This window comes from Gossypium arboreum, chromosome 3, assembly GCF_025698485.1.
Source record: "Gossypium arboreum isolate Shixiya-1 chromosome 3, ASM2569848v2, whole genome shotgun sequence".
NCBI lineage: Eukaryota > Viridiplantae > Streptophyta > Magnoliopsida > Malvales > Malvaceae > Gossypium > Gossypium arboreum.
This window is the reverse complement of record NC_069072.1, coordinates 12,813,488-12,957,666: the sequence shown is the minus strand read 5'-3', so window position 1 is coordinate 12,957,666 and position 144,179 is coordinate 12,813,488. Positions and strand designations below refer to the sequence as shown.

The window sequence follows — 144,179 nt, the reverse complement described above, 5'->3', positions numbered from 1 at the left end:
TTGTTGTTATTATCTGAACTGTATGATAAATACTTGATTTGTTCTTAATTATGTGTTTTAATGCTTGAGTTAATATTCTGGGTATTAATTCATGATTTGATGTGCTTATGCAGAGGAGCAAAAGTCCCTGTCTAAGAGTAGACTTGGCATAATTAAGAAGAGTTGATCGAACGCCAAGAAATAGGGTTACGAGATTTTGTCGAATTAGGGTGAAACCTTATATGGGAGTCCGTAGACCGATTTACTGCTTCTTTAGGGGTTTTAATTAAGAAAGAAATTTCGATTAATTCAACTGAGGGTTAGGGGTTATTAGTCTCAAAAGAGATAATAATATAGGTTAGGGAGTCTCACGGATCAAGTCAAGTGAATAAATCATCTGGTTCAGAGTCAGATAACAAGTGAAATCTAGGTGGATTCCTCCTTGGGTGTCGTCTTTATCAATTACTTTTCTTCAAGTCTTTTTCAAAATTTTCTCTTTGCTTTAGTTTAATTAGTTAATTAGTTTAATAAACAACCCCTCCTTATTTCTAGGTTAAATAATAAAAAGATAGTTATTACTAGTACTTTTGGTTCCCTTGGGTATGATATCCCGGTCTTGCCATTACTATACTATTGTTCGATAGGTGCGCTTGCCTTTTCGTCGTGATAATAGTTAGTTTAAGTTTGATCTTCATTATAAATATTTATTACTTGTTACGAATCACGTGATCAAACCACGTCGAGGTTGAAGACACCGGCTGCTTTCTTTGGCTTTATTCTCATAACTTGCCACTGATAGTTATTCAGTGACTTCTTCTCAATAAATTCGTACGCCACCTCAGGTGTCTTATTATTGATAGTTCCTCTAGCGGTTGCATCAATTATCTGCCGAGTCGAACGATTCAAGCCATTATGGAATGTTTGAACCTATAGCCAAAGCGGTAACCCATAGTGATGGCATCTTCTCAAAAGGTCCTTGTATCTCTCCCATGCATTGTAGAGTGTTTCTAAATCCATCTGCACAAAAGAAGAGATATCATTACGTAATTTGGCTGTTTTAGCCGGTGGAAAATATTTTAATAAAAATTTTTCGATCATTTGTTCCCAAGTAGTGATTGACCCTTGTGGTAACGAGTTCAACCACTGTTTAGCCTTATTTCTTAATGAAAAGGGAAATGACTGAAGACGTATGGCATCATCAGAAACGCCATTAATTTTAAATGTATCGCAAAATTCTAGGAAATTTGCCAAGTGAGTGTTTGGATCCTCATCCTGCAAACGATCAAACTGAACAAACTGTTGTATCATTTGAATAGTGTTAGGTTTTAGTTCAAAATTATTCGCAATAATAGCAGACCTAACAATACTTGACTCAGTTTCTGTTAAAGTAGGTTTAGCATAATCATACAAAGTACGAGGAACATGATTCTGATTTGCTAGTTCAATGGGTATCGCAGGAGGTAGCTAATTGTCTTAATTTTTAGCCATCTCCTCGGTCGTAGTTGAGATATCATCCTCTTGCTCTTCCTCTATGTATCTTAGGCTTCGCCTTATTTCTCTTCGATTTCTACGAGCTGTGCGATCAATTTTTTTGTCAAAAAGTAGTGGTCCTGACGGGTTTCTTCTAGTCATAAACTATAAAAACCTGCCAAGAGAAAGAAAAGGTAAATTAATAAATAATAATAATAATAAAATAAAATTAACTTGCAAGAAAAATAAATGGCTAAAGTAATAAAAATTGAGTGTTCCTAATATCTTAGTTCCCCGGCAATGGCACCGAAAACTTGATTGTGATTTTGTGTGATAAGTTTTATAAATTTAATTAATCGTTCTTGAAACTAACTATTATCACGATGTAAGTAAGTGTACCTATCGAACAGTAGTATAGTTTTAGTAAGACCGGATTGTCGAATCTAAAGGAAGTAAAAGTACTAGAATAATTGTCTTTTTATTATCTAGCCTAAGAATAAGGGGGTTTGTTTTAACTAACTAGTTAACTAAACTAAGAATTCACAGAAAATAGAATTGGGGGATTACTTTTTGGAAAATGATTGAATTAAGACAATACCTAAGGAAGAATCCACCTAGACTTCACTTGTTATTCTGACTCCGAATCGGACGATTTAATCATTTAACTTGTTCCGTAGAGATCCCTAAGTTATGTTATTATCCCTGTTCAAGACTAATAACGTCTAATCCCTAGATTGAATAATTGAGACTTTTCTCTAATTAACACCCTAGGGTTGCATTAACTTGATCTATGGATCCCCTTAATAGGTTTCACCCTAATCCGGCAAAATCTTGTCACCCTATCTCTAGGCGAGCAATCAACTCCGCTTAATTATTACAATTGTACTCTTAGACAGGGTCTATTCCTCCTCTGAATAAGAGCTTAACTTGAATCAGTATCCTGGAATATCAAAACAAGAATTAAGAACACAAAATTAGGAACAAGTCAAATATTTATCATACAATTCAGAAAATAATAGCAAGATTCGTCTTGCAACACGACTAAGTTACACGACCATGTGTATATTATGAGAGGAATGTATTTGGAACCACACAGTTCTCAAAAATTACATAGCTTGGCAACACGATCGTGTGATCAACACAGCCTGGATACACGATGTAAAAAAAAATCTGATTTGGAAATTAGTTTCTTACAAAGCGAAAAATTAAAATTTTCAAAATCGACCCAATTTGTGATATTTGTAGCAATAAGCTTTAGACCAAAATTGTACCAGTGTTTTCAGATAAGCAGATTCAGTGTTTTCTCCACTATTCTCATACCATGAATTGTTTCAAGTATGGGCTCGAACTAATTGAATCAAAACACAAAACTAGAAAAAGTTTTCTTTTTCATTTGGGGTGAAAATAAAAAATCTCTTTTTTTTAATAGAAACCGATAGAATTATTATTCTGGAATAATATATTTAATAGATGAGAATAAAGAATAATATATTTAATAGATGAGAATAAATTCTATCTATTTTTTGGCAAAGTAGCAATCTCTCAAAGTTAAGTAAATACTCCTACTAGTGTAATCTATTTATAGGAAAAGAAGGTAGAACCCTTGTTAAGTTGTATTGATTTCTTTCAAACAGAAAAATAATTTCCTACTTAGAGTATGGTGGATGAAACACCCTAGTTCTAACTAGGATTGCCACCCTGTTCATGTTAAATGAGGAGATTTTGAGCCTCTCTCATATCGGGTTCAATTATAAGTATTTTCTAGACTTTTTGGCCTAGTACAATTCTATTTTTCTATTTCCCAAAATAAAATTTAGTATATTTATATTAAATAATTTTTTCATCCCAATTTTACCCCTGATAAAATTATGACGATTTTACCACTAGTAAAATTTTGAGAAAATATGTTTAATATTTAACTACTCAACATGTTTACTATGACCGATCATTTCTGAGTAATCCATGTACATTTGCAAATGAATATTTCACAATTTCATTTCTATTTCCAATTCCATTTTGAGAAATCCACATTCATTTCCAAATGATTCCATTTCTCAATTTCGGAGAAAGCCATAATCATTTTTTAATGTTTTCCATTTCTTTCTTTTTATTCATTTTTTTCATTTTAATTCAAACATGAAATTCATTTATGTTTTAAATGAGTTAGCAGAGAAACCAATTGGACATATGTAATTAAGGCTTAAATGATCTATAATTAAGTCACGAAGTCAATCCATTATAGTATCGAGACTAAGCTCTCCCTAACAACATATCATTACAAAAGCAACTACTCATAAGTGTGTTACTCTAATAGGATATCATTGATCTCTTTTTGGATAATATTCGCTCTCCCGATATGATCATATTTTTTCTAATGATAATCATTATTCCTTTATGAAAAGTTGATCACTATCAAATAGTAATTTCAATGTGAGGATATTATTTACCCATGTTTCAGGCTATTAATTCCACTATTTTGACTCACACTACATACTACAAAAGTCGTAAACCCAACCCACCAGCTTTGGGTTCAATCAAAGTTCTGCTTGAATCAAAGTGTATGAGTCACGTATGCATAGCCCGTCATCCACTTAGGATTTAGGCATGCAACGCTATGAACATCACAAGTGAATAAATCCATATAAAGAATCAGGATCTATTCTTCTTGGTTCTTATTCGATGTACTGTTAGTCCAGTCAATCACATCTAAGTTTCTATCTTCTGGGAGTCATTCACTCCGTTGCCCAAGACAAAGAATCTCTCCAATTGGACTTGATAGACAACATATTAGTCTTTCAATTGGTTTGCTCATTTCCAATTAAAGTAAGGAGATGTTTAGGTTCATCTATTAATACAATTTGTCTTTCTGTATTACAATTAGACTACATAATTCTTCTTAGTATTAGTTAAACATTAGACTACCAGTGAGCAACATTTGTTTCCATTTAGCTTTGAGTGCAAAAACCGTTTGAGGATAATAATACAAAGTATATTAATTGTAATCAATGAATTTATTTTATTAACTAATTTGTTAAAAAATACTAGTTTACAAACGAATATACTACACTCAAGGCACTAGATCCAACACACGACAGTGTGAATACTTGATTGAAATTTTTATTTTTATTTTTACGAAAGGCACGTGACCAAGTGAAACCTAAACGGCTTGGCAACATGACCATTTGAAAATTGGAAATGCGATAAATTTGGAACAACACGGTTTCGAAAGTTACAAAGCCTGGTGACATGGTTTTATGATCGATATGGCCTAGATACACGATCATGTGAAGACTGTGAATGAAGGTATTAAAAGCCACAAGGCTCCCGAGAGTTACATAGTTTAGGGACACGGTCGAGTCCCTAGTGCCCAGAACACATTGTTTGTTTAATTTTTTTTCCTTCCATTCAACAATCCTTTTTCTCTCGTGTCATCTTCTCATCACCACCCATCTACACCGTCGGCTGTTCACCATCATTTCTGACTATCGTTTTCTCTTTTGTTACTTTTACTTACTCGTGTTTATTTTATTTCATAGTTAATTGTCTGATGGATTGTTGTTAGTTGATTAATTAATTTGTTTTTTTATTTTCTTTGTTATTTTGTCTCCTCTCTTATTTTAGTTCATTTCATTTCATTTTATTTGTTGTTCCTCTGTTTTACTTGGTTTGTTGTGTTTCTCTGGTTGATGGTGGCTCACCTCCACATCACAACTAATGTTGAATAGGCTTATTCTTAGGAAGGTATTTGTATGGTTATTGGCTTGTTTATGCTAGTGGGTTCTTCTTGAGTATACATTACCGCAAATGTAACGAAAACATAAGCATAAACAAAGAAACTTCTTTGAAGGTTTTATTCCTTGTTTCCGTGATAGTCTTAAGCTCCGTGTGTTTCAAGCGAGTAGAAAAGTACCTAAAAAAATACTACGACGAAAAAATATGAAACATAATGTGTAAAAAAGAAAAAGAAAAAGAAAAACAATAAGTGTTAATAATTTATAACAGAACATCTAAATAAAGGGATTCAGATTAACTTGGCCCTTTATTATTGTAACATGGTGTTCTATCTTAGTTGTTGTGACATTAGGGTTTGATGTCAATGACATCGAGCCCAATTTTTGGCTTTTTCAATTTTTGGTTATGTCATTCTATGGTATCTACACCTGCTGTGAAAAATCAACTAAACACAAATAAGACTAATACTAAAAATAAAAAAAATAAAAAGATAAAAAAGAAACAGAATTTAAAATAGGAAATAGAAGTTCTTTAAAAACTGGGACGATCTGTGTTGCCACCATAAAAGAACTTTCAACTGGTTCTCAACACTTTGATAAAATGTTTGTTTTTCTGTCGATGTATATGAACTAGCCTATTCGATCGATTCCAATGATGTTGTCTTATTTTTGACCGTTGCGACATCCACATTACAACACTTTTGGTACCAAATTTGAGCCAAACCCAATTTTTTTTAGGGTATTATTGCCTCAAGCTTCCTCCCCTCCATGTCGCGTAAAGTTTTGGTCACTAGAGCTTTATTGCCCCTTTCGGATGAGAATGAATCAAGTTCATTGGTCTCTTCGACTGGCACCTTCTCTGTTATGGCCAGAAAGTCTATTAGCTTTTCTACACTTTCATTCAAGATTGGTTTAAGCTCCATGTTAGTGGTTACTTCTACTTTTACGCCAGTGGCTATATCTACTGTTATGTTTGTTTCTATGTTAATTGGATCAAAGACACCTTTGGGTATATTCAGTTAATTAATATAGTCCCCTATTCCAAATTATTTTTTATTTCCATCATCTAGGTCCGAACAATTGCTGAGAATACAATGGTTATCATGGTTACACTTGAGAACATCATATACGAGCTCTTTCCGTAGAGGTAATGCCTTTGATAACTTTTGGAGCATTGTCATCATTTATGTCATCTTATTTGACATATTTGATAATATGTTGGATGTTTTGTTATTAGCTCAGTAGATTTGATTACACTTAGATGGATGTTTATTCGACTCACGTAAGGGTTCCTCCGGATACGTGTTTTTATCTTTGTTGTCATAACTCTCATATGCATTGTAAAGTAGCTTATCCAGATGTTTGGGCATATTTTCGAAGCTCCGTTCAACCAAATCTGTCCTCTATTATAGTTCAATCGTCTTACCAAAAGGACAACTCATCTAACTCAGACTAGCTATTGTCATAAATAAATTTGTCCATGTGTGTATCTATGTTCTAGGTTGAAGGTTTGTCGGGCTCAATTGTTTCATAGGACAATATTTCTTATGGATTGCAAAGAGACTTTGTTGGGTATTCAGGCCTATCAATCTTTTTATCATCTAACTCATATAGAGGTTCATTGGAATATCCTTCTTTTCCATATTCACTATCCGAACCCTATTGGTCCTTCAAATCTCTACCTAACCAACTTCATTCTACGTCATCGTATAAATTATCCCACGCCTTGCCTTCATACCAATTGTAATCATCATTAATTGCACTCATGATTAAATTTTCTTAATCATTAAGGAAAATAACGAAATAATGAAAATGAAAGTAAATCTAGAGTAATAAATAAATAAAATTAGAACACTATCTACTAGTTCGTCTTTTGACTAATTCTATTTACAATGTAATTGATCCAATAACAATAATCACCATCGCAATCCTCGACAACGTAGCCAACAATTGACCGTCTCTCGACGTACCAACGTCAGAAGTGACAATATTACAACTAAATATAGGAATTAAGGCAATGTCTACAAATATACGAGTCAAGTTGTAATTATTTTGTGTACAAAGAAAAACTTAGTAAGTATTTCAAGGATCGTACCCCAGGGATTGCAATTTGGGGAAAACTGCTATTAAGCCAATTACTTAAAATAACTAATAACCTACTCCAGTCACAATTAGTAATGTTAATTTGGAAGAAAAATAATAATAATAGTAACAATAAACTAAATAAATTGAATTAAACTTAAATTTACTTCTAAGTACATGTATATGCTTCTCCTATCCTTTATTTCGACTATGTAAGTTCCTTTAGCCTAGATCTAGTTATTTTACCTGATTAATTATTGATGTAGGGTTCTAAATAATTGGCTACTAGTTAACTTAGCAGGGCTTCTTAGCCTTTTACTAACCTAACTAGTTAGCAAGAACTACTCATTTCTAGAAGACACAATTCAGACTAGGGCAAGGTAAGTTTTTCATGAATAGGCAGTACTGATTTTAGGTTAATTCCTTCATATATAACTTCCTAGAGTCGTCAAGCCTAGGGCTTACGTCCTTCCTTCCCTAACCATTGATCTGCCAAGTAATGCTTGGTAAGCAATACCTATTTTGGGTTAATTTTAACTTAAACGACTCCCTAAGGTTGTCAATCCAAGGGTTTAATTGGACTCAACCAGATCCAAATCACCCAAATCAAACTTTACCATTCAATAAATTAATTAGGTTAATACAGTTGAAACACACGAAATATGTATGAAGCATAAATTGATTCTAATCTTTACACAAACATTCAATTAACAATGTTAAAGAAAGAAATATAAAGAATTGAATAAAGGAAAGAGATGTTCATGGATTTATCGATGAAAACGTGGCTTTGGAACAATCTCCGCTCGCAAAAGTCTCATTACGGAATAGGATCTTTTGGTTACAAGAACATAACATAAACTAAGCAAAAACGAAGAACAAAATAAAAATCTAAGAATGATTTATGTCTCCCTAAAATTCTGTGTTTAATCTGGTTACAATGGCCTTTATATAGGTTAAAATTGGAATATTAAAGTGCATAAACTATATTTGAAATACTTAGAGTTCAATTAGGAAAAATGCTCTTAATGGCCTTAAAAACGCAACTGTCACATACAGGGATTTTTAGGTGGCGCAGAAGCTGTGTCGCAACATAGGTCAATGTCGCGACACAAGAAGGGATGTGTCACAACACAACAGCCATTTTCTCCTCATGGCTTGTTTCTATTTCAATCTTTAATGTTGCAACATTGGCGTCTTGGTGTCGCGACATAGGAACAGTTTCAGCTTGAATATGCATCTTTAGATCCCAATTTTCCTACAAGACCATATAACATTATTCAGATATCTAAGATGTAATAAGTACTACTAAAAATTATAAATCACTCCTTCAAGCATGATAACATAAATATATACTAAGATGATTTGATGTACTATTAAAAAAGCTACAATTATGTTTAAAAAGGGTTGTAAATAACAATGCAATTTGTGGCAGATCAAAGCCTGAAGGGAAAAAAGGGTGGTAACCCAGCTAAGTGTAGACACAGAAAATGAAGCATCACTAATGATTAGTGTACAAAGAAATGAATGAAGGTTTAACCAAGGTTCGAAAATAATAATCTACCATTAAGGATGTTCCATGAGTGTTTAAAAAACCCAACAAGTTGGTAATTGATCGACTGAACGCTAACTAGTCCACAAGGAATGGAAGGGTTAGCCAGAACACAAATGATAAAAAGGAGGCCCCAAAAATTAGGGGGGACCTCAAAGTGACCGACTTATCTATCAAGACTATTCCTCTCTGTGGGGGAATAACTGGTGTAAGGGTATTCTCCAAATGGTTAGTTCCATGGGAACCTGATGGTAACAGAGAGAACTCATGAAACTGGAAGGACACTCAATAACAGTGACTCAGTAATTCAGGCCTTAGTGGTCAATAGCAAGAGGATGTGCTACAGTTAAGGGTAAGGCAAATTATTAAGGTGAAGTACAAAGAAGTAATCTGGTCACGATTTAAACTAAGTAGGATTTAATCTGTCAAGGTGATGTGGGACCTTGTTAGTCATACCAACGGAAGAAAAGTAAACAAGTCATATTGGGTTAAGATAAGGACCTTTAAGAGAGTAAGCATGAAGGTTGTCTTAGTAAGCATACTGGTTTAAGAAGAAATCTACAATGGGAATAAATTGAAAGAAATACATTAAAAAGAAAAGAATGATAGATTCGGCAGAGATGGCGAGATCATCAGTGATATTGTCAAGGCCGACAGAAGGTTGGTAGAATAGCCGGAACGAAATCGTTCAACAATCTACTCACCAATGGATAAGGGTAGGAATAGGTTCAAATCCACTATAGCAATTTGAGATAAACAACCCATTGAACATGGAGTAGTTGTATTGTTATTATTTATTATAAGCATTTACTCATCCAAACACTAGTAAGTTGTGCTATGTATCTGAATAAAGAAACTCTTTGAGTTCATCTATACTTACAAACGATTGACCTGTGGATTCAATATTCGTGGCGCAAAGAACTCAAGGAAATACAAAGTTAGATCGGGATGAGTCATGGGGCTTCGAAGAAAAGTGTCATGAACATAGGTTAAGGGTCACCTTAAAGAAAACTCGCCAAGAGGGCGATAACATTGTATCTATCTAAATTCCTCGGAGTCTGTAGTGCGAACAAAAAACTTTGTTTAAAATTTAAACTATCTATAAGATTATTTAATAGGCAATATACTATTATTTAACATAGTGAAATTTTAATGTGAATAATAAATTGGTTCAATTGTGATGCCCGTACTTGAATTTTATGATTGGGTCCGGTGGGTGTTACAAATTTAATGGAATCAGAGCAAAGGTTTAGGCGGTCCTCTAAACCTAAGAATTGAGAGAATTACCCCTTATGTGTATGACGATTAATCTAATTGAGTCTTTCTTGACCTTATTTAATTAAGATAAAATGTGATATGGATGAGTACATTCACCGAGATTGGTGGATGACGATAATCGTAGAAATAGATGATTTAGAAGATGAGCACACTGAAAGTATAATTAAAGTAAAGGTGAGTAGATACATTGATTGAAAAGTACTAGTATTGGATAATGGAAAAATATTTTTAAAACAGAGATACAAAAAAGGTAAAATATTGTAGTCTGCTGGGTGAGGTTTAAGCTTTATATCGCATGAATCTTCTAACAAAATGTAAGGGTGTGAATTTGAAACCAGACAGGGAAGACCCTTGTGATGGGTCAGTCTTGGAGTAGAAAAATGAGGTGTGGAGGAAAGTACACTTGAATATCAAACTAGGTGTCTACAGTGTCAAGTTTGACGGCTTAGAAACCCCCCATTTTGCAAGTGCATCTTTTCACCAGAGCATAACTTAACCCTCCAAGTAAGGAGAGTACAGAAGAACCCTACCACTGGCTGACGGACTAGTTCGAAATTAGGGAGCTGTATATGACGTCCACTAGGATAGGTGGCCCTCTCCGATTCAACCCGCCTAACTTCCCTTCCACTTTGCAGAATGGTCAAGGATTTATTTTCCTACCCCATCAATAGTGGAAGAAAATTAAATAGGATTGTTGAAGCAGAGTATTAGGCCACTAACATGCAAAGTGAGGGAAAGGTGAGCGACACTGATGTGGTCTCCCCACGAAGTTATATAAAGAACTGGATTGAGCGACATTTTAGAGAAGAATGGGGAGGTTGAGGGAATGGACTCCCTCTGTACTTAAGGCAAATCCTCGGCATATTCTTGGCTATAAAGCATGTATTCTATTGGAAAAACAAGTTTTAAATTTTTTCCAAAACAAGATCTTGGTTATGATATCTAAAATAATAAACACTTAATCAAAATTATACCTTTTCTATTCGTCCAGGATGAGCACTTCGATCGAGTAATCTTCTCTGTGATCCTCAAGCTCAGGTCTATCGAGTGTGGCCTCGTTTCGAATCAGAAAATTTTTCACAAAAATTTCTAGTGGGGTAATCTTACAATTTCTCTAAACTTTTGGTTCAAGTTGTAAATTAGAAAAAATATCTCTAGAAATTTTCTGAAATAATCTCTTGAGAGAATTTTCTCTCTACAAATTTCTCTTGAATTCAAGTGTGTGTAAATAATGACTCAAGGCTCTCTTTATATATGGAGAGTTTAGAGAGTTCAACTATGATTAAACTTAATCACTTTAATATTAAATTAATATAACATTTATCAAGATAAATATTAAATTTAATTTAATATTAAATCTTATTAAAATAATAGAATATTTATCTACAAGATAAAGATTAAATTAAAATTAATTTTAAGATAATCAGTTTAATATTAAATTAATAAAATACTTTTAAGGTAAGTATCAAATTTAATTTCATATTGAACTATTAAAATAATATTAGTTTTGAAATAATTAATCTGAAATCAAATTCTCTGGTAAAGTCCCAGTAGGAGTATAACTCTTCCACTACTCAACCACCGACGACCAACCACAGCTGACAACCGGGATGCCACCGTCGCAACCATCGACATCGCCATATCCAATAATATAGGTGCAACACCCTTAGGACACCTCGAGCCAGTTTGACTGTTGTCAGTTTGGTCTGGATCAATGACGACCCGACCGGTTCGGTTTAGCCACCGGTTGGACCGTCAGCCTGGTTTCACATATCGAGCCTTGTTTGACCAGTTTTTGAATCTTGGTCTCGATTTTGGGCTCCCAGGCCTAATTTACGATTTCAGGTCCAATTTTCAAGTTCAATTACCCATTAGGTCAATTGTTCGACTTGAAAATTAACTTCCAAAAATATCATATTAATTTTAATTGATTTGATTAATTTAATTTTACTTTATTAAAATTAATTTTTCAAAAAATCACTTAGATTTTCCAATTTAATTTTTCAAGAAAATTCTTTAATCAAATTCTCTAGTTGAACAATTCTCACGACCACCTAATTTAATTCTGCATCGAATAAATAGACTCAATTAAATTATTCCCAAAGTTGTAAAAAAAATTTCTGATTCAAATGCAGTCCGATCGAGTTTTTGTTGAGCTAGCAGAGGGACCAAGCGGACATATACAATTAGGCTCTAGTGATTGCAATTATGTCCTGAAGCATCGTTCCAATAATTCACAATTACTTAATCATGGAGTGAGTCCACAAAATGTACCTTGATTGAAAACTCCTTATCATATACTCTTTATGAAAGCAATTCATCCAACTGCTTTATCCAATGACCTTGTCATATGTGTGTTACCCTCATATGATATCCTTGATTCCTTTGAGTTAAATCCGTTCATTCAATACAATCCTATTTTATCTCATTGTCGCCTCAATACAAGAAACCCGTGGTCACGTTCCGTATTTATCAATCCACACAATGCTAATGAGATGATATCATTAACTCTTTAATTAAGCTATGAATTCCACTATTGCTAGTAAAGCCATGCCATACACAAGTCTTGTACCCAACATACTGGCTATAGGCTCGATCATCTGTAGAGCATAAGCCTCCACTTTAACAATTCATATGAGGTGCATACGCATGGTCAGTGAATAACTCAGGATTTAGGTAAATCACACCATGAATGTCATAAGTGAATTAATTCACAAATGGATACAGAATTAATTCATCTTGGGTCTAGTCCAATGTATTATTTTACCAATGAATACATGTATATCTCTACTCGTGGAGCCAGATGCTACGATAGCCAAGACTAGCCATCTCTCTAATTAGAATTGTACATGACATAATAATCCTTTTCAGTATTTGAATCAAATGCTCACTTTGATTCTTTTACGGGATTACGGACTCCTTTAGATTATCTTCTAAATTAAGTTGTCTTTCTCACAATGTAAACGTTCTTTACAATGTAAACGTTCTTTACAATGCCACTTATCTTTATTTTAAACTTTAGACAATCAATTAGTTAATATTTACTTGTCACAATTTCGTTATGCATGCAAAATGTAAAAGACATAATAGTGAAATGTGAAATTAAATTTATTTATTTATTCGTCGTTCAAATAAATAGAAAATAGTTACATGTTTACGGCAATATGGGCACATTTCCCAACATATTCTTCTATGATACATCATACTCTCTAAGGGAATATGAGGTAATTATTAGGGCTACTTAGACGACCCTTACCCTAATTTGTCCTAATGACAGAAATAAGGAAGGGAAAATGGATTTCCCGAAATCTAAGGTAATAAATCATATTATAACCGATAGATGTGATCCTATAAATCAGGAACTATTTCCTTGCTTATGAATTTTATAAATGATTTAAAAAGGTAAACAGGTAAGGAAGGCAGGGGGCAAAGGATTTATTTTTGAAATCTAAAGGTCGGAGTTGCAAGGGAGCTACACTCCAAAAAGGATATTAGATAAGGAAAGAAAGAAAGAAAGGAAAAGAGAGGTGAGAAACATAAGGCAAAATGATGGAGGAGGAAATGAGAAGTTGTGAAAATCCCTTAACAATTGGGTTCAGTAATAATTGAAGGGAATAATAGAAATAATGGAAAATTTAATAGGTTCTAAGGAAACGTTCACACTCATTAATGCAAGGAAGCCATCTATATTATTGGGAGGAAGAAGAAATGTTTAAGATTCCCAAAACAAGAATTTATGGCAAGTTTTATCCATTAGGGTATGACCCTTATGAAAACAAGACTAGTCTTGGGTTTAATCAATGATAGCCCTTTCCGAGTAAGCCTGAAAAGCCATTGTTACTGTTGAATTAGGAATCTGGAATTAGAGTGGTAGCTCTGCTATTCTACCAAGGTAAAAGTGAAAACGTTTCAGGGGCAAGTCTAACTATCCTTTTTATAATAGGATTGACCCATTCGATGGGTAAAAGCATTGTATAAGCAAATCTAGGGATCGCAAAATTTTCTACCAAAATTTGAGATAAGGAGATGTCGGACAAGCAGTGTTCACTACAAAGCATTCTCCAAAATTTTTGTTTTACTTTTTTTTATCTTATTTTTCTGGATTTTTCTCATTTTGACCGACTTTATTGTTATTTTATTGTATTTTCGTTCATTCTGTTATTTTTCATTTTATTTTCTTTTGTCTTCTTCTCATTGTGCAAGGATAACTATACTTAACATCGGATTTCCAATCTCTCAAGCTTCTACTTTCTCTACACAATCACTCCAATTCAAGACAGTTTCAGTTCCTTCCTCATTTTATTAATTTGTGTTATTTCTTATACCTCTGTTGTATATTGCAGTCAATGCATATCTTAAGTGTAGGGCAGATTGTTCATATTCGTTCGCCTTTGTCCTTGAAATCTTGCAAATTGTATACAGTGCGAGTTATCTTTTCTAAACATGGAGTTTTTGTTGATTCTGCTTTGAAATAGTTTGTATATTTTTTATGCATTTTTTATTTTTAGAAAAAAATATATTATGTTCTCCCTGAATTTAATAATTGTCTTGAATGATAACTTTTCAAGTTTTGACATCAAAACCATAATTTTGTGAGCTTTTGAGAGTTTGGAGCATCCATCTTTTTATGCTTATGTTATTTTTTGTTTTGAGTGTGTCTACTAGGTTTGTTATTATAGAACTTGCTTTTTTTATGCATGTGAAGACCACATTAATGATCTGATATACTTAGATGATAGAGGACCTTAGGAATTAACCCATTTAACTTTTAAATAGTCTACCCTTTTCAATTTCCCACTAGTAAACTACTTTGAGCCTAATCCATTTTTGTATGTTTATCACCCATCCATTTTGACCCTTAAACCCCATTAATTTTGAGAATTGCCTTTTCATTACTTCCCTTTAGTCGATATTATATTTTTGTAAGTTTCTTAATTATGTTCGATCATTTGTATTTCTGATTTTTTTCATTATGAAAAAAATAGAAGAAAAAATTTTCAGGCTATATTGTTCAATTGAGAGGTCAATATTCATGTTATAAGCCTCATTAACTTATTTGTTGAGCTTAAATCATCATTATCATATCTTATATAAAAGCTCACTTCATTTCTTTATTTCTCATTAATGTTAATTTTTTGCAATTCAACATCATTATCATATCTTGTATTCAATTCTTTTGGTTTGGTAACTTATCATTTCAACTTTTGACCGTATTCACCTTTTATACCTTTACATACCCCTAACCTAAGCCACTTTTGTAAAGACCTCTTGATCTTTATGTCATCTCATAGTTGTAGTCGTGGAGATCTGATTTTTAAGCAAGATTATAGTAATGACATTCCTCGTTTGACTCTTGAGTGTATATTAATTAACATTTAAACACTTTGAGTGTTTTGAGTGAATCTTAGTTAGGATGTTAACCTTGTTTAGTTTCAACTTCAAGTTATTATTAACCTAGGGGAGATTCCTATATTTTTGGCACTAACTTTTTCTTGGATTACTCATGCTCTTTATTGTCATTTTAGTTTAAATTTCTAATGCATGATTATCTGTAGATTATTCAAAGACATGATCAATAAAAATAATAGGTGAGTTGAGAACTTTGCTTAAGGTCAAGCAAAAGCTTAAATGTAGGTATATTTGATAACTCTCAAAAGTAACATATTTTAGCCTCATTCTTAATGCATCTTTGGGCGATTACGTGGTGTTAATTGTGAATTATATACTCCTAATCCATTAAATTCATGTTTTGAAGCTTAATAGAGCACTTGGGAGTAATAGGAGTGAGAAAATAGTGAAAATTATAACATTGGAGCAATTTGGAAGCTACACACGGGCAAGAAAGTGGCTATTATTAACACAAGGCATGTCGATTTCGCGGACCATGTGCACTAATAATAGGAAATTTCGGTTTTTGGGTTTTTTGGAATTTTGGGAAGGTATAAATGATAATAATAATAATAATAATAATAAGAGGAACCAGTCGTTTGAGTTTAGCACAAAAATTACCCAAAACAACACCATTAAAGTTGATTCCTAAGCAGTTTTCCATCAAGATTCAAGATTCCAAGATGACTTCTTATGAAGTTATCATGGGTTTCTGGTTTTATGCAATAAAATCTTAGTTTCTTTGTTATTAATAATGAACGCCTAATTGCTATTGTGTTAATATTTCTAGAGTATTAATCCATGTTTGATGTGCATGAGTTTGAGGTTGAATAGACCCTTCTTGTAACAGCCCATTTTCAGTGGTGTCAAAAATAGTAGTTTCGGGACCATAATTCTGACTAGTTGGGCAGTAAATATTATTTATTTAATATTTACTAGTCTATTATAGTGTTGTATTAAAATTTGGTTAGAAAATTTTAACATTTAGATAGTTAATTACGTAAAAAGGACTAAATCATAAAAGCTGAAAAAGTTAGTTTCCATTAGTTAAAGGTGTTAATTTAATAAAGAAACATGATTAGAAGGCCTTATTGGGTAATTACACCCCTAGTTGTGATCATTGATGGTTTTGGTGTCTTATAATATGAAATTTGATGAATTATTAAAGGGTAAACTTATAATTTAGTAAATAATTCTAATTAAAAAAAAACAAACAAATGATCGAAAGCCATCATCTTCTTTGTTTTTCACCTAGCCAAAGCCAAATTCTCTTTTTTTGTCTTAGGAACCTTTGGTCAAAGGTCATTTCTTACGCATGGTATGTAATTTTTACCCATTTTTAGGGATTTTTATGTTTTAAGATCGTTTTAGCTTAATCTACCTAACTTGGGAGTTAATTTGTAAAGTTGTTAAATGTTTTATATTATGCCATTGATGAGCTTGAGTTGTCTTTGAAGTTTGATGATAGATTATTAAGTTTGGTTGTTGAATAGGACTATTTTGTAAAATAGTTTTTAGTAATTTTAATGTTAAATGACTAAATTGTTTAAATGGTAAAAATTCATGAAATTTTTATGAAAACATGATAAATATGGGCTGTAGAGAAGCCCTAGGAAATTCAGCTAGCATGAGTTTTACTTAAATGTGGTTAATTTGTAAGTTTCGAGTTTATGGATTAAATTACATACAGGGTAAAATGTTGGGGTAATTTTGTAAATTTATAATGAAAAGACTTATCAGCTTAATTTTAATTATTTGAGTTGTGTGAATTGACTAATTGAGTGAAAATTTATTATTTAAATAAAGAAACAAATCAATTGGACTCAAATTGTAGAAAAGTCAAGTTAATGGATTAGTCGTCGGTGTTATTTTCATAACCATTTTTGTCTAGGTAAGTTCGTATTTGATTAAACTTATTAATTGTTGTGTTGGGTGAATTATTAATTAACATTTGTGTTATGTATAGATCTAATTGATTGTTAAATGTTAATTAGTGATTTGGATTAAATTATAATGTTAGCTAAATCGAAGTTATGTTTGAAAATGAGAAATTACATGGTTAACTAATGGTGGTGAATTAATGTGTAAATAATTATAAGATTTCGAAAAGGAATTGTTTGTTTGAAATTTGTAAGTGTTTAGAATACAAATGACATGTCATTAAGGGATTATTACAGTTTCAGGTGCTGGTCTTGGATGTTCTATCGATGGCTAAGGTCTTGCATTTGTTGTGGATTCTCCACAACTCATGTAAGTAGCATTGTGTAGCCTAACATCCCAACCCACAGCTCATGTGAGGAGGCCCATTTCATAGCTTATGTAAGCATATACGATTACAACCATAGCTTGTGTAAGCATTTCTCCCAAGTATTCGATGTTATTTCATTTGGTTTAACAGATGATAAAGGCTTAAATGAATGTATTTATAGGAAATGTTGTATGATCTTAATATGTGAAATGGAAAATATTGGTATGAACAGTTGAAATGAAAGAGTTATGCTTATTGGATATGTGATGAATGAAATGTATACTTAATATGTTAACTTATAAATGTTCTATGACATGTTGAGATTATATGTTTTATTGTGGAACTTTCTAACCTTATGAGATTTTTGGTGTATAGGAAAGAAATGTGATTATGAGTTAATTAATGAATCTATGCATGAATGGTTTGAATATATACTTATTCGATAAGTTTAACTTTAAGTTATACGAGATTAATAAGCATTGATTGCTTACGTTTGTTGCATTTTCATTCATTGTAGATCATTGGAAGTCAAGGTCGGTTGGAAGTTCAAGTCCGAGTACACACACTATCCGATCTTCAAATCGGTAGAAGTTTTGATCATTTTGAAGTTGGTTATAAATGGCATATACTAGGAGCCTTTAAGTTATTTTGCTTATGATGATGTTGTTTATAACTTTGGTTAACTAAGATTTGTAGTTGTGTATATATTTGGTATTATGGCTCTTGTTTGTATATAAGTGCTTTTGGTCAATTGGTTTATGCCTTGTGAAAGAATGAATTATGGTAAGATGGATGTGATTGGAAAGGATGAATTAGATGTTTAACATGTTTATATGGTAAAAACTTGTGATCTTGAATATTGAAATAGATGTTAGAATGGTGATTGAATTGTGGAGCCAATAAGGACATATTGGTTAGACACTTAGGTTGAATGTTTTGGTATGTTTTAGGCATGTTTGAGTATGTGAAAATGGTTGGAATTGGTTTGGCTTAGTACGTAAGAAAAGCTAGATGATTTGGCTTGTTTTAGAAGTCATTTTAGGTGAACATGGCTAGGACATAGGCTGTCACACACAGTTTCTCCATACGGCCATATGGCTTATTTAATATTGGTGTAGGTTTTTCCTACACAGCCACAGGTTGTTACACGGCCTGGCGACATGGCCATGTGACCCTATTTTTGAATTGTACACGGTATGAGAACATGGGCGTGTGGAGTAGCCATAAGGCCACGCTTGGAGCCACACGGGCTGTTCTCCTCCACACGACCTGGCCACACAGCCGTATGACCCCTATTTACACTTTTCACTAAAATTTTGTAGAAATTTCAAATTAATCTAGAATTTTTTCCGACTTGTTTTAAATGTTTCTTAGGCTCGAGTTAAGGCCCGTTTTCGTAACTCTATTTACAGCCATATGCTATGAATATTTATTGATCATGAATATTTGATATTTAAATTTAATTTTAAATAGTAGAAGTCTGTTATTGAAGTTGCTATATGTCGTAATACTTCGTAACTCTAACCCGACAATAGATCTTGCATAATTGGATGCAGTTGCATGCAATCCTAGAAATATGATGACATAAATCTATCGAATTAGAGTCAAATCTAATATGGGGATCAATATAGTGACTTAATGTAATAATAGGGGTTTTAATTAGAAAGAAATTTAAATTAATCAACCTAAAGTTAGTTCATCTTATGCTCGAAAAAGATATTTGCTTAAATTAGGGATTTCTACTAATCAAAAACTAAGAAAAAAAGTTGCATAAATTAGATTGTGAATTATAGATGAAATCTAGGTGGATTCTTCCCTACATATTATTTTGTCACCTGATTGATATTTGATTATTTTCATGTTTAGCTATTCGGTGCATTTGTTAGCTAACTTTAGTTTTAAAAAATCCTTTGAATTATTAGGTTAAATAATAGAAAGAAGATAATTACTAGTAATTGTAGTCCTCAAGGAAATGATATCATGTCTCACCAACTATACTGTTAATTGAGATATGCACTTGTTTTAGTCGATTTAATAGTTAGTTTTATGGATACCACCACTGCTAGATGACCTCCGACCACCATCGAACCGTTTCTGACAACCATCAGGTTGTCATCAACTATTATCAGTCAACACCAACCATTTTCGTTGGCCTCTATTGTCAGACCACCATTGGTTTTTTTTCGGTTTGGCTAGGTTAGGATTGTATCGTCTCAATCAACCTAGATGCATCTTGGTTCTCCGGATTTCACTGAAAATCTTGGTTACATAAGTCTTATGTTCGTTTCTAGCTCACATAAATTATTCAAAAATAAAAAAAATCTAACGCGGAGATGATAATCCACGATCTAATTACATACCCGAAAATTAATAATAATTAAACTCAAATTTCTAGGAATCCTGTTCCTTGAATTTTTTTTATTTTTGTCTAAACTCCTATCTTTGAACATTTGGTTTATAAATTATTTTTGCTCAACTGATGTCAGAATGAACTTGCTGATTTAATGGTAAGGCTTTAGTTTAGCTACAGGTTTCATGTCTGAACCCTATTGTGTGCAAAAGCCAAATTCTTTTTGCTTTTCCCTATGAGTGCCGACCACATAGAGGTATTTGGGTTGAATCTAAACTCTGGGAAATCTATTTAGATAAAAATCTGATTTGGTGGGGAGTGAGTGGTTGGTTACTTTAAATTTCTTTTTGAAAATTTCCAAAAAAAAAAACTCTCCACAATTGTCGTAATTTTTTCCCCACTATTGACTTCCACTATCTTTTCCCCTCTTCTCAAATATGTTATTTTTCTTTTCTTTCTTGTTTGAAATTTCTTTCTTTCTTCTTCCTTGCATCTTTTCCTGTTGATAGAATTTATGTTCCCTCTCACTCTTTTGTTCTTATTACTTTCATGCTGGAAATCTTATTTTCGGTGTTCTGCCTTCCGTACTGTTAACCTTTCGTTCTACTTTGCGTAAATGTATTGTTATTGGTTGTTATAAGAGGTTTTTGAAGGATGAATTGGTTATTTTTATATAGTGTAGATTTAATTATTGCGAAATCTTTATTTTAGGTGAAGGTCTTGAAACAAACATTCCTCCAGTGAATTAATTTCTATTGGAAGTTGTTGTTCAGTTTAGGTAAGTAATCGAATGTAGTGCTAGTGATTGTTTGGTGATGTTAAGGATTATCGGTTAGCATTTCTTTTCGAATTAGTGATTTACTTTTAGGGTTTCATTACTAATTTGAGCACTTTAAATGTTGATTTTAGGTTTTGGAATTCACGTTGTTGGATTTGGCATTAGAAAATGAAAAGGAGAGTAACGAAAAACCCAAAGCCTTATTGAACGACACGAAGGTAAAAAGTGAACTGTCGACGCCACATAGCCGTGTGCTATACCGTGTGGGCCACACGAGCGTGTGTTAGGCCGTGCGTCAAGCCTATGGGCCACATAAGCTGGACCAATTAGGTCATGTAGGCCATAAGGGCCGTATTGATCCGTGATTCTTATTTAGCCACCCCTTAGGATCTGTACTATTTAAAAAACACTCTGAAACATTAAAAACGGAGCTCGGAATCACTTACTATTAAGCTTGGAAGCTTGACCAAACCCTAAACATGGCTGCTCTTGGTACATTCTGATGTAGCAAGAAGAAAGGGACACATTTGGGGTTTAAAATTTGTCTTTTAATTCATTTTACCTCTAAATGACTAAAATACCCTTTTTACTATTCTTTCAAATTTTACATAACCAAGGCCATTTTTGTCCAACAAGTTATACAATGGTTTAATTATCATTTAAGGACCTCCCATTTAAAATTTCATGACAATTAGACATCTCTAACATGTAAAACTCAACTTTTGCACTTTTTACAATTTAGTTCTTTTTACTAAATTGAGTGCTCAAACGTCGAAATTTTCACGAAATCATACCGTGAAATCGTAGACCATAAAAATATAATAAAAATGAAATTTTCCTCATCAGATTTGTGGTCCCGAAACCACTGTTCTGACTAAGCCCAAAATCGGGATGTTACATTTCTCCCCCCTTTAGGGATTTTCGTCCCCGAAAATCTCACCAGAAAAGTGGTTTTGGTTTTTCACTTGGATTCCTCAATCTTATAATCGATGTCAAAGAACTTTCCCTCAGGCTAAACTTTTACCACCTATCTCTTTAAATTTTACATACAAAAATCATAAGTGGTATTCACTTTACAATACTTTTAGAAAGCTCATGTAATCAAAAGTCCAATCCATACCGTCATGTTACATATACATTTGGACCCGAATCTTTTCGGATTCGAATGGTAAAACTAGTCAGTTCATCTCAACCTCATACTCTTTATAATTTCACACAGTCCAATTATTTGTCAATTCAACCTTCAGCTACTTTTTATTTCAAGCCTCTTCTGGCTTTCCAAAGAAATCATGATATGAAACTCGGATCTCAATCCGATTAGTGGAGATTAAAATTCCATGATATCCAAAATTCATAAAGACACGAAATTCTATGAATTTGGTGAGCAGAAATTTGGGTATACCAGCATAATTTACACATCTCATAACGTTTAACAACGCTACATATCACTTTCCTCTTTCAAGGACAGGAATGATCCAGACAAGAAAATTCATATTAACCTTTTCTATTTTCATTCTAATTCCCAAACGGTAAAAAATAATTTTGATGATTCTTGCTATACATCTTTAAACTTTCAACATTTCAAGAATTTGTACTCAAAGATAAACAATGATCGTTTCAGATTTTTTTAATACCCAGATTATCTTCACATTATCAATATCAGATCTTCTTATTGCATACGATTCTTCTAGGAAACATACATTTCTTAATTAGACTATTCATCTTTTTACCCGTGAAGAAATAAAATCTTATTCTTAAGCATGCACATCTCATTAAATTCTAGACATATATTCCATACAAATTGAACAATCAAGTCGACCTTATTCATCCGTAATTGATATTTCAAGAAATTCTCTTTTCTAGTCAACAGAACGATTCAACATGCATCATTCCAAATTCACTCATCGTGCCAATCGAAGACAATAACAAATGCATTAACATAAGTAATTCTGATACCTCAACTGAATACATTAACTCTAATTAACTTACTTGAGAAAGGAAATCCACCATACACATTGGGACTTGAAATTTCACCATATTATCAAGATCAATTTAGAGGTATAGTCATACTTGTTCTTTATATACATCAATCACAAGTTGGAGGTCATGCTCTAAGTGTAAGTCATGATCAACAAGTTACAAGATAAAATATCCAGAAAACCCAAGATAGAGAAATCTGAAATGGAGAAGCCCAGAATAAGGAAATCTAAGATAAAGAAATCCATGATAAGGAAATCCCATTTACAGCACTGCATCAGAAGACCGAGAACTAGACTCATAAAAATATGAAAGACCCCAATGTTTTTTTTTTCCAAAGAAAAGAAATCCAGAATAACATCATTCCAAACCACTGACAACAAATACGACCGGAACTATATACTTCTCATATATATAAAATTAATCAAAGCAATGATCGGTAGAAATAGAATCATGGCACCATACACAATTTCTCATCGATTCCCAACAGGCAAAATATAACAAAATGCTAGAAAAAAATAGAACCATGCAGACTATAATCCAATCAGACTGACAACACATTCGTCTAACGTTAAGATCAGGGAACATTTTCATAATATAAGAATTCATCAGGTATTAGATAGCCCTAATAATATTTTCGGCGTCAGATAGTCTCATACCATATCTCAATAGAGAAAATCACAAACTGTTCACTGTAATTACCATTCTTGGACATTTCATATTTTGAACATTATTCATTTAACTATTTCTGTTGTCCCAAATTCCATAATATTCCCTTTACTAAGAAAACCAATTCATGAGGGAATTTCAATCAATACATTTCTCGACATCATACCAGGATAAATCGTTTTACCAAAATTAACCTTTTTCGCTAACTGCGATGTTGTTAAAATTAAACAATCTTTCGGTCAATCTGATATCTTTCTAGCTCATGTTTGTACTTATCAACCCATTCTCGATCTCTAATCATGCTTATAACCATTCCATCATTGAACTCTTTGGTTTCTCACATGGAAACTCATTCAACATAAATCTCAGGAATTTCCATTAGAAAACACCACTTTGGTAAGGGGGAGGGGGTCGTAGGGCCTCTGACACAACTCTCATATACATGTAACACAGTTTTCATCATAGCAATCATATTTCAATCATGTCATTCATTTTGAGTAACTAACATTCATATTGATTTTACACTCACTTTCCAGTTATCTCATTTAAACAAGTGTACTTATACATGTATTTCCATGTTTCCTAGATAATCTTACTTATTCATTCATTAAATCAGACAAGTCAAGCACATAATATCATATAAGGGCCAAACAAACATGGATAAGTATATCACAGTCTAAACTTTCATCTTACACATCATCATATACATATCATTACAATCATATATATCAGTCCAAGCAATTTAATACATTTACTCAAGTTATACGAGCTTAACAATCATAATCATCCCAACCAATATACATGAATATTCATCTTATCAATATTTTTGATAAGTTACTCAAACACATGCATTTGTTCAATTAAATCAATCATATACATCATGGAATTATCTATTAATAATAGATAAGCTCGTTTCACCATGTAAACATTTCATGAATCCTCATTCGTACCTTTCCAAGTTTCAGTTCTTCATAACTATACTTTACTCGAATATTTTAGAATCACATTCAACATGGTCGGTGTAGCTCATTGGAGAGTACCTTTGTCTAAACAAAGTGGCTCTCATACGTGTCGGGAGACATCACACTATCACGGATCGGTGGCATGTATAGTTGAACTTTTACACGCTAGATTAGCCCGAGAACCAACTAAACCATAGCTCTGATACCACTAAATGTAACACCCCTCACCCGTATCTAACGTAGGGACAGGGTTCGAGGCGTTACTGGACTTAAACATTCACAACATACAAAACCGGGCCACAAAATTTTCACCAAAAATTAAAACATCTCGAATACATGCATATCGTCCCTTATATAGGTTTTTGAAACCTATAACATACATTGGGGTGGTTTGGGACTAAACCAAGAACTTTGAAAATCTTTGGGCAACTTAACTAATTTTCTTGCTTCGGAGAGTCACATGCCCGTGTGGATTGGGCCGTGTGGTCAATTTCAAGGCTATTATCCAAGCCAATTATCACCCTTAATTACCTACATACACTTTTACATTTTCATAGCAATTGACATGGCCTATTTGAGTAATTATATATTCACAATCAAGACACAAGCATGGAATTCTTACAACAACACATAACATATTACCAACCATGCATGGCAAACAAGCATATGCACATTACCAATATCAGACATAACATGAATAGCTAGATTTATAAGTCAGAATCATTAACTCACTAAAGACCAATATATTTGGCCGAATTATAATAACACATGTTATAAAACTAGGTCCCTGTACATGCCACTCACTTGATAATTCTAGCATATGTGTTTATACTGTCAAAGTGTTGGCTTGATAGTGTGACGCTGCCTCCGACGATCTCCAACCTCGAGTTAACCTGACAACACTAAAAGAAATGGAAATGAGGGGGTAAGCTTTACGCTTAGAAAGCTCGCATGAAAATAATAAGCAATTTAATAACATGCTTTCCATAATAAAACTATCCCAATTGTACATTTACACATGTTCTGGTTAAGCTGTTTTCTTGAGTCACAGTCACTAAATTATTTATATCTGGAGCTACGGAACTCAAAATTAACCAGAAAATAGACTCATATATCTTTCTACCATAAAATTTTTAGAATTTTTGGTCCAGCCAATAAGTACAGTTTATTATTTAAAGTCTCCCCTGTTTTGTTGTTTGACAGCTTCGACCACTCTTCACTAAAATTTAATTATTTTTTTCTACCAAATTCAAATGAGGTTCTCGTTTCTTTTTTTTTGAAAATAAATTCAATAAGGAATCAACCATATAAATTATATCTCTTAACTATTTTTGTACAATTTTTAATGATTTTTACAATTTAGAACATGGGATCACGAAATCAGTCTAAACCAGTCTTACGAAAATATAAATATCTCAAAATAAAGAATTCCATTGTTTGATCTGTTTCTTTTATATGAAAATAGATTCAATAAGCTTTAGCTCCATATCTCATTCCACTTCTATTTCAACTTCTACTATTTTTAGTGATTTTTCAATGCCACTTCCTAACATGCAATTGTGGCATACACACTTAGCACCACTTTTCAAATTAACATGTATAACCGTGGCATATCCACTTAGCACCACGTTACATGTTTAACCGTGGTATATCCACTTAGCACCATGTTAATGAATCAATATATGTAACCGTAGCATATCCACTTAGAACCACGTTACAGGTTTAACCATGGTATATCCACTTAGCACCACGTTAATGAATCAATATATGTAACCGTGGTATATCCACTTAGCACCATGTTACATGTTTAACCGTGGTACATCCACTTAACACCACGTTAATGAATCAATATATGTAACCGTGGCATATCCACTTAGCACCACGTTACATGTATCAATATGTGTAATTGTGGTATATCCACTTAGCAACACTTTACATGTATAACCGTGGTATATTCACTTAGCACCACGTTTATCCATTCCGAAGGTTCAACCGAGATTTCCTCATTTAATCTCAATTCATCAATCACAAATCACCGTTTGTGTCCATTAATTGAACAATACTAAAACTTATTTCATTTGAACTCTCTTCCCAAGTCCATTTCATTTCACATGTCAAACATGTACTCATGAGTTTCGAGTACGTACCTGTGCTATCTCTTAGCACAACCACTCATGCAAACAGGATAATCATATGCAAGATCTCATATTCTCGGTAATCACCCATTTCTTTTAAATATCATATTCCATCGGATTTCTATTAACATCAAAGTCAATACAATTATAATAAATTATATTTCATGTATATCAATAATAACATGAATAATAGGCTTATTAAATCACGTGAACTTACCTCGGATCCAGAAATGGCAATTTACCATTCTAGTCCATAACCTTGTATTTTCCCAATTTAAGCCCAAATCTCAATTTCCTTGATCTATAATATCAAATTTAGCCTACTAATTAGTCACACTATTCATATGGGTCTAAAAATCATATTTTCAAAAATTTTCATTTTGACCCCTAAACTTTTGCATATTTGCACTTTTGCTCCAAGGTTCAGAAATTAAACTTCTTCTTATTTTCTTATATTTTATGACATGCTAATCATTTTTCCCTTCTATAGCAACATCAAATTCTCACTCTAACATGTACTTATGAACATTAGGTATTTTTACCGATTATGTTGTTTTACTCGTTTTCACGTAAAATCGCTTAGCAAAAGTTGTTTAACACAATTTAAAGCTTCATATTCTACCATTAAACATCAAAATACATGCATATCATTCATGGGTAAATTTTTAAACATAAATCCTAGCTCAAAATAATGGTAGAAATGAGCAGATCATGTTATCAGGATTTCAAAAATATATAGAACATTAAAAATGGAGCTCGGAATCACTTACTATTAAGCTTGGAAGCTTGGCCAAACCCTAACCATGGCTGCTCTTGGTACATTCTGTTGTAGCAAGAAGAAAGGGACACATTTAGGGTTTAAAATTTGTCTTTTAATTCATTTTACCGCTAAATGACCAAAATGTCATTTTTACTATTCTTTCAAATTTTACCCAACCAAGGCCATTTTTGTCCAAAAAGTTATAAAATGGTTTAAGGACCTCCCATTTAAAATTTCATGACAATTAGACACCTCTAACATGTAAAACTCAACTTTTGTACTTTTTACAATTTAGTCCTTTTTACTAAATTGAGTGCTTAAACGTCAAAAATTTCGAACAAAATTTTCACAAAATCATTCCGTGAAATTGTAGACCATAAAAATATAATAAAAATTAAATTTTCCTCATAGTATTTGTGGTCCCGAAACCACTATTCCAACTAAGCCCAAAATCGAGATGTTACACACGGGCGTGTGGCTAGCTGTGTGGCCCAAGTCAAACTCGACCACAGCCAAGACACATGGGCCTATCTTGTAACCATGTGAGCAAGTCAGTATGTATGCCCTGTGTTGACACGGCCTAGACACACGGGCGTGTCTAATGTCGTGTAAAGCACACGGCCTGATTACACGGGCATGTGACCTGTACTTATTTGAAAAATGTTTAAGTTTTAGAAAAATTTTGTATGTCTTCGGTTTAGTTCCGATTCTTTTCTGACGCATGTTTTAGGTCTTGAAGACCTATATAAGGGACTCTATGTTGATGTTGATCTCTGATTCTTTGATGTTTATGAAATGAAAGTTAAATGTTCTGATTTGTCTGGTAATGACTTTAACCCTAGTCTAGCAACGGATACGGGTTAGGGGTGTTACATTTTATTGGTATCAGAGCTATGGTTTAGTCGGTTCTACGACTACCATAGTGTATGTGAGTCTAACTATACATGTCATATTTATGAACTGCGATAATGTGATGAATCCTAACAATGAAATGTGCTTTTATATAGTAAATGGATCCCGAACAAGCTGTAGCGAATGATGTTGAAAGCAATGCGCCTGCACCTAGGCAAGAGATAGTGCCATCCCATTCTAGACCAGTTACGAGTAGCGGTGATAGTGAGGCTAGACAAGCCTTCTATCAGATGATGAATGATTGGTTTAGTCAATATATTAGAACCAATCCGGCTGTTCAACAACCTCCACCCCCAGTCAATTCTCTGTAAGCTCCTGTTATACCATCAGTAAATCCAGTTCAGTTAAGTAAGCCTTCGGTAAATAAGATTAAAAAGTATGGGGCCAAAGAATTTCGAGCTACAACAAATGATGATGTTGAAAAGGCTGAGTTCTGGTTAGAGAACATGGTAAGAGTGTTTGATGAATTGTCTTTGAGTCCCGAGGAATATATAAAATATGTCATTTCGCTTCTGAGAGATATGGCGCACCACTGGTGGAAAACTTTGATATCTGTAGTTCCGAGTGAGCGAGTCACCTGGGATTTCTTCCAAGCTGAATTTTGAAAGAAATACATCAGTCAAAGATTCATCGACCAAAAACGTAAAGAATTTCTCGAGCTTAAATAAGGTCGTATATCTGTCACAGAATACGAGCGGGAATTTGTAAGACTGGGGCAGTATGCTTGTGAATATGTATCTACGGAAGCAATAATGTGCAAAAGATTTGAAGATGGTTTGAACGAGGATATTCGTTTGTTAGTTGAGATTCTGGAGATTAAAGAATTTGTTGTGCTTGTTGAGCAAGCATGTAAAGCTGAAGATCTCGAGAGAAAGAAAAGAAAAGCTGATTTTGAAGCTAGAGAGGTACGAAAGAGATCATCAGGCATATCATTTCAGTCTGCATCAAAGAAATTCAGAGATGATAATAACTGTTCAAAAACTAATGTGGGGCATTCGAATAGAGATCGTGCTAGATCGCAGTCGAACTTCAAAGCTCCAGTTACATCCGTTGCCAGTGTCAGAAATGCTAAATCTAATCACCCTGAGTGCAAGCATTGTGGTAAAAGATATCTTGGTAATTATAGACTGTATGCTCGGGCTTGTTTCAGATGTGGATCATTAGATCATTTTGTCCGTGATTTCCTTGAATCTATCAAGCAAAAAAGTGTGTAAAATTCTAGACCGAGTGGCAATGCTTCTCGTGGTAGACCTTCCAAAAATACGGGAAATGTAAGTGGTAGTCAGAGAGGGACAAAAGATACAACTGTTAGATCTGAGGCTCGCGCACCTGCTAGAGCCTATGCTATTTGAGCTCAAAAGGAAGCTTCATCACCAGATGTGATTATGGGTACATTTACTCTTTATGCTACTTCTGTTGTTGCTTTGATAGATTCTGGATCAACACATTCGTATATATGCATGAACTTAGTAAATAGTAAGACTTTGCCTGTAGAGTCTACTGAGTTTGTAATTAGAGTATCGAACCCCCTAGGGCAAATGTGTTTTGGTTGATAAAGTCTGCTAGAATTGTCCGTTAATGTTTCAAGACAATTGATTTTCGGCGATCTGATGTTGTTGCCCTTTGATGAATTTGATATAATTCTTGGTATGGACTGATTAACCTTGCATGATGCTATTGTGAACTGCAAACAGAAAACTATTAATTTGAGATGCAAGAATGATGAAATGTCAGAATTGAATCTAGTGATTTGAATGGATTGTCTACTATGATATCTTCGATGAAGGCTTTGAGTATTGTAAGAAAGGGTTATGAAGCCTACTTTGCTTATGTAATTGATTCGAGAGTTTCTGAAAAGAAAGTTGAATCTGTGCCTGTTGTCTGTGAATTCCCTGATGTATTTCCTAAAGAACTTCCGGGTTTACCTCTGGTTAGAGAAGTTGAATTTGGCATTGAATTAGTGTCCGAGACTACTCCAATTTTGAAACTCCGTAACGAATGACTCCGATCAAACTGAAAGAATTAAAGTCTCAGTTGCAAGAATTAACCGATAGAGGATTTACTAGATCGAGTTTCTCACCTTGAAGTGCTCCGGTTCTATTTGTGAAAAAGAAAGACGGTACAATGAGAATGTGTATAGATTATCGTCAGTTGAACAAAGTGACTATCAAGAATAAGTATCCCCTGCCCCGAATTGATTATTTATTTGACCAATTGAAAGGATCTGTTATGTTTTTGAAAATAGATTTAAGATCAGGCTATTATCTGTTGTGAGTAAAAGACTCAGACATTCCGAAAACTGCTTTCAGAATGAGGTATGACCACTATGAATTTTTAGTTATGCCTTTTGGGTTGACTAATGCACCTGCTATCGTTATGGATTTGATGAATAGAATTTTCAGACCATATCTAGATCAATTTATTGTTGTATTCATTGATGACATATTGATTTATTCACGTGATGAATCTGAACATGCTGAGCATCTGAGATTACTGCTACAGATTCTGCGAAATAAACAGTTATATGTGAAGTTCAGTAAATGTGAATTCTGGTAGCGAGAAGTTAGTTTTTTAAGTCATATTGTATCAGCATCTGGTATTTGATTTGATCCGAGCAAGATTTCGGCTATTCTGGATTGGAAACCTCCGAGGAATGTCTCTGAAGTCTGTGGTTTTCTGAGACTCGCCGGTTATTATAGAAGGTTCGTAAAATGCTTTTCTATGATTACAACTCCGTTAACGAAACTACTTCAGAAAGATGTGAAGTTTGAATGGTTTGAAAAATGTCAGAACAATTTTAATCAGTTGAAAATTTTGTTGACTGAAGCTCTGGTATTGGTACAACCCGAATTAGGTAAAGAATTTTTGTTATACAGTGATGCTTCATTGATCGTCTAGGATGTGTTTTAATGCAAGAAGGCAAAGTCATTACTTATGCTTCGAGACAGTTGAAGCCGCATGAAAAGAATTATCTGACGTACGACCTTGAGTTAGCTGCAATTGTGTTTGCTTTAAAAATCTGGCGTCACTATCTGTTTGGTGAGAAATTTCATGTATTTTCTGATCATAAAAGTTTGAAATATCTGATGACTCAGAAAGATCTGAATCTGCGAAAGAGATGAATCTGCGAAAGAGAAAATGGTTAGAACTGTTAAAAGACTACAAACTTGTGATTGATTATCATCCGGGTAAAGCAAATGTTGTTGCGAATGCTTTAAGTCAGAAATCATTATTTGCTCTACATGCGATGAATGCTCATTTGGTTCTGTCCGATGATGGTTCAGTTTTAGCGGAGTTAAAAGCGAGACCTTTGTTTATACAGTAGATTATCAAAGCTCAGAAGATTGATAATGAAATTTTAGCTAAACGAGCTCAGTGTGATGTAGAGTCTGATTCAAAATTCAGAGTTGATAAAGATGATTGTCTGAGATTCTAAGATAGAATTTGTGTCCTAAAAAATCCAGAGTTAATTCAGATGATTCTAAGTGAAGCTCATAACAGTTGGTTATTTGTGCATCCGGGTAGTACAAAAATGTATAATGATTTGAAACAACATTATTGGTGGTCCAAAATGAAAAAAGATATTTCTGACTTTGTTTCTAAATGTTTGATCTGTCAACAAGTTAAAGCTGAACATCAAGCGTCATCTGGTTTGTTACAATCGATTATGGTTCTGAAGTGGAAATGGGATCGAGTGACCACGGATTTTGTTTCAAGTTTACCCCTGTCTCCGAGAAAGAAAATGCTTTATGGGTTGTAGTTGATCTATTGACAAAATTAGCTCATTTTATTCTTGTTCGATCCGATTACTCACTTGATAAATTAGCTAAGTTATACATTTCAGATACTGTGAGATTGCATAGTGTGGCATTATCTATTTTTTTCAAACAGAGATCCGAGATTCACATCACGATTCTAGAAGAAATTACAAGATGCTCTGGGTACTAAATTGCACTTCAGTACTACTTTTCACCTGCAAACGGATGGACAATCCGAGCGTATTATTCAGATACTCGAGGATATATTAAGAAATTGCATTCTTGAGTTTGGAGGTACGTGGGAACAATATTTGCCTTTGATTGAATTCGCTTATAATAATAGTTTTCAGTCAAGCATTAAAATGACACCATACGAAGCTTAATATGGTCGCAAATGCCGTACACCTTTGTATTGTACGGAGCTCAGCGAAAATAAGATTCACAGGGTGGATTTGATAAAAGAAACTGAGCAAAAAGTTAAAGTGATTCGAGATAGTTTGAAAGTAGCTTATGATCATCAAAAATCATATGCAGATTTGAAAAGATCAGTGACAAAGTATTTTTAAAGGTATCTCCGTAGAAAAAAGTACTTCAGTTCGGTAGAAAAGGCAAACTGAGTCCGAGCTCTATTGGACCGTATGAGATTACTGAGCGTATTAGACAAGTAGCATATAAATTGTTGTTACCACCTGATACGTGATTTTCGCGACAGGTTTTAAAAATTTATAATTAATCATTCTTGAAACTAATTTTTATCTCGATGAAGGCAAGTGTACCTATCGAACAGTAGTATAGCTTTAGCAAGACTGGATTGTCAAACCCAAAGGAACCAAGAGTACTAGTAAATACTTTCTTTTTATTATCTAGCCTAAAAATTAAGGGATTTGTTTATCTAAACTAATTAACTGAACTAAGAGTGCACAGAGAGAAATTGGGAAAAAACTTTTGGGAAAACTCGATTGATTAAGACAATACCCAAGGAAAAATCCACCTAGACTTCACTTGTCATTTGACTCTGAATCAGACAATTTATTCATTTGACTTGATCCGTAAAAATCCTTAAGTTATATTATTATCTCTCTCGAGACTAATAACGTCTAACTCTAGGTTGATTAATTGAAATTTCTTTCTAGTTAACGCCCTAGTGCTGCATTAACTCGATCTATGGATCCCCTTATGAGGTTTCACCCTAATCCGGCAAAATCTTGTCACCCTATCTCTAGGCGTGCAATCAACTCCGCTTAATTATGACAAATTTACTCTTAGACAGGGAATTTTGCTCCTCTGAATAAGCACATTAACTTGAATCAATATCCTGGAATATTAAGACAAGAATTAAGAACACATAATTAAGAACAAGTCAAATATTTATCATACAATTCAGATAATAATAACAAGATCCGTCTTAAGTTTCATTCCCCTTAGGTATTTAGGGGGTTTAGTTCATAATTATAAAAGAAAACATCTCAGAAGAATAATGAATACAAAACATAAAGAAAACCCAAAACCCCTGAATGGAAATTGAAGGGAGATCTTTAGTCTTGACGATGAATCCGGCTTCTGAGATGGATCAATCGGCTTCCCTTGAGTAATTCCTTGCCTCCTACCCCATGTTTTTGTTCTAAGTGCCTTCTTAGGTGTTTAAGTAGGCTTTTGAATACCTAAGATCCCTCAAAAGTGGCCTTTTCCGAATAGGACTATACTTGGGCTTGACAGGGACACACCTATGTGACACGCCGGTGTACGATTGCTCTAGACCGTGGTCAAGGCTGTTAAATAGGCATGGGCAAGAAGTCTACCCTTGTAAGTCGTGCTTCGATCCTACCAAATGGACACGGCCGTGTGGCTTACTCGTGTGAGGAAGTCCAGGCCGTGTTGATTTCCCATGTGGGTCCATTTTCTCTGTTTCTAGCCCGTTTCTCGCTCTTTTTACTCTCCTATGCTCACCTAGGTATAAAACATGAAATTAAAGGATTAGGAGTATCAAATTCACCAAATCTAAGAAGAAATCATCCATAAATGTGCTAAGCATGGGATAAAAATATGTATAAATTACGCTTTATCCCCACCAGAGTTAGAAAAGATTCATGGTGTGTTTCATATATCGATGCTTCGACGACATAGATCTGATCCGTCGTATGTGATTTCCCCGTCTGAAATTGAAATTTAGTCTGATATGACGTACGAAGAAAAACCGATCTGTATCTTAGCTCGTGAGGTTAAAGAATTGCGAAATAAAAAAAATTTGTTAGTAAAACTGATGTGGTATCGACACAGTATTGAAGAGGCCACGTGGGAGCCTGAAGATGCTATGAGACGACAATATCTGAATCTGTTTAATGATAAGATTTTCGAGGACGAAAATCCCTAAGGGGGAAAAATTGTAGCAGTCCGGTTTTGACCCTAGTTGGAACAGTGGTTTCGGAACCACATATTTGAGTCAGAAAAATAGTTAAATATTATTTTTCGTATTTATGATGTGTGAATTAGCATGTGTGAAAGTTTCGTCTAAAAATTCAATTGTTTGTGCGCTTAATTTTGAAAAAGGACTTAATCGCGTAAAATATAAAAGTTGCCTGCTGATTGTAAAAGTTGTTATTTGATTTGTATTTGTTAATGAGAGGTCCTTATGTGGATATTAAGCCATTCACATGGATGATGGAAATTTATGGCCTTAATATATATGAATTTATAATGGTTTATAAAAGGGCAAAATAGGAAAATGGTTATTAAAGTTATTATTAATAAAAGAAAAACATGAATTAGGTGATATATTCATCACCATTGCCGAAATTCATAAAAGAAAAAGAAAGAAATAAGCTTGCTAGGGTTCGGCTACCTATTTTGGTGATTAACGTATGTGTTTTGATCGATTTTTGATAATTTTTTCATTTTTATAATCGTTGCTTCGTATACTATCAAGCCCATGCTTCAATTTCTGATTTTTTTTTATGATTTTAAAATGTACCATGGATGAATTCATGAGCTTTATGTTGTTATATGATGAAATACGAAAGTTTGATGTTGGGTTTATATGTTTTGTCTTTGGATTTTTGATGAAATTGAGTAATTTCGGCTAAATTGTAAAAATATTTTTTTGAAGGACTAAAATGTGAAATAAATAAAATGTATGGACTTGTATGAGAGCTATGAATATTCAACCAAGCATGAGTATATGCAAATTATGTGCATTTTATGATTTTGTGAATTAGGGACTAAAGTGTCAAAATATGAAAATGTGAGGGCTAGTTTGAAAAATACCCTAATTGTGTGTATATGGATTGTTTTAAAGGAATGTGTGATTTAATAAGTTAAATTTGAATTGATTTAGATTGAGAACTAAAGAATATGGAATTAGATCGGGGAAAGTCGAAAGTCATCGAGTAACTGATTTCATCTATCCGAATCCGTACGAGGTAAGTCTATATATAAGTAAATGTGATTTGAATTGGAATATTAATGTTTATATGCTATTTAACATTGATGAATGGCAATATGAGTTGAATATGAGAAAATTCGAGAAAGTTTCGATAATGTGACGACGCCAGAAAAGCCCCGTTCAAACCATAGGAATAGTTAGGATACATATGTCATGACATAGGATCTGATATGTGTTTTCGTGTAAGACCACGTCTGGGACGTTGGCATCGAGTTATGTTTTACGTCTAAGACCATGTCTGGGACATCGGCATCCTATCTGATTTCGTGTAAGACCCTATCTAGGACAGTGGCATCGATGTTTGATGACATGTAAGACCACGTCTGGAACTTTGGCATTGTATATGTTCTCTGAGCTATCCGCGTATCCTTATGTTTCCGAATGGTTCAAACAAGCATTCCAAGAAAATGAATAACTTTGTGAAATCATATCATATTTAGGTATGTTTACTTTGTATAGTCTATTTGAGAATGAATGGTAAGTATTTGAATATGAGATTTGTGTTAACATTGGTATACAAGGTATAAACGATTTGAATGATATGTTTATTTGTATATGGCTTACTAAGCTTTTGAAAGCTTACTTTATGTGTGTTTGCATTGTGTTATAGATATCGAAGCTACTGTGAGCTTGGGGATCGTCGAGGATAGTCGCCACAGCATGGAACCTTAATATATATTAAAGTATGGCATGTATAGGATAGAAGTTGTGAAATTATGTTTTGTGATGTATATATTTAGCCATGTGATATGGCTAGTTTGTGTTTGAACTTATAGTTTGATAATGGTATATGATATGTGATGCTAATGTGAAATTGTGGTATGTTTTGGTTAGCCAAAAGAAATGGTCAATGTTGAGAAGTTTTGGTAAGTTTTGAGCATTTTATTGAATGATGTATTGACCATATGTTTAGGTATGATTTTAGCTTAAGTTTTGTTATGAATTCATTGTTGAATTGAGATTTGAAATGATTGATAATTTTATAGCATGAATTATGTATGGTTTGGTATAGATATTGGATGAAATGGTTGTGCATAAATGTTTGGTTTGGTGTTTATAGATTGACCCAAATTGGGGTGGCAAATTGGCTATTCAAATGGCCTATTTTTGTCTACACAGGTAGAGACACGGGCATGTGTCTCAGCCATGTGCGACATACGGTTATGTGGCACGGTCGTGTGTCTCCTGGGGTACCCTACAATTGTAAGTCAGGTTCGAGCACGGCTAAGGCACACGGGCGTATGGCTAACCATGTGACCCAAGTCAAACTAGACCACGGCCAAGGCACACGGGCGTGTCTTGTGACCGTGTGAGCAAGTCAGTATGTATGCCCTGTTTTGACAAGGCCTAAACATACGGGCGTGTCTAATGCCGTGTAATGCACCCGGCCTGATTACACAAGCGTGTGACCCATACTTATTTGAAAAATGTTTAAGTTTTGGGAAAATTTTGTATATCTTTGGTTTAGTTCTGACTCTTTTCTAACACATGTTTTAGGTCTTGAAGACCTATATAAGTGACTCTATATTGATGTTGATCTCTGATGCTTTGATGCTTATGAAATGAAAGTTAAATGTTCCGATTCATTTGGTAATGCCTTTAACCCTTATCCAGCGACGGATAAGGGTTAGGGGTGTTACTGTATCTGATATGTTAATTGGGATGTGTTACACACTAAACTTGTAAGCTCACGATTTGTTTGTTTTCCTCTCAGGTAACCATCAAACTTAGGATGGGTTTGTGTAGCGAGAGGTCGGGTTAAATTTCTATGTTATAATTTGGTTAAGTTAAGGTTTTATTTTTAATTAGATTGTTTTGGACTCTTTGGGAACTGTTAATTGTTTTGGATTTTAATTGTCATTTTTGAACTGCTTTGTCGTATTTAAACTATTTTATTTCAAACTAAAATTCGTTGAATTTCAAATTAAACCATGATTTTCATAACTCTGTATAACTTAAAGAATTCCGCTGTAAAAGTAAGTGATCTTGTATGTACTTTTCTGCAATTAAAATAAATTAACTTAAAAAGGTGTTTTTCCCTAAAAACTTGAAAATATCATTGTCAAGTTTTGTCTATGTTATGTTTCCGATTTTATTTTTTGGTTTTAAAATGAACGTATGTAATTCCTCAGGATTCGACCATAACGTCTAGGCCAAGGTTGGGGTGTTACATTTTGTGGTATCAAAGTCAGGTTCAAAACTCGAGCTGTGAATTTTAGGTTCAAAATTTTTATGAAAATTGTTTTAAATAACTTGTATTTTTTATTAGTTCTGATAATTGAGTCTAAAAAAATGAATCCAAGTTTCCGACGCCGGTCCTATAAGTACTTCTGCTTTAGCTATACTTGATAATCTTGAAAACACTATAGTGCTAGAATTACTCTACTTTAGCTAAAGATTACAATAACCTTATAAAAACTTATGATAAAACTGTAGACTTAGGGTTTTCAATAATAAACTTAAGTTGATACATAAAATTTTGAATTGTAGATAACTTAGCATAATAAGTATGCGTAGAACCGATGGATTTGGTAACTGTGGGCACGGTGGGTGCCAAAGAGAGGCTCGATCTGAGCTATATTTGATGGACAACACGCCCAATTTAGATACAAGTAAGACTGTTGGGATACCTACTGCTAAGATCGAGTGTCAAGCTTAGACTGTTGGAGAGACACACTGTCCCAAGCTATATTTAGGGTGCTTTAGAGGGTACTGGGATCCGAACTGGATCTATTAGTCGAAGGTCGATAACGAATGACTCTGATCGAATGGGGCTGATTTTTTTAAGGGTATCTTTAGGACTACCTCGACAGTAGCTAAGTATTGGCTAGAGGCTACCAAGAGAATAATGAATGACTTAAACTGCACCCCCGAGTAGAAATTGAAGGGTGTGGTATCCCTACTTTGCGATGAAGCATGTCAATGGTGGCAATCAGTTGAGGGAGTGACTTGGGCTTTCTTTCAAAGTGTCTTCTAGAAAAAGTATGTGGCGGTGAAGTATATTGATGCTTAGAGGTTAGAGTTTATCGACCTTACTTAGGGTGATAAAACTGTAGCCAAGTATGAGGCCAAATTTCTGAGGCTGAGCAGGTACGCTCAGAGTTTGGTAGTCGAGTATGATAAAAGTGTCTGCTTTGAGAACGGATTAGATATGACTTAAAAGTGTTAGTGGTTCCACAACAAGAGAGAGTTTTCGAAACGCTAGTGAAAAAGACTAAGATCACCAAGGAAATTAAGCACATTGATGGGTCAAAATAAGAAGGGATTTGAGTCCTACTAATGTGGGATTTAGATTTGTGGTGGTTGTGGTAGATGCCATTTGGGTGAGTGTTGAAGGAGGTTGGGAGCTTGTCTTTGGTGCGGGTTTATGGAGCACCGCATTAAGGACTATTCATATTTGGTTGATAAGTTGCAAGCTCTAGCTCTGAGTTTGGTTCAACTACAAAGAGTAGTTCATCAGCCATCCAGGGTTCGTGGTCAGGCTAGGGGTGGTAATGGTATGGGTCGCCGACAGAGAGTACTGGGCAGAAGTGCTAATTAGAATGAGGAGAGACACCTACGTTATGAGACGACCTACATTAGTGTATGCAGCTAGGCACCGCATGGATAGAAGTGTGACCGATGTGATAATTGATACATTCACTATCCATTCTCTTCCTTTTTTTGCATTGATTGATGTTGGTTCTACGCATTCATACATAGCTAGTATGGTTTCTGGTAATTTGGGGATTCCTGTTGATGATACTTCTAATGGGATTTCTATGATTAGTCCGTTGAGTCAGTCTGTACAAGTTAGTAAGGTGTATAGAAGGTGTCTGTTAGATATCCAAGGTGTTGTGTTTTCGGCTAATCTGATGGAGTAATCATTCGAGGAGTTTGATTTGAATCTGGGTATGGACTGGCTTATGGAGCATCAAGTCTGTAACACCCCTATCCCGTAACCATCGCCGGAATAAGTAAGGGGCATTATCGGACTTGTAACTCATGACAGAACAGTAAATTTTTTTTTTTTGATCATTCATTTGGATAAACACTAAACACAGCCAGGGATAAAATGTAAACTTCTATAAGTAAACATTCAAAAGATGTCATTTTCGCATGGCTTATATACAATAACCAAATTATTCTATACATGCCATAAGATAATCCAATCTCATGGCTACCGTAATGGTAGATAGTGTGATAAAGTGCTGACGATCCCCGAGCTAGTAGTCAGAATCCACAACCTACAGACCAAAAACATGAACGAACAGAGTAAGCTTTCGTAAGCTTAGTAAGTTTTAAGCAAAACAATAATTTTGTTGAATCAATGACGTTTTTCACATATACTTAATCTAGATAAAATCTCATTTGACCCAATATACCTAACCAAAATTTCACATAATTTAATTCGCCTTTCTTTAGCCTTGAGCTTTAAGTCGCAAAGTGTTTTCATTCAATATCTTTGGTCATTCATTTCAACTGTTCGATGAAGTTAATCTAGAGCTTCATCTCGAACTATAATATCAATAAACGCATCACTTAACTCTCACATATATATACTTTCGTACAATAGTGACCTAGATGGTCGAATATTTCCAAAGCACATTCTTCATCAACTGAAGTTGGATTCACATGGTAAGTACATTCTTCATCAATTTACAACTTTCAATAATCCTTTCCACTTGTTCATAATCACATCCATATTTTCAAGTATTTCAACATGACAAGTACTAAATTACTGTAGGCACCTAAAGAACCAAACATATTCCTTATTACATATACGTAAGTTTACAGAATATAATCCTTACCTTGTACTGGCACATCTAGCTGAACCCAACCCGTACTCAAATCATAAGGCCTTTGGGCAGAATATGCACTAATACATAAGAATATTTCATCCCATACTTCATTATACAAGCATACCATTACCAATTAGATCATTCTCATATTTGAAGTTATAATATTGATCACATTTACATACCTTTTTGATACTAATAATTCACTTTGAAATCAATCCACCGACGAGTAAAGTAATACGCACTGAACATCTTTAAATACGTAATACTTATTTGATGGTAACTTCATCATGGATACTCACTATCAAAGTCTTACTTGAATCTTGGTCTTCAAAACACGGATATAGTACGAGCACGAAGCCTACGGACATTAATTCAGAATAATATTCCCGCATAAAGCCTGCGGGATCTTAACCCGGATATAGTACTGGCACAAATGCCCTTCGGGACTTATCACATTTATACACTTTCACATCCATCACATTGACCATTCGGCCTTATCACATATATACACCTTCACATCCATCACATCGGCCATTAGGTCTTATCTCATATATACACTTTCACATTCATCACATTGGCCATTCGGCCTTATCACATATATACACTTTCACATTCATCACATCGGCCATTAGGCCTTGTCACATATATACACTTTCACATTCATCACATTGGCCATTAGGCTTTATCACATATATACACTTTCACATTCATCACATCGGCCATTAGGTCTTATCTCATATATACACTTTCACATTCATCACATTGGCCATTCGGCCTTATCACATATATACACTTTCACATTCATCACATCGGCCATTAGGCCTTGTCACATATATACACTTTCACATTCATCACATTGGCCATTAGGCTTTATCACATATATACACTTTCACATTCATCACATCGGCCATTAGGTCTTATCTCATATATACACTTTCACATTCATCACATTGGCCATTCGGCCTTATCACATATATACACTTTCACATTCATCACATTGGCCATTCGGCCTTATCACATATATACACTTTCACATTCATCACATCGGCCATTAGGCCTTGTCACATATATACACTTTCACATTCATCCCATTGGCCATTAGGCCTTATCACATATACATATCTTGTACATCAATTTCATCATAACAAAATTGACTAGGTATACTAGTCATTTACGGCTTATAGCTTCACTTTAATACGGATTTGGTACTTTGATTACCAATTTTTGATCGATAGCTTATAAGCAACTCAAATAGTTTTATTAAGGTTTACAACATAATCACAAATTCAGCACAAGCTGTTTTTCCTGAGCAACAGTCATTAAATTATTCGTAAATGGAGCTACGAAACTCCAAATGAAGTGCCGTTAATTTTCCCTGAAAATAGACTCATATATATTTTATCCAACAAATTTTCAAAATTTTTGGTTTGGCCAATCAATACCAGATTTTTCTTAAAGTTTCCCCTATTTCACTATTTGACTATTCTGACCACTCTTCACTACGAATCAAATTTCTCATTGTAAAAAATTCAAAATATGTTCTAGTTTATTTCATTTGAAACTAGACTCACTAAGGCATCTAGCATATAAATTTTGTATTTTAAAAATTTTTTTACAATTTATAATGATTTTCTAAAAACAAAACAGAGGATTACAGTGTCATTCTGCACTGTCTCACACAACTTTAAATATCTCATTATCGGAAATTCCTTTGCTTACACGGTTTCTTTTATAAGAAACTAGACTCATTAAGATTTAATTTCATGTTTTATTCAGCCTCTAATTCAAGTCCATAAATTTATGGTGATTTTCTAAAGTCACGTTACTGCTGCTGTCCTAAACAGATTATTTCAAATTACACTTAAATTTCCAAGCTCAAACACTTAAGAACTTACCATTTGAGCTTAGAACATATCATGGCCCATCATATCTTATTAAATTAACTCAATATGTTCTATTATGATTGAATTTACTCAACGTTTAATCACTTAAAACTTACCTCGGAAGTGGTCAATGACTAGATATCCACGGCTATTCGTTTACTTTCTCTTTTACCTTATCCGACTTTGATCCTCTTTGCTCTTAAGCTTAAGTGAAACAATAGATTGGCTTAGGTACTTAACTAATATTATTCACTTGACAATCACATTTGGCAATCACATATCATTTTCAATATGTATTAATTAATAAAACATGCCATGACTCGATTTCATGCTTATTTAATCTATATCTAATTCACATTCACAAGCAAAGAGTCACTTAATTTATCATTCTTCCTTATACAAGAATTTAATCATATTGCCAAATGTCCTTATGTGTACATGGTACATACATAAGGCATATATATACATAATTCATATTCATTCAACACTTTCACTAAGTGTAGCCCAATATCTTATTCAACAACTAATTCGGATAACACATAAAGAACATCTCAATTTATATTCATTCAAAATCAAGCTAAAACTAAATTTAATTATTCAACTTAATATGCGGCATTTATCTACCAATTCAAATGACAAGTTGAATTCATGGTCGAATGCAACAATCAACCCAATTACATAATCAATTTATCACTTAGGTGCTAATTTGAATAATTCTCATACAACTATTATCAATACACATTAATTTTTGTATAAGCCCCCACATTGCCGATTTTCACAATCAACATAGTCACAAGGGCTCACCCTATCCACTCAAAGTTCAATTCACCAATTAAGCAAATGCTATTAATGCTAAGAATTTTTTTTTTTACAATTTATCCTAGTTTGCCGAAAGAAATTATGCCCTAATTCATGAACTTAAACAACATTGGCCAACTTTCCAAGCTCATTTGAGCCATCAAGCACATTTAGTTTGTTCATACTCAACTAGAATCAATTATCCTCCCAAAATCATCAAACATACAAAATATACCCCATTAAGCTCATGACCGATTGCTACATGCTTCATGAACACAAAAATTTTCACATGGGTCTTGTTGCAAGCTTCAAAACCAACCAAAATTCACAAATTTTCAAAGAAAATAACATGAATCTTACCTTATTTGAAGCCTTCTTTGCCAAATGCCCTAAGCTCAAAGGTTTCTATTTTCTTTCTCAACTCACGGCAAGAAGAAGAAGAAAATGGCCTTGTTATTTTCACCTCAAACATATTTTATTCATTTATTTTATTAACTTTTATTATTTCTATTTTATGAAACCATTTTCTTTAATATAAACAAATAAATTATTAACATTATTTACTAACATACAAAGCACAAAATGCCAAAACAAAGTCATCATTACCTTCCACTAACATTAAAAGGGAAATTTGACATGCAACTCCACTATTTTGCATGCATGAATCAACTAGTCATCACACATTTCCCATCATACTTTCAAAGTTTACTACTAAGCCCTTTTAGTGAAATTCACATTTATAACTCTAAGTTAAAACATCAAAATGTCACACATGAATTAACACATATTATAGGCATCAAAATGAATATTAAATTATTTTTATGTCTCAGTTTTGTGGTCCCGAAACCACTTTCTGACTAGGGTCAAATTAGGGATGTCACAAAGTCAGTTTGGATTGTGTGACTAAGAGGGTAACTCTGAAAAATGAAATGATGTAGAGATAGTAATGGTTGGTGAGCGCCAAGATTACCTCTCTAATGTAATCTTTGATCGAGTAGCCGAAAAGTTAGTTCGAAAAGGGTGTGAAGCGTTTCTGGCTTATGTGCATGATACAAGTATTGTGGAATCTTTTGTTGAGAGTATTCGGATAGTTAGAGAATTTCTGGACATTTTTCCCAAGGAATTGTCGAGGTTGCCACCGAATAAGGAGGTTGAGTTCGAAATTGAGGTATTGCTTGGAATAGCTCCGGTGTTTATTGCTCCCTATCCCTACCGCATGGCACCGAAGGAACTTATGGAATTGAAAATGCAACTTCAAGAACATAATTTTTAAAATTTTGAAAACTTTGATACAAATGAAATTCCTCCTATGAATTCTTCATCCAAACATACCTCTAAAATTTTTAACCAAGTACGTAATTTAATGATAATATCTAAGAAAAAGGGTATAAATAATATAAATGATTGTGGATACCCATAATATTAGTTTATCTAATTTATTTATGTTTGATTTCGTAAGTTTTATGATTATCATTTACTCTATCTTATACTATGGAGTTGGAGTGATTGAAATGAATGAGAAAATATAAGCACAAGAATTGCATTCTTTATTTCTCTTTATTCTTCTTCCCAATCGTCTATGTTTTGTTTATAACATAATAATAACAATAGGTGCAGTTATTTATTTTAGAAAAGAAATATTGTGATAGAAATTGGACCCTTGATGGTGATATATAGGCCTTAGGATTCTGGTACCTGTTCCTATCTAAGACTATTTCAGCACACTCAAACATAAACAATATTCATATATAGGACCCATAAACTGCCTTTGGGACTTTGGTCGGTCGAATGGGATAACCACATTGAACAAATACTGTTGAATTTCTGTTCTCAATACCTTTTGTGTTATTTACTCTAATAACAAATTTCAAAGTACAAATAATGATCCAAACTTGTCAAATATGATGATCCCACTAATTAAGTTATATTATTGCTTTTTCGGATACAAACCAAATTTATATATTTTTAATATCAAACCCAGCTTTCCTTAGGTTATTGTTTAGCAGCCTATAAAGTTTGGTAGCTTTTATTGTTTTAATTAAACTAATATGTTATCTATAACTCGATCATAATGAGTCTGTCTTCTTTTTGAAGTGGCTACATAATTTATTTAATCTCCTTCAAATTTATCCTACTTTTCCAACCAAGTCTATGTGAATATTTGGACAAAACCAGAGATTTTAGTATGTGTATTTAAATTGTTCACCATACCCAATTATTGAGGGTATACTGAGCATGTGAGTACATACATTATCCCCACAAATTTCAACTCCCAAGACCTGTTTCTGATATAAATCCAAGAAAAGAATAGCATAATAAATAGTATAGTGGTAAATTATTAGGAAAAGAAAGAAAAGCATTTCTATTTTGGGGATCCAAGTACATATTTATAACTCATTTCTGTCCTCTTCAATATTGATTTGTCAACATCATATACTGGAAGAGTGAATGCCATGACCTTCTACCTAAATGATAAACAAAAAATTCAATTAGGAATTGTGCATAAATCAAGGCAAGCAATTGACAAATCGGCTTGTCCAACTCTCTGTTACTGGTTTTCATAGTGTTTTATTCATCAAAAGGTTTGTCTGATATTGTAACCCAGCTATTTTGAAATCTCAACCACCTTGTTGGATAAGTGGAAGCTTAATGCTGAATAAGATCAGTTAAAAAGGCATCGCCATTTTCTTAATTTGACTTAACTTTGCATCCTTTTAATGCAGTATATATCTATAAAAACCTGTCAACCACCCGATAGGGACCAACTTGTCTCACAGTCACACAATACTGGCACAAGTTTCAAACCTCTTAATTTTGAATTGAAACAGCCATGTCAAATCAAACTGAATATATACATATTTTTATAAAAAGAAATATTCTGGGCCTTGATTAGAGGGTATCATTTCCCCATACTTCTTCATTTTCAAAATTTAAATTAGTTAATTTGATTTCATAATTGAATTGGTTTTTTATGATTTTTAATTAAATCAGTAAATTAATTATTTGAATCGATTTTAAAAATTTTAAAAATTAAAAGTTTTATTTAAATGGATCAAAATAAAATTATAAAATTTTAAGAGATTAAAGTCAAAATATTTATATTAAATGAGTTTAAATTGATTTTTTAATTATTTCTATTAATTTTGAGACTGAAATTTTTCATTTCATCAAATAAGGAAAGGATTATTTGAAGCTGTAATTCTATATCATCTCTATCCCTTTCTAATACGAGAATGAAAAATAAGATTTTTTATCCTAATTTTTAGTATTTTTAGTTGAATTTGATTTTTTTAGGAGAAAAAATCTGATTTATTATTCTCCGATTGAAAAGGAATAGAAATAACGTGGAATCATAATTTCATACAATCCTTTCACCAATTATTAATAATATATGATAAATCTCAAGCTTGATGCAGATTTTAAATAAGCCTTTGTTGTAAAATAACATTATCAAAATACTACCTAATATCAAGGAATCCAATCCTTAAACAAGACCTAATGAAAAGCTCAAGGTACCAAATGCCAACATCCATGGAACAATGCCCTCCACTTTCTATTCCATCCCACACACCAAACTCCAAATCAAGAACGGTATGGACACTTCCATCAAAGAGAAAAAAGAAGAATGGTATGGACACTAAACTACTGGGGTCTACTAAACAGCCTAGCATTTCTGGTTTTGTCTACTAAAACATCCTTTGTCCAATTGATTTATTAGGGTTTGCCACTTCATTTGTTTCTTAGTTTTTAACATCTAATAAAAAAAGAAAGGCAAGATATGGAGCGTATCCAGTAGGAATGGACATCAGGGTTTGTGTCCCCTTGTTGCAGGGATTTACGTCTGCTTCAACCCCAAGTTTAGGGTTATTTTTCGACGAACATCATATACGATTTACAAAGGTTAGGTAGCATCTTTACTTAGGGTCTACAATGAAATGAATAATGACCAGCCAACTGTAGAAAATGGGCCTTGCACTAAGATATAAGTGGGCTAGCCTGCCCTCAACTTGGGTTTTGCTAGCAGCATGTGGACACCAGCTGCATGTGCTCCTCCCACTAGTATCTACTACTGCCGTCAGTTATCCATCTCACCTTTAGAGTAAATTATACAAGTGGTCACCCAACTATGTTTGCTTTCTCGTTTTGGTTATTTAACTTTAAAATTTTTTAATTTAGGTACTACCGTTTGAATTTGTTCATGTTTTGATCATCCGTCGTTAAATTGAAACAAAAAGCCTTTCCATAATTAGTATAATAATACATTTAGTCCTCAATACTTACATATTCTATCAATTTGATTCTAATTGATTTATCATTCAATAAATTTAACTCTTCACATTTACAAATTTTATCAATTTCATCCTCGAACTTCCTAACCAAAGCTTTTAGCTTTTAAAAGAGAGGCATTCCACATAAATTTGTAAATCCCCTAGAAAAAACTTCACCAATAAAACAAATGGTAAGAGGCTTTATATCGGTATCGAGCTAACCCAATAAAGCTTCTTTTTTTTTTTTTCTAATTGACAATACTCAAACATAAAATTTTAGATATTAAAATTTTCATCACTTAACCTAATAAGTATATAATTTGTAAGCAATACAAGAGACATCTCAAGAAAACAAAAACACCCTTTTATATCCCATTCAATAAAACACACTTGTGCAATACACGAGTTAAATGTACGTGTATCAATCAAAATATATTTAATCATTTTGTAATTTATAAATATGGGATTCTGAGTATTTTTAAGATAAATTACATTAGTAGCTATCCAACTATTAATAAATTAAAAATAATTTATTTTTTAAGTACAATACTTGAATCTAAAATTTTAATTTTAAACTATGTGAATAATATAATTTCAAAATAGATTTTTATACTTTGAAAACAATTTAAAACAGGTTTCTGAAAAAATTAAACAAATTTTAGAAACGCTTTTTAAAAAAATTAAGATGTTTATTACAAATAGATTTCATAAATAAAAATTAATAGATTTTTATAAACACTTTTTCATATATGTTTAATCTAGGAAATTATATATATATATCAATGATTTAAGGCATTAATTTTATCAAATAAGATATTGAAGTATAAAATATATAAAATGATTTAAACTTAATTATAAGATCAATCATAAAATATATTTAATATATTTAACATTTTTAATTTATATATACATTTCAAATCCGTGCATAAATTAATTGATATACCTAACTATTAGGATAAATTACACGAGCTAGATGTGTGTATTAATTAAATGTGGATTTTTTTTTCTTTTTTGCGTTTTACAAATTTATAGATGTGGAATGCCTCTATTTTAAATGTTGAAAGCTTTTGTTAAGAAGTTTAAGGATCAAATTTATAGAATTAGAATCAAATTGATAGAATATGTAAGTATTGAGGACTAAATGTACAATTATACCAGATAGAAAAATGTTCCCCGTTATCAATTTAACGACGGTGATCAAAACAGCAATGAATTCAAACACTAATGTCTAAATTGAAAATGATTAAAGTTGAGTGACTAAAACAAGAACGTGAACATAATTAAACAACTATTTGTATAGTTTATCTAAAAAAGAATTGTATAAGCGATTTAAGTAGCACTTGGCAAGAATTTTCCTTTTTGGATAAAAGAGCTGAGAATAGAGGAAGGGTTTGAAAAGTTGGAACTCAAATCCTCATTAAGAACTAATCTCTTGAAGATGAGGACGTAAATAAACTGCTTCGAATTTCTCGAGGATTCGATACCACATTTCATCATTAGATCAGTTAGAAGCTGTTGTTGAATCTTCGTTCTCGTGTGGCTGAAAAACTAAGCATTAGTGACCAAGTAAATATGCAGCCCCATGTAGCTAGGCCGATGAGTAAAATGGGCTGCAATGTCAAATCTCAATATAGATTGCTTAAATTTTATAACTTTCATCGTTCAAATCATAGAGATTACCATTTGGTTATGGGTGTGTTTGGATATAATTGCTAATTATAATTACAAGACATGGTTGGCATAGTACAATTATATCTTAATTCTTAATATTATCTTTGATAGTTTCTTTTTACTAAATAATAATAATAGAAAGTCATCAAAAGTAATTATTCATATAATTCCTTCAATTCCAAACCCTTACTTAAGAATGGGAGAGTGTAAATGTAGTTAAATTTACTAATTATAATGGTTAATTAAACATGCCACACATGTATAATAATAATTAATACACTTAAATTTAATTACTGAATGACTTTTCAAATGCATTCTATATTCTCTTTCAAGTAGAAGCAATTGCATTGCTAGTAAATTTTTTTTTAGTCCACAAGTAGGAACTAAATTGTTATATGTATTTAATATGAATAATAATTTGTGATATGTATTTACGAGACTAACGAATGTACTGATTAAAACATTAAAAAAATTATATAAATGAAACATATGGAGTTAAAAATTTTCATGCGGGCATGTGGCTTATGTGTTCTGTTTTGATTTTTACATGCCAACTGAAAGGTGTTTAAGGGGACCAAACCCATGAACAAATGGGCATCATAGGAGCCCAAACTACTTGAAGATTTAGACTTAGGTGTTCCAAGAACAGTTAGATAAGTTTGGATTGCTTAATTCAGGGAAAAAAAAAAGAGAGAGAGAATAGATAGAGACGAGCTTAACTAAACAGGTAACTAAAAACTCTTCAAGGACGATTGGATATCAGCAGAACTCCATTTATCACTTCTTCTTTAAACCACCCGGAACCCATCTTTTTCCGTCACTCTCCGGCGTGAATATTAGCAGAAGAAGGCTACTTCCAGTTCGTCTCCTACATTGGTAATGGTATGTTCTAACAATATATCTCATTCCTTGGCCCTTTCCCTTTTTTGTCTTTGGCTTTCTTTCTCAATTTCCTACCTAGGGTTTATTTCGCTCCTCTAGCTATTGCTATGAAAGTCTCCATTGCTGAAAAAGCAGATGAAAAAATTATTCTATTTTTTTGGGGGGGGAGGGCTTATCAATAGAAATGATTAAACGCGAAATGCTACAAACAATTCGGTATATCAGTCATTTAGTTAGAAACTTATATTTTTTTTTAACTCTAGAAATTTAGGCAGTGCGGAGCAATTTTACTCTCTGATGAACTGCCTGCCACACGTGCGTGCTAATGGCACAGCTTTATTTAGAAAGGCTGGTAATTTCATTGCAACAACTTCTTTGAACCAATGCCATGTTCCTTTATGGAAAAGAAATTTTGAGCACGCGGGTGTTAAGACTGTGGATTTAGAGTTCTTGTTGACAAGATTTCGCCCTCAGGGTTACTTTTCCCGGAAAAGTAATAGTAGTAGTAGCACAAAAAAAGCATCCAGGACTAAAAAAGTTCATCCTGAACAACCACCGGTGATGGAAAACGAGAAAGATGCATTCTTTGTAGTGAGAAAGGGAGATGTTGTTGGTGTTTTCAAGAGCTTTGCTGATTGTCAGGCCCAAGTTGGATCCTCGGTAATTCTTCTTACTTCCTTTTTCTAATGTCACCTAAAGTTGATTTACTTTTAGGCTAATTATTGTGCTATACTGTGTTATTGCAAATTGGAATATTAATACTTATGTGCTTTTTAGATTTCAATGAAATGACATAATAATTGTAATGCAAATAACATAGCAGTCTTTCAAATTTAGATACTGTGTTTCTCCTTTTCGCTGTTCTGTTAACTTTGACATGTTATTGTTCTTTTGGAGTAGATATGTGATCCTCCGGTCAGTGTCTACAAAGGCTACTCTTTGACAAAGGAAACTGAAATATATCTGTCTTCCTGTGGGCTTAAGAATGCTTTCTACACTATTAGAGCTGCAGATGTGAAAGAAGATCTTTTTGGAGCGCTCATGCCCTGCCCTTTCCAGGTGAGACCTTGAGCATGAACCTTATGCATACTGCAAACTTGTTGTTTGTTTGAACAAGTCTGTCAGAAAAAGAAAAAAAAGATTTTGATGTTGTCTTCCTTTTTTTCTTCACCTGCATCCATGTCTCTGTTTGCTTGAATGTGTTCTTGTGACAGCAATTGCACCTAAAACTTGCATCTCCCAATTAATGTGATCTGCTTGGAGGTTTTGAGGCCATCGATGATCAATCTATTTGTTCTTTGATTAGTTTCTTTCTTTCACATGTTAACTGTATCACAAAGGCTGTTTTATACCATCCAGAGAAGGTGAAGATATTGGCTCCTATAGATTCGAAGGCCAATGTTCCTAATTTTTTGTGTTTCAGGAGCCAGCTTCTTCTAAAGGTGAAACATCTCATAATGATGCAACCAAAAAGAGACCACAGGATATGCTTCAGTCAGAGTATGGGGTAGGTTAGCTGTTTTAATGTTCCCTGAGCACATCATTATTAATATCATACAAGTTTGGGTGTGACACTATTTTTCAGTGTTTTACCTTTAACCTTTTGTAGGGACTGGGATCACTTGGTTCAATAGCCGTAGCCGATCCCGTGAGAAAGCATTTCAAGTTGGATCCACATGCTGAGGCTCAAATAACATCCTCTGGTCATGTAAGTAGATTTGGTAGTGACAACTGATTATGTTGGTGAATATTGGCATCAACTTCATTCACAGAATTGGGGAGATAGTCTTGAAGGCCATTGTCTTTTTTTTTTTTTTTTTCAAGTAGATGGTTGAATATAGTTCCTCAAACAACATAAGAGGGTTTCCTATGCGAGAGAGAAGGGTGTCTGAATTAATTTACCAAGATTAAGTGATGCTTTTTTGCTCCAAAAATAGGCTTTGATGCCTGTACTTTTGTCTTTATGGCAGCAATCTTGTATTCTTGAGTTTGATGGTGCATCAAAAGGAAATCCTGGGCCTGCTGGTGCAGCAGCTGTATTGAAAACTGATGCTGGAAATGTGGTGTGCAATTAACCATTTAGAAATTAGACCTTTTCCACATGTAAATCCTTCCATAATATGCTATTTGAACAGATCTGCAAATTGCGCGAGGGTTTGGGCATAGCAACCAATAATGCTGCTGAATATCGCGCCATAATTTTAGGGTTGAAACATGCTCTTAGAAAAGGTTATACAAACATTCGTGTACGAGGTGACTCGAAGCTCGTTTGTATGCAGGTAATCCAACTTTCTATCTGTTTATTGTTGCTTTGTTGATGTTATTTTTCTCAGAAAGAAAAATCTGGATGATAATGCTGGAACTAGGTTAATGCTTCAGCACAAATGGAGTAAAGCTATCCAATCTGTTATTGGACTTCAATTTCAGGGGGCGTACCTATTGCAATAGTTTTGGCAAGCTAGTTGACTATTTTAGGGCCCCATTTGTTTTCTATTAGATGTTTTGAGTTTTAGCCTTCGGGCAATTAATTTGTTAGCAACTTGGTTCAGCATGGAAGCACTGTCTCTTCTCCCTTTTTCTTAAAAACTTTCAAAACAAGAAAGCTTTATAATTGTCCTTCATAACTTGGTTCTATAAGGGATGAGTATTTTATCTGATTAATGGACTTTCCTATTAGAATGCACACCTGTTCTTTACCTCTGTCATGCTTCCTAAATCCAACCTTTGCCCCCCACACCCTCCAAAAATAAGAAAATCTTTCTTCTCTTTTGGCTGGCCTGTCACCTGGGACAAACTAAATTGTCTCTGGGAAAATTATAGCTCCACTGTTGCTATTCCTGGGCTTCAATAAGGGCCTAAATTTTGGTTGACCAAAATAATAATAATTGTGCCTAAATCTTGGAGCTATGTTGTTTATTTTCATTTTATTGAAGTATTATCATTTCAAGTTAAGGAGCTTAGCTTCTGTTTTGTTCTGGTATTCTTACAACTATTGTTTCCTTGAACAGCTGCAGGGTTTATGGAAAGTCAAACATGAGCACATGTCTGAGTTGTATGAGCAAGCAATGAAACTGAAGGATAAGTTTCTTTCATTTCAGATCAATCACGTTTTAAGGGTATGACCAGTTTTTATACTTGATAGCAAAGTGATGGGCAAAATTTCTTTTTCTTGTGACTACTATGGCCATTTTGTCGTGCCATCATTGATATACTTTAAGATGTTTTTGAAGTTTGGATCATAGCTTGCATCTACAATTTTCCTTTTACTTATATTTAAGCTCTTTTATGGAGTGCATACTTTGGCTATTGTACCAGCTTTTTGGCTGGGAGCCTGTAAAATGGAAACTGATGGCTAATGTTTGTTTTCAATGCCATTTGTATTTCTCCTGGATAACGCAGAATGAAAAATGAGACCTTGTAAATAATTTGCAGTGTTAAAACACCAGTTTTGATCAGTCTTACCAATAGTTCTCAAGTCTCAAATCTAAACAACCTCAGACCAGGCTTTGCAATAATGTTATTTTACTGTTGTTTCTTCCCTTTCAGTGTGTATTCTAATTTAGTGAAATCAATTGCTCTGGAAATGCATTCTCATGAATAAGATCTTTTGGTCCCCCTTTTGTCTTTTTGTTGCATTGCATGATTTTAACCTTTCTTGCTCACCTCTGAAAGGAACTGAATGGCGAGGCTGATGCTGAGGCCAACTTGGCTGTCAAACTTGCTGGTGAGGATTGGTTTTAACCATTTTGGTATTTATCATAATCAATTAAATGCTGGATGTTTATGAGATCTTTCTAACCCTTGCAGAAGGTCAAATCCAGGAGTTGGCCTAAGTCATTGATTGTGCTGGCAGAAGTTTTCTGGTTTGTTATAGAATATATTTATAAAACACAAATGAGGTCAAGGATTTTGTCACTCTTTGGCTAAAATTTTGATCTTGTGTAGGTGCAAAATTTTGCATTTAAACCCCAAAAGATCATGTTATTGTTGGCCTTCTAGCTCGGCTCTGCAAAGGAATTTCAGTTGTGTTTGTGGCAGACGCATGTTAATAGGGGTATCATATTCAAATGGCATACATTTTGGTTTTATTTAAATCCTTATTCTACAGATTGTTGTGGGAACCTAAGATCATCTACAGTGAAGGGAAGGGAGTGAGTTCATTCTGAGAAATCCATTAAGGTCTAGATTTACCATGGCCCTAAGATAACTCTTCAGTGAACCACTCCAGGTTTCCATTTTATACCAATGTAGAAAGTTTAGGGTGAAATGGTTCAGGATTGAACCCATGGTCATGCTTTTGTAGGACTTTGATATTCTTTATTCCCTCTTTAAGGGGTTCAGTAATTTTCTGATATTGCTTCTTCTCTTTTTTATCCTTTGCCTGATTATTGAAGTGCAGAGAAAGTGTACCATAACCATTATTTTATACAAATGTGCGAAGACCAGCTTATAGACACTGCAATATTCTGATTCCGTTGTGATTTAAGGCTAGGGAAGGATTTATTGGTGTGTCCTTGTAGGAAGATTTAAAATTTGAAAGAATTTTTTTTTTGGGTAAATATTTTATGTTTTGGTCACTTCACAAAATTACAAAATGTTTTTTGAAATTATTTGAAGGTTTTGACTTAAGTCATTGAATTATTCTAAAGTTTTATTGAAGTCATTAGGCTCTTAAGTTTTTCTAAAAAAAGGTTTGATTAATAATTTTTAAGTAATGATTTGGGGATCGGCACGGTGGATTAGTATTCATTGATGAATATAAGAATATACTTTAGATTTATAACGATCTGGTGGTCGGAGATTAGGGAAGAAGGTTTAGATTGTAGATTGCAGATTTGTGATGTTTAAAATTATTTTATGAATATACAAATAGATTTATATCAAATACATGGACTAGGTTAGACCAAAAATAATTTTGGTACTACATTAGAAAAAGGTGTCAAACTTGGATACCAAATGAGATATTAAATTATTTTTAGAAGTTTATAAGTACAAATACAAGTACATGTTTAAGCAACTACAAATTGTAAAATCAAATTATTATATTAGAGGACTAAGAACCAAAACAAAATGTAGAATCAAACGATTACGATACAAATAAAATAAGAATCGAAGCTACTTAAACTAAAATTTATTTATGATTATAACATATGATAATATTAAAACTCATTTATATATATATATATTTATACATAATAAATCTCAAATATAAATAATTAATATCCAAAGCTTCTGTCTTCAATCGTTTAAGTGAAAATATTTAAATGAAGAGGAAGGAAGTGTGGAAGATTTAATATGACTGAAATTTAATTTCAAGGCAAACAATTTATTTTATTTTGGGCAGCATAAGATAATCTGAACCTAAACAATTTAAAATGAGATTTGGTTGGGCCGGAGCTAACGATGCCCAACCAACATTTACATGGTTCCCATTATATCCGACGGCTAACACCGGCCTGCTTTCACATGCCGACTTGGAAGCCAAGAAAGCAACCATGTATGCCTGCCCAACTGAAATACGAGCCATCTCAATTACCAAAAACGTAATCAAATCAACTCCAAATAGACTTCATAAACGGGAAATTATGGCAATGTTGATGAAAAGAATTGCAAACCTCACCAAAACCACAGCTAAACCCTCCCCTCCTTTCTCTTTAAAATATTTATTATTATTTTCCCTTTCTTCTGCTTCAGAGAAAATCCTCGCCGGCACTGCCACTGATGTCGCCGTTATTTCTGGAAAAAGCGATCTGGTGTACTCAGACCCACCTGTATCAGCCACCATCAAGCCTCTTTTGCCCGATCTCCTTCAACCACGTGTCGTCATCTATGATGGGGTCTGCCATCTTTGCCACGAAGGTTTTTTTTTCTTTTCTCTGTTTCCCCTCTTTTTACTTTTTCGCATTCTTTGATGAAAATTTTTTAAGTGTTCTCCAGGGATTGGGTTTTGTTTACCTTCAAGTCTTTGCTTACAATTTTTTTGTCCTGTTGTTTTTGTTATTTCGAAGGGGTTAAGTGGGTGATTAAAGCGGACAAACACAGGAAGATCAAGTTCTGCTGTGTGCAGTCAAAGGCTGCTGAACCATACTTGAGAGTTTGCGGTGTTGATCGAGAGGATGTTCTTCGTCGTTTTGTGTTCATTGAAGGCCTTGGTCTTTATCATCAAGGTTCCACAGGTTAGTTTTCTCACCATTTATTTTGCTTCCATATTAATGCCTTCCTCTTTGCAGTCTTTCACTTTAAAGTATGTTATGGATTTTGTGTTGGGTTTGTCTTGGAAATTGATGTTCAATGCCTTTTTCTCAAGTTCTTTGGTTGTACCATTATATGCCATGGAGAAATTATTGTTTGAAACTTTAGGAATTCTTTTGCATTTGTTTGCAGTCTAGAAAACCACTTATGTGAACTCCAAATGGCTTTTAGGTTACTAAAGATTTCCTGTTTAATGTGATGCATTTGGACCTGATGCAATGAAATGAACAATATTTCCATGAAAAAAGCTTATAATGCCCGCTGAAGTTAATTTCTTGATGGTTATCAGATTGAGAATTTTATTGCTTGATGTACGTCTATTTCCTGCCTTCTGAAATTGATTGTTCTGCAGCTGCATTGAGAGTGCTATCATACTTGCCACTTCCCTACTCCGCTTTAAGTGCATTCTTGATAATTCCAACTCCATTGAGGGATGCAGTTTATGATTTCATTGCCAAGCGGCGTTATGACTGGTTTGGGAAGAGTGAAGACTGCCTAGTTTTGCAAGAGAGCGAGCTCTTGGAGCGATTTATTGATAGGGAAGAAATGATGGATCGTAATCGTAATCGATCAAATTTGTAACTTGGATTCTCTTAAATACAATTAGACAAGTTTAGTTTATGGCAGATGTCCATTGTTAACTGTTTCTTAGTAGGATGTAAAATGTATAGCAGTAAATGTTTTCCACCTGGTTGCAATAGATTGCAAAGCTCTATTTCTTATTAAGTAATCTAAATACCTCCTGGTTAGTCAGGTAATCATGTTTTAGTTATTTCCCTGTTTTTGATGTGAGCAATTTGGAGAAACATGGTTTTTTCATATTAATCCAAAGAACCAAGTTTTAAGTTCTCTGAACACCCAAGAGATAACGGGGATGAACTTGTCTTTGTATTCAAATTTGTGAAGCAGTGATACAACAGTTTCTAATTAAAAATCAACAGCTTAAAAGTGCAAAATTGTCTATGCATCATATTCTGGTCATGAATATCTGATACAAAGCTTCCTCAAAACTACATACGATAACAAAACTGGCTCAGACACAGAATCACAATGACAACTCAATCTCGAAAGGAAGCAGGGTAAGAATAAACGCTATTTTCAATACTGAACTAGCTCTTACAACATACATTCCTGATATAAGGAGGCTTTTCGATTCTATGTTAATTGGTGCCAGTCCATTCTTTCCAGTCCTTGTCTACATGATCTTGAGCCCATTTAACTGCAGCTCGTGCAGCTTGCGGTCCTCCAGGCAACCCACGCTCATTTATAGTATCAGCCATGTCAATGAAAGGTATGACCAAGAGTGTCCCAGGACCACCGTATTCAGTATGTAAGAAAGTACTAAATATCTGCTCAGAATAAACCAGAAACAACATAATTTGTGTGCTTGTCTAATAGATAGATCACCACAACAATATGATAGTGCTCAAATGAAATGTTTATTCCATTACTGCATACCAATTAGAAGTACTGGTTTAGTATATTGTTCTTTGCGAATAAGAACAAAGGACTTGTTTTCCGTTTATTCTTCCAACAATCAGTCTCTGATGACAGCAACAAAACACAAACTGGAGGCCTTTTCATTCATTATTTATTCCCCTTTATGGATAAGCTATTACATTTGTTTAAACTCTTTTGACTACATACCTAGGTTTTCTATTTACGCAGATATTATATAACTAAACAAATGACACACAATTATCTCTATTTTAATGAATTCTGCTCATGAACGACAAACAGCAAAGAGGTTACTACTGCCCTCTAACCCTCGTGCGAACAAAGTCCATGAATCCCTTCTGTTCATGGCATCTCTAGAGTGTGCTACCTAAGGTAATTGTAAACAAGTTTAGGATTGAATGAAATGACACCATTCGATTCACTAGAATTTATCAAGCATTCTGCCTGTTCCTTGATTCATACAAACATGTTCAAGTGGCATTGTCCACGGAATATTCTTTGGTTAATTGTAAACCAATATATGCCAAATAGTTCAGGAATGCATACTTAAAGATCCTTACGAAACAGTGTGTTTTTTCAATGCGAAGCCAGTACTAGGATTAACTTCCTCTTCTTCCTTTTCTTTTGAACAATGGGCTACCTATGACTGAGTATGTTCTATATGATCCAACTGTTATTACCATACTAGCTATGAGACAAAGGAATATGAGAGAAAAAAAGGTCAAAAGATTGATGGTGAGCTTATAATGTCAGGTTTTCCCAGACAACCTCATAATTGACCAATTGAAACTATTTTAAACAGGTTCTGAAAAACCAAGTCATTCCCATTCATAATAATCTCATTTGAAGTTCGAAGTTCAAACCTTGTAATAAAATTGTTGTTTTAGTTTCTTTAGCAAGTGTCATCGTGATAATTATGAATAGGATGTCATATTCTGAAATAAGAGAGATTCAATCACGCGTAATCTTCAATATCAACTCAAACAACAATCATACGCACGCCCCACCAACAATCAAAATAAAAAGAAAATGTTGTAAGAAAACAGAAAGAGGACTACCTCGGTGCAGATTCCCACAACTTCTTCAACCGAGTCTCCGTACGTATCCTTCTTGGATAGTTTGTTGAGCAGATGCGACCTAAATTTATCCGTTTCCTGAAGTACCATAGATGAAAAAAACAAACCCAACAAGTGAATTATCCGTCAACATAAGGTCATACCCGAGATATTGGAAGGCGACCGCATGCTAAAGGGAAGAGAGGAAGAAAGGGGAACTTACAGCATCAGCGAATTCGGGAATTGGGTCAGGGAATTTGTACTCGGCAGCTTTGCAAATGAAGGTGATGGACGAGAAAGAGAGAGAATTAGGTGTGGGGGCTTTGCTAGTTGAAGAAGAAGTGAAGGAGCTTTTGAATGCAAAGGAAGGAGAATTTGGAGTGAATGAACATGAAGAAGAAAAGGAGAAGAAAGGAGTGGGGGGAGAAGAAAAGGAGGGAAGAGAGCGAAGCGTGGAGGAGAGAAAAGCTTTGCTCAATGAACCCATCTCTTTCTGCTTTCTCTTATCTTCTTTTCTTCTTCTACTACCCTTCGGGGGTTTAACGTTTATCCTAAAACCCCTATGCTTTTTATTTTTAGTTTTAGTTCTAGTTTACACTGCTGAAAGGTGCTACAGTTAAAGAAAAAGAAAAAGGTTAAAATCTTCCACAAGTCCCTTTACTTTTTGAAAATTAAGAATTTAATCCCTGTATTTTTATTTCATGAAATTTAATCCTTTTATTTTTCAGATTTCAAAATTCAGGTCCAAATGTTAATACTATTAATTTTTTGTTAAATTCAAGTTAATTATAAAATTATTTTTAAAATTACATAGCTACCAAGTGTGTTTTTTTTTTTAAAATGTCATAACAATAATGTAAAAAAATAAAAGTGTTAATAAGAACTTTAACCATCGATTCATTTAAGTCAAAAGACCAGAAATTGATATCTATATTCAATGAAGAGAAATTTTATGAAATATTACTTTTCAGTATTTATACAATATTATAAGTAAAGAATAGGGTAACACCAATTAGATCTTTAATAAAAATTTTAACTACTATTTCATTTAAGTCAAAAGACCCAAATACTACTTTTCCATTAAATATTTTATGTTGTTCTCTTTCATAAAAGGTTGTTATTTAGCATCAATTTTTCCGACCATAAATGTCTAATCCTATAAAAGCTAATTTATTATTGTTATTACTGTTGAAAATTGTTTTTTAAAAAGAAATTGTGAAAAAGCCATTGAGTCAGACTGAAAGGTTTATAATTTCAACTGTTTAACATATTATAAAAATATTGGTGCAATTATTCAATTGCTTATCTAACTTTTAGTTGCTTTTGTTTTAGTCACCAATTTTATTTTATTTTTACAATTTTATCAGTCAAATATTTTCATTTTAGTCATTAAACATTACATCATTATGGGTGACAAAAAATTTATTTGTTTTAGTTTGGGAAAAATTAAGAATTAAAGTAAAAAAATATAAACTAAAATAATGTATTAAAAATTTGTTAAATTATACTTATTTATATTCTTGTTGAAAATTCTAAATTTATTTTTATTATTAAAATTTTAAATTTAAAAACAATAAATTCAATTAAATAAATTGTTAGTTTTTATCTTTAATAATGTCAATTAATTTGTAACTATTAAATTAAAAATAAATTTATTAATTTTTTTAAATCTTAAAATTTTATTTTTGTTTACAAAATATTATTCAATTTATAATAATTTATTTGATTTATTAATGCTTTATGTAATTACAAAAGAAAACCAACGAGGGGTAGTACAGGAATATTCACATGTTGTCCATCGACTATGCCTTTCGGCCTGATCTTAGGCCTTGACTCACCCTCAGTGGACGAACCTTGCGGAGGAACCCTTGGGTTTTCGGGGCATTGGATTCTCACTAATGTTTGCGTTACTCAAGCCGACATTCTCGCTTCCGCTTCGTCTACTTCCGCTCACGCGGGTACCTATATTAATCAAATAAATGAATTTGAATTCAAATGGAAGAAAAAAATCGGTTGTTAAATGAATTTCAATTTGTTGACTATTACTTATCAAATCTTGTTCTATAATTTGATTTGATCTTGTAGTCCAAATAATCCCGTACCATGATGTATCTAATATAGTAGTAATTAGCGAAACAAGAATACTTGTACGTGTTAACATATTTTCTGCCATGGATGAAAAATGAAAAGTTTTTCTCCAAATCTATCTCCAACTTAGATTACAAAAGATGAGTTTTTGTGAACCTGGTGGCTCTGATACCAATACGGGTGTGGATAAACACAGGGATTGCAAGAAAGAAGGAATTGTTGCAGGTATGCTATGCCAAAACTTAAACCCTTCATCCGCGCGGGTTATTCAATAGGCACTGCCTTTTAGCAACAAAGCCTTAATTCAAGAGACATATGCTATCCACATTAATATAAGTATGGTTGATCAGAATTTCAATATTTCTGATGTGCAGGATCCATTATATGGCAAGCACAGAGCATACTTTATTGTAAATTCTTTGTAAACTCATCTGAAATTTTCTAAGAGGAAGATGATTTAGAGAAAAGGAAAGATCTTTAGAAAGTCATAAGTAGAGAAAATACACTAGATTTTTATTTAGAACTTCTTCGTGGTTTTTACAATGGGAATACATCATCCTTTTATAGCTGAAGGAGATGTAATACAACAAAATAGTAAACAGTGTTCTGGATAAGCATCAGACATTAAAGCATAAAGTAAATAGTACATAAAGTAAAAGCAGGACTGATATTAGACATTATTTGACATAAAGCAAAATACTTTATTTATTTAAAGCAAGATTCTCGACAAGTGATTTTTAGTTGTTTGCATTTGAATGGGGAAGCTGAGCACTATCCATGGAATCTTCACTACAGCAGGTCATTTCTTCGTCTTTTCCTTTTTTCTTTTTCATCGTGCAATTCTACCTTGGCAAGACTGATTTGACTGTACTGCCACGGGTAATCTTGAGACCATTCTGTGGGGTCAGGGATTCCTTCATGATATTCATGAAGAGCTTTTAAGACTGCTTCATGATAAGGTATGTATGTCATTGGCCAGGTGTCCCATGGTGCATCAATATCTGGAGGTGACCATATCTCAAATGGAATAATCCTATTGAGCTGGCAGAGAAACTTTTGTAATTCTCTATATTGAACATTATCTTTGAAGATTTCATTTTCAAGAGATTTATGAATCCAAGAGGTAGTGAAGGAATTGAGCTGGGTTGCTTTTCCACATTTGACAAAGTATTGAGGTTTATAGAAGATTATAATCATATAACTTCCATAATTGCCTCTTGCTTGATTGCAGTGTTGCTCAATAATTTGAAGCCATTGTGGGAGAGGATGGAACCAACTAAGAAAAGTAATAAAATTTTGTTGTTCTGGTTCAATGTTTCCTCTGATGGCTTTTTTCAAGTAATAAAGGAGATCAGGGGTGTCGAACTGTATGGCAATATGGTAGAGATGGGTGAAGTACCATAAAAACCATTTTAATTCATTTGGTTGTTCAACAAATCTAAACCTTATTGGGTGTATGAAAGGATAATCTGGATGAATACCCCAAGGTTTAAGAATAAGTCCCCCAAAATTCTTGAAAACTTGAATATGATACTCAAACATCATGTCTCTAACTTTCTGATGAAAACAGTTCTTTTCTACAAGAGTAAAAACTTTTGGAGGATTTCAGGGTGGAGATTAGGAGTGACAGTGTAAGGGGTAAGAGAGGTAGATGATGAAGAATAGGGTCGATACATCATAATTGGTCTAGGCCAAAAAATTCTTTTATAGGCGAAGACTTCTGAATTTTCTTTGGGTCTGGAAAGTAGATCAGTAAAAACATTTTGCTTTCCTGGTATATGTCTGACATCAAAACTAAATTCAGAATACCATTCTGCCCATCTTAAGAGTTGTGGGTGAGGGACAGTTTTCTGTTTAAACTTGAGCATTTGTGAAAATGAAGACATATCCATTTCTACTAGAAAGTGATAACCCAGAAGATGGAATTTGAATTTGGCCATACCTTTCTTGACTGCAAGGATCTCTTTGAATGTGGAGTGGTAATGAATTTCTGCTTCTGAGAATCTTCCACTCTTGTATCCACATAGTTGTCTTTTGCCATTTCTTTTTTCAAGCAAGATTGCTCCCCAGTATTTATCACTAGCATCTGTCTGTAGAATTCTTTCTCCATCTGAGGGGATTTGAAGTGGAGGCAAATCCTGGGTAATTTCCTTCAATTTTTGGAGGGCTTTTGTCTGAGAAGAAGACCATGGAGGAGGGTCTTTTTTGAGCAGCTTTTGCAGGGGATTAATATACTTAAAAACTTTAGGGATAAAATCTCTAAGATAATTAACAATCCCAATGAATTGTTGGACCTGCTTGAAAGAAAAATCTTTTGAAGGAAATTTGAGGAGTTCTTGAGCAATGTGTGGTCTTGGAGAGTATTTTCCTTCTTTGATATCCATTCCGAGAAACTGAATTTCTGATTTGTTGATCTGTATCTTTCTTTCTGACAGCATTATCCCATATTTGAAAATAAAGGATCTGAATTCTTCAAGGAGTTGTGCATGAGAATCCTCATCTTTGCTGTAGAGCAGAATGTCATCAATGTATACTAAAGCATTTTCTATCAAAGGATGAAAAATCTTTATCATTGCTTTTTGAAATAGAGAATGAGCTGTCTTTAATCCAAACGGCATAACTTTCCATTGAAAATGTCCATTAGGAATACAAAATCATGTTTTTGGTCTGTCATCAGGATGAATTCCTAATTACCAAAAAACTGCCTTGAGGTCAAACTTAGAGAAAACTCTTGCTTTGGCTAGACTTGAGAAGAGTAAGTCTTTCTTTGGAAGGGGAAATTTGTCATCTTGAAGGAAATGATTAAGAGGCTGGTAATTAATTACCAATCTTAGCTTTCCTCTGATCTGTTCAGATCTTTTATTTACATAAAAAGCTTCACATGCCCATTGAGAATCTGAGGGTTCAATCAAATCTTGATGCTATAATTCTTTACATTTTTTTTCTGCTAGCATCAGATGATCTGGGTTCATTTCCTAGTTGCTGGCCTTTGTTGGATTGATATCTTCATTTTTCTTGAAAGGGAGTTTAACGAAGAAATCTGGGTTTTTCCACAAAGGGTTTGAGCATTTATTCAGGAATTCAGAATGAGATTCTGCACAAAATTGGGCTTTTAATTCCTGGATAATGTGAATGATTTTTTCAGGTTGGATGACAAAAAGTTTTGGGGTTCTAACAAAGGGTTGGAAAAATTTTTTGAATCTTACTCCTTCAGGGAGTATTCTAAGATGTTGGGCTTTTTTGTAGAGGTCAAAGCCTACTACAATATCTTTTCCAGGGAGTTTTGATCCCAATACTGTGGTTTTTACACAACAGCCTGAGAAAAATTGGATAGTAATTGGTTTGCTAATCAGATGAGTAGCAAAAGGAACATCAGCAGCAGAATCAAAATACCTTATGTGGGGTTTCCACTATTCTGAAGGTAAAACGTCTGGGTTCATGATGGTTTTTGCTGCACCGGTGTCTATGAAGGCAATTATAGTAATGGGCTTACTATATTTGTCTAAATAGATTTTGACAGGTACATGAGGAACTGGGACTGTGTCAATGGTTCTGTCAACAGTCTGAGCTTTAGCTTGTATCATCTGTATATCTGAATAGTCCGATTCTAGTTCTGAAGAATCACAAGCAGAGATGGCACAAATCGTCTTGTCTGATGGTTCATCTTCAATAAAGCAGACAGATTCAATATCATTATTTTCTTGAATCTTTACTCCTGATTGTTTTACTATCTGTGCAATCTTTTTGGCTTGTTTTTTCTTCTTTGGACAATTTTTTGAAAAATGTCCATTCTGGTTACAGATGTAGCAACGGTCAAATTTTGTTGACTTTCTTTTCTTCTTAAGATATCTCCATCGAGGCCTTACTTTCTCCCTTCTTCTTGAAGTTGGAAAAGAAGAATTTTTTTGAAATGTTTCTTCTTCTTTGTACGACAATCACACAAAATGATCTTTTGGGCATTTGTACTTCAAGTGGGAATCATCGCAGACTCTATCAATTCTTTTGTTACCATAAAGATAATCTTTGAATATCATTCTTCTGTTGCAGATATCTTCTAAAGCAACAAAGACTTCTTGTTGGAGTTCTCTAATAATGATCTGAAGAACATCTTTGTTCTGTGTCTGAAGGGCTTGATTAATTGCAACTTGGATTGGATTTGGAAGAGATGAGAGGATATCTGGCTTGAGATTTAGATTTAGTCCCAAAGCACAATATAGCTTGGTCATTATTTTGAAATGTTTTTCCAAATCTCTCTTGACATACGAACAACATTTTCTTTTGTAGAATTCCCTTCTTTTTAATGTCAGCAAATCTTGAGGGTTTCCCACAAAATGTTTATGTATGATTTTGATTGGTTGGGCCAGATCTTGAAGGACTAGAAACTGCATTTGGTCATGCTGATTGATGGAATTCCACCAATCTCTCAACATTCCTGTAAATCTGGAGACAAACTCCATAAGAATATTGTAATTGCTATCTTCAGTAAGCTTGCGAGTTTCTAACCAAGAATGAAATTCTTGAATTCTGTCTGGTCATTTTGCTGGCGGCAAATCATCTATAGTGAAAGTGGTTCTTCCTATGGAAGATTTTGGCATTTGTCTCTGATGTGCAGAAGATGATTCTGGCATGTCTTGCATTTCATCATCACTTGGTTCTTCAACTTTAGTTGTTTGGAATGCTTTCTGCAATTCTTCATCTTCTGATTCTGTTTTTTCGTTTGATGATGATTCAAACTCTTCAGATGATTCATCTGATGATTCTGAACTTTCTCTTGAATCAGCTTCAGTATTTGATTTTGGGTTTTGTACAGTTGAGATCTTAGGAATAGAAAATTTTGTATAGTCCTTTAAAAATTTTGTTAAAGGATTTTGATCTTCTTCCTGAATCATCAGAGATTTCGAGACTTGCTTTGGAGGAGGAAATTTTGGTAGAGACTCCTCTGAGACTGGTCTTTTTCCCAGTTTTTTCTCTATTTGATGGGCTTTACTTTCACTTTCTGTTTTGGCTCCTTCAGTAAGCTTTTTCTTCTTTTCTGCTTCTTGTTTTTTGATTTCCAGAAAAATTTCATACGTACTTGGTTTAGTACGTTTTGGAATTTCTGGAAAGATTATTCGTACTCCTTCTGCTGAGAGTGGATCTTTTTGTCTGATAGAGGGAAACAACTCAATTGTTTCTGCTCTATGAGTAGACTCAGGGATTTTCCCTGTTTCTTGAAGAGTCTTAATTTGATCTTTTAATTTTTGAATTTCTTTCTCTTTTTGTGCAAGATGAGAGAAGAAATCTTGTCCTGGTGCTGCTGGTTGCTTTGCTACTTCGTCCAATCTTTTTTGTAAAAGTTGGATCAGATCTCTGACCATCTTGGTGTTGTCATCTATCTTGGTTTCAACAGATGAGGTCTTTGAGTCAATTCTTTTCAGAACATGATTCTGAGCAATAGCATTTTCTGTTTACCAATTAAGAGTAGCTTCTGCAGCACTTATTTTAGATGGTGCACCCGAAATATCAGTCTGAATTTTTGAAGGAATTTTTGGTGCATGAATATAACTCTTTTCAAAGTATTCTTCAAGAGGTGGGAAATCTTTGTTATATAATGCTGTAGGTTGCATCATACACACAGTGGAAATTGGTTTTTGTGGAACAAGAAAATCTGGGTTCTTCTTAACTTATTTGTTTATTTTCTTGTAACAGGGTTGAGGAAAAGGTTTTGATTTCTTGGGAATGTTTGCGGGAGACTGAGTGGATGATTTTGGAGGATGAGGAGAGGGATGTTTACAAGGCTCAGGTGGAACCTGTGTATTTGGTAAAGATTTGTGGGATGAATAATCAACAAGATAAACATATTTACCATTATCCTCTCCAAGTGGTCCAATGTCTGGATCTCCATCCATCTACCTTTTGTAAAACTCGTCCTGAGTTGAATTTTTCTTTTTCTTTTTTCCTGGTTTTGATGCAGTCATGTCCATGCTATCAACCCAAGCGACCAATCTGTCATCTGTGCATAATTCACAGGAACAGTTTAAAGCCCAAGGACAATGTCCAGTTACAGGGTCTTTAAACATATATAAAGGTTTTCCATCTGCGGAAAAGCTTTCTATTAGGCTTCTTTTTGGGCCGGGTTCACACAACGGACAGCAACAGTCTGGATCATCTTGATCATAAAGTTGTGCCGATTTTTCATTTGGTTGCATCATCAACTGGGTTGGGAAAATGTTGGAATTTTGAGAACTGTGAAGATAACTATGATCAAACTTGATTTCAGTCATTTCGTCCCTCTTGGATGTAATTTGACTTGAAGTTGACTGGATCGGTTGGCTATGCTCATGAAGTTTTTCATAGCTAGTGATCCATTTTTCTAGAAGGAGTTTGATCAATTCCTTTTTTGGGATCTGTCTCGGAACATGAACACAATGAGGCTGGTCATTTGTGTTCACTGAAATGAGTAAAGAGTCATCTGTTCCATGCCTTGAGAGATTGAAGGCATAATCTTGTATCCTGTAGACAATTTGATAATGAAGGGTGGCAGAGATAGCTGAAGTAACCTGTGGTGCTCCTGTTATTTGAATTTGAACTTTCAAAGCTTTGGTGAGGTTGGGATCTGCCAATGCCATTGTGAAATTTGGGAAAAGAGTGACCATTACGAGGCTAGAGTTTAATGTTGCTTCAATTGTAGCAATACATGCATTTTGGTATTCTAAATATCTAGAATCTAAAAGTGCAATTCTTGCAACTACTGGCTTTCTAGCTATGCCATGGTAGTTTAAAGTAAGATGTATAGCTCCAAAATGGATGTGCGTATATTCTGCACGTTTCCATTCTGTTGGAAATTCTGCCGGAATTTCGAGGGTAACAAACTGCTCTGGGGATGCTGCATATATGAGAAAACTATCAAACCGTGAGGATTGAACATATTCTCTGACTTGTTTAGTAGATCCTTTAATCAAAGTTCTGATAGATTTTACAAGAGAAAACGCGGATTTTCTATAGGCGGAATAAGGATTTATAGTAGGAAGGTCTGTAGGCTGGACTTTATCTTTTTCACTTAGATATTCTATTTCATACAAAGAGGAAATCTTTTTTGCAGAATGAGATTTCATAGGAAAATCTGGTAAAGAGATAGGTGTAGAAGAAGTAGAAGGACGTGTTAATATATTATCTGCCATTGATGAAAAATGAAAAGTTTTTTTGGTGAGGTTGGGATCTGTCAATACCATTGTGAAATTTGGGAAAAGAGTGACCATTATGAGGCCAGAGTTTAATGTTGCTTCAATTGTAGCAATACATGGTATTTTAAATATCTAGAATCTAAAAGTACAATTCTTATAACTACTGGCTTTCCAGCTGTGACATGGTAGTTTAATGATTCCTCGGGCATTACGAACTTTACCATTGTAACACAATTTACCCAAAATACACACATTTTCTTAAAATTTTTGTACTTTGGTTTAACATTAGTTCCGACTTATGAGTGAACAGATAGTTTGTGGCTCTTATAAACAAGGCTACAGAAGGCTTAAGCAGCGGTGAAGAGGATTAAACCCTAAACCCTGATCTCCTCCTCTCTTCCTGCCAGTTTTAAAGCCCCTGAAAAATAGAAAAAGCTTATCTCAACAGTGGCAATGATTTTACGTCTCTCCACTGCGATGCTCCATTCCTTCAGTTTGTCAACCACTACCCCAAAGCTCCTCTCTCATTTCACTCCCTCCTTTTTTCTCTCTACTTCCGCACTATCTCCTCGAATCCGAATTTGGCTCAATCAATCCTACAGCCGCCGAACCAGGGCCTTCAGTAGCGCCGTTGTTACCGCCTCTTCTCCAAAGAACACTGGGACGGATACCTTCTTTGCTGAAGACACTGTTTCCTGGCAGTCTCTAGGCTTATCTGATCGGATCTCTCAAGCTCTCTCCAATGCCGGTTTTGACAGGCCCTCCCTCGTTCAGGTGCTTTACCTTCTTCTTTTGATGAATTCACATCTGTTCCTTGTGATTTAAGCTCCATTTCTCGTTAATTTTGCTGTTCAACGCCTTTTTAAACAACAAAATGATTGGTATTTACCTTAGAGTTGGCCTGGCTCTTTACTTATTTGTTTTTGTTTAATCAATTTTGATGCTACCGAGTTAAAGAGCAAATCTGAAAGGGGTAGAACAAATTTTTTTACATCTATATATTTTATTATTCTAAACATATTACCGAAAACAACAAGCAAATGCATATATCATTTAGTACTCAATATATTTGAATTCGACATGGAGTTTTAGTTTATTGAGGCCAATAGTTAGTTTATCACCTTTGGTTTTTTTTTTTTTAATTTCTATTCGACCTTCTCACTTTTAACTGGTGGCTTTTGGTGTTTATTGAAAAACTTTCCCCTATGCATTATAGGCTGCCTGCATGCCATCTATTCTCTCCGGAAAAGATGTAGTAATTGCAGCAGAAACTGGCAGTGGTAAAACATATGGTTATCTAGTTCCTCTAATTGATAAGCTCTATGGTGCTCGGCATGATGCGGACAATGATTTGGAGAAAGCTACTGTTTCTTCACGTACCTTCTCCATTGTTCTTTGCCCAAATGTATTGCTCTGTGAACAAGTGGTTCGAATGGCTAATGATCTTTCAGGCGATGATGGTAGACCAATTCTCAGAGTTGCAGCGGTGTGTGGTCGACAGGTATTTTTGTGAACAGCAACACATATCTCTTTGGCATTGGTAGTATTCATGGTTTTTAATGTTATTGGAACTTAGAGGATGCTTTTAAATTTTTTCAGGTGCATGTATATATTTGGCATTGTTCCTTTTTTATTGATAAAATCTGATGGTCACAAATATGACCCTTTACTACAGGGGTGGCCGGTGAATGAACCAGATGTTATTGTGTCAACGCCAGTTGCTCTTTTGAACAGTATAGACCCCAAAAAACATCATCGTTCAGATTTCATTCGTGCTGTAAAGTATGTGGTATGTTTTCTCACTCATTACTTTATATTCCTTTTAGTTATTTGGGAAACTACAAGGCCTTTTTCCTAAAGAAAAAGTGTGTTTACAATAATTGGCAGGTTTTTGATGAAGCAGATATGCTCCTTTCCGGGGGCTTTGAGAATCATGTTATTCGTCTTATACACATGCTCCGTTTTGATGAAAAGTTATTGTCTCGGGTGAATAAAGCTGGATCTGAGAATCCTGTAGAACCGAGTTCTGATTCTGTGTCACACTTTGACTTCGAGGGTGAGGAAGACATGCAAAATGAATCCATCTCAGAAGCTGAGGAAATGTCTGAGGGTGATGTTGATGCTCAGGACTTGATGGAAGAAACTCAAACTTCGACGGTCAAGAGAAAGGACTGGATGAGAGTGAGAAAAAATTATGAACGAAGTAAGCAGTACATATTTGTTGCCGCAACCCTTCCAGTTAACGGAAAGAAAACTGCTGGTGCAGTGTTGAAAAAGATGTTTCCGGATGCCAACTGGGTTAGTGGAAGCTACCTCCATCAACACAACCCTAGGTGCTAAATTCTTATACTATTTTTTCCCCTTTCCATGGATAAACGGTGCTGCATTTAGTTATGGTTATTAGGATTGTTTAGATGCAAGTTATATTTATCTCTTATTCATATTTTATTGTTTTAAGCTTGTCACTGCTCATGTCGATCAGTTTTGCTCCAAAATCATCTGTGCTTGTTATCACCAAGGAACAAGAACTTAGAGATTTGTGATATCATTTTTCTTATGCATGGAGAACTAGGCTAGACCTGGCAATGTGTATCCATTGTGTTTGTGTATTCTGTTGTGCCATAATCATATTTAGGGTATTTTATATTTACATAACTTTGATGCTTTAATAACTGTTATCTAGACTCTAAAACATTTGTGTATTCATTGTCTTGTTTGTGTCATGTTTAGTTATTTTTTTCATATCATGTTTAATATTGTCAAGTCTAATTTAGGATATATCACAAATTACCTGATTAAAACTGCAGCTGTCGAACGCCCAACCGTAGTGTAGAAGCCACTATAATCATTTTAAAATAACATTTATTTCCTTTTGTCTGTTCATGTCTTTAAACTTTAAGGGCTTCTGACTCTTGGATCTTGATTGCCAAAAAGATGCTTTTAATCAGCTTTGGACAAAGGAAATGTTGATAATAAAAATAATTGACATATAGGTGAAATAAACTCCTGAGTTGTATGTTTCTTTGATAAGTTGATCATGTTTCTTTGATAAGTTGATCTGTTGTGGTTCGTAATTTAGACATTGATAGCACCGACTCTGTTGGCGAGCGTTGTCAATGAGCTAGGGAATGTAGGAGTCTATGCTGAAACAGTTTAGTCATATTGAATTTAGTAGGTTAAATATGGTGTGCTTAATTGTGTTTCTTATAATAAAGATTCAGGACAGGACTTGTAAATTTGTCTGAAATGCTGAAACAATTAATATTTGAGGATCCAATATCTTGATAGTTTGACATTTGGAAAAACAGCTTTCCCTACAGAATCCAGCCTCTTCTTGTTTGGTTTGTTCTGTGGCATGATTTTCAGCTCCTTTATGCCTCGAGTTAATTGTGTATCTGCCTTTGTCACAAATCATCATTTCAATCCCTTAACTCCCGTTATTTTCAATGCAATATTTAGCTTTGTTGGTGATTTGTTGTTCTTTTCCAATTTCAGATTGAAGGAGAAATGGATTGAAGTCACAACTGACAATCAGGTTGATGCACTAATAGAGGCTGTAAAACAATTTGGCTCAAAAGCATTGGATCATGGTGCTGGTGTTAGCCGAACCATGGTGTTTGGTAACACCGTTGAGGCTGTTGAAGCAGTGGCTAATATACTGCAGAGGGCTGGGATTGAGTGTTACCGTTACCATACAGGCCTCTCTCTGGCAGAACGTGCCGAGTCCTTAGATGATTTCCGAGCAAAAGGTGGAATTTTTGTGTGCACGGATGCTGCTGCTCGTGGTGTTGACATTCCAAATGTTTCACATGTCATCCAGGTGATTCAATTTTACTAGATCAATTTTATCGAGGTAAAATTATGCTCATGATAAATGAATAATCTTGCAACATGTGGCTCCTTTTATATGTAAGTAGGAGAATTAAACAAACTGTGTATTGTGTAACAATAATACTAGTAAAAGTGACTGGAGAATAGTTTCACCAAGGCTTATTTTGGTAGGGAGGATGGAAAATTGATGGAAAACCTTTTGTAGTAGTTAGAATTCGTAACCACATTTGCTATTTTATAGCTGAACTTTGGATTAAAGTTTCACTTCCTTTCTCCTTTCCACCCTTCTACCAAACTTATATAGGTTTTAATGAAAAATTGACTATAACTACATAAATGTATTGTCATTTCTCTTTAAAGGAAATTATTGATTGTAACACCTTGATTAAGTTTTGCTTTAGAAAAGCAGGTTCCTAGTTAGAGTGATCTGGCTGTATCCTGACTTGGGCAACTTTATTTTTCCAAGTCTTTTCTCAATACACTGACAAACAGATAGCTGGTCAGATTTGCTGAACCAGATAATGCAACAATAATCTAAATAACAATAGGCATGCATACATGTCACACGAGCATAACCAACGCTAGAAATATAAGTTTTGAAGCAGTTTGGTACTATGGAATGTAGGAAGAAAAAGCATCTATATTTCTTCATACCTCTGTGCAATCACCTCTGAGGAATAATATAGACCACAAGGAAATCATTCCTATTAGAAGAGAAATACGTAAATAAATATTGGTAGGGACTAATCTGTGTCAAGTAGTAAACTTTTCCTGTTGCTGTTGGTTGACCAGTGACTATTGAGTACTGATATTATTAAGTAGTTGACTAGTGAATTATCTAATTTATGGAGCTAATCATCTGAAATATTGCGTTCTTTCAGGCAGACTTTGCCACTTCTGCCATAGATTTCTTGCATCGGGTTGGTCGTACAGCACGGGCTGGTCAATTTGGAGTTGTTACCAGCCTCTACAATGAATCCAACCGAGATCTTGTTAATGCTATCCGTGCAGCTGGGAAGCTGGGTCAGCCTGTGGTAATTCAAAAAGCTTGCGCTTTAAGTTTAGCTAAATTGATAATTCTACACTCCTTAATCACAGATGGAAATGATAATCCTCTTCTGGTTCCCTCCTCCAATGTTCTCTCTCCTTTTTCTTTTCTTTATTTTCTTATCCTGAATAAATGCATAAGGCAGTGATTCAAAGATTAGGAAATCTTGTTATACAAATCAAATTCCGTATGCTTGTTTATGACATGCACTCTCTTGAGCAATGACTAAAATGTTATTTGTTGGCTGTAGGAAGCAGCATTTAGCAGGAAAAGAAGTTTCCGGAACAAGCTTAAAAAGAGAGGTAAGAGTTTGTGATTGGATTTTACATGCCAAAATTTCCACTTTATGGATTTTATACTGTATCTCAAAATTTTGATATTTTTGTTAAATTTAGCAGGTTCAAACAAAGCGGGACACATATCAACTGCTGAATTGATGGTGTAAGACATGGTACAGAAAGAACAATAGTTAGCCACTAATCTTGTATCATTATCACCCAAGTGAGGATTTTTTTTTTTTTTGTTACTTAAAGGTATGGTATTAAATATTTTAAAGAACACATTCCCATTGTTGAAGAGCTCTCCTACTCTCCTTGCTCTCTGCACAAACACAAGCGCCCACACACACACAAAGAAAATTGAAAAATGAAAAAAAAGAAAAAAAAAAAAATAGAAGGGAAAAGAAAAGAAGAGGAGCAGACAGATACTTTGTTTCCATCAAGTTCACCTGTCTCGCACTCTTGGACTTAATTAGGGTTATAGCTTCCTTAAGTCATTGGAAAGAATGTGCAAGGCAAATGCCATCTTATGATAAGTTGGATGTTCTTTCTGGAAGGAGATGTGGTCTATATGAAATGGATATGGCTGGCCCTTCCTAATTAGTTCTATTCCATAAGTTCCATAATTTTGTCCACGAACATGTTAAGGGATCAATTGCGAGTATCATCTGTATTTTTATGAATTTTGTTTCTTCGGGTATTGCATTCTTATCTACCATAGCTTGCATTGGAATGTATTGAAGCCCCAATTGTTGTTTCGGCATGTAACTGCACTGTGCCAAGGTAGTAGGAAGCCTCATCCTGGGGGGGATGGCATGAGGTTTCTTTTTGTTGATTCATGTACATCAAAATCCGCATCGGCTAGTCCTTGCAACTCAATCTGATGGCTTATAAACTAAAGGTCTGTTTTAGGCCAGACCGAGTTATGAAAGCTTCTTTACATGTTGAAATTGGAAAAACAGTTTACTTGTAATGGAGACAGTTCCATAATTTCAAATTATATTTCTGGCCTTCAGAACTAGTAAGATTTATACATTTGTATCTATATGTAATAAATATAGATATAAAAATCAAATGGGGTTTGATTAAAATTATAAAGTTGAGATAGTAAAAATATAATGATTGAGGTTCAAATTTCACTATTCTCATGTATTTTCTAGATTTATCGAAGTATAAAAGGTTATAAGTATCTTTAAAATAACATCTATTATTTAAAAAAAATTAAATTTTAATAATTTTACAATTGAGTTAAAATCACGATAAGTGATATTAATTTAACCAAACTCTTAATATTAGATAAAACTTTTGATTAAATTTTGTGTCAATTTAGTTACATTAACTCATTAGTAAAATTTAAAAAAAATGTTAAAATTCACTTATTGTGCAATTATCTATATATAACTAAATTTTGTGTCACGATATTAATTCAACAGTGAAATTATAAATAAATAAGTCAATTTGAGTAAAGTGTATTTATTGTCCTATGAAAAAAAACTACGGTCGAAGTTATTATTTTACTTTTATCTATATTAATGCATAATTATCACTAAAACCATCCACTTGTTTTCTTAAAATGTAATTATTTTAAAAAGTAAATTTTAGTGTTGTATGATTTATAAGGAAAAATGAAATGAAATTCAACTGATGTGAGATATGGTATCACTTATTATTTTTAGTAACATTTTTTGCATAAAGTGATTATTTTAAGAGACTCAACTATGGTGTAATAGAGTGTGTAATTTAATTTTAATTGAATTAACAATTTAAAAGCAAATTTATTAATTTAATTGGAAAATTTTAATTGGCTATTGATATAACATCTTTTAAAATAATTTGGTTTGGAACAAAAATAATCAAGTTACTTAAAATATATTCGATCAAAGGTACATCCGAGAAAAAATAATAATAAATATATTTATTAAAATTCACATAAAAGAAATAGTGAATTAGTTATAATGATAAAAGTTCAAACCTTATTATAGTATTATTTTATTTAAAAATATAAAAATATAAAAAGACAAAAATATTTTTATATTATCACTTTATATAGAGAATATTTTAATAATTTTTAATTGAAATAGTGCTAGTATAATTTGTGACACAAACTTAATAAAGTATGGATAATATTGTTGAGATTGATGATGGCTTAGTTTGGATGGGTGGTGTGTTTACCTCCGGTGAGATTAAAAACAGCGGTGGACCGCTGTGAGATTAGTTACTGTAGTGGTGAGATTGGATACTGTAGCGGTAAGATTAGAAACAATGGTGGAGTGTGTGTTTGGATTCAAACGCAGCTGTAGTGGTGAGGTGGAAATAAAAAATGACTATTAAGGACATTAGATTAGAATTGATATATAATAGAAGTTTTTAAATTATTTTACTTATATAAAATTATTAAAATATGTGAATTTATAAATTCATTTAATAAAATATTAAAATTTATCTTCCAATATTTTATTATAAATATTTTAATGAATTATATAATCAATTTAAATTATTTATGGAATAAAATGATAATTATTTTAATTTTTATAGTTAAATATTCTTTTATAACAATGATAAATATTACTTTCGCAAATAGTAACATTATACTTGGATCAAATTTGGCTGCCAAATCTGAAAAAAATAAGATTGATAAAGAAACTCTCAAGAATAAAATGGTAGATTAATAAATAACAGTAATACCTCTGCTGCACCAGTGAACTTACTACTACTTTCAGCTCTAGTTGGTTTTGGGGATATCAGTGTGGTGAAAATTGATTTTAGTTGCACTAAAATGCTCAACCAAACAGGTTGCCAGTGAGGTTGGTAGCCCAACTGCTCCTCACTGGCGTTAAACGGTGAACCAAAGCCAGCTGAAGATTAGAATATAGGGAAAAAATACAACTCCTTTAGCTTACAAATGAAACCATATCGTTTATATATATTGCTTTTACTAGCTAACTAGCCAAGTTGCTAATGTACTCTTTAACACTCCCCTTGAGAAAAAAGAAAACCATGTTGTTGAACCCCAAGTGCTTTGGTCATAAGATCAGCAAGCTGTTCTGTTGTGTACACATGATACCTTCCTTGTTGATTTCATCTCCCTTATAAACTCACAATTGACTTCTGTATGCTTAGTTATCTCGGAGTTTGTAGCAATTTGGAGAGCTGCTTGACTGTCAATTTCCCTTAACATTCCACCCAACTTCAGCTGCTGTCGCTGCCATTTCTCCTTCTTTCCTAATAATCGTATTTACTCTCTACATAGCCAGCCTTCAACAATGACTTGGTGAGCTTTTAAGTTCCATTTCCAAGACGCTTGTTTTAAACCTTATAGGGACTTGACCCCCTGATTGCCAAAACCCACCCTATAAACTTCCTCATCTAAATCGTCTCGGAAGAAAGCATTATATACATCCATTATTGTATTGGCCAATCGTGAATAGCAGCAAATGCCACAACAGCCAGAACAATCGACAAGAGAGAATGTTGCTTCTTGTTGCTTGTACCCCTTACCTACGATCCAAGCCTTAAAACATTCCATTTCACCATTCTAACTTTGTAAATCCATTTGCAGATTTCAAGAATAGAATAAACCAATTAAACCATTAAAAACTGATTAGAATGTCAAAATCGAATAAACTGAAATAATTTTTTTCAGTTCAATTCTGTCGGGTTTATTTAGTTTTTTTTAATAATTTAATTTATACTTTAAATCATTTAAATACAGAATTATTGGAAACTAGATGGTAATAATCTGGACTCATTTATGTAGTTATGATAATAAACTTTTGGGTAAATATCCGGTAAATTAGTTAACTAATTCTATGCATTCACTGTATGATAGACATGATTAGTTTAATCTCAGAGTGAAAATTTGATTAATATATTTTCTCTTGCCTTCTAATCTAACAAAAATATATATTACGTAATAATATTATTAAACATGATGATGGTTTATGTTTGAATACAAATCTTCTTTACCATATGTTTAATTTTAATATTGTGACTAATTTATACCATATAGGTGTAGAGAATAATGGGGACAATTTACTACTACCACTTTAACTCTCTCTTTTCGCTATTTTTTAGTTGGGTTGTATGAATATTTATATTTTGGAATAATGATTTATTTGGCACTTTTAATTTTATAAAAATAAATTATTTTAGTTTTTATTTAATTTTTCGTTTATTTTACTCCTTAAATTGACATTATTTATCAAATCACCCTAAAATAGATAGAATAATTAACTTTTGTTAATTTTGTTTATGTGGCTTCCACATGTATGTCTCGTTAGCAATTAATTAATTCTTTAAAAATTAAAATATTTTTATAATTCTTAAATTTTTAAATTTTTTTATTTTTTAAAATTAAATAATTGCTAATGTGGCAATCCACATGTATGCCACGCCAGTAAAGTTAACAGATGTAAAAATTTCTATCCATTTTGGGGTGATTTGACAAACAACAAAAGTTTAAAGACTAAAAAAAATGAAAAATTAAATAAAGGGTTAAAATAATTTTTTTATAAAATTAAAGGCCAAAGCTGTGATGAATTGTGGTTTACATATAGTATATAGGACTTATATATCGATGATGTATTAAATATTAGTCTTATTTTTAAATTAATTTTAATATTTTTATTTTACATCAATGAAAAAGTATCATTTTATTATTTTTTAATAGTATAGTAGATGCAACATGAGAAAATAATATATATTTTAAATTTTCATTGTTTTATCTATCTTAATAAGAAAAGCTTAAAGTTAAAAGACAAATTAGGGCAATAGATTTCAACGATTGAAGCTACCCAACAGCTGCCATGGTCCTTGACCTTAACGAAGCAGCATGGACACAAACAGGCCTTCACCAATATAAATGTATTAGTCAGCAATGGTGAACCACCTACCTCATATCACAATCAATCACTAATTAATATGGGTTCTTTGATCAAAGCGACTGTTTGGTCAACCTGTTTTGCCGCATTAATCATTGCAATAGCAGCTCAAATGGACATGCCGCCCGGCATGGTAATGCCGCCCGGCATGGTAATGCCACCAGGCTCCGTCATGCCCTCGGCGCCCACGCCCAATAGAAGCAGCCACGTTGTATCTCCATCTGTGGTGCTTGGACTCCTTGCTTTCATGTTTTCAATTTTTGTTTTCAACCAGAGAGCCTGATCAGCCTCTCTCTACATAAATGCTTGGTATTTCGATTTTCATGCTTTTTTAAAAAAAAAAAATGTTTTTGGTGTCTCCGTCTGTTGCTACGCTGGTTTGTAATACATTTCTCTTTCTTAAATTACTATCTATGATATAAATCTTCTTTCTCCTGGTTTGAGGAAGAATATTAGATTAAATATTTCACAAGTACAACTTTGATTAAAAAAATTCATAAAGTACATGACAATAAGGTCATGCATAATATGGGGAAAATTGCAAATATTTTCTGCACATTTCTGGTTCAAAAGCATAAAATTAATTTTGTTCTGAATAGCTTTAGATAAGAGATAATTTAATCACATAAGAATGATCATGGGATATTGAGAAACCACCTTTTGATGTCATTGAAGTCAGAATCTACCGCTGAACTTAAAAAAAAACACAATAATTTATTTGACCTTTCAATTTTATAAAAAAAAAAAGAAAATTTAGCCATCCCAATTAATTTTTTTATCTTTTTTAGCTCTTAAACTTGTGTTTTTTTGTTAAACCACCTCAATTTTAATAAAAAAAGTTAACATTTTAACCTTGCTAACGTGGGTAACATTTTAACCTTGCTAACGTGGGATACAAGTGGATTGCCAAATGAATGACATGTCATCATTTAATTGATTTTTTAAAATTTTAAATTTTAAAAAAATTATAAAATTTATTTTAAGAATTAAAATCATTAAAATTATTAAGAAAGTATAAAAAGTATAAAAATATATTTTAAAATTTTAAATAATTAATTAAATGTTGATGTGTAATTCACATGGTAATTCACATGTATGTTATGTCAATAAAGTTAATAAATGTTAACTTTATCATCCATTTTGAGGTGATTTGATAAAAAAAAATGTAACTTCAAAAGTTAAAAAAGGCGAAAAATTAAATGAATGGTTAAAATAATTTTTTTTAGGTAAAGTTAGAGAGCTAAAAAGTTCATTATGCCAAAAAAAAAAAATCACTATTTTTTCTTCAAAAGAATTAAAGAAAAAGCTCTTTGAAATTGAAAGGGTTAACTATATATTTTACGCCAGAACTTGTTCGCTTGCATCTAGTTGATAATTAATATTATTTGGACTTTGTTGATACTTATTTTGTCACACAGTTTGGTACATTTACACTAACACAATTAATTTGTGTTGAGAAGACATTGATAATTAATATAGTGATGACACATAATAGCCTATTAAAATGTCACATGTCAAACATAAAAAAAACTTTAAAATTATATAAGTTAATAAAAAAATTGTTTTTTCAAATAAAAATGAATTAAACCAATATTGTCTAGATACATCTGAATCGGATAACCATTTGTCTAAATTACGTGTTTTTAGTAATTTTATATATTTTAATTTTGTACAAAATATCAAGTTATTGATATTATTATTAATGTTATATTTAAATTAAAAATATATATAAAATTTTAGAAAATTTTAAAATATATAAATTAATAAAAAAAGTATAAAAAGGTTCACATTAAGAGTGAGTATGGACATATGGTGTCCAGATTTAAACGTATTTAGATAATTATTTGTCTAAATTCATTTTAGAAGTGTTTTTTAATAATTATATATATTTTAAATTTCAGCTTATATATATTATAAATTTTATTTCTTTTGTAAATTTTAAATTATAAATTATAATTTTTATATTTTCAAAATATTATACGCTCTTTATAAAATTTTAATTTATATATATATTGAACTTTTGATTTATATATTTTTCAAAATAATTATAACCTAAAAATTGATATTTTATAAAAATAAATTAAATATAAATTTATTGAAAAACACGTTTAGAATGAATATAGACATTATGAGAAGTCGCCACTGTCACCATCATATTGACTATTAATGTTACATTAACATAAACTAACGATATTAGTGTGGAGTTACTAAACTATATGATGGAATACAAGTTTAGCGATTAATTAAGTTCAAAAATTATATATCAACTAAATACAAATAGACAAATTTAGGGTAAATATATAAGTTAACGATGTGAAATGGTTTAATTTGATTAATCTGGTTTAATTTAATTTAATTTAAAATTGTCGATTATGAAAAAATTCATTAATTTTATCCATTAATTAAAGGGATCAAATTAATCGGTACTTTTAGTTTTACTTTAAATATAATTTAAAGTTGTTTTGTTAATGGGCTAATACCTTGTTTGATAACTGATGAAGAATTAAATAAATTAAAATTTAATAATTTTAATAAGTTAATTTTTATATGCATATAATAATTCAAAATTTTAAAAAAAGGGATAGAATTTTTTTATAAAAATGTGAAAATGATAAGTATATAAGAGTTACTTATAAGAGAATATTTTTAATTAATGTAATTCAATTTTATTTCTTTTAACATTATACCATCCTATAAAGACTTTACATTTAAATTTTGATTGTATTTAGAATTAGATGAAATTTTTAAAAATCAAGAATAAAATATAGAATACATTTTTTTTATAAATTAAAATTTGCATTTATCAAACAATATGATTATGTACCATAATTTTAAGTAATATATCAAACATAGTTTATAACTTAAATTTTATTACTTAATTATTTAACTCTTATTTTTTCTAATTTATTGAACAACACTTCAAGTAGAGTTAAGCTTGAAAACTCAAGACTCCCGCAAAAGGAACATAAATTATGGGGCTATCAGATCTTAATTATGCCCTTTAATGCTTCAGTAAAGGATGCCATTACAATATAGGAAGCAAATAACTTGGGCACATCAAAGAAATGAGACTGTGTGAGAGAAAGAGGGTCTTACCTAGATATTTATACTTTTATCTTTAGAAAGCACGAAGCATATTCATTCGTTGGCAAACTTGCCAAACTTGCATTTTTGGCATGACGGTCTGCCTAGTGACCAATATATTGAACATTTTTATCAAAATGTGTTTATTTTTGTTTCATACGCATGATAAAAAATTTTGAAGCTTTGAGATTGGGGAGAAGATTATGGGAGAGAATCTCAATTGTAAAGCCTACCACCACTTATGTGTGTTAAGGTCCCATTAAATGCCCCTAACATAACCCTACCTTTAAACCCTATAAATAGTCTATAACAATAAAGAACAGCCCATACCACCACTTATTGCCCTAAGGGTTCATGAATAAAATGTGTGTGGTAAAACTAGTCTTTCCACAGTAACCATCTACATTTGATATCCACTTTTCTTTGGAAGATTCACTTATTGGTTGTTACTATTTTAGAGTGGGTTTATTTGCCTATCTCTACTTTATAAGTGTAAACATGAGCATTATTAGCATATACGAGTAATTGTTACAAATGGGACACAATATATACTTTGTAGTCATTGGAGATACTTGGAGCAAGTTCTTTTTATGAGCTTGATGTTGACTTTGATGCAATATGAGCATTGAGTAACAATGTCTATAAGAACTTACGCCTTAATATCCTTCATAGGGAAAATTTCAAACCAAATTCTCCTAACTTTATTTGACCATTTTGAGTGACAAATCAACTCAATTAAAGATGTGGCACCCCCACACCCGACCTGATCGTTGGATCTAAATGTGTGACATCGCATTATGTTGCTAAAACAATTCAGACTAATACAATATAATTCTATCAGGTTTAATTCACATTTATCAATAGTATAACAAATCAATCGTTTAATAAAAGCATTCACATGAATTCATAAGGTTTAAGATTTTATTTCATCTAATTTCGAGATTATGCTAAGATAAAACCGGGGTTAGGACACGAATCCCCAAACTCATTTGCCAAAATTCAAGGTTTTGTCTCAAGATGGTCCCCCATCTCAAGATAGGCCATAACTTATTTTGAAAATTCTAGCTTAAAAACTAACATGTTTGAGACACTAGAAGTTGTGTTTCAAGGTAAAGTCCCTCATGTCTCGAGACTAGCCCTCCCATATTTTCTTATTTTTGCGTCGATGTTTGGATGTCTTGAGACAAGGGATTCTTATCTCGAGACCTAAAATAGAGAAAAATTAATTTAGCTTCGAAATACTTTAGCCTTGAGACAAAGGCTACTTGTCTTGAGACTAGCTTGCCAAGTCTCAAGACATTAAGCACATTGGAGAACAATAAGGTAAAATTTATTCTAACTATCTTGAGATATGTTCTTCCTGTCTCGAGACTTAATGATCAAATAGCCAAAATTACACATTTCTAAGTATCCAAAGCCTTAATCAATTGAACCCAAACTTACCTAAAATTTGCCTCAAAACATAATCATCAAATCAATCTATCTAAACACATTCAAATATCACCAAATCATAACCTTCAATCATCAACACTTAACCAGTCAATTCACACAATCAGACTAATAAAAACAAGCATATTTAAATAATAGTCAAAAGATAAAATCCAACCATTATAACATTATAGGCCAACTACTAAAAGTACCAAATCATTAACTTAGGCAACAAGCCTACCAACCTAGATACATGTCATATGACCTCAAAACCATGTATACAAACAAAATAAGGACGTAATGGTTTCCAAGCTGAGTTGGAGAGTTGGATTCTTGACCAAAAGTTTTTTATAGCTTTTATCCAATACTTGCATGCGAAAATAAACAAATTCGTATGCTAAGTAATGGTTACTCAGTGGTGCTAACATAATTCGAATTCAATTATAAACATAATAAAATCAAACATACAACCATTTAGCAAGATTATTCATAATAACCAACAACATTTTGAGAATAACATTATTGGAACATATACAATTGAAAATCATTAAGCCATTTACGGCACGTTTGGTTCATTGTAATGAAATAGAGTTGTAATTAGTAATTCAATTGTTTGGTTGAATGGAATGAAATAAAGCTGTACTAGTATTTTTGTGTTTGGTTAAATGGAATAGATTTGTAATAGCATAAGAAAAAAAGCTAAAATGACCGAGTACCCTTAGCGAATTTTGTTAGATGATGATTATTGTTATTAAAGTTTAATAAGATTATTATTAAATATGATTTAATAAAAAATAATTAAATAACATTCTTAATATAATTATATTATATTATATTATATTATATTAAAAGATTTTTATTTTATATAAAATTATATTAAAATATTTAAAATATTTTATTTAGTACATTTTAAAATAATACACTAGTATTTGAATCATTTGCTTCTCAAGTTATATTCATTATAGTTGACACACAAAAATACATTCTAAAAGTTTAATTACTAATGAATTTAAAATCTATAAAAATATTTTTGAATTCAACAAATTCATATCTTTAACTATTTTTAATCTAATTTTATTTGTTTAAAGTATATACATTTTATTCTTACTATTTACATCTTCCTTTTGTTTTTTAAAATAATTAATATTAATTGTTAAAAATATTTAAAATTTATATTTTATATATAAAATATTAATAATGAGCTAATAATAAATTATTTTCTTTTATATCCTTACTAAAAATATATAATATTAATGAATTTAAACATCACATTTACTTTAGCCAATAATATTTTATATCATAACATCATGTCTAAAGTAAATGTTTAATCTATTAAAAGTACTTTTGATAGCAAACTAAACACTTTTAAACTAAATTCTTTAAAGTATTCGTCCTCTTTTGTAATTACGTCGTTCCGAATTGTGTCATAAAAAAAAAAACAATTTGCTCTTTACTTTAACATAAATGTACTAATTTATCTATTTCTTAAATAGAGATCAAAATACAATCTGACTCGTAATATAAGAGCCTCCATGATAGTTCTACCTTTAGCCAATCTCACCACCAGTAATGAAAGCTTTCCATGGCCGAGTTTTACAAGCTGATCCAATGTTAGACTTTATGCCTATACATGTTACCAAGTTCTATACCAAGCAAAAATTGTCCTCAATAAAGAAAAGGTATAACTCTTATTTTCCTTTATTAGCAAATTTCATGAAAAAACAAAGAGAGCCTCTGAAAAAAATTATGGGGCAAATCAAAGTTACTTCACCTCAATTAAACAAGGAATGACTAAAAATAGTTATCACATTTTTTTCACTTTATTCTTTTTAAAAATGCAAAATCATTGACATAAAAAGGAATATGGCAACACCATGAAAGTCAACAACAGACTGAAACTTCAAAATTATTTTTAAGTCTACCATACTCTTACCAAAATGAGCTTTTTTTTAAGCTCTTAAGGCTTGAGTGCCAATGCAAGTCCGACCTTAGGGCTCTTATCAATCGACTTTGTATCCACCTCTCCAGAAATGGTAAAGAGGGATTTCGAGTGCCACTTGTGCTGGATGAGTACGTTTGCCTTACCGGCATGGTTCATCTGTGCCTTGATTGTGGTTAATGGATCCAATGCATGTTGTGTACCTACAGTGATGGTGTTCACATTGGTAGAGAAGCTATGGGTCACCTCAGCACCAACAATAGTGTTGGTTAATGGATTCACGATATGGTAGTAAGATGCATTAATCGAATTATCCTTTTCATTCATGCATTGACAAACAATGTATTAAACTTGAGATTATATCAGTTGGAATGTTTAGCTGTAGATAGGTATATAGAACATAACCACAAGTAGAGCCAAAGAAGCAATGAAATCTGCATTGGTGAAGCCCAATCTCGCATTGCATTTGGTGAAATTCCTAGTCTTCGTGTCAAATGAGATATCAGTACCTAGTGCAAGAACATCTGTTCAAAGCACACCCGAGAAGTTAACTATCGGATTGGCAGTCAATCCAATGCTTTAGCTTATCCCAGCATACTCATGCAAATATTAGAGTTCAATATGGTATACACAAAAGCGAAAAAAAAAGGCATGTCCAACAGCATCTCAAAACACATTCTAAGTAACATGTTCTTGCGAAAAAAGCCAAAACAAGAATAAAGTTTAGAAAGATACAAATTGAAATCTGAGATAGAATTTTGTACCTTGCCAGACCTTTGATCAGGGACTCTGAAGCCAAAGATTGCCTTTAGCCCAGGTACAGGTTTATCAACTGTTATGGTGGTAAATAGCTTATAAACATAATGTACTTTAGTACAAAAAACGATTTTCAAAAAGGCTTACAAAAGATGGCATACATATATATCAACAATAAAGGAATATAAGAAGGTAAAAAAGAAACTATGAACTAAACCAAAGAGATCCTTCAATTGAAAAGCATTTTCGCCATAGGTCAGGTTTATAACACCCCTAACCCGTATCCATCACCGGAACAAGTTTACGAAGCATTACCGAAATTTACAGGTCAAATAAATAGATATTTCACATCATATAGAATTCATATTAGAAATCAATTGAAATCAAGCATAATGTCCCTTATGTGAGCCATCGAGGCCCAAAATACACATTAGAAACAAGTCGGGACTAAACCGGATACTCAGAGAATTTTTTAGAAAATATTAAAGTTTTTCAAAGATGCAGAGGACACACGCCGGTGTGGCTCACACGGTCAAGAGTCACACCCGTGTCTCAGGCCATTTAGGTATTCGAAATAGGGGCACACAACTATGTCCCAACCCGTGTCCAAACTTGTGAGCTCTCTGACTTGGGTCACACAGCCAAGCCACACACCCGTGTGCTAGGCCGTGTGAGGATATTGACTTGCATTCTTAAAAAGATACAGGGGACACATGCCCGTGTCTCTACCCGTGTGGACAAAAATAGGCCATTTTACAAGCTATATTTATCACCTAATTTGGTGTTAGCTTACAATCAACATTATGCATATCAACAAGCCAAAATTAGGCACTAAAACAAACCAAAATCAAGCTTTTCACATATAATGTCTTCACATACAACCAATATGTCTTTAGGCACCTCAGATGACAGATTATAACATGTGTACTCATGTATTCAATATATTCATATGTATAACTAACTTATATGCATATTTGTACCCAAGGTTTACCAAACTAATTTGCATTATTTCAAACCAAGTTACTTACCTACCAAAACATACCATTTGATGCCAAAATGTATTTCAAATACTAGCATATTTAGTTATATATACCTTACATATCAAGGTACCGATTCATGATCAACTCATCGCATACTAAAACACAAATATAGAAATGCACATTTAGCTAACACTTTACCTTTCACTATACATGAACTAAACCACACATCAACCACATAAGGCAAATATGCACAAACCAAAATGTGCCAAAACACAAGCCAAATAAGTGGCTAATCTCCACAAAATACATATAGGCCAGCATTTAGCCAAAATAACCTATACATGCCATTATAACCAAAATCAAAACATCCAAAAGTACAAATAAAACCAATGGATAGTGTGATATAACTTTGACAAGCTTCCAACCTAATCAAGCTTCTGATAATCTGAAAAGTAAAGAAAAACAAATACGTAAGCAATGAATGATTAGTAAGCTCGTATAAACTTTAATCATATCAATTCATTTCAAATATAAAATTTATACATATCAAGAATAATCCAATATCGATACCCCAAGATTCATGAAGCTATATTCAACAACTCACAAGGTGAATAAATTCACAACATCACTTATACATAACATCCCTAGCATAGTAGGATTTTAAATAACTTTAAACCTTACCACCCTTTCATGAGCTCAAACATATTTTCATTTGAACACTTACCATTTCAATACAACTGTGTATTTGCTTTAGTGGTTAAGTGTTTTGGGTGTGCGTGGGAGGTTTTGGGTTCAATTTTCCACTTTGGCAATTTTTTTCATTTTTGATCCAAGACTTACCCTTGTTGAGTGGGCTTATAGAAAATTATCTGTTAATCCATATCAGAATGAGCCTACTGGTTCAAATGGTAAGGAGGTTAGTATGTGAGAGGACCTGTGTTCGAATCCTTGCACGAGCGTGGAGGTTATATTTTTACTCGGTTGTTTGATAGGGTTTTGCTGGAGTTGGATTCTGAGAAGTCGGTTGTTAGTGGGTAGTGGGGAGTAATCTGAGGGATTTAGGAGTTATCTTTCATTTTTATTCTTTTGTTTTCAAAATTTTTCACTCTTTCCAGAAAAGAAAACTGATGTCGATTTTGTTTTGTTTCCCTTTGCTCCTTCGTTTTTTCTTTTCTTTTGTTGTTTCCCTCTCCTTTGTTTCGATCGGTTGTCAAATATCTATAATCTGCTTCTTCGTTTTCCCTCGGTTGTTGGTAAGTGGGATTCTAGAGCTTTTTAGTTTTCGATTTCCAAATTACCATTTGGAATCTTAATTTTTATTTTAGTAGTAGTAAATCGAGTAGGGCGAGGTTCTCTTCTAGCAGAATTGTAGTAGAAATTGCTCAAGAGGTTAGTAAGTGTCAAATGCTTGATTATTCATCACTGTGAATTTCTTTGGTTCAGTTTAATTGTGGATTGAGACTGACTATGTAAGTTTGGTTTGTCAATATTAGGTATTGTATGTCTTGAGAGTGTTTCCGTACCAGAATTGTACCAGGTGTGTTCCCAAATCGCGAAAAATGAGGTTTTGGCTTTCGCCGAAATTGCCCACTGTCATGTCACGAGGGCGTATGGTCACTCGTGTGGTTGGCTGTGTGCGAGAACACGGCCGTGTGGTACTGTGAGGGTGATTGTGTAGGTCACACGAGCTAGGCCAAGTTGGGCATGTAGGCCCATACAGGCATGCCACACGCGCATGTGGATTTGGGGCCAGGTCGTGTGGGCCACACGGTAAGGCCAATCTGGTGTATGGGCCCAAATTTTTGAAATTTTCCCAAGGGTCGCACGGGTCGTTTCGATCAACTGTGGGCCTACCATAGGGTCGGTAAGGGCTAACCAAACCCTAGCTTATGTGATCTGGTATTCTGATAGTATGCTCTGAATAGGACATTTTTATGCATATTTGACTATTCTGCTATATGTATGTCTGTTATCTGTATAGAAGCATGCTGAGCATGTCTAATCTGTAATATATGTATCTGATTTCTGTAACTGTTTTGGGGTGAGATTTGTTGTAATGACCCGAATTTTTACAGTTATCAAAAAAGTGCATTTTCGGGTCTCCGTTTCTGAAAAATAGATTTGTAAATATTTATTAAAAATATTTACGAAGTTAAGAGAGTGATTAATTAAAGTTTAATGAAGCAAATTAGCTTAAATAAAGGATAATTAGATAAAAGGATTAAATTGAATGAAGTGTGAAAGTTTAATTATAGGATAAAGAAATTGAAATGACTAAATAAGTAAATAAGCCAAAGGAGTGCCAAGTGTATGGCAAAAATAAAATATATGTGTAATAAGTATTATACATACATTTGTAATACATGTATGTATTTACTTATTATTTAAGTAAATAATTAATATATTTATTATTATTAAATTGATATTATATGATAAATAGATTAAATAAAGACAAGTGTATGGTAATGATTTGGTACAAATGTATTAATAAAAAATACATACATTTGTAATATATGTATTTGATACTAAATGGATATTTATTATTTAGTGAAAGATATTTATTAAATAAATAATTATATTATAATATATTTATATGATAAATAAATGTAAAATAACAAGTGTATGGTGGGGATGAAATACAAATGTAATAATATATGTGTGCCCAAGTATAAAATAAATATTTGATATTAAGTAGATATTTAATAAAGTCATTATTATTATTATTATTATTATTGTTATTATATATTGTATATATATATATATATATATATATATATATATATATATATATATAAAGTAAAACAAAAGAAAAAGAAAAAAGAAAGGCAACAGAGAATGAGACGAAACAGGGGAAAGAAAGGAAGGAAAGAAAAATAAAAGGAAAATTGGGGTTTTTGAAGCCTTAAGCTTTACTAGGTAAGTCAATTTGATCCCCTTTCTTGTAATTTTGATGTTTATGAAATTCTAGAGAAGAGTACTACATGAATTATATCAAAAGTTAGGGAGTTAATGAATTTTTTTGTGTTGATTAAGTTGAACAAAAAGATGAATTAAGGGCTAAATTGATAGAAATTCAAGTTAGAAATGAAATAAGGATTGAATTGTAAAGTGATTCATAAGTTTTATGCTTTAAGGACTAAATTGAAAGAATTTTGAAATTATGGTTTTATGATGAAAAATAGATAATTATGCCTAAGTTTGGTTAAAAATTGAGTAGAAATAAAGTATGAATTAAGATAGAAAAGTAAGTGAATTTAGTTAGGATTAAATTGAAATTAAAGTAGAAAATCAACATTTTGCATTAAGACTGTTTGGGACAGCAGCAGTAGTTTAAGCTTGAAAAATCACCAAAAATTGTATAAATTTAATTAGAGGATGAATAAAATATGGAATTAAATCTTATTGAGTCTAATTTCTTATAGAAGAAACGGTTTTTAGCAATTGAATTGTAAATTATAAGATATAATGAGTTTTGTGAGACAAGGTCAGAATGAATTCGGGTTCCCCTATTCTGAATTTGAAAAATCACCAAAAATTGAATAAAAATAATTAGAGGCTTAAAGTTATATTTTTATAATTCATAATGAGTATATTTTCAGTATAAATCAACGAGAATATTATTCGAGTTCTGTACTGTGAGATAATTAATTTTTAGTGAAGAAGGGTCGGAACTGTCAGACAGCAGAATAGGGGTGAATTTAAAGAATAAACTGTACCTAATGGCTAAACTAAAAATTACGAAAATTTTATTTTAAAAATATATATGAGTCTAGTTTTAGGGAAAATTAATGGATCTTAATTTTGAGTTCCATAGCTCGAGTTATAAATATTTAGTGACTATACACAGATGGACAACTTGAATATTCATAAAAGTAAATAATAAAAATTATAGATAATGTTACTTACAAGTGTGTTATATACACTAAGGATGTGGGATGGAGAGGAGGAGGAGAAAAAATATGTATGAATATTCATCTAGCATGGCTAATTTGCATGTTTTAGGCTCAAGGACTAAATTGAATAAAAGTAAAACTTTATGGGTAATTTTGTAAAAATGTCAAAAATTACCAAATTGCATGAAATGGATTATTTTATTATTTAAATTACAAAATTGAATGAAATTATTAATTTAATTCAAGATCGGGGGAAAACATGTTTTAGGGATTAAATTGAAAAGTGTTGAAATTATGGAAAATTATGATATTTTATAGAATTCATGGATTGTTATCAATATGTATGAGAATAATATCTAGAAATAAGGATTAAATTGCAAGAACTTTATTTTCCTGACCCTAAGGATGAAATCGTCATTAATTAAAAGTTTAGGAGCAAAATGGTAATTTTTCCTAGAGCATTAATTAAATGCATTAGAATATGAAATGAATGAAAATGATGATCAAATTTATTTATAAAGATCCGGATGACTCAAAAATGAGACTTGATTATGGAAAATAAAAGATATCGGATTAATGAAATTATAAATACAAACAAGCAATGAGGTAAGTTTGTGTAACTTGAATTGTATTTTAAATACTTGAAATATGTGGTTATGTGATGAAAATATGATTTGAATGTTCAATTCATGATAATTGATGAAATATTGCTAATACTCGATATAAATTGAAAATAAAGCCCGGTTGAATGAAAGGAAAATTCGATGGATCTCTGAAAAGGAATTGATGATAAAAAGGATCTAGCCCGGACGGGTGATCCTATTCGATACTGACCCTCCGAAGAATACGTGTAAAATGGATTTAGCCGGACGGGTAATCCGAATTAGGTTCAATTTAGCCTCGACTGGTAGTTCAGATCCAAGCTCATTAAAGTAATTGTCATTGCAGGGGATTTAGCCTGGACTGGTAATCCCACTGTAAGGATGAGGTTCGCGGGAGTGTGAAAGATACCATGGCAACCTGATATGAAATGTGTAAGACCCTGGTTGAAAGATACCATGGCAACCTGATATGAAGTGTGTAAGACCATGGTTGAAAGATACCACGGCAACCTGATATGAAATGTGTAAGACCATGTTGAAAGATACCATGGCAACGTGATATGAAATGAATAAGACCATGGTTGAAAGATACCATGGCAACGTGACATGAAAAGAATAAGACCATAGTTGAAAGATACCATGACAACATGACAGAAAATGAATGAGTAAGACCATAGTTGAAAGACACTATGGCATCATGTCAAAGATAAATAAGACCGTGGATGGGAGACGCTATGACATCTATTGAACAATTGATATTCAGGTAATACTTATCAGATGACGAATGGTTATATGAAATGGTTGTGTGAAATGTTTACAAGAACTAGTCATATGGAAATATATGTACAAAATAGTTGTATGAAATAATTATGAAGATAAATAAACGAAATAAGTATAAGTACATGGAATATAATTTATGTCGGGTTTGATATAAACTATTACCTAATAAATATACATAAAATATATGGAAATGATGGAGCATGAAATAGTGATATAATGAAATGAATGATATATGCTTATGAAGAAACGGTAAGAGCATGATATGTTTCATGACATGTACATATATGATTATCTTTGATATGTTGATACAAGGAAATTATGTAAGTTGAGACTGTTATTAAACTCAACTGCGATATGTAGAGAAAATAAGTATATCAATGTTGAATTTAGATGAAATGTGTGCAAGTATACTAACAATGATGTTGTTTGACGCTTAGACAAGTGCCAAACTATTGATTGAACAGTAACACATTTAATTATTAGGAGCATTGAAATAGTAAGTACTTAGATGAAAATAAAATTTAAGATTTTGTGAATTTTTTTTTTTATAATCCCGATTTAATTCTGGTTGGTTTCTAATGTATCTTTGGGGCTTCAAGGGTCCAATAGAGAGACGTTATGATTATTTCTAAAATATGAATAATAAATGACTCAGAATTATCTGAAAATGTTCAGTAAACTCCGGTAATGCCTCGTACCCTATTCCGACAATGGATACGGGTAGGGGGTGTTACATTTGTATATGTTGAGGAAGTGTTCTGTATGGCGATCACAGCTTATATTCTGGAAGCATGGCTGCATAACATCTGATATGTGTCATATTGACATGATATGGTGTGTAGGGATGGGTGGGTGTTTTTAACCCCACATGGTGTCTTGGGATGGAGAGAGTTGGTGTGTAGAGGATGGGGTAGGATTTTGCATATCTATATCTATTATCTGAATCTAAAATGGACATAAGTCCGTATTTGTATTTGACTAAGCATGAGATTTCTGAATGTTTTGCCTGCGTATTTCTATTGGGTTGCACACTGAGTTTACGAAAACCCACATCTGTTGTCTATTCTATACAGGTAATCTACAGACTTAAGCGGATCGGTGCGGTGGAGACTCAACGGTGACCACTCATACGAGAACTTATTATACTCAGTAATTATGGTTTTTATTTAAATTTCTAACTTAATTGAGAGTTTGTAATTTATGGGACTCTCTGGGCGATTTTCAAACTTTTGGTTTTGGTTTGTTGCTTGTTTATTTGAATGGTTTAACAAAATGTTTAAGCAAATGATGGTTTTACTCAAACAAAAAGGTTTTTCTAAAAATACAAATTGGATTTCCAAAATATAACGATATTCTTAGACTTCCGTTGTAAAATATGTTTTGACAAACAAGCCGATTAATTAACGCTTTCGGCAATGGACATAAAAGAATATGAGTTAATAAGCTGAGATGATATAACATAACAAATCTGTTTTCAAAACCCATTCTTCGTAACATCTCCAGATTCGGCCATAACATCTAGGCCGGGTGTAACAGTCCAGTTTAGACCCTAGTCGGGATAGTGGTTTCAGGACCACAGATCTAAGTCAGAAAAATATTTTAATATTATTTTCTATGTTTAAAATATGTAAATTAGTATGTGTGAAAATTTCATATCAAAATTTAATCGTTTGTGTGCTCAATTTGATAAAAAGGACCTAATCGAGTAAATTGTAAAAGTTGCTTGTCATATGTTAAAAGTGCTTATTTGCTATGTCTCTTTAATTGAGAGGTCCTTATGTTGTTATTATGCCATTTGCATGATAAGTGGACAATTATGGCCTTGTATATTAATGTTTTATTAATATTTTCATTAAGGACAAAATTGAAAAATTTTAATTAAAGGTTAATTAAATTAAACAAAACACAAAATAAGGTTATTTTGTGTTCATCCTAGCCGAATTCATCAAAAAAAAAATAAAGAAAACTTGAGCTAGGGTCCGGCTATGTTAAAGTTTGATTAAATGTTCGTTTTTGATCCGTTTTCGATAATTTCTATGTTTTTGTGATCGTTGCTTTGTGATTTACTAAGCCCATGTCTCAATTTCTAAAATTTTGATGATTTTGAGTTATGTCGTTATTGATAATGTGAGCTTTGTGAAGTTTGATGATATTAAATGAAAGATATGTGTTAGATTACTAAGTTTTATCTTTAAATTGTTTATGAATTTGAGTAATTTGGGCTAAATTGTGAAATTTGTAAATTGAGGGACTAAAATGTGAAATAAATGAAATATGTGGACTTTTATGAGTGCTATGAATATTCGTCTAGGCATGTGTACAAAGAAATTTTGTTAAGTTTGATGATAGTAAATGAAAGATATGTGTTAGATTACTAAGTTTTATCTTTGAATTGTTTATGAATTTGAGTAATTTGGGCTAAATTGTGAAATTTGTAAATTGAGGGACTAAAATGTGAAATAAATGAAATATTTGGACTTGTATGAGTGCTATGAATATTCGTCTAGGCATGCGTACAAAGAAATTTTATGTATTTTGTGATTTTGTGAATTAGGGACTAAATTGTCAAAATATGAAAATGTGAGGGCTATTTTGTAAAATTCCCTAAATGTGTGTTTTTGGATTGATTTGAATGATTTGGTGAATAAAAGAGTTAAATTTAAATTTATTTAGATCAAGAACAAAAGAAAACGAAATTAGATCAGGGAAAGTCGAATGTTGTCGAGTAGTCGATTCTGTTCATTCGAATCCGTACGAGGTAAGTCTATATACAAATAAATGTATTGAAATGGTTTATTTATAATTATATGTTATTGAAAAATGATGAATGGCTTTATGCCTTGAATATGAGATATCCGAGAAAGTATCTACAAAGTTCCGACGTCCGTAAAGCCTCGTACGAACCTTAGGAATAGTTAGGATACATATGCCATGGCATAGGATCCGATATGTGTTATTGTATAAGACCATGTTTGGGATGTTGGCATCGACTTATGATTTACGTGTAAGACCACGTTTGAGACGTTGGCATCGTATTTGATTTCGTGTAAAACCCTGTCTGGCATAGTGGCATCGATATTTGATTACATGTAAGACCACGTTCAGGACGTTGGCATTGTACGACATTTCTAAATTATCAGTGTATCCTTATAATTTTGAACTATTCAACGGGCATTCTGAGAAAATAAATGACTATGTGAATTTGTATCCAATTCAGGTACGTTTGAATTGTATATCATATGTGAGAATGAAAGGTAAGAAAATGTACCTTGATAAATATATGATATAATTATGAGTTACTATGAGAATGAGTTATGATATGTATATGTGAGTTATGTTCAAATGAATTATAAGAGATATGTGGTTAAGTGAATGTATTTTTCCTTAAAATTTATAAATGAATTGGTGTTAATTGTTAAGTTTATTTGTATATGGCTTACTAAGCTTTTGAAAGCTTATTGTGTGTGTTTGCACTGTTTTATAAATATCAAAGCTACTGGGAGCTCGAGGATTGTCAAGGATCATCATCACACTACCGAACCTTATTTTGGTACCTTTTGACATTGTGAATATTAGAATATGGCATGTATAGGCTAGAAGTATTTGGATATGTTTTGTAATGTGTATATCATGCCATGTGATATGGCTAGTTTGTTGTTGAACTTATGGTTTGATTTTGGTATATGATATGTGATGCGACTTATGCTTATGTGATGTATTTATGAGTGACCAAATAAAATGGTCAATTCTAGTAAGTTTTCGAATGTGCATATTTGAGAAATTGGTAAGTTTATAGCATGTGATTGAATGAAGTAAAATGAGGCTATGAAACAAAAGTATAGATATGATTTTGTCTTATGTTTTGACATAATTTGGTATGACTATTAAGCATGAAATTGGTTGAAAATGTTATGGCATGATTGGTGCAAGTTTTGGTATTGAAATTGGTTGATATTATAGTGCAAATATGCTTGGTTTGATGCTTGTAGGTTTGACCCAAATTGGGTGGCAAATTGGCTTTTCAAATGGCTTATTTTTTTTCTGCACGGACAGAGACATGGGTGTGTATCTCAGCCATTTGTGACACGCGATCATGTTGCACGGCCGTGTGTCCCCTAGGGTACTCTACGATTTTAAGTCAATCTTGAGCACGGCCAAGGCACACGGGCGTGTGGCTAGCCGTGTGACTCAAGTCAGTTTTGACCACGACCAAGGCACACGGGCATGTCTTGTGGCAGTGTGATTAAGTTAGTATGTATGCCTTGTTTTTACACGGCCTAGACACACGGGCGTGTCTAAAGCTGTGTGAGGCACACGGCCTGTTCACACGGGCATGTGACCTGTACAACTTTGAAAAATATTTAAGTTTTAAAAAATTTTGTATGAGCTCGGTTTAGTCGCTACCTCTTTCTAATGCATGCTTAAGGTCTTGATGATCTATATAAGGGACATTATTGTGATGTATGACTACGATTTTTGAATGAAGTTTATGAATTATTCATAAAATGTTCCAATTGTCCGGTAACGCCTATAACCCCAGCCTGGCGACGGATACAGGTTATGGGTTTTATATTTGGTTGGTATCAAAGCTACGGTTTAGTCGATTCTAAGACTAACGTAACGTATGTGAGTCTAGCTATACATGTAATATTTATGAAATACGATAGTGTGATCCTGACAATGAAAATGTGTTTTCATATAGCAAATAGATCCCGAACGAGCCGTAGCTGACTATGTCGAGAGTAATGCGCCTGCTCTCGTGCAAGGGACAACGCCTTTCGATTCTAGACCGGCTAGAAGTAGCCATGATGGAGAGGCTAGACAAGCCTTCTATCAAATGATGAATGCTTGGTTCAGTCAATACATTAGAACTAATCTGGCTGTTCAACAACCCCCAACCTCGGCTAATCCTCTACAAGTCCCTGTTATGCCACAAGCTAATTTGACTCAGTTAAATAAGCCTCCAGTTGATAAAATTAGAAAATATGGGGGCTGAAGAATTTCGTGCTACTAGGAATGATGATGCTGAAAGAGCCAAATTCTGGTTAGAGAACATGATACGAGTGTTCGATGAATTGTTTTTGAATCCGGATGAATGCATAAAATGTGCCATTTCAATTCTGAGAGATACTGCGTATCACTAATGGAAGATTTTGATATCGGTGGTTCCAAGAGAGTGAGTCACCTGGGATTTCTTCCAAGTTGAATTTCGAAAGAAATACACCAGTCAGAAATTTATCGACCAGAAACACAAAGAGTTTTTTGAGCTTAAACAAGACAATATGTTTGTTACAGAATATGAGCGAGAATTTGTAAGACTAAGTCAGTATGCTCGAGAATGTGTATCTATTGAGGCAATAATGTGCAAAAGATTTGAAGATGGTCTGAATGAAAATATTCGTTTGTTAGTCGAGATTCTTGAGATAAAAAAATTTGTAATGCTTGTTGAACGAGCATGCAAATCTGGAAAGCTCAGGAAAGAGAAAAGAAAAGCTGATTCAGAAGCTAGAGAAGTGCAAAAGAGATCATCGAACCAGTCACTTCAATCTGCATTAAAGAAGTTTTGAGATGAGTATAGCGGTTCAAAGGCTAATGTGGGATATGCGAGTAGAGATCGTACGAGATGGCATTCGAGTTTCAGAGCTCCAACTATATCTATTGCTAGTGTTGGAAATGTTCGATCTGATTGCTCTGAGTGCAAACACTGTGGTAAAAGACATCACAACAATTGTAGATTGTATGATCGGGCTTGTTTCAAATGTGGATCATTAGACCATTTTATCCGTGACTGCCCCGAGTCTGTCGAGCAAGAAATTGTGCAAAATCTGAGGCCAAGTGGCAATGCATCTCGTGGTAGACCTCCCAGAAATACGGGAAATGTGAGTGTAGTCAAAGAGGGATTAAAGACACTTCTGTTCAATTCGAGGTTAGAGCACCTACCAGAGCCTATGCCATTCGAGCTCGAAAGGAAGCTTCGTCTCCAGATGTTATAACCGGTACTTTCACACTTTATGATACTTTTGTGATTACTTTGATAGATCCTAGATCCACACATTCGTATATATGCATGAATTTAGTATCCAGTAAGACTTTTCCCGTAGAGTCTATTGAATTTGTGATTAGAGTATCGAACCCCCTATGCAGATGTGTTTTGGTTGATAAAGTCTTGAAGAAATGCCCGTTAATGTTTAGAAACATTAGTTTTCCGGTCGATCTGATGTTATTACCTTTTGATGAGTTTGATATAATTCTGGGTATGGATTGGTTAATGTTGCATGATGCTATTGTGAATTACAAACGGAAAACTATTGATTTGAGATGTAAAAATGATGAAATAGTTCGAATTGAATCTAGTGATTTAAATGGGTTACCAGCTATGATTTCGTCAATGAAAGCTCTGAGTATTGTGAGAAAAGGTTGTGAAGCCTATTTTGCCTATGTGATTGATTCGAAAATGTCAGAAAAGAAATTGATTCGAAAATGTCAGAAAAGAAAGTTGAATCAGTACTTGTTGTTTGTGAATTTCCTGATGTGTTTTCTAGGGAACTTCCTGGATTACCTCCGATACGAAAAGTTAAATTTGGCATTGAGTTAATACCGAGAACTACTCTGATTTTGATAGCTCTGTATAAAATAACTCTGACCTAATTAAAACAATTAAAGTCTCAGTTGTAAGAATTGACCGATAGAGGGTTTGCTAGATCGAGTTTCTCACCTTGGGGTGCACTAGTTCTGTTTGTGAAAAAGAAAGATGGTACGATGAGAATGTGCATTGATTAACGTTAGATGAATAAAGTGACTATCAAGAATAAATACCCTCTGCCTCGAATTGATGATTTGTTTGATCAATTGAAAGGAGCTACCGTGTTTTCGAAGATAGATTTAAGATCCGATTATTATCAGTTGCAAGTAAAAGACTCAGACATTCCGAAAACTGCATTCAGAACAAGGTATGACCACTATGAGTTCTTAGTTATGCCTTTCGAATTAACTAATGTACCTGCTATCTTTATGGATTTGATGAACAAAATTTTCAGACCCCATTTAGATCGATTTGTTGTTGTATTTATTGATGACATATTGATTTATTCGCTTGATAAATTTGAGCATGTTGAGCATCTGAGAATAGTATTACAGATTTTGCGTGATAAACAATTATCTGCAAAGTTTAGCAAATATGAATTCTGGTTACGAAAAGTCAGTTTTTCGGGCCATATTGTATCAATATTAGGTATCCAAGTCGATCCGAGCAAAATTTCAGCTATTTTGGATTGAAAGCCTCCAAGAAATGTCTCCTAAGTTTGTAGTTTTCTGGGACTTACTGGTTATTATAGATGGTTCGTAAAAGGATTTTCGATGATTGCAACTCTATTAACGAAAATGCTTCAGAAAGATGTGAAGTTTGAACGGTTCGAAAAGTGTCAGAAAGGCTTTGATCAATTGAAAGCCCTATTGACTGAATCTCTAATGTTAGTACAACATGAATCGGGTAAAGAATTTGTGATCTATAGTGATGCTTCATTGAATGGTTTGGATGTGTTTTGATGTAGGAAGGCAAAGTCATTGTTTATGCTTTGAGACAGTTAAAGCCGCACGAAAAGAACTATCTGACGCACGACCTTAAGTTAGCTACGATTATGTTTGCTTTGAAGATTTGGCGCCACTATCTATTCAGTGAGAAATGTCACGTTTATTCTGATCATAAGAGTTTGAAATATCTGATGACTCAAAAATATTTGAACCTGCGACAGAGAAGATTGTTAGAACTGTTAAAAGACTATGAGCTTGTTATTGATTTTCATCCGGGGAAAGCAAATGTTGTTGCTGAAGCTTTGAATCGAAAATCACTATTTGCTCTTTGTGCGATGAATGCTTATTTGGTTGTATCCGATGATGGCTCGGTTTTGCCGAATTGAAAGCAAAACCATTATTCATTCAGCAAATTATTGAAACTCAGAAGATTGATAATAAGATTTTAACAAAACGAGCTTAGTGTAATTTAGATTCTGATTCAGAATTTAGAGTTGATAAAGAAAATTGTTTGAGATTCCGAAATCGAATTTGTGTTCCGATAAATCTAGAATTGATTTAGATGATTTTGAATGAAGCTCACAACAGTCGTTTATCTGTTAATCCGGGTAGTACAAAATTGTATAATGATCTGAAATAGCTTTATTGGTGGCCTGGTATGAAGCATCATATCTCTGAATTTGTTGCGAAATGCTTAATATGTCAGCAAGTTAAAGTTGAACATCAAGTGCCCTCTAGTTTGTTACAACCAATTATGATTTCAGAATGGAAATGGGATAGAGTGACAATGGACTTTGTTTCAAGTTTGCCCTTATCTCCAAGAAAGAAAGATGCAATTTCGGTTGTAGTTGATCGATTGATGAAATCAAGCCATTTTATTCCAGTACGATCCGGTTACTCACTTGATAAGTTAGCTAAGTTTTAAATTTTCTATATTGTGAGATTGCATGGTGTGCCATTATCTATTGTGTCAGGCAGAGATCCGAGATTCACATCGCGTTTTTGGAAGAAATTGTAATATGCTCTGGATACGAAATTGTACTTCAGTACTACTTTTCACCAGTAGACAGATGGTCAATCCGAGCGGATTATTCAGATACTCGAGGATATGTTGAGATGTTTATTCTTGAGTTTGAAGGTACGTGGGAACAATATTTACCTTTGATTCAATTCGCTTATAATAAAGTTTTCAACCGAATATCAAAATAGCACCATACGAAGCCTTATATGGTCGCAAATGTCGTACACCTTTGTATTGGATTGAGCTCAACGAGAATAAGATTTACGAGATTGACTTGATAAAAGAGACTAAACAGAAAGTAAACGTGATTCGTGATAGTCTGAAAATTGTTTTTGATCGTCAGAAATCATATGCAGATTTGAAACGAAAAGACATTGAATTTGAGATCGGAGACAAAGTGTTTTTGAAAGTCTCACCATGGAAGAAAGTACTCCAATTTGGCAGAAAAGGCAAATTGAGTCCGAGGTTCATCGGGCCGTATGAGATTATCGAGCGTATCAGACCGGTTGTATATAGATTGTTGTTGCCAGCAGAGCTAGAAAAGATTCACAATGTATTTCACGTATCAATGCTTTGATGGTACAGATTTGATCCTTTACATGTGATTCCTTTATCTGAGATTAAGATTCAGTCTGATATGACCTATAATGAAGAACCGATCTATATTTTAGCTCGTGAGATTAAAGAACTGTGAAATAAGAAAATTCCGTAAGTAAAAGTAATATGGCATCGACACGGTGTTGAAGAGGCTACGTGGGAGCCTGAAGATGTTATGAGGAAGCAATATCCGAATCTGTTCAACGGTAAGATTTTCAGGCACAAAAATCCCTAAGGGGGAGAATTGTAACGGTCTGGTTTAGACCCTAGTCGGGATAGTGGTTTTGGGACCATAGATTCGAGTCAGAAAAATATTTTTACTATTATTTTTTTTGCTTAAAATATGTAAATTAGTATGTGTGAAAATTTCGTATGAAAATTTAATCGTTTGTGTGCTTAATTTGATAAACAAGACCTAATCGCGTAAATTGTAAAAGTTGCTTGTCATATGTTAAAAGTGCTTATTTGCTATGTCTCTTGGATTGAGAGGTCTTTATGTTTTTATTATGCCATTTGCATGATAAGTGGACAATTATGGCACTGTATGTTAATGTTTTATTAATATTTTCATTAAGGGAAAAATTGAAAATTGTTAATTAAAGGTTAATTAAATTAAACAAAGCATAAAATAAGGTCATTTTGTGTTCATCCTAGCCGAATTCATCAAAGAAAAAGAAAGAAAACTTGAGCTAGGGTTCGACCATGTTAAAGTTTGATTAAAAGTCCGTTTTTGATCCATTTTCGATAACTTCTATGTTTTTATGATCATTGTTTTATGATTTACTAAGCCCATGTCTCAATTTCTGAATTTTTTATGGTTTTGAGTTATGCCATTATTTATAAGCTTTCTGAAGTTTGATGATAGTAAATGAAAGATATGTGTTAGATTACTAAGTTTTGTCTTTGAATTTTTTATGAATTTGAGTAATTTGGGCTAAATTGTAAAATTTGTAAATTGAGGGACTAAAATATGAAATAAATGAAATATATGGACTTGTATGAGTGCTATGAATATTCGCCTAGGCATTGTACAAAGAAATTTTGTGTATTTTGTGATTTTGTGAATTAGGGACTAAATTGTCAAAATATGAAAATATGAGGGTTATTTTGTAAAATACCCTAAATGTGTGTTTGTGGATTGATTTGAATGATTTGGTGAATAAAAAAGCTAAATTTGAATTTATTTAGATCAAGAACAAAAGAAAACAGAATTAGATCAGGGAAAGTCGAATGTCGTCGAGTAGCTGATTATGTTCATTCGAATCCGTACGAGGTAAGTCTATATACAAATAAATGTATTTGAAATGGTTTATTTATGATTATATGTTATTGAACAATGATGAATGGCTTTATGCCTTGAATATGAGATATTTGAAAAAGTATCTACAAAGTTCTGATATCCATAAAGCCCCGTACGAACTTTAAGAATAGTTAGGATACATATGTCATGACATAGAATCCGATATGTGTTATCGTATATGAGTACGTCTGGAACATTGGTATCAACTTATGATTTACGTGTAAGACCACGTTTGGGATGTTGGCATCGTATTTGATTTCGTGTAAGACCTTGTCTGGGACAATAGCATTGATATTTGATTACATGTAAGACCACATCTGGGACGTTAGCATTGTACGAGATTTTTGAATTATCCGCGTATCCGTATGATTCTGAACGGTTCAACGAGCATTCTGAGAAAATAGATGACTATGTGAATTTGTATCCAATTTAGGTACGTTTGAATTGTATATCATGTGTGAGAATGAAAGGTAAGAAAATGTACCTTGACGAATATATGATATAATTATGAGTTACTATGAGAATGAGTTATGATATGTATATGTGAGTTATGTTCAAATGAATTATAAGAGATATGTGGTTAAGTGAATGTATTTTGCCTTAAATTTTATTAATGAATTGATGTTAATTGTTAAGTTTATTTGTATATGGCTTACTAAGCTTTTGAAAGCTTATCGTGTGTGTTTGCACTATTTTATAGGTATCAAAGCTACTGGGAGCTCGGGGATTGTCAAGGATCATCATCACACTATCGAACCTTATTTTGGTACCCTTTGACATTGTGAATATTAGAATATGGCATGTATAAGCTAGAAGTATTTGGATATGTTTTGTAATGTATATATCATGCCATGTGATATGGCTAGTTTGTAGTTGAACATATGGTTTGATTTTGGTATATGATATGTGATGCGACTTATGCTTATGTGATGTGTTTATGAGTGACCAAGTAAAATGCTCAATTCTGGTAGGTTTTGGAATGTGTATATTTAAGAAATTGGTAAGTTTATAGCATGTGATTGAATGAAGTAAAATGAGGCTATGAAACAAAAGTATAGATATGATTTTGTCTTATGTTTTGGCATAATTTGGTATGACTATTAAGCATGAATTGGTTGATAATGTTATGGCATGATTGGTGTAAGTTTTGGTATTGAAATTGGTTGAAATTGTAGTGCAAATATGCTTGGTTTGATGCTTGTAGGTTTGACCCAAATCGGGTGGCAATTTGGCTTTTCAAATGGCCTATTTTTTTCCGCACGGGCAGAGATACGGGCGTGTGGCTCAGCCGTGTACGACATACGGTCATGTTGCACGGCCATGTGTCCCCTGGGGTACCCTACAATTTTCAGTCAGTCTTGAGTACTGCCAAGGCACACGGGCGTCTGGCTAGCCGTGTGACTCAAGTCAGTTTCGACCATGGTCAAGAGATGCGGGCATGTCTTGTGGCTGTGTGATTAAGTCAGTATGTATGCCCTATTTTGACACGGCCTAGACACACCGGCATGTCTAAAGCCGTGTGAGGCGCACGGCCTGTTCACACAGGCGTATGACCTGTACAACTTTGAAAAATTTTGTATGAACTCGGTTTAGTCCTGACCCCTTTCTAATGCATGTTTAAGGTCTCGATGATCTATATAAGGGACACTGTTATGATGTATGACTACGATTTTTGAATGAAGTTTATGAATTATTCGTAAAATGTTTCGATTGTTTGGTAACGCCTATAACCCTAGTCCAACGACGGATACGGGTTAGGGGTGTTACAATGGGTTTAGGGTGTTACATAATTTCCATGTATCAACATATCAAAGATATTCGTATATGTTCATGTCATGATACATATCATTCTCTTACCGTTTCTTCATATACATATATCATCCATCTCAATATATCATTAGCTAATTTTTCAGGAATTTTAGACCAAGCTTTTAATAAACTTTGATTTTCTACTAACCCAGCATTAACCCTTCGATATATTTCTTGCTAGAAGTATCCTTGACCCCATAGATAACGAGTAGGTCCAAATAATTCGATGGGGGTAGTTGTTGAACCATACCATATAATTCCGGCAACAAAAAAGCTACAAAAAAAGACAGCAGTTATACTACTGGCAAGGACGATTTCAATATTTCCCATACGTAATCCTTTGTATAAACGTTGGGACGGGCGGACACTAAGATGGAATAAGCCCACTAATACGCCCAATGTCCCTGCTACAATATGATGAGATGTTATTTCTCCAGGAACAAAAGGATCAAAACTCGAGACAATGGGTGTAATTCGAAAAAGAATTTCTTTCAGCAAGGATGTGAATTAGGAATGATTGGTCGACGAAATATGAACCAAAGATTGAATCTTAATATACCTCAGAACAATTCATTTTTGTTACCGCGAGATATATTGGCAGTTGCAGATAGTTTGATTGGAATGAAATTTGGAATAGGTACACGTGGCGATATGAATCATTTGAAAAATAAGTGTATATGTTCTGTAGTGAATCTCTTACAAGATCAATTCGGATTGGCTCTGGTTTGTTTAGAAAATGTAGTTAGAGGAACTATATACAGATCAATTAGGGATAAAATGATGCCGACTCCTCAGAATTTGGTAACTTCGACTCTATTAACAACCATTTATGAATCATTTTTTCGGATTACACCCATTGTCTCATGTTTTGGATCGAACAAATATATCAATATATCATGTACCATCATTTCTATGTATTTCGTGTATATACATGTATTAGTTTGTATCAAACTCAGATCGTCTCGTAACAGAACATTGCCCGTTGAACCATTTAAAATATCGTTGGATAACTTTGAAATTCATTAAATAAATCACTTTACCAAGACTTTCCTAAATCGAAGAATGACTTACGGATAAGAGTACATCGTTAACAGAAGCTCATAAGAGCTGGGACTTCTAGATATGCCAATAGAAGCTCGAAAGCTGAATAGAACCTCATAAGAGCTGAACAGGAACTCGTAAGAGTTGAACAAAAGCTCGAAAGAACTAAACAGAGGCTCGAAAGAGCTAAATAGAAAGTAAAACACAAGAGTTCCCAACAAATTCTGAACCCCGATTTACTTGAGTAATTTGCCAACATCTTCCTTTAATAGCGTCATACGCCAAATAACAAATATACTCAAATCCAGCGTTCCATTCAACCCGAATATTCAATTCAATATTACAATTCCAACAAGAATTCATTTTCAACAATAAAATAACTGCATTCATCAAATTAATACAAATATTAATTTTTAACCATACGAACTTACTTGGATAAATTGCAGAAATACCAAGACTTAAGGGTATTTTGGTAATTTTTATTTTCCTCGATTATCCACCCGATCTTGATCTAAATTAATAGTTTCAATAAATATATTAATTTATACAATAAAACAATTCATTTAATGTATTTTGGTTAATTTTTACACTTTTATAAAATTATCCCTAAAGTTTTACTTTTATTCAATTTAGTCCTTGAACCCAAAAAAATGCAAATTAACTTTTTTTTAATACAAATACAAGCTAGCTGAATATTCATGGCATTCAATACAACCCATTTTTTCAATAATTTCACAACAAACCCTTGTATTTATACTATTTCAACAATTTAGTCCTTAATCAGAAAATTCAACAAAAATCACATAATAAAATACTTTTAAATAACAATTAATATCTTAAATTCATCATTTAATATCAAAAATCACAAGGTTCATCAATGGAAACTTTCAAAATCTTTCACAGTTTCAAAATCGAAGGTATAGGCTAGTTGGATCTAGTTGCAACGATCTCAAAAACATAAAAATTATTAAAAACGGGACGAAAATCACTTACCGATTGGACTTTAAAGCTCGGCCAAACCCTATTTCTATTTTCATGGAAGCTTTCGATTGTAATTGAGGAAGAAGATGATAACCACACCATTTTTTCTTATGTTTTTATTTTAATTTAATTTAATCCATCAAATTACCATATTACCCTTAGTTAATAATTAAGTTAAAACATCAAATCTATGCCCATATTTGTCCATCACATAAATATATGGCACAATTACCATCAAATGAATGTTTAATTTCACAATTTTTCCTTCGATTTAATTAAATTCTAACTAAATAAACTTATTTACAATTTAATCCCAAACTTATTAAGACTAAAAGAGCAATTAATCCAAAATCTAGTGGAATCAATCATAACACCACCGCTTGGAAACTTTGAACATGGTTTAATTACCATTTAAGTCCCTTTTCCTTTATCAATTACCCATTTAATCAAATAGTGATTAAATTTTACATCTTTTACAATTTAGTCCTTTTTAATTAATTAATTATCGAAACGTTAAAATTTTCCAACGAAACTTTAATACTACCTTAATGTCACTTCGTGAATATTTATAAAAATATTTGTGGCTCGGTTTATAGAAATGAGGTCCCGATACCTCACTTTTTAAAACTACTTGACCTAGGATTTTACCACTCGAACCTAATAATTCATTATAAAACATAATTTACCCATTCAAAAATATTTTTAAAACCATATTTGACTTGTAAATATTAAATAATAAAATTTACGAGCTTACTTTCTGAATTTGGTGGCCTCAAACAACTGTTTCTGATACCACTAAAAAATTGGGCTGTTGCAAGATCTCGAGCAGTATGATGTTCTAAACAATGTTATCAAGCATAAATTCTCCTAGTTAAAGCTAGGGTTTCAAACAAGAGGGGACAAGGCATGATTACTAATTTTATTTTAATAAAAGTTGGATAAAGGTCGAAGAATATATAATAGAGGAAAAAGCATCATATCTAACTTGCAAAAGAGAAATTTCGACCAAGAATTCAAACTTATACATAAAACTAGAAACCAACAAAGGAGCAGATGAAGTACTTATATTGGAGTTGATGTCCACTTTGATATCAGTTGTAACATTCCTAGACTTCAGTTGGGTATTAACATTAGCCAAGAAAAGATCACATTTCTTCGTTCTGGCGGAGGTAATTGCCTAAAAATAAAGGGAAAAACAACAAAACAAGGCCAAATTAATTCAAGTTCATATAGCAGATTGAGAAATCAAACATCTTCCATGATACATTATAGTTAAAATATTGAGATAACCATGATGAAATTAAAGAAAAATAGTTGCTATTACAATAAGACATGCATTTTATATAAAATTAAATATGACAAAAAATCACAACTTAGGTTTCACAGGACAAAACATCTCAAATGTATTTCTTTAATAATAATTAAAGAAAACATAATCTAGATAAAAAAATTAAATAAACCCAGAAAATAAGAACCAAACTTACAACACCAGTGGGAGAGCAAACAATTAAGCAACAACTTTTTTTCCTTATATTTATAAAAAATAAAAAATACTTGGAGAAGGAGAAGGAACACTAGAGAAGGAAGAGAAGAGAACCCATTAGTCTTGAGCGAGAAAGAATGGTTTTTGGGGATGGGTTTGGAAGAAAGAGAGGAATGAGGTGTTTAGAGGGGGTGGAGAAGTATTTAGAAGAAAAGGTTTGAGGCAACAGAGGGGAAGGAAGGAAGTGTTTAGAGGTCATGAAGAGGTTCGATCTCATAGGGAAGACATTAACTCTATGTTATCTACTTTAGAGTCTCAAATGGCGTCTCTCCTTGCACGTTTTCCTTCGGCGCCTACTTTCTCCCTCCTCATGATGATTAGAGTAGCTCTAGGACATACATTTCATTTTCATAACATTTGCACCTTCATTTCTATATTTATGCATGTGCCTTTGTTTTTATTGCACTTTATTGCTTTCTTTGTATTTTGAGATACAATTTTTTTTAGTTAATTGCTCATTCAATTTTATCTCTCTCTTGTGATGAACTGACTTTTTTTTCCTTGAGCTTTATTTGATGTTTGATATAACAAAAAGGGGAAAAAGAAAAGGTAAATTGATTGATTATTGTTTGATTATTGTTTGATTATTTCTTGATGATAACTAAATGCAAATTTTTGTGTCCAATTTTCCTTAAAGTAAAAATGAATGTCAACTTGACTGACAAATTTTATTTTGGCCTCAAATTTAAAATGTCTTTTATTAATGGGAGTAATTATTCAAAAACAAATTTACCAAATGTTTTGTTATATCAAAAAGGGGGAGATTGTTAAACTAAGCTTTATTTGATAAAAGATTTTGATATAACAAATTGAAGTGTTTTTAAATATAATTTAAAATTGACAAAATGATTTTTAAATTTGAAGTTTAAGAAATAAAACTTTGAATATTTACATTAAACTCTTAGAAAAATTTGAAATACTTTTAAAATCAGTGAAAATGATTTTAACCAAGCCAAATGATTTCAATCAAGTTAAAATCATTTTAACACATCAAAATGATTTTCAAACAAGTTAGAATTGCTCCAGACCAAAAAGTATTGACACCATTTGGCCAAGTATCAATATTTTTGGAATTATTGATACGCTTAGAAAAATCGAGACCAAACATGCATTTTGTTATCAGAAACCCTAAAAATTATCGATACCATTTTTTCAATATCGATATTTTCTGAAAATAACCGATACCTTTCTTAAAAATGATACCAAAATAGCATTCTGTTTCTTATAAACCCTACAAAGTATCGATCTGGTATCGATACTTATTTCAAAAAGTAACGATAAAATAATTTTTTGGTATCGATTAATAAATCCCAACGATCACTGAATCAACATTTATTACAAAAATTATTGATACTCTTTTATTTGTTATCGATACTCGTAGTTACAAGTGAAATAAATGTTCTGGTTTTACATCCCCAACGACTATATTCACTACACCAACAACCTTAACGATTGGAAATCTATTTGAGGGTATAAATACCATCCTCCAAAGACTTGCAACATTAAGAAAAGCACTTTCAAGCAAAAATCATCAATCAAACAACCTTGAAGCTTAATTCTTTCACATTCTTCTTACATACTCTTGTGAGTTTTATCTCTATTCTCTTTCTCAAGTGTATTTTGTTGTATTTGAGCTTCATTTTGCAAACAACTTAATCTTGTAAGGATTGTTTCTTTGTTTGCTTATTTGTATCTCTTTGAGAGGGTTTGTAACTTAAGATTTAGGGTAGAAATATTAAGGAGTTATAAGGTTAAACCTTGTCTTCAAAGGTTGAACAAATTAGTGAATTTGGAAAAATCCTTAGTGATGGAAAGCTAAGGTAGTGGAGTAGGCAATTGGGGCCGAACCACTCTAAATTCTTTATGTTCATTGTTTCATTTTTTGTTTTTGTTTTCACTAAAATTTTTAAAGGCCAATTCACCCCACTATTGGCATTTTTGTTTTGTTCCGTTGAGCTAACGTAAACTTGCTATTTTTTTAACATGCATGACTCAATTCTAACCATTCAAATTTTCTTAAGTTCCCATCCATGGAAACTCAAATCAAGCTCATGAATTCTCTAATTAATCATTTGGGCTACTAGTATCTATCATTAATCATCAAGATTTTAACTAACAATTTAGAAGAAAGCTTACATATTTTTTGCTACTAGATACGAAAATGGAGAGAAGGAGAAACGTGTTTCTTCCAAGCTTGGGCGTAAGAAGAAGAATGAGAAGATGATGTTATAAAATTATTATTTTTATTATTTCTTTCTCCCACTATGTTCTCTTATCATATAATTTAATTTAACTAAAATTATTAATAAATTATCAATGGCTATTAAACCCAATATTTAACAAATAGTGGAGATTAATGGCTTTGATCACCCCAAGCCACAAACACTTATTAATGAATAGACTAATTACTAGTTAGTCCTTAGTTTAATTACCACTTAAGGACATACTAAGTTCTAATTCAATTTTTTCTTCATTTTGGTCATTACACAACTTAGCCTCTGTACTATTTTTATTAACCGATTTAATTCAATAAGACTTTATTATTCTACCTCCCAATTCGTACATAACCCATAATTATTCTATTTTAATTATTTACTAGTTCAACTCAATTTATTCAGTTTGAAATCAAATTTTAATATATTGATATAAATCGGATCGTTTTAAAATATCTTCTTTAACGACTAATTAGATAAGACTATGATTGAGTGCTCTTTGAAATACTAACGTAGCTTCCACACTGCTACCACCATTGTAAAGGCAATCTTCTTCAACTTGGTGTAATTTAATCTATCATTTTGAAGAACTTTACTTCCACAATACACTGGGAACTGGCAAGCTCCCTCTACTTTGACTAACACAGTGATGATCATCTCATCAGATGTTGTGAACTGGAGTTGGAGTCCATCACTAAACGAAGGAGAAACTAACAACAAGATGGAACTCAAGTAGGCTTTTAACTACTTAAAAAGATATTTGACATGCCTCGTTCCATTAGAAGGGGGTTTTGAGAGCTTTAAAAAACGACGAACATCTTTTAGCCATCTTAAACACGAACTTGTTTAGAGTTGTTATCCATTCTATTAGGCGTTGAATTTCTTTGCCTATCTTTGGTGGACTCATTTCAAAGATGGCTTGATTTTTTGCGTTTGCCTCAATATCTTTACTAGAAATCATGAAACCTCATATTTTATTTCCTGAGCACCAAAGTACTTCTCGAGGATCACTAATAACTTAAAGAGTATCACTTTATAATGGAATAGCCTATCCTCCATGATGAAATAAATATTTTCTTAATCCTTTGGCACCATTGTAGTCTAATTTTAGCCAAAGAAAGCATCCATAAAACTCATGTATTTGTGATCAAATGATGTATTGACTAGCCTATTAATAAAAGGTTAAGGAAAACTATCCTTAGGGCATGCTTTATTCTAATTGATGAAGTCCACACATTCTTTATTTACCATTTGGCTTCTTCACCATGACAACATTGGGGATCCAATCAAAGTATACTAATTCTTTGATAAAATCAACAACTACAAGCTTGTAACTTCTATTCTTATAACCTAAACCGTAATTGGGGCAAATCTTCTCTTCTTCTGTTTGACAAGCTTGACATTTGGATCTAAATTTAAGATATGGACTATCATCGTAGGGTTAATGCTTGGTGCATCAGCAACTGACCAGGCGAACATATCAATGTTTTCTTTTAACAAGTTGTTTAAATTGTGTTTTTCTCATTTTGGCAAGATTGGGAAATATAAGTCATCATTTTAATGTCACTATAAAGAAACGTTGCAAGGGTTTTGCCTTCTTAATTTTCTTTGTTTTTTACGATCTTGTGTTTGATCTTAAGTCTAAGCTCTCAAGAGTCACCAAACTTAACAATTAATAGGTTGATTAGTGAAACTAAAAATCGAGCTTGCCTTTTTCAACGCATTTTCATTTAAGCCCATTTGTTTGAAAGGTTGCCAATGTAATTGTTGGGGATCGACCCAATTAAGCAACGAACAAGTAAAAAATAGCTGAAAAAATTGAGAAATTGAACACACAAATTTAACATGAAAAACCCCTCCAAAAATGATAAAAAACCACGGGCAAAGATAATTTTACTATAATGGAAAAAGAACGAAGAGTACAAAAAATGGAAATAAAAACTAAACCCTGAAACCCAAAAACAAAATACCTTCAAAACGTAAACACGAAATTCTCCAAAATTGTTATGAGTTCTAATATTTTAATAGACTAAATTTGTAGGTCAAATAATAAAAAATAATCTAGACTAATTAGAGTTCGACTGAAACAAATAAACAAAGTTTAATTGGGAGATTATCTCTCAATTTTGACTGAAGTATGAAACATACTCAACAAATCTCCACATTGACTCGTATTTCCACAATGTTATCTTTGCCAAAGCCTGCCACGGGCCTATCTTGAACTATGTAAGGAATTAACTGAGTCAAATTTGTGTTTAGAAGTTGGAAAACTTCTAGCCTTCGACTTATGCACTACCAAATCAAAACTAACCCGAGTCTAATTTTCACGAACATAGTGCCCAACTTTTCAAAACCTGAGAACCTCTCTTCAATGAAACAGTCATACATTTTTCCCTCCTATGACCAAGCTGCCTCCGCTTCAAACGAGTTGTCTTCAACTCTGAAATGGATGAAGGACGTCTAATTTCACCAGTCACTATAGAACCTTCTAGAATATGAAAACTACCAATCATTTTACCTTTTAACAAAATGAGAGCCCCACGAGACACCTTAATGTTGTTCGACTCAATGTTGATTCTACAACCTTTCAAGTCTGAAATACTTAAGGAGATGAGATTCTTTCATAAATTAGTTGCATACTTGACATCTAAGAGTGTCATAATCGTCCCATTGTGCATCCTAATATTAACAATACCAATACCGGTTACCTTACGAGATGAATCGTTTTCCATGCACACAACTCCACCTTCAACCGAACTGTATGTGGAGAACCATTCTCTATTGGGACACATGTGAAAAGAACATCCTGAATCTAAAATCCACTTGGATGTAAGCTCAAAGTTATCGCTCGTTGACACTAAAAAGAAACGATCACCGCTTTCATTGGCAAAATTAGCACTAGCTACATCTTCCTCGTTACTCTTAGCAGCTCTTTTATTTCGCAATTTATAACAATCTGCTTTGACGTGATCTAACTTCCTACAATAACAACACATTTTGTCTCGTTTCTTTGATCCTACCAAAATGGAAGATTGTTTATCTGCCTTACTATCCGAACCAAACTCATTGTCTAGTTTGTCTTTACTCAGCAAATGACCCTTTACATCATCGAACGAAAGTTTATCTCTACCATAAATCAGGGTTTCCCTAAAAGACTTGTATGAAGAGGGTAAAGAGCACAATATTAGCATAGCTTGAACTTCATCGTCAATCTTAACCTCAACATTTTTTAAATCATTCAAATGAGCAATAAATTGACTAATGTGATCTCTAAAAAGCTCACATTCGTTCATGCAAAACGTAAATAGACATTATTTCAACACTAAACGGTTAGCCAGCGACTTAGTCGCATAAAGAGTTTCTAACCTTTTTCACAAAGCGAATGAGGTTTTCTCCATCAATACCTCCTACAATACCCTATTTGCGAGGCACAATTGGATTGCAGATAGGGCCTTTTCATCAAGCTCTTCCCATTCTATCTTATCTAAATTCTCAGGCTTTTTCCCAGTAACGACCTTTTTTAGGCCTGTCTGAACTAGAATTGTCATCATCCGAACTTGCCACAGATTGAAATTTGTGACACCATTGAACTTCTCAATGTCAAACCTTGTCCTACCATCTCTGAACAGGCTTATCTACGAAATTGGAACTAGCCCTTGATACTACTTGTTGGGGATAAACCCGATTAAGCAGCAAACAAGTAAAAAATAGCAGAAGAAGTTGAGAAATTGAACACACAAATTTAATGTGGAAAAAACCCTCCAAAGAGGATAAAAAACCACGGGTAAAGATAATTTTATTATAATGGTAAAAGAACGATGAATACAAAAGATGGAGATAAAACTAAACCTTAAAACCCAAAAACAAAGAACCCTCAAAATCTAAACACAAAATTCTCCAAAAGTGTTCTAATTTTTTAATGGGTATTTTTTCTAATGTTGTAAAAGAACATATTTATAGGCTAAATTTGCAGGTCAAATAATAAAATAATCTAAACTAATCAAAGTTCAACTGAAACAAATAAATAGAATTTAACTGGGATACTCAACAATAAAACTTCTACTATGCTTCAACTATAAGGCAATATTCTCTTTAACCTCATTTCATTGTTCATTACCATTCTCGCCCAGCATTATGTCTTCATCAACTTCATTAAAATTGACTTGCCATTTATGATCTCAACGAGACTTTTTGCCGTTGGGTTTATCACCATGATGCTCCTTAAATGCACTTTATGCTTAGTGTTGGAAGTGGTCTTTTCTTCATTGTATCGCACCTTTACAAGTTGTTTACCAAAAACCTTACCTTGCCTATCAGAATTTGAAGAACCGGGTTGGGTCTCCTCAATGTGGCAATTGGTTTTGATCCATAAATTGCTTTAGTCGTCTTCGCTTTAATAAACACATAGACAGACAGTAAAATTTATGCTTTTGTTTTTCAAATTATGTGTAAAATACCCCAAGAGAAATAGTTGAATTAATTCTGTATTTTTATCATATAAATATTATCACGGTATATATTAAGATTTCGGAGTAATTTAAAGAAGAATTACTGCTATTGATATTATTACTCCAAAATTTTAATATATAATAATATTATGGTAATTACTCTTTTATTATCATATAATGTTAATTGCTCTTCTAAATTACGGTAATAATATTATGGCAACTCTATTCTATTTTACAAGGTAATAGTATTATGATAATTGTTTTTCACTATCTTTAATATATATGGGTTAGTATTTGGTATACTAGCAGTTTAAAAATTTTTTATTTTAGAAATAATGTTGAAAAATTGTTACATGTCTTTTTTTTAAATATTTATTTTTAATATTTTACTATATCCTTGTAAGACACTTGTCAACTCCTAATCTTATTTATAGAGTTTAAAACTCTACTCATAATATATCAAATATTTTATATATATATATATATGGTAAATAGTATTATGATAATTGTTCTTTAATATATACGGTAGTAATATTATGGTAATTGCTCTCTCTTTATATAGTAATTTCACAACACATTTGACGGTAATTACTGTTTTAATAGCACGTATATAATAATTTCATAAATTAATGTTAATTACTCTATTCACCGAGTAGGATTATCCTCTTTTTGGCCATGTCTTCGGAAGCATTTGGAGAGGGTTTTCATTAATTGCGATTCATTTCACGACATGTTTTAATTTTTTTACATTGATTATTTATTAAATTAACACGTGTCAACCAATAATAAGGTTGCTTGTGGAAATTCTATGCTGCCACCTATTTGAATTGTTTATGCGAAGCATAAATACAACTCAAAATTAAATTGAAAGTAACATTTTGATAAAATAAATAAATAAATAAATATCTGAAACTCATCCAATTGCGGAATATTAAAATGGTTTGACTTTTACATAAATGATGTTATTTTGGTTTATCATATTAATGTCGCCACCCACCCATTTGCGTAGTACAAATGCCAGCGAATATGTACTTGGTTAAAAATTCTGACATTTTCAAATTAATTTAGAAAACTCGTACTTAAGAGATTAAACTTGGATGAACCATCAAATTTAAAGCCAAGTACAAAAGATAGTACAATTCTAACTTCCTGCCATTACCAACATACTCTTCTATTGAATTCAACCCCAGAAGCAGTCACCTATTTAAATCCATCCATCCGCTAAAACATTGTTGGAATTGAAAATATGGCATCTGCGGTTACAACAGCCATCTTTGCTGCATTGCTCATCATGGTTGTTTCCGCTCACGAGGGGCACGACCACACACCTGGAATGGCCATGTCTCCGGGACCGGCGGCCACTAATATGGCCAACATCTTGGCTCCAACTGCAGTGATGGGGGTATTCCTTGCTTTGATTGTTGCAGTTTTGGGTCCTTTAACAGAATAATATTTAATATTGCAGTGTTGTTTCGGATTTCTTCGCTGGTCTTAATAAATGTTTTCCATGTATTGCTTCTCATTCCGCTTCCCTTTTCATTTATGAAAATTTCATGCGTTACAGTTTATTAAAATTGTTGTTCGACTTTCATTAAGAAACAAATGTATCATCATTCAAACGAGCGTACAAGACTCAACTCTCATGTCATTTTCTTATTTCATTATTAACCAAATAGTTGGGATTTGGATCCCGTCAACAAATTACATCTTAACAAAACAATTTCAGACTCAAGTTTTTTTTTTTATTTAACAAATTCGTCCACTGATATTAAATTAATTAATTGTAATTACTAAAGAATAAAAGATAACAATAATAATTTTATTTAAAATAAATAAATGCAGATAAGTAACTACCCTTGATAAAAACTAAAAACTAAACCAACTCAACAAATAACTTTATTTTTTTCCCTCAGACCACAATTTGTATTTATTTAATTTATCGTATTTTTTTCTGTCACTCGCTAATTTCTGTGTCAAAATCTAGTAGAACTATATAAAATTCTGATCATAAAGGGTAATGTGTATGTATATATTTCGAGAGAGATACGTACATAAAAAAAGCGATTTTTATTTTATTTTACCCCTTCCTCTAATCTCCCATGTTTACGGTGATCTACCTCTCTCGTTTTGCAGATATTGTATAAACCATTTTTTCTCCGGCATCCCCTCTCTAAATAAATGAAGGGCAAAACACAAACAATAACTATCCATTTGAATCAAACAAGAATACGCAGGTGAAAAGTTCCTTTGATCAAATTTATGCTACGTTTTTATATACATAAATAAAACAATAGAGAGGATAATACAATGTTCGGTTCTAAACAGCAATTTTGCAAACATAGATAGGATTTCACCCGTCCCCCCCCCCAAAAAAAAAAAAGAAAAAGAAAATAGAGAAATAGGATTAGATAGGATAGGATTTAAACTACAAAATAAAAAGGATTAGATAGGTTTAAGTGTTGCATATGCTGAGATTTACATTCTAAACCTATTGGAAGCCTCCTTTTAAAGCACAAATTACATTGTCCAAGTCCATTGAAGCTTTTTTCTTGTTGAAAGCCGAAAGTTTTTGCCGTGGTCGTTATGGGGTCACGCAAGTTCAATGCAGTTCCACCGTTAATCATTGGCTACTGGAACCACCTGCGATGTGCATAACACCTATATATTTACATTAAATGAGGATTGTATGATGGAATAACCTCGTTTGGCCGACCAATGAAGCCCCTTGATATTATTTTAGAAGTAAAAATAACTACACTCGAGAATCTAACGGTTTTGTTTCCTTGAAACTATATTTTGTTAACTCATTACTGTATTTCATCTAGCCTTAGTTGGCTTCTTCTCATACTATGCCACAACAGCCTTAGTTGGCTTCTTCTCATACTATGCCACAACAACATTCTTCATACTACATAACCACACTACGATAAGTAATCATCTTCGAAGTTGAGAGAAAATTTAGTACTGGTGAGGGATGTCAATAGGTCGGGTTTGGGCAGGGAGTGTATTCTACCACCTCGTCCTGTGCCCTGATAAGTCCACAGTGTTGATCAATGGGGGAATCTTACAAGTGCTCTTGTTGAGAACAAGCGGATAAATTACAAATAAGACCCAGAGAAAAAAAAAACTAAATAAAAAGGAAGAAAGAATTTTACAATAACAATGAGTTACTGTCATCCTTGACGTGCTGAAGAAATGGTTAACTTCTATCTTAACCATCTTCTTCACATCATGATCAACGCACAAATCTTGAACCACTGCAATAAATGATGGGTGCAGAAATTGATGATTTGTAATTTGTGCAGACTTCTTTATCCTGATATAACATTTCGCACGGTTTAAGCAATCATAACTATTCATCAAAAAAGGGCGGCAAGCTTTTCTTAGAAAACAAATCCCATACTGTACCTGTTCAGCATGGCTGCTTTCTCTTGTCAATTTTTAAGTGGATATTATACCATCTCTTCTTCTTAGTTCTATCTCTCGTAGAATGTTTCCTGTCTCTCACTTCACCGTCTTTGGCCTCCCTGTAGACACCCTTACTCCTGTTCCTACTTGAACTTCTCTTACTTGGAGGAATCATCGTGTAGGAAGCATGAATCTCATTCCTTTGTTTGAGAAGCTCATCAATCTGCAAAACCCGCATATAGGATTTGTCCAAGAAATTTATCCATTCACCTATGAATATCAATTCTCACGGAGCTTAACTCATAATTCCCACAAGTTAATCTCACCTCTTGCATTTCCTTTGTGTATCTGGTTGTCATCTCTGTAAATTGTGCCAGGACCTGCAGCAATCAACATGAATATCAACAAGAACAAAAGTTAAATACTGGCACACACACCACATTTGTGGAAGCAGATACCTCTCTGTATTCAGTTTCAAACTTTGACAGTTCCACCCTTTTGGAGAGAATCTCAGCTTCCACAGCTCTAAGGTTCTCTTTTTCCTCTATGAAAGGGGCCGTACAAATAGCTTCTATAGTGTAGCTTACACTCTTGAAAAAGTTGTCACCTAGAAAAAATGGTAGTGAGTTTCATCCATGCATGCAAATCAACTAACAGGAAATTTGAAGGGCATAGTAACAAAGGAAAAACCATAAACAGCAAAAAAATGTGTGCCCGGTTTTAATTCAGTTATTTCACATGGTTGAAATCCATCCAGTTTTTTGAAGAAAGCTGTATCTGGATCCTTTGCAGCCGCAACCTGCAGTGAGGCATGTCAAAACCAGATTAAGGATGACAACAAGATCAAACTTCAACTTGAAGTCCAACTATGTCATATTTGTAAATAGTCACTCACTGAGTTGACTGTTTGATCCAAGCGATAGACAGGGAAGCCAAGAAAATACATTCCAGCAGATGTAACTTTTCCTGTTTTTGCACTGTCCTCCTACACCAAAAAGAGACAAACTTACCTTCAACAGACAGATAAGTAACATATGCACAATTTAAAATGAGGCCCAAGAGCTTAAAGTTTTAAACAACTATGCTACTAATGCTTCAGTTAAAAATAGAATTTTCTTATCAGAAGCACCATAAGAGATCACAGCAAAGCCATGTCCCAGACAAACCAAGTATATTGACATTTTATTACTGCACGAAAAGCACCAAACAGTTCTAAGAAAGAAAAAGAAGGTAAGAGGAAATGAATAAACACATGAAGTGAGAAAAAGACAAAGGATTGGATTACAAGTTTCTGAAGATAAATATGGTATGACAATCTGTTACAGTTCCAAAACCCAAGACAGTTTTGCCTAATTCTCCACAATGTTCTGAAAGGGGATAGGTGGAGCATATAACTGAAGAGGTAATTAAACACAAAGGTAAGAGAGATGGTTTTTACAGAATTCTCTTGCAGATGATGGGGGAAAGGCCTAAAGTTCTATGAATTGTGAGCTTGCTTTGCGCCAACCTGCTCTCTGGAAACTTGTCCTAATAATTTATCAAAAATCAACTGTTGTTGTCTAGAGATGCTTTTTCTTTACTCAAAATTGTCAAGGGAGAAGACTTAAAATTGTTCTAGAATTAACTTTACATAGCAGTTTATGAAACAGAAAATCTACATGTTATGCAGAAACAGAACAGAAGAGCATTGAATTTGGAGATTCTAAGACTTAGTTAAGGCTGTAAATGAACAGAGCGTTCAATGAACAGTTCATGAACAGTTTGGTTTTTGTTTGTTTTTGTTTGTTTATTAAGCTAAATAAATGAACATGAACAAGATTTTGAGGCTCATTTATTAAACGAACTGAACACAAACAAAGTTTGCTCAGTTCATTTATGTTCATGAACAAGCTCGTCTTTGTTAGTGTAAAGCTCATTTAATAAATCATTTAAAGCTCGTTTATTGTTCCATTAGTATATATTAATAAAAATATTATGGTTTGTATGCTTTTATATTTATAATATAATTTTTAATATTTATATTTGACTATTTTATATCTAAAAAATTCTATATATATGTTTATTTATTGTTGGATTGTTTATTATTACATTGTTCGTGAACATGCTCAATTATATGTTAATGAACATGTTTGGGAACATGTTCATTTAATGTTCACAAACATGTTTGTTTAACTTAAGCGAACAAACACGCAAAAAAAATTTTGAAATTCTTAACGAACATGAACAAACTTAAAAATAAACAAACGAACATGAAAAGAGGTCCGTTCTTATATTATGGTTTGTATGCTTTTCATTTATAATATAATTATTAATATTTATATTTGACTAGTTTATATCTAAAAAATAATATATATATATATGTTTATTTATTGTTGGTTTGTTTCTTATTACATTGTTTGTGAACATGTTCAATTATATGTTCATGAACATGTTTGAGAACATGTTCGTTTAATGTTCACAAACATGTTCGTTTAACTTAAGCGAACGAACACAAACAAAAATTTTGAAATTCTTAACGAACACAAACAAACTTAAAAATAAACAAATGAACACGAAAAGAGGCCCATTCGTTCAAGCTCAATTCATTTACAGCCCTAGACTTAGTGATAGTTCATCTGAAGAAACTTGCTATGCAACAGTACACAAAAAGTGCATAACTCAAAAACTTTAAGGCTTTGCTTGGTATGAAGAATGGAAAAAATGAAGATAGAAAATTTGTTAATCAAATAGTTAAGATTCATAACTACTTTCCTACTTCATAACTTAACCATTAAATTAACAAATTTTACATCGTTATCCTTCATACCAAGCAGAGCCTAGAAAGAGAAAGGGGAAGGAAGGGACCACATTACCTGCAGTGCAAGGCTTAATCCACCATTCTCTTCCTGATCAAAATACAATAGCTGCACAAAACCAATCCATTAAGAAAACAATGAGTAATTATTGATCCACCAGAAAAGGATAAAATACTATACTTCATTTTGTTTTTCGTGTCTCCTGGTAAACCAGACAATTAGTTAGTGACGTGTTCTTTTTGCAGCACAGTCGACACAAATACATAAGAATAGCGTATATAGTATAAAAGTAGTATATGTTTTTATTTCAAAATATTTTGAAAGGGGAACAAGCCCAATATGATTGTCCATTGGATCTCAATAAAGTAGGCAGCTCTTAGCAACTCATGCAACAAAAGTTAAATGTTATAAGGATCCTGAAAGCATAAATTATTATTTTAATAAAAGGGTTTCAATAGAACTCAAATGAAACACTACCAGACTTGCTTGTAATCTGATTCAAACTAAACTGAAGCAGTGACACTGGAATCAATATCAAAATTAAAACTACTGCCCTAGCCCGCAAATTAAAACTACAGAAAGAAAACACAAGCACATGCCTCAATAAAATTATCAAGAACAAAGATGTATCTATCTATTCATTGGTACTTAACTAAATATCGTCAATTGACCATGAAAGAGATGAAATACCTAAATCAAATCTGTGACTTAAAGTAAATGCTTCAATTGTTCTCAATAAATCAAATCTTATATCCTAAATCAATGAAGCACTCACAGGGCATGGTTTCTTTCTTCTATGGTGGAGAGAAGGGGAACCTTAAATTTCTTAATGTGATGTAAAGGAATGTACTCTCCCTGTTTAAATCCCTTTTCTTAAAAAATGTCACGGCTACTTAATTTCTACTGTTACCACATATTGCCAAAGGCTCAAAATGGATACAGTTCAACTTTTGTTCATTGGTATGGTAATAATGAAATCAATCTCGGTCTCTATAAATGTCAACCACCCCAACCCCCACCAAAAAAAAAAAGGTTTGCATACGCAGATGCTGTTGAATCAACCAGTTTCTGACTCATTATATATCTACCTTGAACTTGCTTTTATCAGATGATTGTACTCGGCAAACAAACCCATCTCTTGCTTCCTCTTCTGTTATTTCGACAGAGTAGAAGTGAGCACATTGTTTTTCAACCTGTAAAGGTGCAATAAGTTCAGTGACTGCATAAAAATCAGTATAAAGTACCAGAAAAGAACAGGAATCTAATCACCTCACCTTCCTAGAAACAGGTTGCCCCAGTAGGAGTGGCTGAATAGTGACCACACCATTAAGTGCCTCCTCCAAGACAGTCGCAGATACAGTAGTCTTAATAGGCACACCGAGTTTACTATGTATAGGAATTAGTTAAATACATACCCAATGCATAGCACTCATAAAGGCACAGGAGAGTTGGAAATGTTAAATAATATAAAAGGAGTTACCTAAAAAGTGCAGCAAACATGGTGTTCACAGCCCCCAAGCTTGAAAGATCTAGTTCCAATTCTTGGTTTTCAGCTTCAACAGCCTGTTGAAAGGAAAGAATATCATGATCGACAAAACTCCATGATTCATCAATAAAATCACATTTTATGGTGCACGATGGTGTTAATAAGCGGAAGCATGGAACAACTGACTTCTTAACAGCCTCTGTGTACAACCTGAATGAGTGAAACAGTGAGAAAGTTGCAGATAACGATGATACTCCAACTCTTCATTTTCTCTAGAATACCCGTGTTTGACACATATTCGAACTAGGTATAGGCTTATAGTCATGGAAGTCGATACCATTCTGGTCCAAAACTAGTACCAAGTAATTTAAGTTCCATTTCGGTCAAAATTTTGGAGTGTCCAGTTTGTTTCAACCAATACAGGCCTGTACCAGTGCATATTGTTGGTACAAAATTTTTATTTTTAATTGTCCTAACCATTTTCTTTTTATAATTACATTATAAAATAAAATATACTATATTATATTAAGTTATTATACTCAATTAAGAATTTTAAAATTTATATTTGCATATACACATATTTATACATATGCAATTCAGATATACTAGAATATAAATATAATATACATTTTCTTAAGAAAGTAGTTATAAGACTATAAATATCTATAAAGAAATATCTAAAAAGTATTAATAAACCCGAAACGATACATCAAAACACACTGACATCGGTACATACTAGTACCAGAAAAAAATGATACATCCACTGATTCCATACTGACAACCTTGGTTATAGTCCTCCAAAAACTTGAAATATTAATAAATAAAAAAAACATTGATAATACCCATGTCAGCTCCCTATCTAAAACTTACCCACGAGTCCAAGTAACATGGGCAGATAACCATTAGCCTAAAAGTACTTCAGACATTAACTGCATGAATGCATATCTCACCTCAAAACCAGCTGTATCATACTGGTGTCTTTTATCTGGATCAGACAAGATATTGTAAGAAAATGTGACCTCCTTGAACATATCAGCTGCAACAGGATCATTTCCATTCTTATCAGGATGGTACCTGAAATGGCCCAAGATTAGCATCTATACCTAACCAACCTAAATAAAGCAAGAGTATAATAGGAGCTTAATTTGTACAATAGAAAGAAATAAACAACATGCAAATAATGAATGAATCCAACCATCTCAGAAGTAGTCAAAGTCCTGAATAGTATGTCCCAAATTAGATTTTTCATTGTCTAAAACTCTTTGCCTAAGTGAAAGTGTGAAACCGTCAAGGGCAAATAAACAATTCTTTAGGTTCATGTTGGAAATAAGCCCCTTCCAAGGTGCACAATTACCTTTGTCCTCGGAATACTTTTGGCAATTGTTTATCTGTTTGTTTGACCGGTTTTCTAGATAACTAACTAGTTATCATAGCCAGTGCTATTGCCCCATCCTTGAACTCGTTACAAAATAGAACTCCTACGCTGAATCTATCAAATGGATAAATACCCGATTCAAAAATCTGATGTCTGGTAAAGTCCTCGACAGCTACTTGGTCTGTAATGATACAATGACTCTCCTACACCCTACCAATAGAGGCAAAACCGCCAAACCTAATCCCAGACACTCATCAAGCTCTAATAATCATTCCCAATTTGACTTCCAGATTAAAGTCCTAAATACTTATTCTCCCAGTATACTCCATGTATGCGTGTGAGTTTAAGCCATAATTAACCAACAATTATCACTATGCTCAAATTAGTGAACCCTGATCTATAATATAGTAACTGCTAAAAACTTTCAAGAAAAAAGACCGAGAGTTTTAAACATTTCAAAACTTTCAACTTATAAATTGAAAAATTAAACATACTTGAGAGCCATTTTTCGATACGCGCTCTTGATTTCCTGATCCGTAGAGTTCCTCGAGACTCCAAGTACCTCATAGGGATCTCGACGAAGATGCTTCGCCATTCCGTCGTTTTTCTCCGACTTGGATCGATGTGGCGGCATTTTTTAAAAACACCACCAAAAAAAAATACAATAAGGGAATTTTCTTCTCGGTTTAGTTTTTCCTATCAGGAACCCTAAAAATCCAAAAGTTGAACTAATTTCTAAAACCAAATGAAAATTATTTTCCTTTTGGTTTCCACCTCATTTCAGCGAACTACAACATTTTTTGGGATTAAGAAAGGCAAAAAGAAAAGAAAATTAAAATGAGTCAGGTGCATTGAGAAGAGCAGAGAGATAGAAGAAACTCCATGGGACCTCCAAGCTGAAGCTTCGGAGGAGAGAGAGGAGACAAGGAGGGCGAAATTTTGGAGGTGAAATGGTAATATTTCTTTCTTTTCGTTTTTTTTTTTTTCGTTTTGTAACTTTTAGGAGAAAAATTATTGAGAAATCAAATCCTACCATTAGGATTAGATTTAATTTTGATTGGAATTTTAATTTGTTTAGTTAACAATTGTAATTATATGAAAATTGAATAAAATAATTTTCTTTAATCAGTTTTATTAATAAATATATTTTGAAAATTAATTAACCAAAATAATTTATAATTATTTAGCGACTAATTAAAAAATTAATGAGAAAGTAGTTTTAGAGAAATCTAAAATACTCCTTATTAGCTTTTAACTTTATTTGATTAAATCAAAGCAATATAGAGATGATGTTATTATGTGAAGGAAGGTGGGATGGTGATTGGTTTTTGAAAAATACAAGGAAAATCTTTAATTGGGAAATTATATTTCAAAAAATTAAAAAAAGCAGGAATGGAAAAAGGCTGGAGCTTGATTCGCATAATCAAAGATGAAATTTAACACTACGTTTGGTTTGATGGAATTGTTATTCTATTCCGCCCAAATTCCGCGCGCTACAGTAAAGCAGCTGTTTGGTTCACCGTTTAGGTGATTCCACGGAATTGCTATTACAGTCTCATTCCCTCAGCTTACCGTTTAGGTATTCAGGGGTTGGGGGTCTAAATACCTATTCAACACCACACCGTTTAGGTTTTTTGACCAAAATAGTCTGCCTCTCTTCTTCCTAAAATTCTCTCCAGATTTCTTCCTCAACATTTATCTCCAAATCAAGTCAAGCATTCATTCGCCCTTCATCTTCATCTCTGATTCACTTCTGTTTCACTTTTGTTTTCCTTGTTCTCTTCTACATTCAGCGAAGGGGTACTCTGAGGTTAGATCTTTTCCTTTCTTTGGCTTTTTATGTCCATCTAGAGTTTTAAAGGCTTGGATCTCTCTTTCATTTACCTTTTCTTTTTCGGTACATAGGAAACAAAGAGGAATTTTGACTTTTGGTCTACATTTCTTCCAATACTAGCTTTTATTCAAGGTCTACTCTCGATTTCTTGTTTTTCTTGCCTAGATTTTGCTTGCTTGTTTGATTTTTTTCCCCAATTTTTCCTGCTTAAGTTAAGCTTGATCTTGATGACTATCAATTCATTTTCTCTTATGTTGATTGACGAGAACTAAAAGGAAAAAAAAGGTAAATTATTTAATATACATATATGTATGTCTTGAACTAGATTTTGTGCTTTCTGTTGATTAAAATATTATAAGCATGGTTTAGATGCTTTCTGTTGAAAAACGATTTAAGTGTGCTTTAAGCGAGGCTAAATAGAAGGAACAGATTTGTGTAGTTGGCTCAAGAGTTATGCTTTAAGCATAAAAAAGGTGATGCTTGGATAAACGGTATCTGGGCAAAACTTTTCCAGATATAGGTAGTGGTTATATGAAGAGAAACCACTCCTCTTTGAACTATGACAAGATGTAAGAGCTAAAACTCTTCAAGGAGAGTGGGCGACTTATTATCTGCTCTTGTTGCCTTAATTGGCTCACTCAATCCTTTTAAGAGGTAAGGGCTTGGTGTCAGTCTTTAGTTTGCCCATTATCCAAGTACTCCCAGTACATTTCTTTCAGATATTTATTCCCTCTTGTAGATGTAATATTGTGGACGTAATTTCCTTGAATGTGAATCCTCTACTAATATCCCATGATTACTGAGTTTGATTTATATTATTGGAGATGTTTACAAGCAATCATGTTCTCGAGTGTCAAGTAAAAATGAGTTGATTTATGTACTTGGAGACTTGAAATCAGGTTTTAGAATGGCTTATTAATAATTATTTTTATTTTCGTGAATGATCGAAAAACATTGCATTCAGTGATTTCAGCTGGTATGGATTAACCGACTTGTTTGTTTGATGACTAAATATCAGTCATTGAAAAACACAGGAGTAATTCATCCGATATAGCAAATCAACCAGTTGAAAACGTGCCAATTCACCAAGGTATATATGTTTTCCTTTTGTATCTACTCTTGTATTTGTAGGATGTATTTAGGCCCTTAGCCTTCAAAATTATGGAAAGTAGGGTTCCTTGACCAAGTCTTGTTGAGTTCTATCTATTTGAGTGGCATATTTAAGTACATTCAAGTAGATATGTCAATTGGGTGAGTGGGATTAGTTTTGGCTTTGGTCAATTCGTGTTATAAAATTTTTTAGTCACTTCGGTTCAGGTCAAATTCATGTTTGGATCAATTTTATGTTGGGGTCATTCCAAGTTCAGGTTATTTTAGGTTTGAGTCATTCAGGTTTGATGCTAAGGTTTTTCGAGTCGATTATTTTCGCACTTGGTAGTTGCTTGATATCACCGTAATCTGTTGTACTGACCCTTAATCAATATGTTGTTTAGTTGCATCCATAGTTTATTGAAATTGTCAAACTGTCTCTTATGTGGCTAACTATAGATGAAAAATCATTGTTTCAATAGGCTGATCAATCAGAAACTATAGTCGAGATCATTGTAGAAGATGGCAAAGCAGTCAGCATTTATTCGGTTAGTATTCTTTGCTACCTTGATTCCAAATAATGTATATGGATGGATGGATGGATGGGTATTGAATTGTGGATTTGAAATAAATTTGATTCTTTTTCCTTTTTCCTCTTAATTTTTTATAAGCTTTTCTGTTTAATGTTTTGAGTTTATTTTAATCAATTTTGTATCCTTTCAATATGGTGGTGTCATCTCGGTATGGTGTTTAGGAATGTTTAATGGCTTGTCCTTTGCATTTTTGAGTTTCCAAATTGTTAAAAAATATTATAGTGGAGATGTTCAAATTGGGTTAAAATAATTAAATTGGGTTTAATTATTTTTTTTATAGTGGAGATGCTCAAATTGGGTTAAAATAATTAAATAAAAACTATTTTTTTCGAATGTGCTCCAATAATGATTAAATTTTTTTAAATTGGTCAAATAAGGATTAATGTATTCAAATAATGGTTTAATTTAGTTAAATAAAAGCAGTTTCAAGTTATATTTTTACTTTTTAAAAATAATATTAGGTGTATTCAAATGTAAAAAAGTATTTACCTACTTGGATGTTATATCTATGTTTGGGAGTCATACGTTTAATGGAGAAGATGGTGAAAGAGTGTATGGGGTTACTTTGGCTGGTAAAGCTTTTGTTAATGACGAACATAATGGATCTTTGGCTGTTTTTACTAGCGACAAGGCCAACATTGAAGTCTGGTAAGTTCTATATTTTGGTATAATCTCAATTAGTCTTCAGCGGTTACATCTTATTAAAAATAAAAATAACCCCCGAAGTTCTTATAGCAAATCAATTATCACAATGTTGAGACTAATACTACTTTGTTAAACCATATTAAATTAAATTGTACTGTTAAGTTGGAATCCAGTTTATGGATGAATATGAATTAATCAACCCTTCAAATAATAGTAATGATTTTAACAATCAAAGTTTGAAATTATGTAATTTGGATGTGGATGTATTTCAAGATTAGATGTTCATTATTAATTTCTCTTTTAATGTTCAAGATATTATTATTTGCTAAACAAAGAGTTGATTTTGTTGAATGAAATTTGATAAATATGTATTGTTCATTTTTCTTTGACAGTGCGTTATTACTTCCTTTTCTTATTTGGCTTGCTTGATTGCTTCCTCCACTCACAGTTGAGCTTCTTGTACTCACTAAACTACTGTAAGTTCTTTAATCAATTAAATTCTTTGATTTTGTTTTACTTTTATTGAAATTAGTATTGAAGAAATGTGACCTTTTTACTATGATTTGAAGATATGTAACACTTTAATATCTTGCAGTAATGGCTCGTCTGCCTTTAATAGTACAAAGTGTGAGGCATAAAAGAATTGGTCTTGCAGTGACAATATGGTTGCAACTATGTACAATTGCGAGTTGGTTCTTACTTACATTGGGTGCCATCCATAGCCTACATACTTATAGACCAAGGATTAGATCCTATATTTTAGATTTTTATGCAAAACGAGATTATGTGAAAAGACTTGTATATGCTAGTGACGAGACCTTGAACAAGTTAGGATGAATAGAACTACATTTTTTAAACTATGTGAGATGTTACAAACTTTAGGGGGATTGAAGTCGTCAAGGAACATGCTTATTGATGAGCAAGTGGCAATGTTTTTACATATCATTTCTCATCATCTTAAAATCGAGTTATCAAGCATCACTTTAATAGAGTGCTGGGAAACCGTTAGCGAGATCATTTCACAATGTTTTAAATGCTGTCATACGCTTACAAGATGTGCTATTTAAAAAAGTAGAGCCAATTACAGCTAATTCTACAGACCCAAGGTGGAAATGGTTCAAGGTATTAGAGTGAGTTCTATATATAGCTCGTACATAATTTAGTTGAGTTAGATTTAAATATAGTATCCTAACTCGAGGTTTTCTACATGTGATATAGAATTGTTTAGGTGCTTTAGATGGAACCCACATCAAGGTTAGGGTTCCAACAGATGATAAATCTAGATATTGAACGCGAAAAGGTGATATAGCAACAAATATGTTAGGTGTTTGTACACCTGATATGCAATTTGTTTATGCTCTTCCTGGTTGGGAAGGTTCTATTACTGATGGTAGGGTTCTTTGAGATGCCATTAGTAGGAGACATGGATTAAAAGTTCCTCATGGTAAAGTGCAAAATTAGAAGACTTTGAATAAATCTTTAAGATCATACTTTTTTGGGAAATTAATCATGACAAATAGTTTTTTTTTTATAAGTTGTTATTATCTAGTTGATGTTGGATACACAAATTGTGAAGGATTTCTTGCACCTTTTAGAGGACAAAGATATCATTTGAATGAGTGGCGTCAGGGTTACCAGCCAAGTACTTCAGAAGAATTTTTCAATATGAAACATGCTTCAGCGCGTAATGTTATTGAAAGATGCTTTGGGTTATTAAAACTTAGATGGAGAATACTTAGGAGTCCATCGTTTTATCCTGTGAGGGTGCACAATAGAATCATTATTGCCTGTTGTTTGCTCCATAATTTTATTCGAACCTATATGAGTCTTGATCCTATTGAAGCAGAGTTGGGAGAAGGATTACCTAGTAATGTGATAGATGACGATGATTCGAATATCGTAAATATTCATCCATCAAATGCATGGGCTACTTGGAAAATGGAACTAGCCAACCAAATGTTCGATGAATGGCAAGCATCTAGAAATTAGTTAGGTTTAGGGTAAAAGTAGTAAACGTTAATTCGTTTATATTATTTCATGAATCTAGTTTATGAAACTCTGGTGGTGTTTGAATTATTTTTTTGTATTGTACTAGACTTGTTGAATTATAAATTATTTTGTATTGATTCATCATGTGTTATAATTTTATAAAGTGTTCACTTTTTTATTCATAATATTGAACTTATGTTTAATTTTTTTTCCTTAAGATAATTATGTCAAGTTTTTCACAAGCAAGTGTTTCTTCCCAAAATTCTCGAGGAACCAAAAGGAAATGGCTTCCAGAAGAAGATGCTGCGTTGGTTGCCTGTATGGTCGACGTGCACAATGTTGGAACATTTAATGCTGATACGGGATTTAAAGCCGATTATTTAAATGAGTTGGAAAAAATGTTAGAAAAAGTTTTACCCGATGCCAAGTTGAAGACTAAACCTAATCTTGAATCGAGGATTAGGACATTGAAAAGGGATTGGTCAATCGTTTATGACATGCTCAGCGGAAAAAACAATAACGGTTTTGGTTGGGATGAGAATAGGCAGCTTGTTGTTGCTGAAGATGCGGTGTGGAACTCATATATAAAAGTAAGAATTATTTCAAGTCTTTATTATCTTAATTTGACCAAACTTATATCTAATATGAATTCTTCTTTTTTTTTCAGAGTCATAAAGAAGCCGCTCAATTCAAACATCGTAGTTTCCTTATTATAACCAACTTACGACCATCTACGCAAAAGATCGAGCCTTTGGAAAGATGCTCAAACGACCACGATATTATTGAAGAAATAGATCTTTGAGGATGTAGCTACTACAAATACACATGAAGAAAGAAATGATTTCCATGGATGCGAAGCTGATGTTTCTTTGGATGACATGGATCTTTCAGGCACACAACAGCAACCAGCTATAAACCAAGGTGATTCCACATTTTTAAAGAAGAAGAAAAAGACTTCTGATGCAAGTGATCATATTTCATCTACTTTATTTAATGATGCTGCCACTTTATTAGCGGAAAGGATCGAGACTGTTGGCGTTGAAATCAGTAGGAGTATTGCTTCCGAGGTGCTAATTCAACAAAGGTCAGAAATGACACTTCAAGAAAGTGCTCTAAAATTATATCCAACATTATGTGAAGTAGAAGGTTTAACTGAGGATGAGCGCTATCGCGCTTTGAGCAAAATTTCAGATAATCCAACGCAAATGCTCATTTTCTTTAGTTTACCTTCTTCTGTGCGATTGGGATGGGTCAGAAGATTTCTTGCTGACCATTAAAAAATCATAGTTGTGTTGATGATATTTTGGTAACTTTTTGTGTTTGTAATAGTTGGATGGTATAATGACATGATAGAATGTTATTACAATGTTGTAACTTTTTGAGGTTGTAAAATTTTATAACATATGGATTATGACATATAAACTAATGAAATCATGTCACTTTTTGTTAATATATGAATATTATGTTTGGATGTGAAATATGATTCTCAAGTTATTTATTACTTCTTATATTTTACTTTTTATTGTAGAATAATCAAATTATTTATTTCACTTATGATATTTTAGCACATTATGTAGTGCAGTTTAAAAATAATAAAGTAGATTATATATTATTTTTATACTATTATATATTATGATTTTTAATTCATTTAATAATAATTATATTAAGAATTTTATTAAATTATATATTATTTTATTAAATTATATTTAGTAATAATCATGTTAAAATATGATTAAATTATTTATTATTTTTATTAAAATATTTTTAATAATAATCTTATTAAAATTTAATAATAATAATAATAATCATATGGTATGCTAAATTCATTTTTTATATTGGCAATTGTGACCTAAGACAACGGTGAAAGGCTAGATTAAAACAAATATATTAGGCATTGAAATGTTCTTAATAATAATTTTATATTAAAATTATTATTAAATATTATTAATAATTATATTAATAATGTTATTAAAATATATATTATTTTATTAAATTGCATTTAATAATAATTAAATTATTTATTTTTATTTTTATTAAAATATATGTATCAATAATCTTATTAAAATTTAATAACAATAATCATCTACCAACAAAAATTCTGTTAAGGGTACTTTGGTCATTTTAGCCTTTTTTCTTATGCTATTACAACATCATTCCATTCAACCAAACACAAGAATTCTATTACAGCTCTATTCTATTCCATTCAACCAAACAGTTAAATTACTGGTTACAGCTCTATTCCATTACAGTTCTATTCAATTACAGCCCTATTCCATTGCAGTAAACCAAACGTATTGTAAGTATGTTGTAAATGGGTCCCACCCTTCAATTTTTCATTTTTATTTCAGGTTTGAATATCTAATAACAAAGGAAATGAAAGATTAACAAATTTTGGCTTATAACCCTTTAACTATAATCACATATTTTTTTTATAATACTTTTTATATTTAAACACATCCTTAAACTACAATCACTTATTTAAATAAATTCTTATAATATTTTTTATCCCTTAAACTATAATTAAATAAAATTTTAAATCTGGTTGACATTTCTATAGTTTTCATATGTTTTAAGGTCGCAAATTAAATCATGGATTTAAAATTTTAAAGATATATTCCAAGTTGCATCAACTAGGTAAAAATAATATTAATATTCTAAAGTTATAGATGTATTTTCCTTTCTTTTTCTTTTTCTATTTTTTTCCTGTGATAAAATTTGAAAAGAAAGATAAAAGCAGTTTGAATTTGTAAAACACATTAATTTAATTTTAAAGATGTTTGTATGGATAGGTTTTTAATTTTTTTTTTGGTATTGTTACTCTTAATAATATCATTTCTAAATTCTAATGTTCAAACATACATTCTCTCATTGGAAGTGTAATATGTCTTATTACTACACTTAACACTTATTAGTAATCCTCCTAAATTTTAATAAAATTATTTACTTTTGATATAATCACAAGTGTCTCTATTTGTTTTACAGTTCAAAACTAATCTTATTCGAGTCAAGTAGTATTAAAATAAAACCTTCCTAACAATCACACTTTAAGATTCAGACTTAGTTCAAATAATCTAAAATAAATTCATTCTACTCTTTTCAATCACTTGCCGACTTAAAATGATAAAAATATATATATATTTATTTGTTTTTAACAGGAGGTTAAAAATAGTACCACAAAATTATATTTGATTGGATAGAATTTGTTGGAAAATTAGAGGATATAGAAATCTATATGAAATCAAAGGGATGGTATAAATTGTATGTATGAAAACACAGAATAAAGTTGGAAAGGTGAAAAGGTGCTGAGTTATCCATTTCATTTTCCTCTTAAAAGTATAATTTACACACAAGAAAGGAATTGATGCAAAATAAATAAATAAATAAAGAATTACAAACATCACAAAATTTGCCTTTTTTATAACCTTCCTTTTTAATGTTAACCACAAAATTGTTTTGTCCACTCAATATCTACACAATATCAACCTTTTTTTAGTAAACTTTGCCACCTATATTATTAATGATTATTTTAATGCTTTTAGAAAAAAATGTTCCTTGCTTGATCTCTTTAGGGACCATATTTATTTATGGTACTAGATTAAAAAATATTGAAGTTATTTGTCACTTATAGTACTGGTTGCAGATGGAATATCGTTCTCAAATTCAATCAATGTTAGAGATGGTTTAAGGAATATATGGGTAAAAGTTTGACTCATATTTTTTTATTAAAAGTTAAATTGATATTTAAAAAATAAGTAAATAAATCTTTGTATATTAAATTGAAGAGTAAATTGATCCTTTCTATTAAAATTTTTATCTATTTGTATTGTAAAAAACTGGCGCGATTGATAAAATAACTCAACAATGACACTTGGCATGTCTTGTGTACCTCATTTTAATGTACAAAGCCTAACTTTTGATACTAGAAATGGATGAAATTTTTAATGAAATGATCAATTTAATCGAACATACAACGGGCAAAATGTAATCCTCCTTTTCACTAGTAAATAAGAAACTTAAATCCGCTTGAAATCATATTTTTCACCTGAAGTAATAATGTCAAGATATATATTGAAATGATGAAATTTGTGGTGTTTTATGATTAGCAAAATGAGGGGTGTAAGTAATTTGGACCACCAAAATTTCTATTCACATGCTGATTGATGAAACTGGTAGTCTAATCCAATTATTGGCTCTACCCTTTTCGATCATATATACCAACTACATTCAGCCCTACTTATTATTTTTTAACATACGGCAAAGGTAATAATGTGGGTATCTTTTATATAAAGTTAATTGTTGCAGACCTATTTAACTAATTTTCTAAATTTAAATGTATACTTAATATTTGAAAGGGTATTCACGAAAATATAAAGCTAAGCCTATAAAATGGGAAAGTGATAATTATCAAAGGACAAAACTGAATCTGGTTCAGTCCATATAAGCTTCCGGAGAGATTAATCAATGATTTAAGATGGACTGATTTATCATTTTATCAACAGAGGTCGATCTTTGGCGAACCAAAATTGAACATTTTATCAATAATTTAGTATAAAATTTTATTTATTGAATCTCTTTAACATGAGTTATGTTGAGTAATTTTTCGTTATGTTTCGTTAAAGGGGACAATCGAATATTTATATATATAGTTACTGTTCTTGGAATTAAGATTCTTAGTAAACTCTATACATGCTGGACACGTGTAATATTCTGTGCTGTTTGCTAGGCTTCGTGGTCCCTACATGCAAACTCCTTGAATATATGTGAGTTGAGACAACGAGCTCCCGTTGTTGACCTCTCCCTATAAAACTTGCGCATATCCATCCAGTAGGATTTAGCCGGGTCGCGAGTAAACAACCCATACCTTATCTAATCTCTTTTCATAATTTAAAAAGTTTATTGTTAAAAACCTATAATACTAATAAAAATTTCATCCTAAGAAATAAAGAGAATACGAAAATTTAATTCCTCCTAAATAAAAATATTTCGTATTTTGATTTTATTTGAAAATAAATATGTTGATTTGCATGAAATTAAATTTTCATATTTTATGGTAGGTGAAATTTTAAAAAATTATGTATATACTTTCATCTAGCTCTAAATAACATCTCAAACTTTTAGGAGTTTTCTTCCCTTGAAAAAACCACTATGAGTAAGTTTTGCGTAATAATAATAAGGGACAATCCATAAGTCCCATGGGACTTACCACTAAATCTAGGCTATTTATTTATTTTTTAGATTTAAGATTAAGATTTTGTATCTAAATTAATATTATATATATTTTAAAATAAGGTTGACGCCCATGACAATGAATTAAAATAAAACTGAGGTGGAAAGATAGATTAATTAGTCAAAATTCATTTTTTTACCCCTAAAAATTATTGAAAACGTATTTTAAGAATAAAAAAATATATTTGCAATATTCAAATATAAAAAGCGAAGCGGATAAAACTTTGTACCCAGATTTGAGTCTGGCATCGGCGGGGACGACTTGAGCAAAGAATTCCTTGTTGCTAAGCTTAAACTAGAATTGACCAATTAACAGCAGTGCCTTTGTTTTTAGATTTTATCAAACATTTTGTTGGACATGTGTATCTTCTCCGCATACTTTACCACTTACCAAATGACTTGTCTTTCAAAGCTGTCGATATTTTGAACAAATGTCTATAAGTTATCTGGTAATGAAAAGGTTATATATAGAAAATATTTGGAAGAGTTAAGGCTTTAAATCACAATTCGGAATTTCAGACTTATAAAATCTCATATTAAACTAACATGGTGGGATTTATTTTTCAGAAGATAGTGTGGAGTCTCTGTCATGCAGCCTGTTAAAAAGAAGCTGGGGTATATTTACTGTTGAGGGTATTAATTTTATATGATTTTTTCCGATGGTGAAATGCAACCAACCTTGCCACCTTAATTTGCTTTGTTAATTGCCCGCAAAAGAGGCACTGATGTCCACCAAAACCCCATCTTAAAATCAGACTTACAAAAGACTTATATAGGAATATGATACTAATGCATAAATATTAACCCATAGAAATTTATGCAAATATAATTCAATTTCTAATTATCATTAATATTTTTCCCCTTAAATTTGTTTCTTCTTCATCATCATATAATGTTTTCTAAACTGGATCAGTGATCAAATCGATTAAGTCACTAGTTCACCAGTCCGATTAAAAAATATTAAAATTTTCAAAAAAAAATCTTGTTTAATCAATTTAACCCATTTTTTAGTTGGCTCAATCAGTCTCTACCGATTTTTCGATCTAATTCGTTTAAAGCCACTCTTCAAACAGATACCCTAATTGATTCTCGATTCAACCAGTTTGACCGACTAGTCCGATACCCTAACCGATTCTCCCACTTGCCCTAATGGAGTAAATGTGTCATGTTTTACATTTTCATATCACCAATGTGTTTATTAAAACTCTCAGTTACAAGAGTCTTAGTAAACGAATCCATAAGGCTATCTTCAGAAGCTACTTTCACCACATCTATTATTCCTTCAACTAAACAAATATTTGGACATGTGCAAAGCATAGTATATATAAAACTTCCAACTGTCGATGCATATGGAACCTTACTCATATACTCTTTTTCTACCGCTGTCTTAGGACAGTCATCCAAAGAAAGATGAAAAATCTAATGTAGTCGGTTGCGTGCCTGGTTTCCCATCAGCCATTGCAAATCATTCCTGTACTTTATCGATGTATGAAAATCTTTGTCCAAACTCGATCTTAATCAGGTCGGGTACTTTGAACAGGTCTATTTACCACCAGTCTACCATGTTGGTTATTTCTCAAGAACATTTTTGACAAATTTCATTTTCTTAAAATTATTTTCTGTCGTGAAGAAATTATTATGATTATTTTCTCTCTCTATATGTATTGTGATTTAAGAAATTATATCTTTTATACTCTCTATATGGTATGAATTGTCGAAACCATTCTTTTAAAAACGGGGATCGACTTTGTTTGAAAGTGAAAATTAAAACGGGAGTCGCCACCAATCTTTTATCAGGTGTGATCGGATCACCTTTGTTTTAATAAATCAATTTTAGTTTACTAAAACAGGGCCTTTGGTCTATGAAACTTGAGAGAATGAGTTCGGGAGTCGGTTACGTGCGAGGAAGGATTAGCACCCTCGACACGCCCAAAAAATTGGTACCGAATTGATTAGTTAGTGTCTTAATGTCGAAAATTAAAAATCGGGAAGGGACTTGAAATACGATCTTTTCTATTAATACTGATTTTAAAATTCTTGAATTAGCTTAAATCGATTGGTTTAAAGATTTCCTTATCTCGAGATATCGGAGTATCACATCCCGTAAGTTAGGACACAATACCATGAATTCCCGAGCACAAGGTCGCCTTTTAATTTAAATTGGAAATCCGTGCATTTCAAAACTCAAAAGGATATTTAGCTATTTAGAACCAACAAGAGAACCAAAACCCCGTAAGTTAGGGCACAATTCTTCGATGTTCCAAAATGCGAAACATTGCCTTATTTATTGAAATTAGTAAAACATGAATAAAAATCTTTAAAGTAATGAACAACGAGAATGATATAAAATAGGCGGAGACAAAAATAAACGAGTTGGAAATACATTGAAACAAATAATAAATATGACAACAATATTAAAACAATAACAATGCATGCGATATATTAAGCGTAATAATAGTATCCAATGTGAAATAAAAACAACGAATATATACATAATAAAGATATTAAGAGTATGTACGTAAAATATATATATATATATATATTTATAAATAGTAATAGTGTTAGAAATATACTATATATAGTGTTTGAAGTATATACATAAAATAGTGAAAATATAACTAGTAATGTTAAGATATATATAATATATACATATGCATAAAATAGATATAAAAAATGTAAATAATATAGTGTAAAAATACATACATAATATAATTAAAATATATACATAAGATAACATGTAGAAAAAATTTATATATAAATAATATAGTATTAAAGATATATACATAAAATAGTATAATATATATATACGTAATATAGAATTTAGAATATACCTAATATATTAAAAGAATATATACATAATATAATATTAAGAAATATAATAATAACAAAAAAAAGAGAGGGAGAGAGTGGGTGATTTCGGCTACAAGGTCGCCACCGTCCGATCCTTTGGACATGGCCATGCCACCGTCGATTACACCAGACATGCAATGGGACCTCAAAAAACTTTTTCGGTAAAAATGGGAAAGCTTCCTCCTTTTATTTTTACTTTCGTATAAAAGAAACAAAATAAATCTGAAAGGAAAACAATAAGTAAACAAAGAACTTGAAACGAGAATAGACCAAGAAACCTCTTTTGCTTTGATATTTGATTAATCTTCAAAAAAAAAAACTAGCCTCTCCAAAAACTAGCCTTTACAATAACTCTTCTCCTTGATTACTCTCAAAAAACCTCTCAAAAATCCTTTACAATAACTTTCTCCCCCAAAACTTCTTCCTCCCCTAAATACAAAATATGAGAAGGCTTATATAGCCATTTACCAAATATTTTTTATTGTTTATGTCTTCATTTGTAGGTACAAGTGGTGGTGGAGCAAGTGTGGCTAATGGAGTAGGTGGTGGAGCAAGTGTGGCTAGTGGAGTTGGTGGTGGCAAAGGCTAGGATTTAGTTGAGAAAAGTTTAGGTTGTGGGCTAGGGTTTTTTTATTTTGATTTGGGCTTAGGGTTTGGGCCATTAGGGTTTTAATGTAAATTGGGCTTTGGGTAGTTAAGATTTTGGGTTTTGGCTTTAATTTTGGTGGGTTAGGTAAGGTCAAATTGGGTTTTGATGTAAATGGGTTAAAATTGGCCTATAACAATTGCCCCTTTTTGCTTATTATCGTGTAACGGGAATAAAGCAAAGACACAAAGAAAGGCCAATTTTGCCCGGTCTTACTAAGTATGGACTTCTTTGGTGCTTTTCTCATCCGGTAGTCTCTTTCCAAACCATCGTATCTTGTTGTCTTGATCAAATCCTTGCATCTTCGATATATGCCTTGTAACTCGATTTACTCCAAGGTGACTTCAAAAGATAAGATCTACGACTTCAATCTGCTCTTCCATCGCTTTAGTCGATAAAATTTGTGGTCTTCTCTTTCGCAACTTTTAGAAAGGTAAGATCGATATCATCGATCAGCTCCTTTCGCAACTTCAATTAGCTTCACTCTAACTTCGAGGATATAAAATCGTGTCTTCGATTAATTCGGTCTTTATTCTTTACTCGGTATGTGATCCCGAGCTTAACTCATTTCTCGCAATATGAATTGACTCTTTAAAACTAAACATTAAAAACAGAAATTGAAAATAGCTCAGCACGTGAGCCAAGGCTCAACTCACTTCTCGCAATATAAGTTGATTTTTAAAACAAAATTTGTAAAACAGATTTTGAAAATACCTCGGTATGTGAACCGAGGCTCAACTCACCTCTCGTAATATGAGTTGATTTTTGCAAAGCATAAATTGAAAAAAAAATAAAATAAAATAAAAATCAATTGAAAATACCTCGGCGTGTGATCTGAGGCTCAACTCACCTCTCGCAATATGAGTTGATTTTTTTGACAAACATAAATTGAAAAAAAAGAAATTGAAAATATCTCAGCGTGTCCTGAGGCTGAACTCACCTCTCGCAATATGAGTTGATTTTTTGGAAAAACAAAATTTGAAAAACAGAATTTGAAAATACCTCAGCGTGTGAGTCAAGGCTCAACTCACCATTCGCAATATGAGCTGATTTTTTTTGAAACACAGAAATTGAAGAACAGAAATGGAAAACACCTCAGCGTCTTGAGGTTCAACTCACCTCTCACAATATGAGCTGATTTTTTTTGAAAGACAGAAATTGAAAATACCTCAACGTGTCTTGAGGCTCAACTCACCTCTCGCAATATGAGTTGATTTTTGACAAACAAAAATTGAAATTACCTCAGCGTCTTGAGGTTCAACTCACCTATCACAATATGAGTTGATTTTTTTGAAAAACAAAAATTGAAAATACCTCAACGTGTCTTGAGGTTCAACCCACCTCTCGTAATATGAGCTGATTTTTGACAAACAAAAATTGAAATTACCTCAACGTGTCCTGAGGCTCAACTCACTTATCGTAATATGAGTTGATTTTTTTGAAAAACAGAAATTGAAAATACCTCAATGTGTCTTGAGGCTCAACTCACCTCTTGCAATATGAGTTGAGTTTTGACAAACAAAAATTGAAATTACCTCAGCGTGTCCTGAGGCTCAACTCACCTCTCGCAATATGAGTTGATTTGAAAAGTAGAATTTGTAAGGAAAAAATTGAAAAACAGAAATTGAAAATACCTCGGCGTGCCTCGAGGCTCAACTCACCTCTCATAATATGAGTTGATTTTTGAAAAAGAAATTAAAAGCAGAAATTGAAAAACAGAAATTAAAAATACCTCGGCGTGCCCCGAGGCTCAACTCACCTCTCGCAATATGAGTTGATTTTTGAAAAGCATAAATTGAAAAAACGGAAATTGAAAATACCTCAGCGTGTGACCTGAGGCCCAACTCACCTCTCGCAATATGAGTTGATTTTTTTGAAAGATAGAAATAAAAACATCAAAATACCAAAAGATGTCATCTGGTGGAACTCAAGTGTCCTTTCCTTTGATTCAGTACAGCTATCATCGAAATCTCTTGTTCTGCTGAAATACATGTATATGTCATGCATGATGTTATCATGAAATGCACATGTTTGCCTTAAATGCCTTTATGCCTACATGATCATGTTATGTGCCTTGGGCTTGCTTGTCATATGTCCCTTTCCGTCATGATTTTTGATGATCTGCGTTCATTGCTTTGACTCTTGACTTTCTCTTCAGGCCCTGTACCCATCCTCTAGCTTCACGACTAATCTGCATTTCTCAGATATCGCTCTTTTGCCCCTGGTTGAACTTTGTCCTTGCTTTGAGGCTCTTGTACTTATCAAATTCTTGTCCGGGTAATACTTAGCACTTCTTTTGTTTAGAGTATGTCATTTCACTATTTATCATGTAAATGAACCACATAATGAGATGCATGAAAATGGTCAGGTAGGGACAAAAGGATACCTCACATTTATTCATTTCAAATGTAGAAAACAAAGAAAGTTAATCAATGATAGTAAAAAAAAGTGTCATAAAGAGAAAGGGGATCGCATTTCAACAAATACAAATGCTCTAGATATTCAATGCATGAACTCTTCCACATTCCTCAATCAAGAATCTTTTCGAGCATGGCTTTCTTGCGTAAGAGATTTCGAGTTTTCAGAAATGCTTCAAATACTGTAGTCTCTCTGTTTGACCCACCGTTAAAAACGCCTTGCTTTTTAAGCCAGTGCTTGCTTCATTAGAACGTCCTTTAGGGTTTTCATCCTAATTTTTTGTGTTAATCAAGACGTCCTTTTTAGGTTTTCACCTTGATCCCTCTCTCTTTTTTTTTTCTTTTCTTTTCTGTTTCTCTTTTTTTTTAAGATGCCCTTTTTCGGGTTTTCATCTTGATTTTCCTTTTTTAAGCATAATATTTCTTCATAGCATCTGAATTCACTGGATTCGGTAACTCCTTCCCATCCATCTCAGTGAGAATCAAAGCTTCGCCCGAGAATGCCTTCTTTACGACATATGGTCCTTCCCAATTTGGTGCCCATTTTTCTCGTAAGTCCTTCTGTATTGAAAGAATCTTTCTCAGTACGAGTTCTCCTTCGTGGAATTCTCTTAGCCGTATTTTCTTGTCATGGGTCGTGATCATTCTCTTCTGGTACATCTGTTCGTGACAAATTGCCTTTAAACGTTTTTCTTCGATGAGGTTTAACTGGTCATATTGAACTCGAACCCATTCTGCCTCCTCTAGTTTCGAATCCATTAAGACTCGTAAAGAGGGGATCTCAACTTCCATAGGTAGCACAGCTTCTATTCCATAGACCAGAGAGAAAGGAGTTGCCCCCATAGATGTCCGTACAGATGTGCGATATGCATACAAAGCAAATGGTAGCTTCTCGTGCCAATCTTTATATGTCTCATCATTTTCCCAATAATCTTCTTAATATTCTTGTTGGTCGCTTCAATGACTCCGTTCATTTTCGGGCGATAGGGTGACGAGTTATGATGCTTTATTTGAAACTGCTCACACACTTCCTTCATCATTTTGTTGTTCAGATTTAAGGCGTTATCTGAAATGATTCTGTCAAGCAAACCATATCGACAAATGATTTTCTTTTTCAAAAATCTGCAAACTGCAGTATTTGTCACATTGGAAAACGAAACAGCTTCTATCCATTTTGTGAAGTAATCAATAACCACAAAAATGAACCGGTGCCTATTAGAAGCTTTTGGGGAAATTGGCCCTATAACATCCATGCCCCACATAGAAAAGGGCCACGGAGAAGTCATGACATAAAGGGGCGAAGGGGCTACATGAATCTTATCGCCATAAATTTGACATTTGTGGCATTTTCTTGCAAAACTAATGCAGTCGCTTTCCATCGTCAGCCAGTAGTAACCGAGTCTCATAATCTTCCTGGCCATAGTGAAACCATTGGCATGTGTCCCACAAATTCCCTCGTGGACATCTTCAAGTATTTTTCTGGCTTCAACAGCATCTACGCATCTCAAGAGCATTTGATCTTTTCCTCTTTTGTACAGTATGTTCCTATAAAAAACAAATCCCGCTGCCATTCTTCTGATTGTTCGTTTGTCATTCTCATTTGCTTGTTCGGGATACTTTTGGTTCTTGACATATTCTAAAATATTATGGAACCATGACCGTCCATCTGGCTCTTTTTCAATGCTGAAACAATGTGCAGGGACTTCATATATGCTCATTTGAAGAGGCATTATTTTTGTTTCTCTGTTTGCTTTAAACATTGAAGCCAAAGTGGCCAGGGCATTAGCCAATTGGTTTTCTTCTCGTGGGAGGTAATTAAAAGTTATTTCTTCAAATTCTTTAATCACTCGCCACTAGATCATCAGATTTGACCGATTTGAATCTCTCACTTCCCAATCTCCTGATTTGGTATATCACCAAGGTGAGTCTCCGTATACCTCTAAAGTTTTGATGTTTCGTCCAATTGCTGCACGAAGTCCCATGATACAAGTCTCATATTCTGCTATGTTATTGGTACAGAAAAAGTTCAGCCTGGCAGTGAGTGGGTAATGGTTTCCTTCTGGTGATACTAAGACTGCTCCAATCCCATGCCCCAATGCATTCAATGCACCATCAAAGCTCATCTTCCATGACTTTTCTTTTGATGACTCACATTCTTTTTCTGTAATGCACATCAAGTCTTCATCTGGGAAATCAAATCTCAATGGCTCGTATTCCTCCGTTGTTCGAGTTGCTAAGAAGTCAGCTATTGCGCTCCCTTTTATCGACTTTTGGTTCACATAGACGATATCATATTCTGATAGTAAGATCTGCCATTGTGCCATTCTTCCTGAGAGTGCAGGTGATTCCATCATGTACTTTATTAGGTCCAACTTTGAAATTAGCCATGTCGTATGATACAGCATATATTGCCTGAGTCTTCGAGCTACCCAAACCAGAGCGCAACAGTATTTTTCTATGGACGAATACTTTGCCTCATATTCAGTGAACTTTTTGCTGAGTTAGTAGATCGCCTTTTCTTTCTTTCCGGACTCGTCATGTTGCCCCAGTACGCAACCCATTGAATTCTCGAAAATAGTCAAATACAATATCAATGGTCTTCCCGGTATTGGTGGTACTAGCACTGGAGGACTAGACAAATACTATTTTATCTTGTTAAAAGCCACTTGGCACTCCTCGTTCCATTTTTCGGGATTATGTTTTCGAATGAGTTGAAAGATTGGGTCGCATTGGTTGGTAAGTTGAGCGATAAATCGGGCAATGTAATTTAATCTCCCTAAAAATCCTCTGACTTCTTTTTGCGTGCGCGGAGGTGGTAACTCTTGAATGGCTTTTATTTTATCTGGATCAACTTCAATGCCTCTCTCGCTGACAATGAAGCCAAGCAATTTTCCTGAGGTAGCCCCAAACGTACATTTGGCCGGATTGAGCTTTAGCTGGAACTTTCTCAGTCTATCGAACAACTTCTTCAGGTTCACTACATGCTCTTCTTCCCCTCGGGATTTAGCAATCATATCGTCGACATAGACCTCTATTTCTTTATGCATCATGTCATGGAATAACGTCACCATAGCCCTCTGATATGTTACCCCAGCATTCTTTAACCCAAATGGCATCACCTTGTAGCAGAATGTTCCCCACATTGTTACGAAGGTAGTTTTCTCCATATCCTCAAGGGTTATCTTGATCTGATTATACCCCAAGAATCCATCCATGAAAGAAAACAATGAATGTTTTGCTGTGTTATCCACCAACGTATCAATGTGTGGTAAGGGAAAATTATCTTTGGGACTTGCTTGATTGTGTAACGATAATCCACGCACATTACTTTTTGCCGTCTTTCTTTGGTATCGAACTATGTTGGCCACCCACTGGATATTTGGAGGTTTGTAGGAATCCAAAGCATCAAATTGCTTCTTGACTTCCTCTTTTATTTTCAACAACATCTCAGGTCTCATCCGTCTTAGCTTTTGTTGAATGGGTTTGCATTCTGGCTTCAATGGGAGCTTATGGACCACTACATCTTCATTCAATCCTGGCATATCCTGATATGACCATGCGAATACATCTTTGTACTCACGGAGCAAAGCAATCAAATTATGCATGGTGCCCCCTGAAATAGAGGTCCCAATCTTCATTTCTTGCTTCCTTCTTTAGCTCCCAAGTTTATTGTTTCAACAAATTTTTAATGAGGCAAAATCTGTTTATCCTCTTGTTCCACCATTCTTAGCAAGTCGAGAGGCGAGACATAGTCTTGAGATTTTCTTCTTCAATTCTCCTAAACAAACAAACCTTCTCAAAATCGATTTCGGGACTCAGAACGGGTTTGTTCATGCAATTGATATCGAGCACCGAAAGTTGAATGGAAAAGGAAACTATAGAGGGGCATCCAAGTATTGAAACCAACAAACTGAATGTTATGGTATGGCATAAGGAAAATGTAAAGATAGGCTATGAAATGATTATGGAATTAGTGATAATGCGAAAAATTGTGACAAAATGCATCTTCATTAATATTCATTTAAATGATAAAAAGCAAAGGCAAGCTCTTAAAAAAGAATTCTATTATATCTAAGGACA

The 144,179-nt window shown here is 33.0% G+C and overlaps 5 protein-coding genes, 1 long non-coding RNA gene, 1 other non-coding gene and 1 pseudogene across 11 annotated transcripts; 4 read left to right on the top strand and 4 right to left on the bottom strand.

The window, feature by feature from the left end:
* The first annotated feature begins 922 nt into the window (after positions 1-922).
* On the top strand, positions 923-1,029 carry LOC128290860 (small nucleolar RNA R71). Its single transcript, XR_008280644.1, has one exon. It is a non-coding gene; the product is annotated as a small nucleolar RNA R71 (small nucleolar RNA).
* A 38,486-nt stretch (positions 1,030-39,515) lies between these two features.
* LOC128290263 (uncharacterized) lies at positions 39,516-43,391 on the bottom strand. The gene is made up of 2 exons (XR_008279948.1): positions 43,288-43,391; positions 39,516-39,691 (listed from the first exon to the last, which is right to left on the bottom strand). It is a non-coding gene; the product is annotated as an uncharacterized LOC128290263 (long non-coding RNA).
* Positions 43,392-49,454: 6,063 nt separating this feature from the next.
* Positions 49,455-56,758, top strand: LOC108456938 (uncharacterized). Its single transcript, XM_053026235.1, has 13 exons — positions 49,455-49,748; positions 50,012-50,408; positions 50,649-50,807; positions 51,172-51,255; positions 51,358-51,456; positions 51,719-51,811; positions 51,884-52,027; positions 52,757-52,864; positions 53,421-53,472; positions 53,556-53,571; positions 55,111-55,607; positions 55,757-55,924; positions 56,353-56,758. Exons 2-13 carry the CDS (start codon positions 50,046-50,048, stop codon positions 56,580-56,582), a joined length of 2,013 nt encoding a protein of 670 aa, XP_052882195.1. The 5' UTR covers positions 49,455-49,748; positions 50,012-50,045; the 3' UTR covers positions 56,583-56,758.
* Positions 56,759-56,920: 162 nt separating this feature from the next.
* LOC108456940 (protein PLASTID REDOX INSENSITIVE 2, chloroplastic) lies at positions 56,921-59,097 on the bottom strand. The gene is made up of 3 exons (XM_017755699.2): positions 58,737-59,097; positions 58,517-58,612; positions 56,921-57,349 (listed from the first exon to the last, which is right to left on the bottom strand). The coding sequence occupies exons 1-3, from the start codon at positions 58,998-59,000 to the stop codon at positions 57,161-57,163; spliced, it is 549 nt and encodes a 182-aa protein (XP_017611188.1). The 5' UTR covers positions 59,001-59,097; the 3' UTR covers positions 56,921-57,160.
* An 8,894-nt stretch (positions 59,098-67,991) lies between these two features.
* On the top strand, positions 67,992-73,219 carry LOC108453987 (DEAD-box ATP-dependent RNA helicase 22). Of its 2 annotated transcripts, none has more exons than XM_017752260.2 (8): positions 67,992-68,538; positions 68,981-69,265; positions 69,440-69,553; positions 69,652-70,097; positions 71,260-71,584; positions 72,477-72,629; positions 72,894-72,945; positions 73,039-73,219. In XM_017752260.2, exons 1-8 carry the CDS (start codon positions 68,218-68,220, stop codon positions 73,086-73,088), a joined length of 1,746 nt encoding a protein of 581 aa, XP_017607749.1. In that variant the 5' UTR covers positions 67,992-68,217; the 3' UTR covers positions 73,089-73,219. The 2 variants fall into 2 exon arrangements, with proteins under 2 accessions (XP_017607749.1, XP_017607750.1); XM_017752261.2 differs by having other exon boundaries at positions 67,997-68,538; positions 73,042-73,219.
* An 11,051-nt stretch (positions 73,220-84,270) lies between these two features.
* On the bottom strand, positions 84,271-112,846 carry LOC108455149 (mitochondrial outer membrane protein porin of 34 kDa-like; annotated as a pseudogene).
* Positions 112,847-116,449: 3,603 nt separating this feature from the next.
* Positions 116,450-123,842, bottom strand: LOC108457143 (chaperone protein dnaJ 16-like). Of its 4 annotated transcripts, XR_001867046.2 has the most exons (13): positions 123,305-123,842; positions 122,386-122,509; positions 121,430-121,512; positions 121,224-121,335; positions 121,038-121,142; positions 120,007-120,057; positions 118,050-118,139; positions 117,845-117,953; positions 117,613-117,761; positions 117,481-117,534; positions 117,155-117,377; positions 116,902-117,062; positions 116,450-116,775 (listed from the first exon to the last, which is right to left on the bottom strand). XR_001867046.2 is itself a non-coding variant. In XM_017756013.2 (12 exons), exons 1-11 carry the CDS (start codon positions 123,442-123,444, stop codon positions 117,159-117,161), a joined length of 1,236 nt encoding a protein of 411 aa, XP_017611502.1. In that variant the 5' UTR covers positions 123,445-123,841; the 3' UTR covers positions 116,450-117,062; positions 117,155-117,158. The 4 variants fall into 4 exon arrangements, 3 of the variants coding, with proteins under 3 accessions (XP_017611502.1, XP_052881489.1, XP_052881488.1); XM_017756013.2 differs by having other exon boundaries at positions 116,450-117,062; positions 123,305-123,841; XM_053025529.1 differs by lacking the exon at positions 123,305-123,842 and having other exon boundaries at positions 116,450-117,062; positions 122,306-122,431.
* Positions 123,843-126,834: 2,992 nt separating this feature from the next.
* On the top strand, positions 126,835-128,960 carry LOC108455151 (uncharacterized). The gene is made up of 2 exons (XM_053026234.1): positions 126,835-126,974; positions 128,507-128,960. The coding sequence occupies exons 1-2, from the start codon at positions 126,835-126,837 to the stop codon at positions 128,958-128,960; spliced, it is 594 nt and encodes a 197-aa protein (XP_052882194.1).
* Positions 128,961-144,179: the final 15,219 nt, after the last annotated feature.

Excerpts from the sequence above, each read along its gene's own strand:
- LOC108456938 (XM_053026235.1), top strand. The coding sequence starts at position 50,046 with ATGAACTGCCTGCCACACGTGCGTGCTAATGGCACAGCTTTATTTAGA. Across the intron at positions 50,409-50,648 it reads AGGCCCAAGTTGGATCCTCG|ATATGTGATCCTCCGGTCAG; the intron begins GTAATTCTTCTT and ends CTTTTGGAGTAG. Across the intron at positions 51,457-51,718 it reads AAATAACATCCTCTGGTCAT|CAATCTTGTATTCTTGAGTT; the intron begins GTAAGTAGATTT and ends TCTTTATGGCAG.
- LOC108456940 (XM_017755699.2), bottom strand. The coding sequence starts at position 59,000 with ATGGGTTCATTGAGCAAAGCTTTTCTCTCCTCCACGCTTCGCTCTCTT. Across the intron at positions 58,613-58,736 it reads TTCCCGAATTCGCTGATGCT|GAAACGGATAAATTTAGGTC; the intron begins GTAAGTTCCCCT and ends ATGGTACTTCAG. Across the intron at positions 57,350-58,516 it reads TTGTGGGAATCTGCACCGAG|ATATTTAGTACTTTCTTACA; the intron begins GTAGTCCTCTTT and ends TATTCTGAGCAG.
- LOC108453987 (XM_017752260.2), top strand. The coding sequence starts at position 68,218 with ATGATTTTACGTCTCTCCACTGCGATGCTCCATTCCTTCAGTTTGTCA. Across the intron at positions 68,539-68,980 it reads ACAGGCCCTCCCTCGTTCAG|GCTGCCTGCATGCCATCTAT; the intron begins GTGCTTTACCTT and ends TATGCATTATAG. Across the intron at positions 69,554-69,651 it reads TTCGTGCTGTAAAGTATGTG|GTTTTTGATGAAGCAGATAT; the intron begins GTATGTTTTCTC and ends AATAATTGGCAG.
- LOC108457143 (XM_017756013.2), bottom strand. The coding sequence starts at position 123,444 with ATGCCGCCACATCGATCCAAGTCGGAGAAAAACGACGGAATGGCGAAG. Across the intron at positions 122,510-123,304 it reads TATCGAAAAATGGCTCTCAA|GTACCATCCTGATAAGAATG; the intron begins GTATGTTTAATT and ends GGGCCATTTCAG. Across the intron at positions 121,513-122,385 it reads ATGATACAGCTGGTTTTGAG|GCTGTTGAAGCTGAAAACCA; the intron begins GTGAGATATGCA and ends TCCTTTCAACAG.
- LOC108455151 (XM_053026234.1), top strand. The coding sequence starts at position 126,835 with ATGTTTGGGAGTCATACGTTTAATGGAGAAGATGGTGAAAGAGTGTAT. Across the intron at positions 126,975-128,506 it reads AAGGCCAACATTGAAGTCTG|TTGTTATTATCTAGTTGATG; the intron begins GTAAGTTCTATA and ends TTTTTTTATAAG.